This window comes from Pleurodeles waltl, chromosome 5, assembly GCF_031143425.1.
Source record: "Pleurodeles waltl isolate 20211129_DDA chromosome 5, aPleWal1.hap1.20221129, whole genome shotgun sequence".
NCBI classification, from domain to species: Eukaryota; Metazoa; Chordata; class Amphibia; order Caudata; family Salamandridae; genus Pleurodeles; species Pleurodeles waltl.
Genome location: NC_090444.1, coordinates 1,453,215,157 through 1,453,359,335, shown reverse-complemented (window position 1 = coordinate 1,453,359,335; position 144,179 = coordinate 1,453,215,157).

Here is a 144,179-nt window from a genome sequence, read left to right as displayed (position 1 = left end):
GCCCTGTCTGTCTCCCCCTCCTGGGTAGAGTCCACCAGGTCCTCCTAGTCCCAGGCAGCGCCATTTTCCACTAACCAGGAGCTTTGCATGTGCCAAGGCTTGTTGGCGGCCTCCAGAGATGCAAACCAGACACCAATCCTCCTTCCGGTGTGGGACATCATCTGCACCAACCAGAAACCCGAATCTGTCTTCTTGGGTGCAGTACTGACTTTTCTTCCTCACCTGTGGTTCTTCTTTTGCACCTTTATCTGGGTTAGCAGGGGCTCCGGTTCTCCCTGGACTCTTCTGTGCTTCTTGGACTTGGTCTCCTTCTCCAGCAGGACTTCAGGTCCATGAAACCACTGTTAGTGTCTTGCAGTCTCTTTTGGTATTTGCATAATCTTCCTTCTCGTGTTCCTGTGTGTTCTGGGAAAGTTGCTATGTTTTACTCCTGCTTTCCTTGGCTCTGGGGTGGGTTCTAGTACTTACCTTTGGTGTTTTCTAGTACTCCTATGGACCTTCTACGCACTCACTTGACTAGGTGGAAAACCAACATTCGCATTCCACTTTCTTAGTGTATGGTTTGTGTTCCCCCTAGGCCCATTTCTAACTATTGTGATTTTCACTAATTGCACTGTTTTCTAACAGTTTTAATGCCTATTTCTGCATACTAGTGTATATAATTTGTGTATTACTTACCTCCTCAGGGAGTATAGTCTCTATGGCATTTTTGGCATTTGTGTCAGTAAAATAAAAAACCTTTATTTTTGTAACACTGAATATTTTCTTTCATGTGGATGACTACTGTGTGACTACAGTGGTAATGCAGGAGCTTTGCATGTCTCCTAGATAAGCCTTGGCTGCTCAGCTACAGTTACCTCTAGAGAGTCTGGCTTCTAGACACTGCCTACATTTCACTATTAAGGGATAACTGGACCTGGTATAAGGTGTAAGTACCACAAGCCAGGCCAGCATCCTACACCTGTCCATCCCTGCAGCGAGTTTCTAACCGGAACCATAGACTCATAGACTGAAATGGTACATCCAATGCCATTACACACCTCTGCACATGGACGCACCTAAGCCTCTTGAGGTGACATGTTTGCGAGGCCTAGGACCTTGCCCCGTACTCACCTTAAGTCCTAAGTCCAGGAGATTGGTCCAGTAAGTCGTTTTACTCTCCCGGATTGTCATCTTTGTTTTTCCTCCATAGAATTGCATTGCAGCTTTCTAAAGAATGCAGTGTGTCGATTTTTCAAAACTTTAAAAATTCATAACGTAAAAAGTACTCACCTCATTCTGGTGATCCTGGTATCAAAATAAATATAAAACATGTTATTTTTATAAATTGGTGTCAGATTTCTTCACTGAGTGTGTGTCTCATTTACTGCATGAGTCTGTGCCTTACATTCTTAGCACTACCCTCTAATATGCCTAACTGCTTGACCACACCACCCAAAAACAGACCATTTGCCATTTGTCAAGACTGACAAATTATGACTTTGGTTGGTGATCCCAATGTAATAGAGCCAAAACACCGCCGACAACGCCAGTGCGGTCAGACCGCCGCAGACAATTGGAGCCACTGTGAGAAAGTAGCCTCTTTCTAGCATGGTTATCCCGAGGGGAGCGACCCTTGACCCCAGGGTAGGTCGCTCCCCTGTCCTCACAGCGCCACCAGATCCAGATCCCCTGTTCTGCCTTCTCTTTTGCCTGCATCGCTGCCTGTGCCCCGAGTGTCTGTGTTGCTGTGTGTCTGCGTTCGCGCTCCCCTTTTTTTTCCTTCTGTATCCCCGAGTGCCTGTGCTGTGTGATCGCGCTCCCCTTTTTTCCTTCTGTATCCCCGAGTGCCTGTGTTGTGTGATCGCGCTCCCCTGGTTTTCTTCTGTATCCCCGAGTGCCTGCATCTTCTGAGTGCCGTCCCCCTTGCCCTCCCGCCGTCTCCCCCTTGTTTTTCCTGTTTTTCTGCGCCTTTTGGCACTTCGCCATTTTTCTAGGCCTCCTCGCCTTCGGAGCCTTTTTCCCGCCGCTTTTTTGCCGCTTTTTTCGCCCTACCCGCCCTCCTCCCGCCTCCCAGCTGACCCCGCCTCCCCGGCTACCCCTTAAATGGCGGCCGCTGCGAGGCAGTAGTAGCGACCCTTGACCCCAGGGTAGGTCGCTCCCCTGTCCTCACAGCGCCACCAGATCCAGATCCCCTGTTCTGCCTTCTCTTTTGCCTGCATCGCTGCCTGTGCCCCGAGTGTATGTGTTGCCGTGTGTCTGCGTTCGCGCTCCCCTTTTTTTCCTTCTGTATCCCCGAGTGCCTGTGCTGTGTGATCGCGCTCCCCTTTTTTCCTTCTGTATCCCCGAGTGCCTGTGTTGTGTGATCGCGCTCCCCTGGTTTTCTTCTGTATCCCCGAGTGCCTGCATCTTCTGAGTGCCGTCCCCCTTGCCCTCCCGCCGTCTCCCCCTTGTTTTTCCTGTTTTTCTGCGCCTTTCGGCACTTCGCCATTTTTCTAGGCCTCCTCGCCTTCGGAGCCTTTTTCCCGCCGCTTTTTTGCCGCTTTTTTCGCCCTACCCGCCCTCCTCCCGCCTCCCAGCTGACCCCGCCTCCCCGGCTACCCCTTAAATGGCGGCCGCTGCGAGGCAGTAGTAGCGACCCTTGACCCCAGGGTAGGTCGCTCCCCTGTCCTCACAGCGCCACCAGATCCAGATCCCCTGTTCTGCCTTCTCTTTTGCCTGCATCGCTGCCTGTGCCCCGAGTGTCTGTGTTGCCGTGTGTCTGCGTTCGCGCTCCCCTTTTTTTCCTTCTGTATCCCCGAGTGCCTGTGCTGTGTGATCGCGCATCCCTTTTTTCCTTCTGTATCCCCGAGTGCCTGTGTTGTGTGATCGCGCTCCCCTGGTTTTCTTCTGTATCCCCGAGTGCCTGCATCTTCTGAGTGCCGTCCCCCTTGCCCTCCCGCCGTCTCCCCCTTGTTTTTCCTGTTTTTCTGCGCCTTTCGGCACTTCGCCATTTTTCTAGGCCTCCTCGCCTTCGGAGCCTTTTTCCCGCCGCTTTTTTGCCGCTTTTTTCGCCCTACCCGCCTTCCTCCCGCCTCCCCGGCTACCCCTTAAATGGCGGCCGCTGGTGCGCCGAAGGCGCGCCTAAAGCAAGCCCGTCTGCGCCCGTCCGCGCCTGGACCGCGCCCAGCGCCCGAACCCCTGGCCCCCGCACCCCCCGCCTGACCTACGACTCCGCCACCCTCGTCAACCTCAACCCCGGCCGCACTCCGGGCTGCTACCACGCCCCCCCCAAACGGACCCACGGACCCTTCACCTGCAGCAACTGTCACTTCACCTGCCTACGGACCAACACCGCTCCCGTCAAGAACGACTCCCCCGGAAGCAATCTCCACTGCATCCTGGTCAACACCCGATCCGTCCACAGGCACGCCATCGAACTGTGGAACCTCATCAACTCTACGAACCCGGACATCGCCTTCCTCACCGAGACCTGGATGAATCCCTCCTCGGCACCCGACATCGCCATAGCCATCCCCGACGGCTACAAAATCATCCGGAAAGACCGCACCAACCGCATCGGAGGAGGCATCGCCATCGCACACAAAAACTCCATCCGCATCTCAACCGACACCGACAACTCACTCCCCGACGCCGAACATCTCCACTTCACGATCCACAGCGACCCCAAGACCACCCTCAGAGGCACCCTCATGTACACACCACCAGGACCCCGCACCAAGTTCAGCGAAGACATCGCAGACTTCGTCAACCCTCACGCACTCTCGTCCACCGACTACATCCTCCTAGGAGACCTCAACTTTCACCTGGAGAACCTCACCGACAACAACACCACCGCCTTACTGGACAATCTCACCAACCTGGGACTGAATCAGCTAGTCAACACCCCCACCCACTACGCCGGACACACGCTCGACCCCATCTTCTCCTCCAGCAAACACATCACCTTCAGCCACACCACCGAACTCACCTGGTCGGACCACAGCTGCGTCCACTTCATCTTCAAGAAGACCACTGTGCACCACCACACCCAGCAACCACCAAGAAGACACTGGAATCGTATCACCACGGATCAGCTCGCATCAACCCTCTCCCAGAACCGACCCACCAGCACCACCGACCCAAACGAAGCCGCCAACAACCTCACCAACTGGATCTCCGACTGCGCCAACCTCCTGGCCCCCCTGAAAACTCAAGCCAGCACCAACAACCACAAGAAAAACTCCTGGTTCACCCCGACCTCAAGGACTCCAAGAAAGAATGCTGCGCCCGCGAGAAGACGCGGCACCTCAACCAGACTGAAGAGAACATGTCAGCTCTCAAGGACGCCACCCGCCAACACCACCAACGCCTCCGCGCCGCACGAAAAACAGCCTACCGGATCAGACTTGACAACAACGCCCACAACAGCAAGGAACTATTTGGCATCGTCAAAGAGCTCTCCAAACCGGACGCAGAAAACAACTCCATCCCTCCATCACAGGACCTCTGCGACTCCCTCTCGACCTTCTTCCACCACAAGATCACCGACATATACAACAGCTTCCCGACCACCGACGCGAACCCCCCCCCGGAACCCGGTACCGACATCGCCACCATCCTCACCTGGAGCCCAACCACCACCGAGGAGACCACCCGCGTCATGAACTCGATCCACTCCGGATCACCATCGGACCCCTGCCCGCACCACATCTACAACAAAGCCGACAACATCATCGCACCGCACCTCCGAGATGTCATCAACGCCTCCCTCACCACCGCCACCTTCCCGGAGAGCTGGAAACACGCAGAGCTCAACGCCCTCTTAAAGAAACCCACAGCAGACCCCACCGAACTCAAAAACTTCCGGCCCATCTCTCTCCTGCCGTTCCCCGCCAAAGTGATTGAGAAAATTGTCAACACTCACCAACGCCCTGGAAACCAACGACTCCCTCGACCCCACACAGTTCGGTTTCAGGACCAACCACAGCACCGAAACCGCCCTCATCGCAGCCACGGACAACATCAGAGCCCTGACCGACAAGGGTGAGACCGTGGCCCTCGTACTCCTGGACCTCTCCGCAGCCTTCGACACGGTCTGCCACCGCACCCTGATACGACGCCTCAGCAACGCCGGCATCAGAGGCAAGGCCCTCGATTGGATCGTCTCCTTCCTCTCCGGAAGGACTCAGAGAGTCCGCCTGCCCCCCTTCAGATCCACAGCCACGGAGATCATCTGCGGCGTACCTCAAGGATCCTCCCTCAGCCCCACTCTCTTCAACATCTACATGACCCCCCTGGCGAACATCGCACGCAAACACGGACTCGACCTAATATCATACGCCAACGACACCCAGCTCATCTTATCCCTCACAAACAACCCCACCTCAGCTAGGACCAGATTTCATAAAGGAATGAAGGAAGTGGCGAACTGGATGACAGACAGCCGCCTGAAACTGAACGCCGACAAGACGGAGGTCCTCATCCTCGGCCCCACCCCCACCGCATGGGACGACTCCTGGTGGCCCCCCGCCCTAGGCAGCACTCCCCAACCCACCGACCACGCACGCAACCTCGGCTTCATCCTGGACTCATCCCTCACCATGACCAGACAGGTGAACTTGGTGACCTCAGCATGCTTCAACACCCTACGCATGCTCCGCAAGATCTTCCGCTGGATCCCCACCGACACCAGGAAGACTGTCACCCACGCCCTCGTCACCAGTCGCTTGGACTACGGGAACACCCTGTACGCGGGCATCACCACCAAGCTGCTGAGGAAACTCCAACGGATCCAGAACGCTGCCGCAAGACTCATCCTGGACATCCCTCGCCGCCACCACATCTCAGGACACTTGAAAAAACTCCATTGGCTCCCCGTCAACAAGAGAATCACCTTCCGACTCCTCACCCACGCACACAAAGCCCTTCACAACCTCGGACCCAAACTCATCAACAACCGCATCTCCTTCTACACTCCTCCGCGCACTCTACGATCCGCCGGACAGGCCCTGGCAGCCGTACCCCGCATCCGCAAAGCCACCGCCGGAGGAAGATCCTTCTCTTTCCTGGCAGCGAAGACCTGGAACTCTCTGCCCAGCCACCTTCGCGCCATACCTGAACACCTCTCCTTCAGAAGGCAGCTCAAGACCTGGCTCTTCAAGCACTGACCCCCCCCCCCCCCAGCACCTTGAGACCCTTTATGGGTGAGTAGCGTGCTTTATAAATGCGAATGATTGATTGATTGATTGACTTTTGGCCTGTTTGTGAGTGTGTGTCAGTGTGTTTTTACTGTGTCACTGGGATCCTTCTAGCTTGGATCCCAGTGCTCATAGAAAAAAATCTATATGTCAGTACGTTTTGCCTGTCTCAATGGGATCTTGCTAGCCAGGACCCCAGTGCTCATAGTGTGCATGCCTATGTAGTGCCTAACTGTGTCACTCAGGCTCTGCTAATCAGAACCTCAGTGCTTATGCTCTCTCTGCTTTTAAATTTGTCACTGTAGGCCAGTGACTTCATTTACCAATTTCAATTGGCACACTGGACCCCCTTATATGTCCCTAGTATATGGTACCTAGGTACCCAGGGCATTGGGGTTCCAGGAGATCCATATGGGGTGCAGCATTTCTTTTGCCACCCATAGGGAGCTCAGACAAACCCTTACACAGGACTGCCATTGCAGCCTGCATGAAAAGTGCACACACTATTTCACAGCCATTTGCACTGCATTTAAGTAACTTATAAGTCACCTATATGTCTAACCTTCACTTGCTGAAGGTTAGGTGCAAAGTTACACAGTATGAGGGCACCCTTGCACTAGCAAAGGTGCCCCCACATAGTTCAGGGCCTTTTCCCTAGACTTTGTGAGTGCGGGGACACCATTACACGTGTGCACTACATATAGGTCAATATGTAGCTTCACAATGGCATCTCCGAATATGGCCGTGTAATATGTCTAAGATCATGGAATTGTCCCCCCATTCCAAATCAGCTGCACCATGGACCCCCAGTACTGCCAAACCAGCTCTCTGGGGCTTGCACTGCCGCCACAGCAGTTGCCACCTCATAGACAGTGATCTGCCCTCCTGGGTTCTGGGCATCCCAGTCCCAGGCAGGCAGAACGAAGCTTTTCCTCTGAGAGCAGGGTGTTACACCCTATCCCTTTGGACATAGGTGTTACAGGCTGGGGAGGGGTAGCCTCCCCAGCCTCTGGAAATGCTTTGAAGGGCACAGATGGTGCCCTCTTTGCATAAACCAGTCTACACCGGTTCAGGGACCCCTTCTCCCCTGCTCCGGCAGAAAACTGGATAAGGGAAAGGAGAGTGACCACTCCCCTGTCCATCACCACCCAGGGGTGGTGCCCAGAGCTCCTCCAGTGTCTCCCAGACTTCAGCCATCTTGCTTTGTGAGGTGTGGGGCACTCTGGAGGGCTCTGAGTGTCCAGTGCCAGCAGGTGACATCAGAGACCCCTCCTGATAGGTCCATACCTGATAAGGTAGCCAATCCCCCCCTCTCAGGGCTATTTAGGGTCTCTCCTGTGGGTTCTCTTCAGATTCTGCTTGCAAGTTTCCTTCAGGAATCCTCTGCAACAACTTCAGACTCTTCTGACCTTGGATCAACCACAGTCTGCTCCAAGAAACGCTGTAACTGCAACAAAGTGTCTTCCTGGATATTTGGCGGGACGTCCATGTTTGCGCAGGAGTTTTCAGCTACAGGGACTGGAATGTTTGAGGCATACCCTTGCCCCATAACCTACCCCCACGTGCCCCTGCCTACTCCCACTAGTGGCAGGTCCATCATTGTCTGGGTTCACAACAGGCGCCTGTTATGAGGGGCACAGGATGGAAGACACTGCAATGGGACACAGATTTGGGTGTAAATAGTTGCCTCTGATGTTGTTGCAACAGGGCTGGGAGGAGACTCACAGTTGTTGACTGACCAGGTGTCCCAGATGGGCCAGCTTCATCCTCAATGTCCACACGTCCCCACACTGGGGCCTTCATGCAGAGGGGTAGTGACAATCTCTGGTGTCCTCTCAATGGTGACAATGGCAAGGTTACCAGTAGGTGAAGTGGAACACACAGTTGTTGAAAGTAATACAAGTGATTTCAAAGTTTGACCAGTAGACATGCTATGTGACATGCACACACTGCCTTCACATGATCCCCTGATATGACAATGTCAGCTGCTTTCAAATCTGGGTTAGAGCTATGTGGGACACAGAGATTTCTAATTGCATACACCAAGATTTTAGAGTATCTTGGTTGTTAGATGACTGTTCATTGACACGGATCTTGTCTGAGTAAAGACATGACAATGTAAATCTATCTCCTAATAAGGTATATAGCATCATTGAGTCAACTAACAGCTGCAAAATGCACTATGGTAACAAAGCTAGCCAACAGTATAGGAGTTACCATTTAACCTGGGCCTCTGTATGTGTGTACTGCAAGTACATCCATCTCCCTATATAGTTTTCCCCAGCAGGCGAGTACATGACATTGTTTGGATGGTAATTTCAAGGGCCAATTTAGGAGAGAACACATCTGTAGCTGTGTGTTGCTTCTAATAGTGCTGGTAGTAGGCCACAGTATTGATGTATTTGACATATACTGTACAATAGTGGGGCATTCAGATGTGTAGATTTGATTGTTAGTTTCACATGCAAGGCTAGTTTAATTGTAGTACAGTGTTCTGGTTTCCTTAAAGGTAGAGCAGTGCCTGCTGGGAGTTGTAGTGCTGTCAGTTCCTGTACTACCCATGCTATACACAGACAGCGTGCCCCCAGGTGAGTTTAGTAGACATGAGGCATGCCTTAGAGGGGTATTTGGACATTTGGACATGGGGTGGCGGGTAGGTTGGTGGTTGAGATAGCCAAAGGTGATCAGAGAGTATGCAAGACAAAGTATTTTGGTCACATTAATAGTGTACTGACTTCCCAGACTCTACTCCCCCAGGTATTACTGTCAGGTCATCAGGAGGCAGGATATCCAAGACCTTCTCCTCCCATGATGTAAAGGTTGGGGTAGGAGGTAGGGGCCCACCGCCAGTCTTGAGGAGGGCCAGCTGGTGCCTGGTGGCCATGGAACGTACCTTCCACCTAAGGTCGTTCCACCACTTCCTGATGTCCTCCCTTGGTGCAATGATGGCTGCCTACAGAATTGACCCTGTTGACTCACCTTTGCTACAACTCAATTTTCCTGATGATAGCTGTTTGCTGGACTTGAGCTCCAAATAGGTGTGGCTCTACTCTGATGATTTCATTCACTATGACCCTCAACTCATCTTCAGTGAAGCGTGGATGTTTTTGTGGAGACATGGTTGTGAGGGTGTTGGGGCCACCTCTTTCCTGCCCTCAAGTGTCCCGGGGGTTTCAGAAATTTGGCTGGATTTTGTCAGACTTTGCTGAGTGACTCTTAATACAGTGGTCAGATTACCGCAATGGTGGTCTTTTGGCAGTTGCCACTGCGGCGGTCTTTTCTAAAGACTGTAAAACTTCTAATGTGGCCCTTACTCTTTAAAGCCAACTATTCAATACTAGACAATAGAGCTACAGTAACATATAAACTGATGCAGGCGGTCTATGAGGCTTTTATAAATACTTCTATATCTTCTTATGGTGTCCATAGACCCACCCTCCTGAAACAGTTGGTGGCATTTTTTATTCCATTTATTCACTTGAAATTGATACCTGCACTTCATTATTCCATCTGACACAAGGCATTAAGTGGTGTAGACTAAAGCATGGGAGCCTTTTAACTCCTTTATAGTTTTCTCTTCACTTACACAATCTGTCTACTGTTTTTACATATTTGCATACTTTTCCTCCAGAATTGAGATATTGGCGTCTTCACAATATGCGGTCTGATTCAGAAACTTCATAGCAAATTTATTCGCATTTTTGAGTAAGTTTACTACTTTTCAGTAGTCACAAATTCCAAATTTCAGTTACTACTAAAAAAACACTAGTAAGTCCAGCACTACACATGGCTATTCACTGGCACATCAGCACCCTCCCATGGAAAATATTGGAGATAGAGACCTAAAATAAAACCCATATAAGAAATACAGTCAGATTAAATTACATTCAATAAAATACTTACAAATAGAAGTAAACACACATTACTGAAAACATTTATAGAAAATAGCAAATATTTATTTGTACATTATAAAATATGTTATTAATTTATTTGAAATGTTAAATATTTCTATAACAATAAACTGCATTTAAATATTTCAGTGCATTTTGTCCCATTGTATAAAACTCACTACTTCCCAGAAAAGAAATAAAAAACCTGCCGGACAATGACAATGCTGGATTCCCAAAACAAAAGCAAAGAGGAAAATTGCTAAAAAAATACTAACTACCTTAACAAGTAAGATAACAAAATAAACTAACTCAATGTAAACTAACTTATTTTAAATCATAAATGTATAAATATTTAAACAAAGTTTATGTTTCTATTTCTCTTTAGCAATCTTTAGATACCAATCTACAACACCAACAAAAATCAAAGTACAGCATAATGAGTAATTAAACTGCATATTCAAATCCCTGGGCAAATGCATGTTAAAAGTAAGTAAAATTAAGAATTGTATAAACATCAAGTAACCCTTATATATAAACAAATACAAATTAAAATAAAACACCACAAACAATTCAAACCTACATTTTTAAAATTTACTAAAACAAACTTTCCCTACAAGAAATTATAACACTTGACCCACATATCAGAATCTTCAATGAAAACAAATACCTGCAACTACAATCTACAACACAAAATATAAAATATATAAAATGTGAAATGATAGAAATTATGTTTTCTCTATGTCAGCAAAGTAAAGTTACATTTACGACATGGTACGTACCTGTATAATTAAACTACAGAATGACAGAAAGAGCAAGATAAATATCATCACTGAACAACTGCTATCACACATGGGATACACTTATAGACAGGAAAGCACAAGCACAAAGAATGTACATTGGAAATGTACGAAACACTATTCTAACACTTGTTATGGGAGGGCTATGACCAAATATGATGTTGTTATTAACATGAGAGAGTACAATCATCTACCAAAAATAAAAAAAATAGAATTATGGCATTTACGTTAATATTTTGAAGTAGAAAGCACTAGTTCCAAAGAGCTCACTATTAAAACACCAAAGTGTACACTCCCTAAAGTACATGAATGCACCACAGGTCAGCTACCAGCAATGACCACTTTAAAACACATAGGGGCATATTTATACTCTGTTTGCGCCGGAATTGCGTCGTTTTTTTTTACGCAATTTCGACGCAAAACTAACTCCATATTTATACTTTGGCGTTAGACGCGTCTAGCGCCAAAGTCCATGGAGTTTGCGTCATTTTTTTGCGTGGACACCTACTTTGCGTTAATTATATGCAAGGTAGGCGTTCCCGTCTAAAAAATCGACTCCGAGGCATGTGCGTCGGATTTATACTCCCGGGCAAAATTCAAGCCCGGGAGTGGGCGGGTCCAAAAAAATGACGTACGGCCGCTTTTGCGCCGTTTTTTAGCGCCTGCAAAAGGCAGGCGTTAAGTGACCTGTGGGCTCTGAAGGAGCCCAGAGGTGCCCTCCCATGCCCCCAGGGACCCCCCCTGTCACCCTTGCCCACCCCAGGAGGACACCCAAGTCTGGAGGGACCCATCCCAGGGACATTAAGGTAAGTTCAGGTAAGTTTAAAAAAAAAAAAAAAATTGTGGCATAGGGGGGCCTGATTTGTGCCCCCCTACATGCCACTATGCCCAATGACCATACCCAGGGGACAGAAGTCCCCTGGGCATGGCCATTGGGCAAGGGGGCATGACTCCTGTCTTTGCTATGACAGGAGTCATTTCTATGGGGGTTGGAGTGAAAAAAAAATGGCGCAAATCGGGTTGAGGCGAAAAAATTGCCTCAACCTGACTTGCCCCATTTCTTGATGCCCAAGCCCCATATCCCCCTACGCCGGCGCTGCCTGGTGTACGTCGTTTTTTTTAACGCACACCAGACGGCGCCGGCGGCTAACGCCGGCTAACGTCATTCAATAAATACGGCGCCCGCATGGCGCTTCAGAATGGCGTTAGCCGGGGCAAATTTTTTTGACGCAAAACTGCGTTAGCGCAGTTTTGCGTCGAAAAGTATAAATATGGGCCATAGGGGCATATTTATACTCCGTTTGCGCCCGAATTGCGTCGTTTTTTTTTACGCAATTTCGACACAAAACTAACTCCATATTTATACTTTGGCGTTAGACGCGTCTAGCGCCAAAGTCCATGGAGTTTGCGTCATTTTTTTGCGTGGACACCTACTTTGCGTTAATTATATGCAAGGTAGGCGTTCCCGTCTAAAAAATCGACTCCGAGGCATGTGCGTCGGATTTATACTCCCGGGCAAAATTCAAGCCCGGGAGTGGGCGGGTCCAAAAAAATGACGTACGGCCGCTTTTGCGCCGTTTTTTAGCGCCTGCAAAAGGCAGGCGTTAAGTGACCTGTGGGCTCTGAAGGAGCCCAGAGATGCCCTCCCATGCCCCCAGGGACCCCCCCTGTCACCCTTGCCCACCCCAGGAGGACACCCAAGTCTGGAGGGACCCATCGCAGGGACATTAAGGTAAGTTCAGGTAAGTTTAAAAAAAAAAAAAAATTGTGGCATAGGGGGGCCTGATTTGTGCCCCCCTACATGCCACTATGCCCAATGACCATACCCAGGGGACAGAAGTCCCCTGGGCATGGCCATTGGGCAAGGGGGCATGACTCCTGTCTTTGCTATGACAGGAGTCATTTCTATGGGGGTTGGAGTGAAAAAAAAATGGCGCAAATCGGGTTGAGGCGAAAAAATTGCCTCAACCTGACTTGCCCCATTTCTTGATGCCCAAGCCCCATATCCCCCTACGCCGGCGCTGCCTGGTGTACGTCGTTTTTTTTAACGCACACCAGACGGCGCCGGCGGCTAACGCCGGCTAACGTCATTCAATAAATACGGCGCCCGCATGGCGCTTCAGAATGGCGTTAGCCGGGGCAAATTTTTTTGACGCAAAACTGCGTTAGCGCAGTTTTGCGTCGAAAAGTATAAATATGGGCCATAGGGGCATATTTATACTCCGTTTGCGCCCGAATTGCGTCGTTTTTTTTGACGCAATTTCGACACAAAACTAACTCCATATTTATACTTTGGCGTTAGACGCGTCTAGCGCCAAAGTCCATGGAGTTAGCGTCATTTTTTAGCGTGGACACCTACTTTGCGTTAATTATATGCAAGGTAGGCGTTCCCGTCTAAAAAATTGACTCTGAGGCATGTGCGTCGGATTTATACTCCCGGGCAAAAATCACGCCCGGGAGTGGGCGGGTCAAAAAAAATGACGTACGGCTGCTTTTGCGCCGTTTTTTAGCGCCTGCAAAAGGCAGGCGTTAAGGGACCTGTGGGCTCTGAAGGAGCCCAGAGGTGCCCTCCCATGCCCCCAGGGACCCCCCCTGTCACCCTTGCCCACCCCAGGAGGACTCCCAAGGCTGGAGGGACCCATCCCAGGGACATTAAGGTAAGTTCAGGTAAGTGTTTTTTAAAAAAAAAAATTGTGGCATAGGGGGGCCTGATTTGTGCCCCCCTACATGCCACTATGCCCAATGACCATGCCCAGGGGACAGAAGTCCCCTGGGCATGGCCATTGGGCAAGGGGGCATGACTCCTGTCTTTGCTAAGACAGGAGTCATTTCTATGGGGGTTGGGAGTGAAAAAAAAAATGGCGCAAATCGGGTTGAGGCGAAAAAATTGCCTCAACCTGACTTGCTCCATTTCTTGACGCCCAAGCCCCATTTCCCCCTACACCGGCGCTGCCTGGTGTACGTCGCTTTTTTTAACGCACACCAGACGGCGCCGGCGGCTAACGCCGGCTAACGTCATTCAATAAATACGGCGCCCGCATGGCGCTTCAGAATGGCGTTAGCCGGCGCTAATTTTTTTGACGCAAAACTGCGTTAGCGCAGTTTTGCGTCAAAAAGTATAAATATGGGCCATAATTGTACAAAGAAGCTAAGCTGCCAGTAAAACTCCTAGTGTCTGAAGAACGTATCAAGGTATTGAAATTCCTGAACATTTAAGCACTACAGATAAAGAAGTACCATTTCTCCAGCACAACAAACATATTAATTGCAAAAGAATAATTATCTTTGCATATATTCAATTGACTGACTCAATGTGAAACATAAATTATGTGTGGATGCCTGGTGCACAGATTTGCACCATACACTATGAATATCAAAACACTAATGTACCCCTTATAGTTGTACATCCTATGAACTATTAAATCACATCAAAATGAAACTAGCTACTCCCCATATAAAATGAAAATAGAGTTTGAACAGTTATGATATGAACCCTTAAGCTATAGCCACACACAGCCATTCAAGGCTGCTATTACCACTATAACCAAAGCATTGGGTGGCATCACTGAAAATCTGAGGACATGATTATGAGTTTGGTGGATGGGATGACCCATCGGCCAAACTTACAACGGAGAACTTGCTACCATATTGGCTACCCCCCCACAGGGCCCATTATGACTTTCCCGCAGGGCTGATGGGCGGAAAACAAAGTTTCCACCCGTCAGCCAGGCAGGAAAGTGGCAGTAGCATTGTTGCTGACTCGTAATCAAACCAGCGTCAGTGCTGTCAATCTCAAGATGCACCAGCACCCTCACAGTGCTCACTGTCTGCAAGCGTTTGATTTGATTGGATTTCTGGCTAGGACATGGTGAATCCCTTCTTAGAGCATTAACATATATGGGTATAAATGCAATTTATTACAGTATTAACTTTTTACATTTTGTTATCAGAAATTTGCTTAATGTGATGATGATCACTTGCCGTAAGGAGCCATGGATGTTATTTATTGATATTATAAAGTTATATTGGTATAATGATTGGTTTAAAGATTTTTCAAAGCTATTTATTGTTATTAACATTTTCTTCTACTGTGTACGTCCAAAAAAGAAATATCATATTTACAGTTGTGTAGCTGTAGATATTTGTCCACTACCAGCTCCCAAAAATTTCAATCCACAAAAATGTAAAAAATAACTTCTAAAGAACCCAAAAAAATGCAAAAGCTAAAAGGTTCAAAGTAAATCCACCAATGTAATCCACAGTCATTAAGAACCATAAAAACACCTGAAAAAAATTGGAATTGATCCAGGAAACCCGATTTAAAAAAGTAGTATTAGTTTACAGTAAAGCAAAATATTTTTCTTTGAGAAAACAATACATTAAAAACAAGTCGATACAATGCCCTCCAATCTGTAAACCTGTAAGAAAATACAATATATGCGCACCATCACAATACACTCCAAAATACAATGTAAACATAACATTGGAATTAAACAAACACAGGAAGTAGTATCACATTATCTAAAAAAGCACAGTTGGAGCACAAAGTTAAAACTAGGCCTAACGCATAAGACTACAGGATAACTGAACACAAACTACCACAATACAACCTTCAAAAACAAAACAGACTATAACTCACACTAACTACATCTACCCACATCACCCCGTCCCTAACACCTTAAGAAGAAACTAAAAAAGATCTTACTTTATCTGTCACACAGTATCAGGTTACTCCCACAAAACATCAGCTCAAATTACATTACTAGGAACTTGCAGTGAAAGCTTGTTTGGTGCTCTGAGACACTAAATAAGTAACCTTTTAATCAGCCATGAGACTTGCTCCTTTCCCTCCTATTTGTCACAGCGCCAAGAAAACATTGAGTGTACACCCACTCTATAAGTTTTCTTAGCACAACATAACATTCACATTAACACATCATACATTTACAGAAAAGAATAAAAAACTGAATAATACAATTTAAAAACCTAACATAAAAACACAACTATTTGTTATGTTATAGGGATTTTTTTTTGTAAATTAAATATGCCAATTTTATACTTTTTAAACATTCAATTAAAATCCTAAAACATTACAAAATGTAACACTATTTTAAAAACATTATAATACACAAAATAAAGTTCAAAATTGTGTTTACTTTTAATAATTGTTTTAAATATTATCAGCCCTGTTCCCATACAAGCCCTCAAAAATTAAAACAATCACAATTATGTTGTAAAAATGTATACATCTACAATAAGAAAATAAATATCAAAACAATGTATTAAATAAAATAAATGTAAAAATTAATAACATTTTTATTACCATAATACACATAATACAAATATATTTAGCTTAACAAAACAAATATATCGATACATAATCAATATTTAAAATATAACAAGTTAAACATTTTAACTTTTAAATAAATAATTCTTGTACAATTTTAAATTATAAAAAATATAATGTAAAATTGATTTTATGAACACAAAGCATAAATTCAAACCCTTTTCTCCATAAACCAAACATCCTGCTACATTTTTTTTTAAAACATATACTTATTATTTATGGCTACTAAACTTAAAAAATTGCAACAAAATGAAATCAGATGAAAATACCTTTTTACCATACATAAGTGTAGAAACAAAATTGTCAATGAACATACCATAAAACAAATTATAAACATAATACAAATACCATACAATATTAACCTACCTAAAATGGAATATTTTACAATGATGTTATAAACAAAGCCTAAAATGATATTCAAGCCTCAATATTTATGTCTGAGATGTTTTGGACATCTTGACATTCCTGCATATTTTTGTAGCACAATATTTATGTTACAATATTTTGACAAAACACCAGGTCCTTGCATACTAATAAGTACTGGTGAGTTGTCCAATAATGTTCTAGCCATGTGCTGAATTTAATGTAACCAGGAGCAGGTGCCTCTGGTGGTCATTCATAAGTTCAGTCTAGGCCACAAATTATGCATATAAGATGTGTAGATGCCCTCCCTCCTCTTGGGTCAACTTTTCTTCCAGATACGTATAAGGTGCTGTAGGTGATTTGCGCTGATATTTGCCCTTGCACAGCAAAGTGAAGTTCATTTGAATGCCCCTGGCTTAGCTTTTTACAAGATGAGGATGACAATAGCTTCCCAGACAGTAGAAGTATATAACCTGCATTACAATAGCTGGAGGGAGGATACCCAGACACAGCGATGAGGGGGATGAGACCAGGCTATAATTAGAAATTCCAAGAGGCCTTTTGTTTTACTTGGTGGTGCAGAATACTAATCTCCAGCAGAGTTGCTTGGTGGATTGCCATGACGAGGGTTGGAACATCAGCCTCAGCTTTTCCAAAGAGATAATGCTTCTAGGCCATATCCGTACTCTGCCTGTCCCCAATCACTGCACCATCCTACACAAAGGCTGTCTCTCTCGGCTGAGAAAGATACTTGAAATAAAACCTCTGATTATTTTTTCTCAGATTGTGAAAGTTAAAGGTAACCATTAAAAAGTAGGGGGAATGAGATATCTGTATTATTTGGTATCCTCATAGAGAAAGACAGGAAAACACAAGGGAGGGTGCAATTTGGCAGAACAGTACTGTATTTACCCCATCAACATAAGACAATGTAAAATTGTTCCTTGGTAAGTTTAAAACCTCAAAACATAGTGGATACCAAATATTATAGCCCACATATGCCAATATACTTGGTAATGGAGTTGGAAATTAAAGCTTGTGAAATGATTTCAAAAGTGCTGAAACACACTGTGATTTGCTGTCAAATAAAAGGCAATTTCAATGTGCCAATGGTTAAGAGGATACCCCTGAAAAGTAGGGCGATAACAGATATTACAGGAATACATGATCCAAAATATTTGGTATCCTCATGGAAAGTGACAGTGAAAACACAAGGAAGGGTGTGGTTTGTCACAAGAACACTGCTTTCTCTCCACCAGCAGAAGAACATATACAATTGTATTCTCATATTTTTACCAAATATTACAGCCCATATACACCATTATATTTGGTATCCTCTACAGGAATCAGTTGTGAAAGCTTATGGGATGATATCAAAATTGCTAAAAGATACTGCAATCTGCTGTCAAATAAATGCAATTTTAACATGTCAACGACAAAATGGTAACCAATGAAAAGGAGTATATACCAGATATTACAATGCATGAACCATACTATTTGGTATCCCCATAAAAAGAGAAAATGAAAAAACTAAAGGAAGGGTGAAATGCCACAGAAAATACTGTCTTTAAACCAACAAAATAAGGCCATGACAAATTGTGTCCTGGCTAGTTTTAACCCTAGAAACATAGGAGATACCAAATATTATAGCCTCTATGAGGCATTGTATTTGGTATCCCACAAATAAACCAGTTCTGAAAGCTTGTTAAATGAAATCAAAAAATTTAAAAATGCTGCAATCTGCTATGAAAACAAAAAGAAACTTCAATAGGTCAATGGCTAACGTGTAGCCAATGAAACACAGGGGAAACAATATATTACAGCAATTCATAAGCCAAAATATTTGGCATCCCCATAGTAAACAGTGTCGGGAAAATCAAGGAAGGGTGGTATTTGGCAGAAAAATAGTGTGTTCACCCTGACCGCATAGGACCCTGTCAAATTGTATCCTGGTACTTTCTAGCCCTAGAAACCTAGGGCCATTATGTTTGGTATCCCCCAAAGGAACTGGATGTTTATGAAATTAAATAAAACATGTGAAATGATACTGTAATCTGCTATCAAATAAAAGTAAAATTCAGTTTGTCAGTGGCTAAAGGGTAAGCCATGAAATGTAGGGAGTATAAGATTATACACCAATGTATGAGCCATGATATTTGGCATCCCCATAGCTAAAGATGCAGGAAAACAGAAGGAAGGCTGGTATTTGGCAAAAACGTACTTAGGGCCAGATTAAAGGGAAAATTTGGCAGCCTCGCACAATGTCATTTTCATAACACAGGGATGCACTGTATTTAATAGAATACGGCTCACCACTGTGTTTCCCCCTGCACTGACGCTGAATTTGCTGCCGCGCGCCAATGCAGCAACCCTTGCACCATTGTACAAGGATGGCTGCGTTGAGTGGGGGGGTGTTGTGCAGGAAGGAACACCTTCCTGCACAAAAACAATCTTAAATGGATATTTTCTCTTTCTTTGTGTGCTGCAGAATGCAGCACACGTAGAGCAAAAAATGAAGAGAAATGAAAGCATTTGTCCTTGTTGTGCCCTGCTAACTCCACCCCTGGAGTGGTGTTAGATTTTGGCACTGCCTCAGGTTTATTAAAACTCGTAAATCTGGGGCAGCGTCAAACGGCTGTTCCTGTGGCAAGCCCACAGCAACACCCACTGCGCACCCCTTCCATGCAAAGTGCTGCATGTGAAGGGCCATATTTACAAGGTGGCAGTAAGCCACAAAAAGTAGAGTAAAGCCACCTTGTAAATACAGTGCCTTGCATAGTGGCACCGGAGCGTCACTAAAAGTGACGCTCTAGTGGAACTGAGTGCTCTTAATTATGCTGTTTAGTCTACCAGACAACAGAATGCCCTGACAAACTGAATCCTGATAAGCTCTAACCCAAGCGTCATAGAAGATACCAAATATTACAGCCCATATGAGGCATTATGTTTGGTATCGCCCAAAGGAACCAGATATGAAAGCTTGCTGAATTAAATCAAAAACGTTAAAACATAGTGTAGTCTGCTATCAAATAAAAAGGTCATTTGAGTTGGCCAGTGGCTAGTAGACCACCCTAGAAAGTAAGGGATACCAGAAAATACAGCAATGCATGAGTCGTAATATGCAGTAAACCCATAGTAAAAGATGTCGGAAGACATGGGAAAAAGTGGCATTTGTAGGCAAAATACTGTGTACACCCAGCCAACAGAATCCTGAATCCTGGTAAGCTTGAATCTCCGAAAAATAGGCTATACCATACATTATAGTGTTAACGCGTCCGTCTATGTTAATTTATACACATCAGGACTCGTTTTAGGTCGATGAATCTTTGGACCCAGTGGTGAGACACCATAAGACGAGACAACTGATCAATACATCAAACCATATGTCTATAATATTGTTAACATATATCACCACAATAAATTTCACCTTAGACATTAATAATTCTTCGACGCAACCATGACCTTTCAGTCATGAATAACCACACCTTATTTAAGTTTTGTGAATTTTATTCCCTATTGATTACAATCTAATAGCAGATGTATTAATCTCAAAACCAAGAAGCAAAGAACATTATCACAAAGCGGCAACTACGGTAAGTTTCATCAATGCAAAGATCACAAATTCAAGATAATCATATGAAGATAACAAATCAAAATACAGAGAACCTCCTAAAGGTCTTAGTTCAGCATAGCACCACGTCAGTCACGTCAGTTACGTCAGTCAAGATGAAATGCCTCATCTAACCACAATTGGCATCAGCATGTTGGGCTTCATGCAAAACAATTTAGAACATCAATTTGGAAAAACGTCTAACTAAAGTCTCTAATCAAAACACACAGCAGTTGGTACCTAGAAAGGAAAGGCAGAATACAGTCTTTGTCTTCAGGACATCAGTTAAATCGCCGTCAGTCTATCTAAGCTAAGGGCAGGGGACACCTCCCTCATAAGGAGGAAAGTGTAATGGGGCAGTCTATGGGCAAGGATGGTTTTGTCTAAGTCTCAAATCACCAAATAGAGTGACAGAGTTTCTGGATGCAATCGATATCATTCCCTACCTAATGCCCTTTGTTCCTTGTGTTATGAGTTTTTATCCCTTTTTCGAAATACATTCCCCCAAAATCCTATTGGTCAGTCACTACACCCCCACTATCTGTAACCTATCAATTTATACATTAAGTAATACATTTGTCATTCTATGATATTTCTTGTGTTTCTAATTGGTCTTTATAATTGACGTTTTTCGTAGGTGGCACATCCGGGGTTACTTCATTTTCTGGCACACACTTCGGGTCAAGAGTTCTCTTCTCCGCGATTTAATGTCCTTGAAAGTGTCCATGTTTGTTACGAAGTCCATACATTTTATACTAAAGCCACTAGCATGCGGATGAGAAAATTTAGCATTGTTGCAAATAAGTGAAGAAAAGAACAATTGCTGGTTCATTGGCTTTTTGCAAATCAGTACACTGGAGAAACAGAAAAATACCCTTTAATATGAGATCTACACAGCTAGTTTTCGACTCACGCTAACTTAAGGCTTATGGATTCTAATAAATGCAGTCTTCGTACATGTTAACATATTCAATTACAGTCGACATTAGTTTATGCATGTGAAAAAGTGTCACGTTTAAAATACGTTTCAATGAATAATATTATTAGTGCAGCATTGTTAATTATAATCATTTCACATCTAGAATAGGTAATATTTAAACTACGCTCTCTCAATAGCACATATGAGTAATTACATTTGGTGTCCTCCAAAGTAACTGGATGAGAAAGCTCATGCAATTAAACTAAAAATTTGACAATATACTGTATTCTTTTAGCAAATAAAAGGCAACTTGAATTAGTCAGTGGCTAAAGGGTAACCCCTGAAAAAAGGGGATACCAGATGTTAGAAATGGTGTCTTTGTTTGGCAGTCCAAGCAAGGACCCTCACTCTAGTCAGGGTAAAAGAGAATCACCCTCAGCTAACCCCTGCTTACCCCCTTGGTAGCTTAGCATGAGCAGTAGGCTTAACTTCAGAGTGTTAGGTGTAAAATATTTGTACCAACACACACAGTAACTTAATGAAAACACTACAAGATGACACAACACAGGTTTAGAAAAATAGAGAATATTTACCTAAACAAAACAGGACCAAAGTGACAAAAATCCACAAATCACTAGTCAAGTTAACAATTAAAAAGCAAAGAGTCTTCATGGAGTTTTAAACACACACTAACACTATTAGCGTGAAAATGTACCTTGGGTGCATCAAAAATAACTCCGCACGAGCGATCTCACCAGCCTCCATCAGCGATGCTGCCTGTCATTTCTCCAGCACCGCGCGTCGATTCTTCGGTCGCATCGCAGGCGAGCATCCATTTTCAGCCGCGAAGCGGGCGGTGCGATGATTTTTCAGCCGCAGATCGGAGTTGCGTAAATCTTTTCCCCACTGTTAGAAATGGGGTCTTTGGTTGACAGTCAGGTTACCCCCTGTTCAAGCAAGGACCCTCACTCTAGTTAGGATAAAAGAGAATCACCCTCAGCTAACCCCTGCTTACCCCCTTGGTAGCTTGGCAGAGCAGTAGGCTTAACCTCAGAGTGCTGGGCGTAAAGTATTTGTACCAACACACACAGTAACTTAATGAAAACACTACAAAATGACACAACACCAGTTTAGAAAAATAGGAAATATTTATCTAGACAAAACAAGACCAAAACGACAAAAATCCAACATACACAAGTCAAGTTATGATTTTTTAAAGGTTTAAAATAAAAAGAGTCTTTAGGTAGTTGTAACACCACACTAGCGCTGCTAGCGTGAAAATGTACCTGGTTTGCGGCAAAAATAACCCCGCACGGGCGGTGTGCGTCAAAAATAACCCTGCACGGGTATATGCGTCGAAAACAGCTCGGCACGGCGAGGCGCGTCGAAAAAGCCAGCCACGCGACGGTCCGAAAGTCCCGCGGCGCTGGTTGCGATCTCTCAGCCTTCGTCAGCGATGCTGCGCGTCGTTTCTCCTGCTCCGGGCGTCGATTCTCCGGTCGCGTTTCCTGCGGCGTCGTTTCTCAGCTGCGGAGTCGGCGTCGCGTCGTTTTCTCAGCCGCGATCGGGTTCGCGTCGATCTTTTCTCCGCACGGCGCTCGGTGCGTGTATTTTTGTCCTTAGGCTGCCAGCCTCTCCTTTCAGGGTCCCAGGAACTGGAAGGGCACCACAGAGCAGAGTAGGGGTCTCTCCAGAGACTCCAGGTGCTGGCAGGAAGAAGTCTTTGCTATCCCTGAGACTTCAATAACAGGAGGCAAGCTCTACATCAAGCCCTTGGAGATTTCTTCTTCAAGATGGAAGGCACACAAAGTCCAGTCTTTGCCCTCTTACTCTGGCAGAAGCAGCACTGCAGGAAAGCTCCACAAAGCACAGTCACAGGCAGGGCAGCACTTGTTCCTCAGCGATCAGCTCTTCTCCAGGCAGAGGTTCCCCTTGATTCCAGAAGTGTTTCTAAAGTTTGTAAGTTTGGGTGCCCTTCTTATACCCATTTTAGTCTTTGAAGTCACCTTTCTTCAAAGGGGACTCACACCTTCTTGTGAAATCCTGCCTTGCCCAGGCAAGGCCTCAGACACACACCAGGGGGCTGGAGACAGCATTGTCAGAGGCAGGCACAGTCCTTTCAGATGAGAGTGACCACTCCACCCCTCCCTCCTAGCAGAGATGGCTAATCAGGAAATGCAGATCACACCCCAGCTCCCTTTGTGTCACTGTCTGGTGTGAGGTGAAAAACAACCCAACTGTCAAACTGACCCAGACAGGGAATCCACAAACAAGGCAGAGTCACAGAATGGTTTAAGCAAGAAAATGCTCACTTTCTAAAAGTGGCATTTCCAACCTCACAATCTTAAAATCAACTTTACTAAAAGATGTATTTTTAAATTGTGAGTTCAGGGATCCCAAACTCCACATGTCCATCTACTCTCTAGGGGAATCTACACTTTAATCATATTTAAAGGTAGCCCCCATATTATCCTATGAGAGAGAGACAGACCTTGCAACAGTGAAAACGAAATTGGCAGTATTTCACTGTCAGGACATATAAACCACATTACTATATGTCCTACCTTATCCATACACTGCACCCTGCCCTTGGGGCTACCTAGGGCATACCTTAGGGGTGCCTTACATGTAAGGAAAGGGAAGGTTTAGGCCTGGCAAGTGGGTACACTTGCCAAGTCGAATTTACAGTGTAAAAATACACATACAGACACTGCAGTGGCAGGTCTGAGACATGATTACAGAGCTACTTATGTGGGTGGCACAACCAGTGCTGCAGGCCCACTAGTAGCATTTGATTTACAGGCCCTGGCACCTCTAGTGCACCTTACTAGGGACTTACTAGTAAATCAAATATGCCAATCATGGATAAACCACTTACATACAATTTAAACAGGAGAGCATATGCACTTTAGCACTGGTTAGCAGTGGTAAAGTGCTCAGAGTTGAAAAGCCAACAGCAACATGTCAGAAAAATATAGGAGGCAGGAGGCAAAAAGTCTGGGGATGACCCTGCAAAAGCAAAAGTCCAACACGACCCCCTACCAGCCTAAAGCCAGGGGAGAACAATCAATACCTTGATGTACTTCCCTGATTGGGGCGATAGAACAGGGACCCAGGCCCACAACAGCAGGGGCATGTTCCAGTTCTACGCCTTCCTGACTCCAGTTGGATCCCTCTGTCCATACTCTCAGGGCCCACTAAGCTAACCCATGGGGAACCCTTCTCCACATCTACAGACACCATCTGTGCAACACCTAACTTTACTTGGCTCACAGATGTATTGCAATGGGCAGATAGTACCACCAGGGCCAACACAGTGGTGTTGCCCACTCCACCCCCGGGGTGTGACTCTCGTCCTCCCCCCCCCAGGGGCAACTCTGTCCACCAGGACAGCAAGCCACAGTGGCCCCAGACAACTGTCAGGGATGAGAGCCCGACCTCAGGCCTCTCTAACCACTGTGACTGTGGAGAGTGGGGGGTGGTAGCCCCAGGTGCCTGGCACCCTTTGACCACTCTCTTTTCCACCAGGTCAGGGATGACAACCTGACCCTGGTCCTCCCCTCTGGGGCTCTGTACCCTCCCTGCAGAAGCGGCACCCCCAGAGTCAAAAACTGTCAGGGTGCTTGTAGAAGCAGTCCTGCACAATTCTTCCATCAGTGCAGGGATGTTAACCTGCAACTGATCCTCCAACCTGGGGTCTGTACCTTCAGGTTGGACCAGGGCCAGGGGTGAGGCTTCCCTCCCCCTGCCCTCTCTTCTGGGGTCCTGAACCACCCAACTAGGAGCGGCCCCCCCAGAAGACAACATGGTAGGGGCACTGTTAGCAGTAGCCCCTTCCTCCAGGTCAGGGGGGACACCCTTAACCTGGCCTCCCAATCCAGGGTCTGTACCCACAGACTGGATCACTGCCTGGCAAACCAGGACTTCTTGGGGGGCATACCTACCCCCTACCAGGTCAAGTTTACCCTCTGAACCTGGTCATCCAACCCAGGGTCACCACCCTGCGGTTGAACCACTGCCTGGCACACCAGGACTTCCTTGGGAGCACACGTACTCCCCATCAGGTCAGAGTTTACCCCCTGAACCTGATCATTCAACCCAGAGTCACCACCCTGCGGTTGAACCATTGCCTGGCACACCAGGGCTTCCAGGGGAGCACACCTACCCCCTACCAGATCAGAGCTTACCCCCTGAATCTGGCAATCCAACCCAGAGTCACTACCCTGCGGTTGAACCACTGCCTGGCACACCAGGACTTCCTTGGGAGCACACGTACTCCCCATCAGGTCAGAGTTTACCCCGTGAACCTGATCATCCAACCCAGAGTCACCATCCTGCGGTTGAATCATTGCCTGGCGCACCAGGACTTCCTGGGGGGCACACCTACCCCCCACAAGGGAAACACTTTCCCCAAGGGCCATACAAGAGTCTGGCTGGCGCAGGTCTCCTGACCTCTGCCCATCTGACAGAGTCTGGATTCCCCCCAGCCCAGAAATGGTCTCACCAAGGTCATTCCTGGGGGGCTCTGCACTCAGAGCTGACCCCTGACCCTCCAGGTTCTCCACTGGGGTCCGCAACCCCCTCTCAACCCTCTGTCTGGACTTCTGCAACCCCTCACTAGGAGTGGTACTGCCAGACACCAGAACTGGTGGGACGCTGGCTACAGCCGCCCCCCCAAGTTCTCCTGACACTGTGGGGTCTCCCTCAACAGATGGCCCTATGGTACAGGCTAGGCTCCCCTCCTGGGGTTCCCGCAGGGAACCCTCCAGGACCTGGGACCGGATCTCGGGCACCTTGGGCCTCAACCCACCCCCATTCCCTCTCCTCTGAGACTGGACATGGGGTCCCTCACCCATCCCACTACACTGGGACCTACCTGGGACACTACAATCCTTCCCTACCTCACCTGGTTGGGAACTACCTAGACCACTCCTCTCAGGAGCACCCCCAAATGCCTCTTCAGACTCTCTGGTACTCACCCAGAAGTCTGCCTCCATTGTAAGCTCCCTGGGGTCAGAGAACTCACACTCCACCTGGTGTTGGCATAGCTCTGGAAAATAAGGACTAGACATATGCTCTCCAGCAATTACATCACTCAGCCCCTCACATGAATTAACCAAAGTACCCTTCACCCAACCATCCAGTGACTCTGCTTTGACAAAGCACCCCACATCACCCTCCTGAGACTGGTGAGACAGTACCTGACTGTCCCTGACACTCAACCCACACTCTTCTGGGATGTCTTCATACTCCATAACCAGGACTTCTACCTGGGGGGAACCCCTCTCCCTGTCACTCTCAACTAGAGTCAGTAGAGTGTCCCTCCCACCAGTAGGAATATGACTCCCCATGCCAGTTCCCCAATCCACCTCAGGGACCCTGTGCATCACTGGAGCTACCTCATACCCCTGAACCTCCTGGCGTGTGTTAACTCCCTCCTTCAAGTAGGGCACCACATCTCTGGGCATGTGCACTTCTTCAGCAGTACTGGATACAAGATTTTTGCTGCCACCATCTGAACTGGACTCAGCCCTCATGGCCTCCAGCTTCAGCTCTTCACAGCTCAGCTCTTGAGCTGCAATCCTTTCTTTTTCCAGGACTAAGGCTCTCTCCTCCTCAGCCCTCTCAAGCTCTGCATCTAGCTCTTCCAGACTCCGGATTCGAGCTAGGAGCCACTCATCTCTTTCTGTTTCCTCCTCTTCGGAGTAGTCATCCTCCTCAGACTCATTTGGTGGTGTTGCCTGACAACGTTTCAATTCATACTGAAACAGGGCTGACTCAAGATCCTCCCTTCTGGATTTCCTGTTCACAGCCAGTCCCCTTTCCATGCAAAATGCTTTAAGCTGCCACTTTTTATACATAAATAGGTGCCAGAAATTGACTTCCATTCTGCAAAGGCTTCACAACCAAAAACCAAAGTCCAAAAATATTATCAATACTTCCAGGAGGACATCAGAGAACAAAAAGCAGAATCACAAGACAAGTAGTATGTGGTCACGTAGTGGTCTGAGATCAAAACAGTAGTGTACACTTAATTACTGTATGTCAAGTACAAACACAAGTCCAAATCCCGACCGCTGGTCACCAATGTTAGAAATGGGGTCTTTGGTTGACAGTCAGGTTACCCCCTGTTCAAGCAAGGACCCTCACTCTAGTTAGGATAAAAGAGAATCACCCTCAGCTAACCCCTGCTTACCCCCTTGGTAGCTTGGCAGAGCAGTAGGCTTAACCTCAGAGTGCTGGGCGTAAAGTATTTGTACCAACACACACAGTAACTTAATGAAAACACTACAAAATGACACAACACCAGTTTAGAAAAATAGGAAATATTTATCTAGACAAAACAAGACCAAAACGACAAAAATCCAACATACACAAGTCAAGTTATGATTTTTTAAAGGTTTAAAATAAAAAGAGTCTTTAGGTAGTTGTAACACCACACTAGCGCTGCTAGCGTGAAAATGTACCTGGTTTGCGGCAAAAATAACCCCGCACGGGCGGTGTGCGTCGAAAATAACCCTGCACGGGTATATGCGTCGAAAACAGCTCGGCACGGCGAGGCACGTCGAAAAAGCCAGCCACGCGACGGTCCGAAAGTCCCGCGGCGCTGGTTGCGATCTCTCAGCCTTCGTCAGCGATGCTGCGCGTCGTTTCTCCTGCTCCGGGCGTCGATTCTCCGGTCGCGTTTCCTGCGGCGTCGTTTCTCAGCTGCGGAGTCGGCGTCGCGTCGTTTTCTCAGCCGCGATCGGGTTCGCGTCGATCTTTTCTCCGCACGGCGCTCGGTGCGTGTATTTTTGTCCTTAGGCTGCCAGCCTCTCCTTTCAGGGTCCCAGGAACTGGAAGGGCACCACAGAGCAGAGTAGGGGTCTCTCCAGAGACTCCAGGTGCTGGCAGGAAGAAGTCTTTGCTATCCCTGAGACTTCAATAACAGGAGGCAAGCTCTACATCAAGCCCTTGGAGATTTCTTCTTCAAGATGGAAGGCACACAAAGTCCAGTCTTTGCCCTCTTACTCTGGCAGAAGCAGCACTGCAGGAAAGCTCCACAAAGCACAGTCACAGGCAGGGCAGCACTTGTTCCTCAGCGATCAGCTCTTCTCCAGGCAGAGGTTCCCCTTGATTCCAGAAGTGTTTCTAAAGTTTGTAAGTTTGGGTGCCCTTCTTATACCCATTTTAGTCTTTGAAGTCACCTTTCTTCAAAGGGGACTCACACCTTCTTGTGAAATCCTGCCTTGCCCAGGCAAGGCCTCAGACACACACCAAGGGGCTGGAGACAGCATTGTCAGAGGCAGGCACAGTCCTTTCAGATGAGAGTGACCACTCCACCCCTCCCTCCTAGCAGAGATGGCTAATCAGGAAATGCAGATCACACCCCAGCTCCCTTTGTGTCACTGTCTGGTGTGAGGTGAAAAACAACCCAACTGTCAAACTGACCCAGACAGGGAATCCACAAACAAGGCAGAGTCACAGAATGGTTTAAGCAAGAAAATGCTCACTTTCTAAAAGTGGCATTTCCAACCTCACAATCTTAAAATCAACTTTACTAAAAGATGTATTTTTAAATTGTGAGTTCAGGGATCCCAAACTCCACATGTCCATCTACTCTCTAGGGGAATCTACACTTTAATCATATTTAAAGGTAGCCCCCATATTATCCTATGAGAGAGAGACAGACCTTGCAACAGTGAAAACGAAATTGGCAGTATTTCACTGTCAGGACATATAAACCACATTACTATATGTCCTACCTTATCCATACACTGCACCCTGCCCTTGGGGCTACCTAGGGCATACCTTAGGGGTGCCTTACATGTAAGGAAAGGGAAGGTTTAGGCCTGGCAAGTGGGTACACTTGCCAAGTCGAATTTACAGTGTAAAAATACACATACAGACACTGCAGTGGCAGGTCTGAGACATGATTACAGAGCTACTTATGTGGGTGGCACAACCAGTGCTGCAGGCCCACTAGTAGCATTTGATTTACAGGCCCTGGCACCTCTAGTGCACCTTACTAGGGACTTACTAGTAAATCAAATATGCCAATCATGGATAAACCACTTACATACAATTTAAACAGGAGAGCATATGCACTTTAGCACTGGTTAGCAGTGGTAAAGTGCTCAGAGTTGAAAAGCCAACAGCAACATGTCAGAAAAATATAGGAGGCAGGAGGCAAAAAGTCTGGGGATGACCCTGCAAAAGCAAAAGTCCAACACCCACACTGAGTTCTGTGTGTGGATTTCTTCCTCTTAGGCTGCCAGCTTCTCCTTTCAGGGTCCCAGGAACTAGATGTGCACCACATGGCAGAGTAGGAGTCTTCCCAGAGACTCCAGGTGCTGTCAGAGAGAAGTCTTTGCTTTCCCTGAGACTTCAGGAGAAGTGCTGCCCTTCCTGTGCTTTGTGGAGCTATCCTGCAGTTGCTGCTTCTGCCTGGTGAAAGGGGACAAAGACTGGATTGTGTTGTGCATTCTTGCTTGTGAGGAAATCTCCAAGGGCTTGTCCTGAACTTGCATCCTGTTGTTGAAGCCTCAGGGCCATCAAAGACTTCCCCTGCCAGCGCCTGGACTTTCTGCTGAGACTCCCGCCCTGCCCAGTAATGCCCTATCCAGTTCCTGGGGCCTTGACAGGTGAAGCTGGCAGACAAAGCCTGAAAATCCACGCATAGACCACCGTGCAGGGAAATTTCTGATGCAACCTCAGAGAGCAGTTGAAGAAACGATGTGCCGCCAGCTCCGCGGCTGAACTCGACACAGCGCTAGCAACGCAGCTGGGAGATCGATGCACGCAGCTGGAGAAACAATGCACTGCATCACTGGCGGAGGCAGATAACGTCGCAACCCACACAGAGCGGTTTTGCTATCACCGTGCGGCAGGATTTTCGACGCAAACCTTGCTGGATGTGGAAAAACGATGCAACACCTGCCCAGACCCAAGTGCTGCCTGGATCGACACATCGCTCCTCTCAGGGGAGGAAAAACGACACACGCCGGTCCGACCGGAGAAGGAGAAACAACGCACAAGCTCGCTTGTGGGTGATAAATCGATGCACCGCTTACCTATTTTAACACACACTCACCCGTGCGTGTTAACCCAGGTACTTTTCAATTCTAACAGTGTTTTATCTGTTTACCAAAGGACCAAAGGACCTAAGGCTCTTTTTGCTTTTTTTAATAACCTGACTTATGTATGTTGGATTTTTGTTGTTTTGCTCTCGTTATGTTTAGATAAATATTTCCTATTTTCTAAACCTGTGTTGTGTCATTTTGTAGTGTTTTCATTAAGTTACTGTGTGTGTTAGTACACATACTTTACACCTAGAACTCTGAAGAAAAGCCTGCCTGCTTTTGCCAAGCTACCAAGGGGGTGAGTGGGGAGTTAGCTGAGGGTGAATATCCTTTACTCTGACTAGAGTGAGGGTGCTTGCAAGGACAGGGGGTAACCTGCCTGCCAACCAAAGACCTAATTTCTAACAGAACCCAGTAGCCCCCCTCAGGAGGATGAGAGAGAAAACAAATGCAGGTCCAGGAAGTGACCCCAAAGAGCCAGGATCCAGAGTGTCCCACAGAAAATGACAAGGAAAGAAGCAGAACAGGAGCGCACAGCTGCATTGCATGCAGTGGCTGAACTGAGAACATAATCTGGCTCCAAGTCAGAACTGGAACACACATCCAACAAACAATCCGTGGAATCTGATTCAGAGGATTCGGCACTGGCCAGAGGAGACTTGCCGATAGTGACCCCATAGATGGGTTGACAACTGTTTGACTCTGGACTGACCTAATTGTCTCCGGCTACTAACTATGAACTGGCCCATGATCCTGCTGATACTGGACTAAGTGAATATGTGGTATCCCTGTTAGTGGATCATCCTATTGAGAAATACATCAATGCCTGATGGATTGGGTGAGCCTGATTCTCCCAGCCCATGGTATAATGGCCCCAGAGAGCCCCCCCAGTGAGCTTGTCATTGCTGGGCAGGAATTGCCTTCCACATTCTGCTTCACCTGCTCGCGCCCTTCCACTTGACCCTTTTTTGGGAGTCTAGTGAGACTTTGCTTATCACTCAATGTATTGACTACCATAAGTTTGGGTAGCCAGCCGTTGCCATGTGGCCCTGGGTATGGGCAGTTTATTTTTGGGGAGTTTGGTATTCCTTTTTTCTTTGGGGGATTGTTATTGGTAGGATGGGGGAGAGCAGATGTGGACCTTGCTGAGCAATGCATGGATGTACTTTCTGTCTGAACTGTCACCATGGCTTACAGACACTGAATGTATATATGCATGACCTGGAATATTCAGGGGATTAAGTCAGCAGCCAAAAGACACAACATCCACAGGTATCTGAGGCATAGAGTGCATGTCACTATGATACAGAAGACTCACCTCTCAGAGGTAGATGTGGAACACCTATGCCGCAGATGGCGAGGCCAACTCTATGCCACCACTTACTTTGGCGCATTGAGTTAGGTTAGAGCTGGGACCCCTTTTGAACTCCTACATTCCTGGGTTGTCGAGAATGGATGATATGCCCTGGTATGGGGCAGCTTAGCAGGGAGATAAGTTAGATTGAGGAGCATATATGCACCCAACCAAGAACAATTTACCTTTCTCCAGTCCTTGTCAGCCTCACTGGGATCTGAGATGGGGGTGACATACTAATAGGTGGAGACATTAACTGTGTTACTGATGTACATATGAACTGTTCTACACCTCCCCAGCCTGGGCCATCAGCTCACAGAGTAGCAATGGGCTTCAGGGAATGGATATGACACTGGGAACTACTAGGTGTATGGCGTACTCAACATGAGGAGGAGCGTTGTTACTGCTTCTACTCTTACCTATAATTCCCTACAAACCAGGCTGGACAGATTTCTTTGTACTACGAGTCTGTGTCAAAATGCCACCTTCACAGAATATTTAGGTCGAACACTATCTGACCACATCCCACTGCTATTGGGGCTTAGGTTGATGGATGATAGGTCAGCGACCCTGAAGTGGTGCCTTCAGCTTGCAACATTGCAGTACTCATGTTAAAGGTAAATATTTCACCATAATCAGAAAATGACATCATCTACACTCACGGAATTGGAAGCCTTTAAGGAGTTAGTTATTACATGGGGCAGTCTGTGGGTGTCAACAGGGAGCTCCATGCAGAGCAACGCTCCCTAGATGCCACACTTCAACTCCTTGAGGCTGGAACCAGCTACTCACAGACTCCTGACAGACACAAAAGAATGTTACAATGCCATACTAGAAAGGTTATGCGGTCATGAATGCAAGACCTACAAAACTAGAGCCCACAATTCAGAAGGCAAGTCAGGATGACAATTGGCATGACTGATTCACCCTGAACGACGAGGCTCCCCAATCACGCACCTGACACATATATATTCCCTGACATAAATAAATGAGGAGTATGGACTCACTATGAAACCCTATACAGTAGACCTAACATTTTTCCAGATGAAGTGCAGGAGGAATTCCTGACTCATCTCTCCCATCATTGGTGCCAGAAGCACAGAGGAACATTGATGGCAATGTAACTGCACAGGAAATCAGGCAGACCATCAACGACTTGGCCCGGGGTTAGATCCCTGGCGCAGATGGGATCCCTGTAGAGTTTTATAAGAGGCGTCAATGCTCCATTTAGACTTAAATATCCTGAGTAAAATATTGGCAACCAGACACTTCCTGCACATGCAGGCCCTAGTGCACAGCGATGAGAATGGCTTCATTCCACAACTTTGAATCTCTCTTAACCTCAGGAGGATTTATCATATCCCCAGCCACAATGCTCATGTTGGTAGACCTCAAAAAGGCTTTGGACTCAAAACGGTGGGATATCCTGATGAAAGTAATGCATAATGGAAGCAGGGGAACAATCGATTAAATGGGTGGCCCTCCTTTATTCTGGACTCACTTTGTGGATTAGGACCAGTAGGACCATCTCTGATGCCTACAAAGTCTCCAGCGGTATTTCACAGAGGTGTCCACCCTCAGCCTTACTGTTCGCACTGGCCATCAAGTCACTGGCCACTGGCTGAACTATTTCAGGAGAAGAAGGGAGAAGGTAGTATAACACTGGATTGACACACATGTAATCTCCCTCTATGCAGATGATGTCCTCCTGTATCTGGCTGGTGGCACGGCAGGGGCCCAGGAGGCGGTCTACCACCTTGACATATTCGGGGAACTTTCCAGTTTAAGACCTTCTTGAAGTGCTTGTCTAGTCATGTGTAACTTAAATATCTAGCCATTCAAATATACCACTACAATGGAGATCTGCGGGAAGGCAACCTGGGATGAACACTGCGCTGCCTCATCTCCAATGTTACCTTTTTGAGGTTTCTGAAACTACCACTTATGGCCAGAGTATCCAGCTCCAAAATGTTGATGCTTCCCCGACTGGCTTACTTCTTTGCAAACCTCCCAGTCAAGATTCCAGTGGCATGGTTCCAACAAATGGATAGCTTCCTTCTGGAGCTCATATGGATGACAGCTGCCACAGGGTGTCACTCCAATTCTGAAATGCCCCCCTGTGAGAGTAGGCCTTGTCCCCCCAACTTCAAACTGTACTATTTGGTAGCACAGCTGCCAACGGAGGCTAGGTGACTGGATACCACCCGAAGAAGCACTCTGGACTTAATAGGATTGGCAGCACACCAGATACTTTTGTTGGGTATGCTACTTCACTCTGACTTGGCCATCTCACGACCAAGTGTTTTATTGCAGGTGGCCCTATATAGCTGTTGCTGTTGTACGGTGAGGACGCAGAGGACCACACTGCATGTGCTGGCCCTGCCACTGGTGGGCCTGCCACATGGGACCCTGGTTGGATGCTTCACAGCAACTCAATTCCAGGCTTGGATGGAAGCAGGAGTGCTCACAGTGGTGGACTGCTTCCTGATGGGTACCCTGATACCCCTGGAGGTGTTGACAGATCAATTTGCTCTGCTGCATGGCCACTTCCTGACTTATGAGGCACTAGTGTGGACAGATGCAGACCTCTGGAGTGGAGGGAGACAGGAGACTCCTCAACATGCAGTGCTCCAGTGGCTGCTCTTGCTGTGCTCGGCACAGTGACAGTTGATGTGGTTTTATCACTCCCTACTTGAGATGAGGCAGGACCACAGACAGCACTCAGGCCTCGATGGGACGGAATTCTGGGTCAGGAGACCAATGACTGGGATTGGGATAAGATGCTAGGCTTCCTACACAAAATCTTCAGAAAAACAAGGCTGAATTATTTGCAGTTCAATATATTGCATATGACCTACCTCACTCCTCACAGGTTAAAGGGCACATATGTAGGAGAGCCCGATGAATGCCCCAGATGCCGTCAGCTTGACGCAGACTTTACGCATATGATGTGGGGCTGCCCAACACTACAGACCTACTGGATTGGAATATTGCACTAACTTCATGGGACCCTGGGGTGCTCTCTCCCATGATCCATAGAGGTGTGTCGACCTGAGAATGTTTTCAGACCCAAAACGTGGAGAGTTGGTGCTAGATTCTTTAATCTCAATGTTGCACCGGCTAGGTGACAAATTGCACTGGGGTCGAAATTGAGGATGGGACCTACGGTTGGGAAATAGGCAGAAGACCTCAACGTATGGCCAGAGCCAAAGAGAGCATACTCTGCATGGAAGATGCTCAAGGTATTGCGAGACTCCATATAGCGGATCTGTGGGCAGAAGTTTTGCAGAGTTGGGAGCAACTAGAGGGAGGCACAGATTCAGAGCAAGGTAAAGCCGAAAGATGTGGAGAAGAGACTGTGGAGTAAGGGGATGACTCCAACATGGTGGAAGTTGACAAATACGAAGTCAGACCCTATCACACATGGATCAGAAACACCATCATTATGACGGACACATAACACTGACAGTAGGCAGATTGCTGTATGAGCTACACTTTCAACTCCAGGGTAGAACAAAATAAGTGCCTGTATACATGGATCCATTACACACAAACGTGTTAACGCGATAACGGAATCCTAGCTTTTTTTTTACACTGAATAGTGGATTCTGAGGTAGAAGACGATAGATCAAAGCTACATAAGTTTGAGGAGATTACATCAATGAGCAATGTGAGTATCAACAATAATCAACACAAACAACAATATTGAACCTCAGTCAATAATCACACCAGTTTATTAAGAAGAATTATAAAATGTATTTCCCTAGACTAACAATGCTAATGTCGCAAAAATAACTCTTAAACACAAATGGTAAGCATATAAGATTAATAATGGTTGATTAAAACGTCTTATATATCTCAATTTGATCAAGACAACCGAACAAATAGTTTCCAAAAAAATCACATTTGTTAACAATACCAGAACAGGTGATAATGTCAAAGTATACATTAGTACAACACTCAAAAGATGTCAATATAAGCCATGAGCAAGTTAATTCCCTCACTAACCACAAATTAGAATCAACATGTTGGGCTTCACGTGAAAAGAATTTGGTAACATAAATTTAGAAAACAAACTCTTTACCTCGGGTTAATAAAAGAATATTGATATGCAGCATTCAGATCATAAGTTGCAGCTTGTACCTGGAAAGCAAAAGAGACACATATAACATTACAATGACATACTTTACCAATATCAGTAGTAGCAACAAGCAGTTTACTTCAGCCAGGGGACACCATCAGTTATGTCTTCAGAAGATTTGGGCCTACCAACAGCTAAACACACACTGCTACAGGAACACTAGTCAGCCTTGTCTCATTTCATTTGTTCTAATCTCGTCTGTCTCTCGTCATCAATCTGTTCTCCTCTAGAAAATCCTACCTAGGTTGTTATACTAAACATTAAAAAGCTTATGATTGGTTAGTCTATGGGGTGGTTACGCTTTAGCTAATCAACAACTAAATTGATAGCCTAAAATACGACAATTCTACATTAACTAGAACATTTTCTTCAATAATATTTCTTCCTTTTCCGCCTCGTCTGTGGCCTCATTGTTTCATCCCCTCCCAAACACCGCTTCTCAGGAAGAAACTTTTACTGTTTCGACTTCCCTTCCATACTCGAAGAAAAACCAAGTATTAGTAACATTCTCAACAATAGAACATTCAACTTATGTAATGCTCGGTTAAAACATGACCTCCACTCGGATAACAGTCTCCACTGGTTCTGGAGGGGGCATTGTGCCCAGAGTGCTTCATCCTGCCAAGGACTGGGGTAGTGGATGCTTTTCTGCACTGGTTCTGGAGGGGGTTTTGTGCCCCGAGTGCTTCATCCTGCCAAGGACCGGGGTAGTGGATGCTTTTCTCAACTGGTTCTGGAGGGGGCTTGTGCCCAGAGTGCTTCATCCTGCCAAGGACTGGGGTAGTGGATGCTTTTCTGCACTGGTTCTGCAGGGGGCTTTGTGCCCAGAGTGCTTCATCCTGCCAAGGACTGGGGTAGTGGATACTTTTTTCCCTCTGGTTCTGGAGGGGGCTTTGTGCCCAGAGTGCTTCATCCTGCCAAGGACTGGGGTAATGGATGCTTTTCTCCACTGGTTCTGGAAGGGGCTTTGTGCCCAAAGTGCTTCACATGCAGTGTGGCAGGTCCCATTCCCTCACTTGGGTGTGTGTGCCACGAGATTGCCTGGGAACAGGTAGCATGATACTCCATGGAGGCAGAGACACACTCCACCCTGCAGCGACTTCGCCTGCCACCTGCAGTTACAAATAGTGCTCAGTGTTGTGCCTCATGTACGCTGTGTAGGGTCCTGGACGTCTCCTGCAGCATCGGACATCTGGCCAGTGGGAATGATAGCCATGTCAGCTGTGGTGGCACTGTCTGAGTACATCACGGGGCTGGTAGCGGAGATTGCGGCGCTGTCTGTGGCAGGATTCTGGCAGTGATGAATGTGTCTGCACCTGTGGAGGGACACAGCAGGATGTCTCCTGCAGCCTCGGACGACTGCCCACTGGGGATGATCCTGGGGACTGTTGTTGAGGCAGCAGACGTGCAGGTGGCGGTGCAGGTGGCGGTGTCCTCCGCCATACAGGTTGCTGTTCTGTTTGCCAGAAGGGGTGACTCTGGTCCCTCAGTCGGAGGCTCCGTGCCCTGTCCTGACTTGCCCTTCACCTGGTGTCCCTTACCCACTTTTGATGTCACTGCTGGTCCCTTGGCACTGTCCCCTTTTGGTTTGGAGGAGCCCTTGCTGGGTGGTTGGTGCGGCTTCTCCCTCCAACATGTGGGCACCTTCTTCACGGTGGCGGAATGGGCTGATCCTTGGCCTCGCTAGGTGGCACACTGGCAGCTCTGATGGGTGCCGCCCACGATGTGACAGGACTTGCTGAGACCGCAGTGCTGGAGGATTTGATGTCTGAGGTGCTGGGCTGGGACCTGGACAGCCTGGCCCTAGGAGAAGGATGGGGGGAGGAGTAGGGAAGAGGTCAATGTTAGCCAGGAAGAGTTTCTTAGACACACTGGGACGGGAAGATGGAGGGGGAGTAGAGGAAGAGGTAGTGGTTGTAGGAGGTGTACGTCTGCTGAATTTGGGTGAAGGTGCATGGGCTGGAGGCTGTTGTGAGGTGGCTGGCTGTTGGGTGGGTGTGTGCCTGCGTTTGTGTACTTTCGGAGGAGGGCTCACAGACACACTGAGAGAGGACACAGGAGATGTGTGCATTGTCATGGGGGTGGTGATTGCACGTGAGCGCTGTGTTGTGATAGGCATGCTGGTGATGGAGGTAGTGGATGAAGATGTAGTGCATGCAGGTGTGAATGGAGACGAGACCAGGAGTGAAGAGGGGGACATGAAGGAGGGGGACACAGTAGAGGCAGTGGATGTTGGTGTGTCTGCATGGGGATGGTGCTTGTGTGAGTGCCTGTGGGATGTGTGGTGCTTCTGTTTGCCATGTCCACTCTTGTGTGTTGATGAGTGTGCATGCTGGTCTGATGGTGTGCTTAGGATAGGCTGAGGTACAAGGGATTAGGTCTGGGTAGAGGAAGTTGGAGAGGGGAGGCTGGACACAGGGACAATGGCTGCCATCAGTGCTGAGGCCAGAGCCTGAAATGCTCTCTATTGGGCCGCCACGCCAGAATGAAAGCCCTCCAGGTATGCATTTGTTTGCTGCAAATGCCTCTCACCACCCTGGATGGCATTCAAAATGGATGATTGCCTAACAGTGAGGGATCTCAGGAGGTCAATAGCCTCCTCACTGAGGGCAGCAGGGCTGACTGGGGCAGGGCCTGAGGTGCCTGGGGCGAAGGAGATGCCCACCCTCCTCGGTGAGTTGGCATGGGAAACTCGATGAGGGGCTGCTGGGAGGACGGTGCTGGTACAGGGGGTGGTGGCTGTACCTGTTGTAGTGGTGGGCACAGAGGGCCCGCCACCGCAAGGGAGCTCCCATCAGAGGAGGAGTCGCTGTCGCTGTGTTGTGTAGCCATTTTAGAAATAGCTCCATGGACGTTAGTTTAACACACTAGGCTGCTGTGCACTTTAACCTAGATATGTTTTATTTGGCTTCACATTGTTATTTTTACAATAACCAGTTTTACGGTCTTGTTTTATTTTCATCTATCTAACTGTTTTTGCTTAGTTCAGCACTGTGTTCTCAAAAAAGACATTCTTGATCACTCTGTGCTTCATTCCAGGCTACAGTTTGGTACATTGCAGGTGAACGTGGTAGAAGTTTAGTCTCCAACATTTGTAGAAAATATACATCCTTACGTAGGGACATTTTCTTAGAACATCATCTGTGTTATTATAAAAACACTTCCTAGCCCCATTACACGTTAAGAGGGAGATTCCAGCCAAGAAACCACAACTGTATGCTGATTGCTGAATGCTTCGCTACAGATGCTAACGTAGACCACAGGCCTTTGCTCAGGTATGGGGGTTGATGTCCTCCTGGGGGAACCTGAAAGGCAGAATTAGAGCTTAACACGCTGTGCTCAGAGTATGACATAGATAGGAAATAGTCCATCGATTATAGTGCCAATATGATACCGTTATTCTTATGCTTCACTCTTCTTGTCACCAATTCAATACTGTCATGTTGTGTCGTCCTGGTTATTGCAGCTCACGCTTTGCTATCTAAGATGCAGTTGTTTTATTAAATCAATTATTGAAACAGATACTGCTTTTGTCTGTCATTTATATATGAGACTGAATTGTGAATGAGAGAGCCGGATGTGACCAGAGTGACCACGACTTCCCTGAAAAGCCTAATATATCATGCCCTCAGCTGCCCAATCATCCCTATCCTCTGGTAGAGATGAGGAACTGCTAGTTAGCCGGAGCAAAACCCAGATTTAAAGCGACGATTGTCACCCACCGTGGACAATCTTGCTGCTCAAAATCCAGTAGTCTCATTAGAATAATGAGAGCCTACGTGACAGCTGGTGTCTGCTCCTGTCCCCATCGTGGAGCTCCCCTCGCCCTCCGTCCCACTGGTGCCTTCTGACTCTATAAATTCACCCTCCAGGGTCTTGTGGGTTGCAGCTCCCTCCTGCTCCGGTGCCAATGCTCCTTCGCCAGATGATGCTGATGCACACAAGGGCAGGGTGACAAAACAAAAAGGGTGGGAAAGACAGAGGAGACACATGGTCAATGCCTGCAACACCAGTACCGTTGGCGGACACAACACACAGGGAGCAGCCCTATGCACTATGCCATGCACTAACAGTGCAGGGGAAACGCACATGCCCATGGGTGTCTTTGTCTAGACCCATTTCATGCACAGCTGGAACGCATGGGAGCTTGACTAGGTTTAGAGGGCAAATACCACCTTTGAGGTTGGAGTAGGACTGAGCCTGTAAATCAATGGATCTACCTTTGCATGTCTGCCCTGGCCTAGAGGAACCAACAGCCCACCTCCCCCAACCAGACACCTCGTCAAGCGTGCAGAGTCAGCTGAATGAGAGTGTACTCATCCCCTTGTTGGTGCTGTGATGCCCTCAAGCACCCATCCAACTCAGGATATGCCACCGCCAGGATCCGGTACATCAGAGGGGGTCATGGTGCGACAGGCACCCCTTCCACATTGGGAGGCCATCCCCAGCTGGGCCTTCGCCGTCTTCTTGCTCCAACGGCATAAGTCCTCCCATATTTTCCGGCAGTGGGTCCCAGGGTCTGCACTCCCTTGGCGATGGCACGCCAAAAACCCTTCTTCTGGTGGGTGCTGACCTAGAGGAATAGTGAAGTAAAAAAGGATTTTATTCTCCCATACAGTTCTTCTCACACATTGGCCACAAACCTCCACCCTGTCCCAGAAAAACATACACTCACCATCCTCACATGCTGGCCTGTCCCACCCCGTCTCTTCCATCCACGACACTCCATACAATAATGTCCCATCCACCATGCACACAGTTCACTCACCTCTTTGTCTGGAGGACCGTAGAGTAGCGTGTACTGGGGGAGGACCCCATCCACCAGTTTCTCCAACTCCTCATAGCAGCACTTGCAGTGTAGGTCCTCTCCTGTTGAAGGTCAGGTATCAAGTGAGGGAACAGATAGAAAATGGCGGTCACGTCCGTGGCGGTGCACACCGTCATCGCCGGCGTACATCGTCATTGGCTTCTGGAACCCATAGGGCCCAATGATAACCAATGCTGAATTGCGGAGCGGTCTTCGACCGCCTACTGCGACACTGCACAACGCCAGCGCAGTTACCTCATTTCCCCTTGTCCCTCCTTGCAGGTGAGGCAGCTGCCATTTCAGGGGGCCACATGGCAGGCCAACTAACTGCGTCACACCTATTTAGGCCAGGAATACGGACAGACAAAGGCACACAGAGATAATTTCACGATTGTGCTAAACAGCCTTGTGAAACTTATGTGGTGTATGACCCTCTGCTCACCCTTCTCCTCCATAGGGCACATCCGCTGGGGCAGGTGATGAGATGGCAACATCCTCCGGTGTACAGACCCCTTATCACTTACAGACTTGATTGTGCAACAATCCAGGAACTGTGTGCCCAGTTGGAGCCAGACCTTATGTCAGCTATCTGCCATCCTACAGGAATCCCCCCTCTAGTGCAGGTCCTGTCTGTGCTCCATTTCCTGGCAAGTGGGTCCTTTCAAACAACAGTGGCCGTGGCATCAGGGATGTCACAACCAATGTTCTCTAACATGTTGTCCAGAGTGTTATCTGCCCTGCGGGTGTGGGTGTGGTGTGTGTATGTGTATCAGGTGTGTGTATTTCGAATTGTCCAATGTAGTTGTGTTTTGTAAGTGTGTGTGTATTTTGAGCGTGGCGGTGTATACCGCCAATGGATTACCACGGTTGAAAGACCGCCATGTTGATTCGTGGGTCGTGATAGTGTGAGCGTATTCTTTTTGGCGTGACGGTATAGGTTTTGGTATCCCCAGTTTATCACTGACCTTTGGTTTGGCGGACTTGTGTGGGTGTCTGTATTGTGGCAGATTCTGAGATGTGGGTCGTAATACCTGTAGCGAATTTCCGCCGTGGCCACGGTATGTTGGCAGCCTTCAGCATGGCGGTAAGCGGGATTTACTGCCAGGGTTGTAATGAGGGCCTCAGTGTGTAACTTTGATGTGTCCAGCTGAAGGGACCTATTTGTTATATATTGTGTATTGTAGGCATAGGGGTAGAGGTGCTGAATTGAAAACCTTTAATCTGGTTACCTTACACCTGGGAACCCTGCCCGCTGAATAATATAAATTAGTGGCAGGAGATTCAATTGTAAATTTGATCCGTTGTCCACATTTTCTGAGGATCATATCAGTGAGGAAGACCAAGCCTGGTCGGTCCCTAGTCTCAAATTTTCTCCTATGAAGGGATGGACTGCTGTTGTGCTAAAATTAAATGCCTCCAAGCATGCAATGGTAGAAATAAATCTGACAGAGAGGGGAGCCACTTGTTAAATTGTTCTCATTGTTCGAGCCTTATCAATTATATCCTGTTGGATATTAGATTTTGGCCAGTTCTAATAGATATGACTGTGACTCGAAGACAAGATAGCTATCACAATGCTTTGATATAATGCTGAAGGGCATTTGGCAATACTCTTAAGAATTTTATTAGAGCTTCACGATGGAGGGCTCGTCCTAACTAACTGGTGTAGGCTCAAATGGAGCTCTATAGTGGAATTCGAAGCAACCTTGAAAAAAGTATTTTAGGTTGTGTCCATTGGTCTTCATGCCGTAGCAGCCGAGAGTGTGTCATTAAAGCATATTGATTCCTTGTAGAGTCATGGGGCGATATTTACAAGAAATTGGCCCATCAGTACTGATGCTCTAGTTTTCTTGTGTCGCTCCTGCCCCACCTAACAACACCATGGGTGCTCCGTATTTACAATACAGTGCACCTTGGTGGTCGTTAGGCCAATAGCATCAAACGCTTTGACACTATTGTGGCGCTTTGCTGCACTAGGGTAAAAAATCTTGACACTAGTGCAGCAAAGTGCAAGGAGGCCCATCCTTTTCTATAGGTGCATCATTTCAATGCCTGCTTTGAGCAGGCATTAAAAATGACGTCAACAATGGTGCAATGAAATCTTGTAGATTTCATTGCACTATTTTTGTGGGCTTCCTAGCGCTGGAATGCCCCCTTTCCTTCATTATGCCTGGTGCAGTCATAATGTGGCACAACCAAAGGGGGTGCAAAGTGGAGTGATGCAAGCATTGCGCCACGTTGTAAATATGGCATTGCAAAAAAGCCTTCCTAACACCACATTAGCGTAAACCAAAATGACACTAGTGATGCAGGATGGCACTATGGACTCGTAAACATGCCCCAGAGTGTCATCCATGATTCCTGGTTTGTTTCCATAAGGGACCTCTTTTTTGTATAATCAAAGCTTATTCATTATAGAAAGAAAAGGGCTCCCTGGTTTTCTAAATCTTGCAGAAAAGCTAGATGTGCTGTCTCTAAAGCCAATAAAGCAAGGCATAGCAATATGATCAACTAAGCCAGGTCGTTCTATGAAGCTTTGATTTTAAGTGGCAAAAGAGTTTGGGAGTGTACCACATGGGAATCAGTGCTGAGTGCCATTAAAGGTAAGGATTATAGTTCATTTTGGTGCATTATTGCAAGTGGGGACTCCAACACCAAAACCACGTTGGACAACAATATTGCTGCCACTGCCTGGGTTGATACAGATGCCCCTTTCCTTGAACTTGAAATTCAGTGAGCCTATATTATATCTAGTGCAGCAAATTACAAAGCATTAGATTTGATTACAGCAAACAAAGCCCCAGAGTTGGACAAGGCACCTGGAGACCTTTTTAAGACTCACAGAAATATAAGGCACCTCTACTTCTCCCTGTTTTCAACACTTTAATAAAAGGTGCCCTTATGCCCCCTACCTGGACTGGGGCCGATATTACCCCAATATTTAAGAAAGGCTGCAAGCCCTCACCTTCTAATTATAGGCCTAACTAGTGGAGCAGCCGGCGTGGATTCTTTATATAAGGACGACGTTACAGAAGAGGCAGCAAGCATCGTCCGCCGGTGCCCCTGGTGCATGGCCTACTAGTGGACCAGTGCACTAGCTGATTCCAAGGATACCATCTCCACTCATGATGTGGCTGCTCATTGGAGAAGTGAGCCAGCCTTGGGAGGAGAAGAGAGAGATGCGGAGATGGAGGAGAACACAGAGAGACCAAAGTTAGAGGAGCTATTGCCAGGACACGAGAGCGGATGCTCGGAGGACAGCAAGAGTTTGGACTCAGGAGGCCACCGACCCCATGGGGGATGCTGCCATGTTCCTGGAGGAACGTGGCATGCCCAGGTACAGGTGCACATACCTGGGCATCATGGGCAGTGGGGAGGTGGAATGGTTGAGCCAGGGTAGAGTGGGACATGGATGTATCTGTTTTGTCACACAGGCCCACTAGTATTGCTCGAAACTTCACAGATGCGGTCTAGTGAGACTTAACTAGACATAAGCCTGTATCTACATGCAAATAGCGAAGGAGAGGCAAGCACAAAATGTTGATAAAAGCACTAACCAAAAGCCTGCACACAGGGTGGTATTCTTGTCCATCACCCACATCCCCAGTGATATTGCCCAAAATGAAATTCACCAAACACTTACCTTAACACTTTCCTTTTTCACACATCCTGTGAGGTGGACCAGGCACACTAAGGGCCAGATGTAGGAAGCATTTTGCATGGCGCACACTGCGAAAATCACAGTTTGCGCCATGCAAAATACTCATTGCGATGCTCATTCACAATTTGCGAGTCGGTACCGACTCACAAATTGTGAATGCGACTTGCAAATAGGAAAGGGTGTCCCCTTCCTATTTGCGACTCGCATTGCAATGCTAAATTGCTTTGTGACCGCAAATGCGGTTGCAAAGCAATTCGCAGTTACCACCAGTGTCACACTGGTGGAAACCATTCGCAAAAGGGAAGGGGTCCCCATGGGACTCCTTCCCCTTTGTGAATGTTGCCCAGAATGTTTTATCAGAGCAGGCAGTGGACCAATGGACCACTGCCTACTCTGAAAAAACGAAACCAAATGGTTTGTTATTTTTTTTATTTTGCAACTCGTTTTCCTTTAAGGAAAACGGGTTGCAAAATAAATTAAAAAAACTGCTTTATTTAAAAAGCAGTCACAGACATGGAGGTCTGCTGTCTTCAGCAGGCCACCATCCCTGTGAGTGCAGGGACTCGCTATGGGGTCGAAAAATGAGACCCACCTCATAAATATTAATGAGGTGGGTCTTTGCGACCCCATAGCAAATCGTAGACGGTGTCTGAGACACCGTTCTGCATCCAATTTTGCGAATCGGAAATTGCGAGTCGCACCGACTCGCAATGTCCGATTTGCAAAATCGGAACTTCCTACATCGGGCCCTAAGAACCTTAAAGAAGAGAAGCGGAAGGACGATGGAAAACAAATTCGACCTTTGGAGCAACATAAAACAGCATATAAAAGAAAAGTAGAAAATAGAGGAAATACACCTGTACCTCTGTCTGATTTTATCACCTCCTGATGACCACATATCAATTAGCCAAGCAATAAATCCCAGGCCCTGTCACAGCCTATTAGCCTAATTGACAGCTCACAAAGCTGCTCAGTCAAATAATCTTAGATAGGTTGAATGAGTCGATGACCGACACTAGAGTGTTTACTACTCTCCAAGCTGGCTTCAACGATGGCATCATAACTATCCACCTTCAGTTGTACTGGAAATATGTCTCCTGGGGGGGAGAGGTTGACATTATGTGATATCTGTGGAGCTTCAATCTGCCTTTGACTTTGTACATGGGAGTTCCTTTGGAAGGTATTGACCACACTGGGGGTTCCCTCATATCTCCTAAGTGTCAAAATTAGGTTACATTCTAACAACTTTGCCCAGATCAGATATGGGTCGCACAGCAAGTTGACATATCCTATCCCAGTTAAGTGGGGTGTGTGACAGTGGTATGTGTTGGCTCCAACCCTTTTCCTTCTTTAATGATGGCACTAGTCTAGCCGCAGTTATGATTTTGGCCCTCCTGTTTGCAGATGATACCCTTTTCATACCTAAATCCCCAATGGGGATCCAGAAGCTTCTGGACTGTTTTGGGTCCTTCTGCAGGCAGCGGGGCCTGGAGATCATCCTGGAGATCATCCTTGGCAAGACCAAGTACATGGGTTTCAATCCATGTCCAACACCACAGCTCCAACATTATTCTTAATGGTGTACCATTGGAGAGAGTTCATGTGATTGACTACCTTGGTGTCATGCTCTCAGAGCATTTTGACTGGTCACCCCATGTCCAGAAACGAGGGCTTAAACTGGAGCAATATTCTGCGGGTATAGAGAGCTCAATGTGTCTCCACCTTTCAGCCAATAATTGCGGCCCTTGAAATTTATAAATGCCAAGCCCATGGGGCTATTTTATATGGCAAGAAACTATGGGGTTTTCAGGATGCCAGATCCTTGGAGTTTAGTGAAAATCGTTTTATTTGTAGTCTTAGCAACCTTCCTGCTAGTCCCTTTATGGCTAGATTATGACCTTAGATGCATTAACAACATAGCTGGATTAAAAACCATTGCTGTGTTCGCAGAGAGTTTGGGTAGTCCCCGAGCTCATGCCCTTTTGAGGGGCTTTAGAAGATGTTATGGGACAACTCAGGGCCTGTAAGATGACTTGGCTTTGGTCTATTAAAGATTGATTGTGTTGAATAAGACATGAGATTCTTTAGTCTTCTCCTGCTGATGCTATTGCAGTCTTGGAATCAAAGTTGAAAGGTGCCTACTGGCAAATTATTGATAATTTAGGCTTAGATGTACAAAGCTTTTTTCTTGTTACAAACCGAGCAATTTGCAGAATTGGGCCATTTGCAACAAGGAAAAAGCATTTTCCAATGTACACCCCAATTTTGCGTTTCGTTAAAAAGATAACTGAATCGCAAAATTGGGTTTGTGAGTCGCAACTAAGGAGGGGCGTTCCAAGGGCGTCCCTTCCTAACTGTGAGTCGCAGTAGTATCCATGATTGTTTTGTGACCGTGAATGTGGTCGCAAAACAATTTCAAACTGGTGTTAACCCATTTGCAAATGGGAAGGGATCCCAAAGGGACCCCTCCCCCTTTGTGAATGTAAGCCAACATATTTTTTCAGAGCAGGTAGTGGTCCCATTTACCACGGCGTACTCTGAAAAAATGAAAAGAAAACTTTTCATTTTTTGATTGAAATGCATCCCTTTCTCCTTAAAGGAAAACGGGCTGCATTAAAAAAAAAACTATTTTATTGAAAAAGTAGTAACAGACATGGTGGTCTTCTGCCCCCAGCAGGCCACCATCCCTGTGAGTGTGGCCATTACCAATGGGGATGCATAATGCGACTTACCTCATGAATATTGATGAGGTAGGTTATTTGCGACCCCATTGAGAATTGCAAACAGTGTATTCAACACTATTGTACATTTTGTTTTGCGACAATTTGCTACTCAGAAACAGATCACAAAATTGCAAGTCGCAAAACCAAAGGACATACATCTGCCCCTTATTCTTAAATCCAGCCAGAGCTGCCACTATTTAGCTTCCTTTATGGAGTTTTAACCTGATCACTGCCTGGAAGGTTCTTTATATGAGATTGAACCTCCTCCTGCAAATACAATGTACATTTAATTTCGCTTAGGGACGTTATCAGTCCGATCTTTTACTGCAGAATGAAAGCATCACTTCTGTGTGGTTATGTCCCGTTTGTTTTCAGGAAGAGGAAACCGCTGAGCACTTTGTATTTTTTGTCCCACTTGTTTAGATTTTTGAAGCAAGATTCTCTCAGTCTGCCGTTCTGTGGGTTACAGGAATTTTAGTATCACTTTTAGAATTTTAAGAAATGATACAAGGCAATGTATTGTATTTTTTGTCTTATGAGTTTTGATGTTTATATGGACACTCAGGCAGAAAAGAATTTCTAGTTGATGGATTTGCTCCTCCTATTGCTTTTCTTTTTACAACTTTTTAATTGTGATTTTATTTTGCTGACACGTTATTCATGAACTGTTTGACTTGTATCACATTTTATTGTTCTATGCATTTTTATGTAAGGTGTTTTATAACATGCTCTTTTATGGCCGTAGAGCAGAAATAAAGACAATTATGAGTGTGATTAGATCAGTTGATACTGTGGGGTTTGTGAATAATGTATATTTAAAAAATGTATTTATTGGTATAGTTTATTGAGAAATGTAACTTCATTGTGAATTTATAGCACAATTTAAAATATATTTGAATTTATTGTCTGTTAATTTTCTTGGGTTGAGAAGATTTTACTTTTCAGAAAATGTTTGCTTATGACTTCTGGAACTGTATATTAAACTAGAAAACAATTGAGAAGTTGTATCTCAAACGGGAATGTAATAAGAAACATTTTAATTAACGAATGTAATTTCGAAGTAAATGTATAGTTAATCTAATGCTTTTTGCACTTAATTAATTTTGGCTTGTTGTTGCTTCTTGTGTGCAAGGTAAAGTTCGTCTTTTGGCTGGTTTGGACTTTCATGCACTGTAGGATACTCTGACATGTTTGAAATGAACAGAGTGTAAAACAAGATAACAAATGCCATTAAAACTGAGGAATTATACTAGACATCAGATGATCATTGTAACTAAACGTATAATGCCTTTTTTTTCCCTTCCCCTAGTGACCTTTTTTTTTGATCATTTGTTACTGTCTAAACTTTAGCGTAGTGTCTTACTTTTTCCACTCTGGCAACACTATAGTTAGATTCATCTGCCACCTTTCAGTTTGAAACTGAATATTTTAAATGTACAGGGGAGTGAGATCCATATAAACTCCCTAAATAAGCCCTATCACCAGCATTCATTAACTAGAAACCCTGCAAAATTAATTCATTTTCCTGCTAGGCTGCTGATAATGTGCTCTGCGTGAGTGTATTAATAAAATGTGATAATTTAGCAAGTCCCATTAAAATACATGGATATTGCAATGAAATGTCTTTTGTAAAAGTGTGCTACATTTCCATTCATTGTTTTAGTTCTTCAGAAAAATACAGCACACAGTGTTATGTGAAGAGCATGTGAGAAAGCTGCTCTCCATGTATCTAACAAAGGAATTCATGCTTTGCTGGATTATAGTATTAATTGGTTTCGTGGGAGCGCAAAACAAGCCAAAATCAATGCATATAATTTTGTTTTTGAGAAAATCACTGAAGTCCCCTACGATCTAATACAATAACAGCCATTGTTTTAGAAATCATTTTGAGTCAACAATTACATGTTTATCACCAGATATAAACGTTAACCCTTATGTTCAGAAGAATTAATCATTAATAGCTGTCTTTTATTCAAAACGTTAATAAAGACACCAAACAAAAAGAGACCTTTATATAATTGTTTAATTCATGGTATATTTACCATGAAAATGACAGTTCAATAAGTTTGCATTCGCACACACCAGTCGTCATAGAGACAGAAAATAGCTCAGGCTCCAGAAATTAAGTACACATTTATTTCACACTCTTTGTATTCTGCAGCCTGCATGTTTCAAAGCCTTTTCTAAGTATTGTTATAGTTTAGCAGCGATTAGATTAAGCATTAGCAGAAGACATCTTGTATTTAGTAACTATTGTGAACATTTTGCGGAATTCATTTTGCATTCATGGCAGCCATTTTCTCTGCCACATGCTGCCATGTGCTCACCGTGTGCTCTGTCCTACCTTTCTGTTAACTACTCTTGAAATCTGCCTAGTGACAAGTTATATTTAGCATCTCCCACTTTCGCACATGCTCAGTAAGGTCTGCAGCTGTTAGTCCTTGAAAACTGTTAGCTCCTCCTACCTGTTGACTGTGCATTTTCCACATGACCTTACATGTATACAAGTCTTGCTTCTATAATTGTACCACTTCCTTTTAGCCCCTGCGTGGGTATAAAAGGACCATGCTCTCTCAGTTCAGTGTGCTACTTCAGACATTACCTAAGGGTGCTGTTTGAACTGTAGTACCACCTCATGAGGTTAATAAACTTTGTCTTTTATTTCAGTTCCTGTGCCAACTTCTTCCTACATGGTCTGAGGACTTTGTGCAGAGAAAGGTGAAACCCTTGCACTAGTCGGCCTAGCTGAGGCTTACTTCAACAGTATGATGTTCGACATTTTTTACTTTTATACCTAGTGGAATACAAAGTTTCGTATTTTTCTCCTCATGGGAAAGTCTTGTCCAATTAATGCCTATAGTGTAAAGAATCTGTACTTCCAAAGGTGAAATATCTATTATTGTAAAAGTTAGTAAAAAAAAATCACAAATGGAGACGGAAAAAGCCAAGAGCTAACTTAGATCTCTCTTGCTGCAATACATCATTGCAAGGGGTGACAAAATCACTCAAGCCCTCAGTGGAAATCGCGTTACCCTTGAATTTACCAATGCAAATAAAGAGTGATCTTCTATGTAACTCACCATTTATAGCATTTTTTCTGTCAACCTTCTAGCAAGCTACGGGCATCTATCATTTGTGTCCAGATCTCTTTGCTTGGAGCTGTGCTCTTTAGCAGCGTCTGCCAAGCCTTGGAAGGTATCCTGGACCTGTGTCTACTTGAGTTTGCTCAGGTTTTTGTTCCACTGTGAGGCACCTGCTAAAATGTTAGTGACAAGAACGATAGCTTTGAAGTAGGGCATGTTAGAGAGTCATAATGCTACATGGCTGAGCCCATGTGAGGCTTGTGCCATCAGAGATAGAAATCCGACATCATCAGCATTCTATACATGCAGCAATCCTGCAATCTTTATGAGACATTGGACGCTCTGCATTGGCCAACATGTTGAATTATTTATTTTGGCCTTATCTCTATGCAATTGATTGAGGAGGACACTGTAAGTGTGTTTTGCAAGGTGGGAGCTGCGGACAGTTGAAAGTTGGGGCCAGTTGATTGAGAGTGAGAGTGCCTCTCAGTGCGGCTTCTGTACCATGGCTTTTTTACCGCCACGAAAACCATGGTGGTAGGCACTTTTGTGTGCCAGAGAATTTCTTCCCTGGCATGGATAGGAGTCTCCCCCACCACTCTCCCCCTCTCCAGAGTCCTCCCCCACACGTCCCCTCCCAACCCCCCAATATACACAAACCTATACACACATACAGACACACTCATACACACATGTATACCCAAATTCACCCACGCATACATACATTTATATGCACACACACAGCAACACTCACTAACACACATTCTAGCACACACGCAATCACACAACACAACATACACGTACACTCACACCCATTCATGCACACACTCATTCGATACACCTCACACCCGCATGCACGCATACAAACACATTCACACACACACAACACCCCCCACTCCCCTTTCCTGTTGGAGCACCTGACATACCTGCTTGTAGGGGGTCCTCCGGCAGGAGACGGGACACAGCGCTGCTGCCAGCAGCAGCATTCGCCAACAGAGCACTGCCAGGCCGTATCATGGCACAATTCCAGCCACGGTCATATTTGGTGGATGGTTGGTAACCACGGCGACGGTATGTTGGCGGCCGTCGTCTTGGAGGTAGGAGGCATTCACCGCCAATGTAATAATGAGGGCCTAGATATTCTCCATTCAATTTGCCATATTCCCAGTTTGGACCAGGCAATCCACAGGGGAGGGTTTATATTTCTTTTGGGATGGCAGCATCAGCCAGGGTGGGTGGGAAGGGAATATTTAGTTGTAATAATATATGCAACACAACTGACAATGGCTCTCATTACAACCCTGGCGGTTGGTGATAAAGTGGCAGTAATACCGCCAACAGGCTGGTGGTAAATACCGCTAACTTATGACCATGTCGGAAAGAGCTCAGACAGACAGCCACTTTAACACTCTGACCACCAGGGTGGAATCAACAGGCCCCACGGCGGTAACCGCCTACAGCAGGGCAGAAGACAATGTTCTGCCCATTGTATTAAGACACACCAATCCGCCACCTTTTCCGGAGCTGTACCAACAACATCAAAAGCTTGGTGGAACACTGCACAGAAGGGAAAGGACCCACCTGTGGTGACTCATTGAACAACAACACTGCCATGGAGCCGGAGCTGCATGTCTTCCCTATGCTCTTCTACGTGCTGCTCCACTACGAACACCAACAACGGCGAAGACAAAGACGGTGAGTACAGCTGCCTAGCAAACAGGGGAGGGAGGGAGGAAAAAAAGAGTGACACTCACACGCAACACCCCCACCCCAACACCATACACACAAGCAGACGCAGCAACATAACATATTTACCCAGCGCCCCTCAGGAATAATGCAAGGACAACTACAATAGAGTAAAAAGAGTGTAATAAGATAAAATAGTAGCAATACGTGCATCCAAATCAAACATTATATACATATTTACAAATGTAGGGACACTGCCCAGTCCTCAATGGCCGTGGGCCACAAGGCCACATTACAAAGTCAAAGGTCCCACTACATAAAACTGCAGGGGCATTAGATCGAAAATAGACAGGCGCCACAGGGGGGCGGGAAACGGGGGGCACCTCAGCCAGAAGATGGTACAACGCCACTGATCCTGGAGGGGGCAACATGCCCTGTGCCCTTTGTCCTGAGGATTGCAAGGCCGCAGTCTCTCAAGTGGGTAACTTGCCCACATGCTCTGGAGAGGGCAACATGCCCTGTGCTTGGTCCTAGGGAGTGCAAGGCCACAGTCTCTCAAGTGGGTGACTTGCCCACATGCTCTGGAGGGGGCAACATGCCCTGTGCTCGGACCTGGGGAGTGCAAGGCCACAGTCTTTCAAGTGGGTGACTTGCCCACATGCTCTGGAGAGGGCAACATGCCCTGTGCTTAGTCCTGGGGAGGGAAAGGCCACAGTCTCCCAAGTGGGTAATTTGCCCACTGGCTCTGGAGGGGGCATTGTGCCCTGTGAGCTTCATCCTTGGGAGGATGGGGTGAGTGGATGGCATCTCCACTGGTTCTGGAGGGGGCATCATGCCCAGTGAGCTTCATCCTGGAGAGGATGGGGGGAGTGGATGGCATCTCCCCTTGTTTTGGAGGGGCATTGTGCCCTGTGATGCAGATCTTGGGGAGTGCAAGGTCACAGTCTCTCAGGTGTGTGTCATACTCACTGGATTTGCAGGGGTCAGGCTGCACAACAGCCCATGGACGCAGGTCTACAGAATGTTCGGCTGCCGTGACGGCTGTTCAGTGGTTGCAGTGGTGCTGCTGCTGCTGGTGGTGGTGGGTGGAGGCTCCAGCCTATCCCGTGCAACCTTGGATGGCTGCCCACTGGTGCTGCTGCTGCTGCTGATGGTGGTGCAGGTGGCGGTGCTGCTGGTGGAGCTTGTGGTGGTGGGGGAGGCTCCAGCCCATCCCCTGCAGCCTCGGACAGCTGCACCACCATGGTGGTGGGGTCTCTGACTGAGTCCCAGCACCAGACTCCTTGCTCTTCCTTCCTGCAGCTGGCTCCTTGCCCTTCCTTCCTGCAGCTGGGGATGGCTCCGTGCCCTTCCTTCCTGCAGCTGCGGCTGGCTCCTTGCCCTTCCTTCCTGCAGCACTTGGGGCTGGCTCCTTGCCCTTCCTTCCTGCAGCACTTGGGGCTGGCTCCTTGCCTTTCCTTCCTGCAGCACTTGGGGCAGGCACCCTTTCCATCTGGCTGGCTGGTGGCCGGGAACCTTTCCAACCTGGAGTTGCTGGGGACACTCCTGTGCCTGTGGACTGGGCGGTTGTGGTGCTTGCTTGGGTTTTGGCCACCCTGGCCTGACATGAGGGACTGGGAGGGTTAGGGAACAGGTCAACGGTGGAGATGAAAAGCTTCTTAGGGACATTGGGCGGGGGAGAGGGAGATGGTTTAGGAGTGGAGGAAGAGGGAGTGGTTGTAGGAAGTGGCAGTCTGCTTTGTTTGGGTGCAGGTGCATGGGCTGGATGCTGTTGTGAGGTGGATGGCTGTTGGGCATCGGAGTTCTTGCGTTTGTGTACTTTGGGAGGAGGGGGCTCAGACACAGTGGGTGAGGACGCAGGGGACGTGTGCATGGATGTGGGGGTGGTGACTGGCAGTGAGGGGTGTGTACTGATAGGTGTGCTGGTGATGGTGGTAGTGGATGAGGATGGAGTGCATGCAGGTGTGAGTGGACGAGGAGGAGGAGGGGCCACAGTTGAGGCAGTGGATGTTGGTATGTCTGCATCTGGATGGTGTTTGTGTGGGTGCCTATGGGAGGAAGTGTGGTGCTTGTGTTTGTCATGTCCACTCTTGTGTGTTGTCCTGTTGAGGGCAATGGGATTGGGTAGAGGTGGTCGGAGGGGGGGCAGTGGAAACAGGGACAATGGCCGCCATCAGAGAGCAGTCTAGAGGCTGGATTCATCACTGTTGGGCTGCCAAGTCAGTGTGAATTCCCTCCAGAAATGCTTTGGACTGTTGCATTTGGGCTGCCAGCCCCTGGATGGCATTCACAATGGCTGACTGCCCAACAGAAATGGATCGCAGGAGGTCCATAACCTCCTCACTCAGGGCAGCAGGGCTAACTGGGGCAGGGCCTGAAGTGCCTGGGGCAAAGAAGATGCCCACCCTCCTGGGGCTGGTTTGAGGGGTGGTGGCTGTAGCTGGTGTGGGCACAGAGGTGACTGCCACCACAAGAGAGCTTCCATCAGAGGAGGTATCCGTGTCTGAAATGTCCCTTCCTGTCTCCACTGTGTTACGCCCCTCGCCCTACGTCCCACTGGTGCCCTCACCGACGGTGGATTTGGCCTCCTGGGTCCTGTGGGATGTAGCTCCCTCCATCACCGGTGCCTCGGCTCCTCCATCAGATGATGCTCATGCACATAAGACAGGGTGACAAAACAAAAAGGGGGAGGGAAGACACAAAGCATACACTTGGTCAATGGTGGCACTAACACCACCATTGGCGTACACAACATACTCACACACAGGGAACAGCCATACGCACTAGGCAATGCACTACCAGTTATAATGCTAGTCACCAGGCCATTGGTAGGGACACATACCACCGAGTGCAGCATACCTGAGACCCACAAACCCCTACCCAGTAGTGGATGCCTACTAGCTAGGTTGGAGGAATTTCACATCAGAACCTTGTCCAACATGGGACCTACTCTGCAATGTCAGGAGTGGCCTAAGGGCACCCACAGGCACACATCCCCCACCCCGATACCACCCCACCAGGCGTAAGTAGGAATGAATGGCACTGTACTCACCCCTATGTTGCTGCTGTGATGCCCCCAAGCACCCATCCAGCTCCAGATAGGCCACCACCAGTATGCGAGCCATCAGGGAGGTAATGGTTCGACGGGCGTCCCTTCCTCATTGGAAGACCATCCCCAGCTGGACCTCTGCCATCTTCCATGCCCAGCGTCCCAGGTCCTCCCACCGCCCGCAGTGGGTGCTCCGCCTGCCGTAGAGCCCAAGGGTCCTCACCTCCTTGGCGATGAAACACCAGATACCCTTCTTTTGATGGGCGCTGACCTGCAGAGAAATACACACAGGGAAAGGTATTAGTCCGACCGTCTTGCCTGTTACATTCAAGGCCCACCATGTCCCTTCCCATCCCCATTAGCACAGACATGGTCCAGCGTACATGCTGCACGCTACCCAGGGCCTATCCAGCCAACCCCCCTTACACGAGGCCTTCACACACAGCACTCCATGCAGTCATGCCTCATGCATAATACTCACAGTGTACTCACCTGTTGGTCTGGAAGCCCACACAGCAGTTGGTACTGGAGTAGGACCTCATCCACTAATCACTCCAAATTCGCTGAGGTGAAGGCAGGGGCCCTTTCCCCAGTCACACACGCAATGGTAGTTTCCAGACACAGGTCACAGCTGCACATGCAGTGTAGGTCCTCTCCTGTTGAAGGTCACATAGCAAGTGACTGAACAGATAGAAAATGGCGGTCACGTCCGCGGCGGTGCGTACCATCACCACAGGCGTACATCACCATTGGCCACTGTACCCCATAGGGCTCAATGATAACCAATGAGGAGTTGCACAGCGGTTCTCACCCGCTTCCAGCAACAGCACACATCATCAGCAAAATTACCTCATTTCCACCTGTCCCTCCATACTTGACAGGCAGACTCCATTTCGGGGGAGGAGGGGGCAGGCCATGGATTGTAACTGCATCACAGTTCACAATTTCACAATCTGTACATATGCCACCAAAATATTGCAACAATCACAATATGCATTGAACTGTAGGGGTTACAATGTACAGATAATGACCAGCTGCTCACTCCTTTACCCCATAGAATGCAACTGGTGTGGATGATGGAGACATCCCCCGTTTACAGACCCCTGGTGGACTAGGCAACAATGGAGGACAAGCACATTATCCTCACCTATAGACTTGACAGGGTAACAATCACGAACTGTGTGCCCAATTGGAGCCTGACCTGATATCTGCTATCCGTCACCCCACTGGAATCCCCCCTCTTGTGCAAGTTCTATCTGTGCTCCATTTCCTGGAAAAAGGTTATTTCCAAGTGACTGTGGGCTTTGCAGCAGGAATGTCACAGCCAATGTTCTCAATAGTGCTGACCAGAGTGTTGGCTGCCCTGATTACACACATGTGCAGCTACATTGTTTTCCCCCAGGTGGAGGATTTGGCCACAGTGAAGGCTGACTTCTATGCAATGGGACATATCCCCAACATCAGTGGTGCGATTCATGAGACACATATTGCATTTGTCCCCCCCTCGGCAAAATGAACAGGTCTTCAGAAATCATAAAAGTTATCACTCGGTGAATGTGCGGATGGTGTGTTTGGCGGACCAGTACATCTCCCATGTCAATGCTAAGTATCCTGGGTCTGTGCATGATGTTTTTATCCTGATGAATAGTAGCATCCCAAATGTGATGGCCCAACTCCAGAGGCACAGGGTGTGGCTAATAGGTGAGTCCTAGTTCCCACCCAGTAGATGTTGGTGTATGGGTATGGTGTGGGCCATATGGCATAGTGTGTGGCTACCAGTTGTCCCTTGATATTTGCAGGTGGCTCTGGTTACCTGAACCTCTCATGGCTACTGACACCTGTGAGGAATCCCAAGACAAGGGCAGAAGAACGTTACATTGAGGCACATGGGCGAACAAGAAGGATAATAGAAAGGACCTTTGGCTTCCTGAAGGACAGGCTTTGTTGCCTCCATCTAACAGCTGGATCCCTGTGCTACTCACCCAAGAAGGTCTGCCTGATCATCGTAGCATGCTGTATGTTGCACAGCCTTGCCTTTTGATGCCATGTGCATTTTCTGCAGGAAGAAGAGGCTGGAGATGGCTGTGTGGCAGCAGTGGACCCTGTGGACAGTGAAGATGAGGAGGCAGAGGATGAGGATGAGGACAACAGAAGTACGGTCATTCATTAATACTTCCAATGACACACAGGTAAGACAGTGTTATTTCACATTTCATTGACAGTTTGATTTGTGACATTGCCACTGGCAGGCTGTGAATTCCTACCTGTATGCCCACTCACTGTACCCATTGGCATCTCTTTTTACAGATGTTGGTGCCCCACTATTGCTCCTGGTGTGTTCACTGCAGCCAACTACAGGTCGTTCCAATGTAAACATTACTGTACAGTTGAATTGCAATGTTTGAACCTTGTTAAACAAATACATTTTTAAATCATGTGACATACTCCATCCTTGTATTTTTTCAAAGTGTGTTTATTGCAGTGCTCTGACAAAAAGGGGGAAGTGCAATGGGCTGTGTTGATGATGGAAGAAAGTCCAGGTTAGAGTCCAGTCTGTTTGTAGCACAGGTGCAATGTCCAAGGGGACATAGGAAGGGGAGCAATGGCAGTTCAAGTTGGACAGGGTGGCAGAGTGGGACACAAGGGTGACTATCAGGAGAGTGTTATTTCCTGGCATGGGTCTTGGCAATAGCCCCTGGCTTCTGCCTGGGTCGCAGGGAATGTTTGCGGGGTGGTTCTCCTTCTGCAGGGGGAAGGGTGCTGGTAGCCTGTTGGTCCTATGGCGGGCCTCCTGTCCACTAGTGGCAGTGGAGGTGGAGGGCTGTTCAGTAGTCTGGCTTGTGGCAGGGGCCCGCTGGAGACCAGGGTGGTGTTCATGGACTTCAAGTCTTCCCTGATCCTCAGGTACTGTTCCCTCCTGCAGCCGCATTTTCTCCTGCATCTTGTCCAGGCTCTGGCCCAGTGTGTCCTGGGAATGTTGGTATGCTCCTAGGATCATGGTGAGTGCCTCCTTAAGATTTGGTTCCCTGGGCCTGTCCTCCCCCTGTCACACAGCAGTCCTCCCAGTTTCCTTGTTGTCCTGTGCCTCTGTCCCCTGAACCGTGTGCCCACTGCCACTGACCCCAGGTCCCTGATTGTCTTGGGTGTGAGGTGTGCCCTGGGTTCCCCATAGTGGTGGACACACTGCTGATTGATGTGTCCTGGGGATAGAGGTATGGGCCCGCTGAGTGGGTGCAGTGGTGGTGTTTCCTGAGGGGGGAGGCTCTGTAGAGGTGTGAGACTGTGCCTGGGTAACCGACTGTCGGGAGGTCCCTGATGGGCCAGTTTGGTCATCCAGATCCAGGCGACCATAGCTGCTGTCATCACAGTGGGCCTCTTCTGCAGGGGGACAGGATGTTGCTGACACCTCTTCTCTGGTGACATTGGCTGGGGTACCTGTGGGGATGTAAATGTAGTGTTATTGTTTCTGTGTGTGACATCATGTGCATGGGTGGGTTGCCCTCTATGGTTGTTATTGCCCTGGCAGCTTTGCCTTGTGTGAGTTGTTATTTGGTGGTCTAGGTGATTCTCTCTAGTGTGCATGCTGTAGTGATAGGTGTCCATGCAGGTCTGTGAGTGGTGTCCATGCAGGGCTTGGCATTGGGATGAGTGGGTTGTGATGGTGGGGTGTGTGGGAGGTGGTGGGGTGATCGCAGTGAGGGTGGGGGTATGTGATGGCATACAGGTATGGGGGGTGATAGTAATAGAGAGTTGACTTACTAGAGCCCAGTCTTCCTGCTACTCCTGCCAGGCCCTGAGGATGCATGATTGCCAAGACTTGCTCCTCCTATGTTGTTAGGTGTGGGGGAGGAGGTGGGGGTCCACCGCTAGTCCTCTGTACTGTGAGTTGGTGTCTTGCTGCAGTGTAACGTACCTTCCCCCGTAGGTCGTTCCACCTCTTCATGATGGCATCCCTTGTTCTGGGGTGCTGTCCCACGGCATTGTCCATCTTCCTAGCAATGGATATCTGCTGCACCTGTGATCCAAACAGCTGTGGCTCTACCCGGATGATTTCTTCCACCATGACCCTTAGCTCCTCCTCAGAGAATCTGGGGTGTCGTTGTGGTGCCATGGCTGTGGTTTCAGTGGTGTGGGTGAGGATGTGTAGGGTGATGTGTTGGGGTGCGTGATGTACGGTGCGTGGGTGGTGTACAGATGGTGGTATGTGTCTCTGGTTGTGTGAGTGCCCTTGCTGTCTCTCTCTGCTGGTAATTATTTGTATTCGTAAGGGGTTGTAGGTAATGTGGGTGTGTATTTTATAGTGGTGTTGGTGTGTGGGTGTTGTGTGTGTATGTGTGTCAGGTGTGTGTAGTTTGAATTGACCAAAGTGGTATTGTTTTGTATGTGTGTGGGTATTTTGAGTGCAGCGGTATATACAGCCAATGCTTTACCGCCATTGAATGTCCGCCGTGGTGATTCGTGGGTCACAATGTTGTGGGTGTTGTTCTGTTGGCGTAATGGTGTGGGTTTGGATAGCGCCAGTTTATCACTGACCTTTGGGCTGGATTTGTGTGTGTGGTTGAATAGTGACGGATTACTGTGTGTGTGTCATAATATGGTTAGCAAATATCCACTGTTGCGGTGGTATGTTGGCGGCAGTCAGCATGGCGGTAAGTGGGATTTACTGGCAATGTCATAATGAGGGCCAATGTGTACTATAGATGCTGAGCACCATTTGCAATGCCTAATAATTTCATGTGGTCTGTGGGGCTATTACAGGGGCTATTACAGCGATGTACAACTTCTGTGATGTCTGACATTGAATGTGATGTGATCAATAGCCCCCTAAAAATCAGGCAGGTCTTTACGTATTTCGATAGACACAGAGTGAGTATCACACTCTTGCAGGCGACCCATTTTAAATCTAATTTTGATCATAATTTTGCTAGAAGATGTTCCTCTTACTGTTCGACTTTTTCATATTTCTTCCATACCAAAGGAGCATCTGTTCTAATAAATATGGCACACAGTTCACAATGGCAGGCTCGCTCTATGATAAGCTGGGGAATTATGTCATCTTATGTGGATAGACTGGGTCAGCCCAGGCTAACCATAGTTAACTGTTATAAACCAAATGTAGATGATACTAGGTTCTATGATTTCATATGGGGTAAGGTGCTATCTACTGAACCACAATTCTTTATTTTGAAAACATAATTTTAATTGCCCACTGCAAGATGCATTGGGTAAATACCATGTTGCAAATCAGTGGCAAGTTGGCAGCCACAAATCACCTGGACAAAATTATGTATGATTGTGAAATGATAGATATCTGGAGACATTGATTTCTACATCTCAAAGAGGGCACCTACTACTCCTATATGGTATGTAGTCGCTTTTAGACTATTGGCTGATGCCCAACATTGTAGACCAATGGTTGTGAAAGGTCAGAAACCTGGCCCGTAGACTCTCTGATTATGCTTCTGTGTTGTTGTCTTTGATGAAGCCTGGTGTTATATAGGTTGAGTTTTTTATCCATTTCAGTTTTCTTTTTTCACTTGATATATGTTTTAGATGGTGTTTTGTACATGTTTTCAATGACATGAGAGAATGCCAAGAACATATTTATTTCAGACATGCTTGTTCAGTAGTTTGCACAGTTAGTCCTTGCTAGTCTTTGCTTTTACATGTCCTTGATGTATTATGTTTTTGTAGGAGACAACTCTTTCTGGACTAAGGGCCTGATTTAGAGTTTGGCGGATGGGATTAATCCATCACAAATGTGACAGGTATACGGCCTGCTGTATTTCAATTCCATTATAGCCCATGGACATTGTAATACAGCTGACGAGATATCTGTGATGTTTGGGATGAAATAATCCATCCAACAATCTCTAAATCAGGCCCTAAGTAAGTTGTGATTCTGCATCTGTAAAGGAATGAGATAAGGATGAAGTTTAATTCTGTAAATTTGCCTGCGTTTGTCAGTGAGAAGCACTTTACGTTGGTGTTATCATGCATTCTGGGGAGAGCTGTGAATGAAATGCAGTTTTGCAGGCCCTGACATTCATCCTAAGAAGATAGCTGCACAGGCAGAGATGTGTGCATACTTGCACACAGGGTGCATTCATTAATGCACTGAAATAGGTTTCCTGACATTACACTAAGGTATGGGATTAGATCATTCTAACTAAGTTTGGTAGAATGCTCTTGCTATTATAGGATTCTTAGTTCTAGGTAGGAGTAACTTAAGGAACAGTAAGCATGGTTGAATTGTTTGTGTTTTTCCCCATTTTAATAATGCTTATAACTATAATATGTCCCTTCTTTCTAATAATCACAGTTCATGTTTTATTTCCAAAGATGTTGGCCCTCATTACAACTTCGGCGGTCTTACAAAAAGACTGCTGAAGCCACGGGTGCCACTATACCGCCAGTGCTGGCGGTATTTGTGGCTCCCTATTATGAATGTTCTGCTGGGTCAGCGGACGGAAACAGTGTTTCTGTCCGCTGGCCCAGTGGAAAGTGACATCAACATAATAGAGCCAGCGGCAATGTTGATGTGCAGCGGAAGCAGCAGCACCTGTTGTGCATTTCACTGCCTGAAATTCGGGCAGTGAAATTCACGATGGGGCTGTGCTTGGGGGCCCCTGCACTGCACATGCCAGGTGCATGGGCAGTGCAGGGGTGCCCATAGGCACCACGAGTCCCCCGTACCACCAGCCTTTCCATGGCGGTGTTAATCGCCATGGACAGGCTGGCGGTAGGGGACTCACAAACCCAAGGGCAGCGCTACTTTCACCGCTGCCCTGGGGATTATGACCGCCTCACTGGAGCCTGGCGGTCAAGTGAAGGGGTCGGCGGTATGGCTGTGCCACGGTCATAATACACTGCCAGTACACCGCCAGCCTATTGGTGGTGTTACCGCCAGCCGCCAGGGCCGTAATGAGGCCCTATATCTTTTCAATTATCATTTGAAAATATATTTATGTGTCTTCCAGTGTAATACTTTGGGCATGCAAAAGTGACAAATGAGAGGGTTAGATCTCTGTACATGAATTTCATGGGAATCTGAGAGGTCTTGTTTGAGGTAACAGACAGCATCTGAAACTCTTAGGAGTTAAAATGCGGTACTATAATCTAGCGGGACCAATATTTACTGATTACAGAGGAAGACTAAGGGCCTGATTTCGATTTCAGCAGAGGGGTTACTCCATCACAACAGAGACGGATATCCAGTCTGCCGAAACCTAAATCCTATTGGAAACAATGGGATTTAGATTTCAGCGAACAGAAGGTCTGTCACTGTTGTGACAGATTAACCCCTCCACTGAAATCTAAATCAGGCCCTGAGTCAGTATATTATCAACTTGATGCACAGTCTTACTATACTAGTAGAAACCGTACAACATAGCACCACCAATGTTTTAGGTTGTGTACCTATTTTGCAGATCTCCTGAGTAGTTTGTTTTGTGTGCCCAAAGCTCTTCTTTATTGCCTTTATACAGAGACATCCATGGTGACAAGGATTTGTTCTCCTCAGTTTCAATAGGAAGTATCTATTTATTTCTGTAGGTTGACAAAGTGTGTTCTTTTAAAAGGCTAGTCCCCAGTGCAATTTTATTCCATTCCTTACTATGGCTCAACCAGTGATAATTGCTATTAATTGCAGGCATGAAGGAACTGATCATTTTATTTGATATAACCTGGCCAGTGGCAGTGGAGATGTTACCTTTGTGATTGAGGCTCATGAAGCATATAAAAGTGACATTTTCCATTCCAGCAAATTATAGAACTAATGAGTATTTAAAAAACACCATTACTATACCAGAAACATCAGACATGGCTCAAAGGCACCCTCCCAAATGCACTTCAGAATGTAAGACTGGGTACTTACAGTGATGAAGGAGCTACCTGGCCTGTCGTAGCATGGTATATGCCTCTTCCCCATGCAAATAAATTAACATAACAAGAGATGTTTACTCTCTTGAACCATTTAGTTAGACTGGGTCAATGTCTGATGCAGTGCATTATGTACACATTAACTACTGCCCCAGCAGCGGTTCCTCAAGCTGGACAGATGCAGTTAGTTGTTCCTGCAATTAGTCTAATACTGTATATGCCATTAGGGGTAAAATCCCACCGAAATGTGATGAAATTTCATTTTGGACAGCAGAAAAGAAACAGCTTGAGGCAGTTTTTCCCCATTTGGCACCCCAAGATACATTGAGAATTCTCACTATGTGTCTTTCACTTGGTATGGATCTCCCAGTTGAGGAGTATAATACATGGGGAGCAGTAATTGCTTCCCTTTACACTTTTCCTGACGGTACTCCTTCATTTGCTTTTTTGCCTGAAGTACTTAAACAGATTCAGACTGAACTTGGAGCAGCACTAGTCCTAGATTTGGGGAAGAAAGTACTTGTCAATTTTGCCAGTGTCCTCAATTATTTTAAGTTATATTCGGGGGAGGCAGCTTATTAGGTGATATGCCAACAGCTCACCTGAGTGCCAGCTATGGATCAGGAACACAAGCTACCAAAGACTATTTCTGCACCTATTGAGGACCAGGCCCAATAAGCCACAAATTAAGGGCAAGTCAGAGGCCAACATATCAAGAAAAGACCTTAGGCCCATATTTATACTTTTTTTAGTGCTGCATTTGTGTCATTTTCTGACCCAAAAGCAACGCAAACGTACAAAATACAATTTTATTTTGTAAATTTGCGCCGATTTTGCGTCAAAAAACGACGCAAATGCAGTGCTAAAAAAGTATAAATATGGGCCTTAGTCTTCTAAAAAATGCTGGGATTAAAGCAAAGACAAGACTAAAACAAAGAAAATGGACTGGATATCCGCTAACAAAGTCTTCTGAATTTTTTTTATAATTTTCATGACCATGAAAAAATGATACAACTTGATAGGTATCAGCATTCTGATATATGTCTCTCTTGTTCCTTGCAGTGCTCTCCAGACAAGCAGTCAGAGAGAGGGGGTTAAGCTGATCACCGACAGGAAGAGTATATGAAACCAAAGACAGGCTCACAGCTCTCCTCTGATGTCCTTTTATAAAGGGAAGATAAGCTTCCACCACAAAAGGCATTGTTTAAATAGAAGAAAGCGACAAGTATTTCCACTACAAATGCCACAAATGCCCTAAACAATATGCGGGTGAGTACTCATATCAAAAGTGCAGCAGGTGTAATAATAGTTCACCAGATTCTTCAAGAGCTTCTGATGGTGAGACCGATTGATGAACTTATTCAAGTTGAAACTATAGATCAGCGGTTTAGCCCTCCTGGTAGAATTTATAATTTGGACATTGAAATTGACGGTGACATACTGTGTACTATTATTAAGGTAATATTCAGGCAGAATTTGACCACTGAATGTAACATTTTCTTGGCTGAGAATGATTGTCCATCTTGGTTTGTTAGAAATGTTTCACAAGGGGAGAAATTAATGTTATCTTCTTTTTTTATTCTTTTTCCTCAGGAGGTGATGGCAGCATATGCTGCTGAATAGACTCTTGTGCAGGTCCCAGCTTTATTTCATAACCAAGCAGGTTGGGAAGACTACCCTTATCATGTTATACCTATAAGGTCCAGTCCTCAGGTTCACGAACAATATCCTATTAAACATGAAGCTAAACAGAGAGTATTGCAAATAAAATATCAAGGAGTGATTGAGCCTAGTGTCTCTCCTATGAATAATTCATGATTTCCTGTGATAAAACTTGATAATTCTTATTGAATAGTCTTGAACAGTCATACAAGGACTTTTGATCTACTGAATGTTCATACTACAGGCTTAATAGATAATTTAGTTTGTAAAAAATAGATAACTGCATTGGACATTTCCAATGTTTTCTCTGTCAAAATATAGCACCTGGAAGCCAGAATCTGAGTCATTCTCAGCGCTAGGTACTCAACGATTATTCTGTTGGCTCTCTCAAGGGTATAAAACAATTCAAGTCTGTTTGCTTGTGATGTCTATTGTATAAGAAATTGAAACATAAGCATTGCCTTACGTTTATGACACTTACAACACTGAAGATGATTTAAACACACATTTGGCCTGAGTTGATCATATAATTGTGGAATTTGCTGACCCTGGCTATATATTTAATTTTCTAAAATCTAGAATAGCCTTTCTAACTGTCCTGTTCTTAGAATATGAATTATCTAATGAAAGCTTAGTGCCACATTTCTCAGAGAAATATGCTCTATTACAACAACCAAATACCTTACAAATCCTGGGGCGTGGCCTGCTGAGCAGCGAGATGGCCGCTCTCTGAGTGAGCTTCGCCGGCCGGACCGAAATCCTGCAACTATCCTACACATCGGGGCGAGCCTAAGCTGCCAAAACCGGTGGAAAAAGTACAGGAGGCGGTGAGAAACAGGCGGAGGTACAAGATTCCCACCTTCCGTCGCCTGTGAGGAGCTGGGGGACTGCACGGCCTGTGGGCGGATTTGGCGGAGGCGCCTGCCGGGGCTCGCTTGTAGGTGAGCCGTGACTCGGGCCTGAGGCGTGCGCTGACGGCGGGGCCTGAGCTGGAGAGGCGTAGTGACACTGATGGATCCCGGCGTTGCTGAAGCCGCTCGAGGGATCCCGTGAGCGCTGAGGTGTTGGTGCGGCCCCTGGGCTGCCTAAGTGTGGAGTTTTGGTGTGCCGTGCAGCCGAGTTGCGGCTCGAGGGTCGGAGCGCTGCTCGCCGACACGGATGACGCCGGTTAGACGCGGGACCCTTATCATAGCTATCTGCGCGGCATGTGGGCTGTGCTCCGACGGTCGGAGGTGGCCCGCTGGACACCGCTGCTGACCCTGCGACGGGTGTCAGAGTGGCAGATCTTGGAGGTGGCGGTCGCCATTTTGGGGTCAAACACCGGTGCCAGAGTGAGGTGGTGAGTGGACTAGTGAGCGGTTGAGTGCCGACGCAGGATCTCACGGATGCTGGGGGCGCCCTGCGGGGGACATCTGGAGCACTAGTGGAGGCGGAAAGTGCCTGGTCTGCCCGGGCGCCGTGGGTGGCGTGATGCGATGAGGCGGAGGTGAGGCGACTGGGAGCCTGTGCGCAAACACCGCGGTGCAGAGGGGGAAGTGTGGATTACAGGGACAGGAGCTGCTACGGCCTGTCCGGTCGACTCGTGAGTGTGGGGGGTGAACGGGAAGGCTTCCCCCCGCCGCCCTGCGCCTGCGGAGGGCCTGGTGGATATTTGCTTGCGCCCTGGCTGCGGTTCTGGTCCAGTGCGGGGAGTCAGTCTAGGATGACCCAGTGGAGGAGCTGGTGACGATGTCGTGGCCTGTCAGTGCAGTCCTGCTGCCGGTAGGATTGTGTGGTGGTCGCTGCCCGAGCCTCAGGCTCCCATTTTGAAATCAGTCAGCGGGAGTGCAGTGGAGGGGGCTGGGGTGTCCTGCTGCGGCTATTCGGTTGTGTAAGTGGCTGGGGGCCTTTGCTGGTAGTTCACGACAAGACCCGGTGGGTCTCTCTCTGCCATGGGGAAGCATGATTCTAAGCAGCCGAAGCTGAACTTTGACAATAAGCGCTCCACGCGTCAGAGAGAGTTGGAGCAGGGGCCCCAGGCGGCGGAGGGGCGCAACATGGCCGCTGAAGATCATGGCGAAGATTTACGCACGCTGATGCTTGAGATGCGCTCTAGCCTCCACAATATTGATACTAAACTGGACAATCTCACCAGTCAGTTAGACTCTGTGAAGGCACAGGTGGCGACGCACGAGACGAGGTTGGACACGCTTGAGGCTCGCCAATCTGAGTTTCATGAGTTTCAAGTGGAAACGAGGGACCAGCTCCTGCACATGGACAAATTATTGGGAATTATTGGGAATAATCCATGCGAAGAATGAGGACTTAGAGGCGCGGTCCCGGCGTAATAATCTACACATCACGGGGGTCCCGGAGACCACTGCCATAACTAAAATGGAAACCTATGTCACTGAGCTCCTACACGAATTGTTTGATCCTGGTCTCTCGGCGGTGCTTGCGGTGGAGAGGGCGCATAGGTCGCTGGGTCAGAGGCCCCCTGTTGGAGCGCCGCACCGGCCCATAATTGCAAGAATCTTGAACTACCAAGACTGTGATTTGATCCTTAAACTGGCAGGGGAGAGAGGGACCATCACGCATAAGGGCAATAACATCTCCTTTTACCCCGACTTCACCCCGGCTGTCCAGGCTGCCCGCCGGGAGTTTCTACCTGCAAAGCGGCTTCTTCTGCAGGCGCAGATTCCATACTCTCTCCTCTACCCGGCTAAATTAAAGGTGTCCTTCGAGGGGTCTGCCCACATATTTACTGATGCCAAGGAGGCAATGAAGTTTGCCAAACATGTGGGACGCAAATCCGCACAACGTCCCAGGGATGCTGCGGAGGCAACGGATAGCAGGCTCTGCGATAATGAGTAAACGCGGATCCAATCTACTATATCCTGTGGGGAATGGCTCTTATTTGAATGTGGACTTCTATCCGCTGGAGGTGGTAATGTACTTGTGATGCCTGGTGTTCAATTGTTGACATCTACTATCCTTGATAGGTCTAACTTATTAGGTTTTGTGCAGCTAGGATCCCCTGCAGATCTTCCGGCCACCCCATGTCACACGGGGGAGTAGCCGGCATCGCCACACCCCCTCAGGTATGTTCCCTTGTTTATTAAAATGTCGCTTTGGGGATAGTATGGGGATGGTTAATCTACGAACCGGTTGGGGGGTTGGAGTGGGTGGGGGGCGGTTGGTTGGGGTTGTTACTTTGTTGTTTACTGCCAACATCTATTATATGCTATCTGTGAGGTGTCTTGAGTACACAGCCTGGTCATTTTCAACATGTCTTACTGCACTTTACATAATGTGTGTGGGGAATGACTAGAGTAGATAAAACTTTGAACTGTCTTACCTGGAATGTTAGGGGGCTCAACGACCACAGGATGGATAGGTTGGTGCATGCATATTTGGTGCGGCATTGTGTGGATGTTTGCCTATTGCAGGAAACTCATTTGAACACCGCCCCTGCTCAAAGACTGCGTCACACTAGATGGGGGCACGTCTATTCCAACTATGCCCGGGGGGTGGCGATACTGATACGACGCGGGTTGGATTGGCGGGAGGGCGCTGTTCAATGCGACCCAGAGGGGAGATATGTTTGGGTACAGGGCACTGTGTGCGGTGTTTCGGTAGTATTCGTGGCTGTGTATGGGCCTAATGCTGACTCTCCAGGTTTCTTCCATAAGCTTTGGGGGCAAGTGAAAGCCACTGGATGCGATACAATTGTATGGGGTGGTGATTTCAATGCAGTACTTGATGACAGAGCAGATAGGAAAGGGGTAGCTCGTACATTAAATCCGTTGGCGGGTTCCGCGCTGCGGGAAATAATGCTGGATGGCGTGCTGGTTGATGTGTGGCGAGGTAGGCATGGGGACCTGAGGGAGGGCACCTGTATATCGACCTATAGCGGCGCGTGGTCCCGTCTGGACTTCTGGCTGGTGTCGCGGGATGTTGCACTGTGGACGGCGCAAGTAGAGCACATGCCCCGCACGTTGTCCGACCATGCACCCTGTATGTTGAGGCTACTACTCCCTGGTGGTCCTTTTCCTGCGTTCTCGTGGTGGCTCCCACCTCAAGCATTACTTGATGCTGCGTTCAGAGAGGAGATACGGACTGATCTTACTGACTACTTTGAGCGCAATGTGGGATCGGTGGACACGGAGGCGACTCTGTGGGAGGCCTTCAAGGTCGTTATTAGAGGCCAGTGTATAGCTCGCCAGGCGGGTGCACTGAGGGCGATACAGGGCACACTGGTAGCGCTGGAAGCCGATATAAAACAACTCAAACGCACTTTCTTAGAGGCTGGAAAATCAGAGGTGGCGGGGCTGCTGAAAACCAAATTATTGGAATACGACGAGGAGGCGATGCGGGAGGTCAAATTTCTAGGGAAATATGGGGAGGCGAGGCGTTACAGTGAGGGTGGGAGACCGGGGAAGGTCCTGGCAAATATGATTAGACCACTGCGTCCCGCGACGTATATTCATGAACTACGCACAACTGATGGCGAACTGCTTCATGACAAGGAGGACATGTTAGGAGCATTCTCCAAATTTTATTCTCGTTTATATACCAACACTCAGGATGAGTGCCCGGAGGAGCTTGCATTCTTCCTGGATTCCATTGCGTTGGTATGGTTCAATAATAACCGCAGAGAATATATGGACCTCCCGATAGACGCCGGAGATGTGGCACAAGTTATCATGAGCTTGCCGCCTGACAAGGCGCCGGGACCTGATGGTCTGACAGCGGCTTTCTATAAGGCGTACGTGGATGAGCTGTCACCCCGGTTGTTGGCAGTGTACGAGGAGGCCCTGGAGACAGGGGTGTTGCCTGCCACCATGCGCGAAGCACTGATTATCACGCTGCTGAAGCCGGATAAACCTGCTGACGATCTAAACTCATATCGGCCTTTATCTCTGATTAATGTAGATGTGAAAATTTTAGCCAAACTGCTCGCGAGCCGGGTGCAGCCAATGTTGTCGATGGTCGCACTCCCTGACCAATCCGGTTTTATACCGGGAAGGGCGACCTCCCACAACCTGCGAACGATATTCGCTGCATTGCATTACCTACACCCTGAGGTCAGGGCTGCCGTGGTGTCTTTAGATGCCACTAAGGCCTTTGATATGCTTGAATGGCCCTATTTATTCCATATATTGGAAAGGATGGGTTTCAGTACGCTGCTGCTTAGAAAAACTTGCCTACTTTACACGTTGCCTACAGCCAGAGTGCGGGTGAATGGCCTGGTGTCTGAACCGTTCCCTGTCTTGCGCGGTACTAGGCAGGGGTGTCCCCTCTCCCTGCTGCTATTTGCCATAGCTATGGAGCCATTGGCAGCTAGGATTAGGCAACATCATACTGCAAGGGGTATAGGCTTCAGTTCTAGAAACCTTCTAATATCATTATACGCGGACGATGTGACCCTTTATCTTATCAATCCTGCGGACAACTTGGATCCCATCTTGCGGGAATTTGTCTGCTTTGAGGGCTTTGCGGGCATCTCCATCAACTGGTCTAAATCGGTAATCTTTCCCCTCACGGACAGCACCGCGGAGGTGTCCTCCGAATACCCCCTGCGCTGGGAGGCGGAAAAAGTCAAATATTTCGGGATTTGGATTAGCCGGGACCTTCAGGAGATCTGGGGCCTTAACTTTGGCAGGGCTATGATGTGGCTGAGCGAGAAAGTGAAATTATGGGCTTCCCTGCCCCTGTCGCTAACTGGGCGGATTGCGTTGACAAAAATGATAGTGCTACCCAAATTCCTTTATTTAATCGTCAATATACCTATACCGCTTACGTCGCACTTCTTTACCACTTTGCGGTCCTGCCTGGTGGAGCTGGTGTGGGCGGGTGGACAGGCCAGGGTGGCGTGGAATACGCTGACACTGCCACTGAGACAGGGAGGTCAGGGTGCCCCAGATATAAAACTGTATGCCCTCTGCGCTCAGGCTCAGTTCTTGCATTTTTGGACCCACCCTTTCCAGCCTCACGTGGCAGTGGAACGGGATGTGGTGGCGCCCCTTCCACTTGGAGTGGCGATATGCGCTAAAGCACGGCGTCCTAGAACAGATGTAGATACGGCTGGGATGCTGCAGTGGGTGTGGGATGCTGCAGTGGGTGTGGGAGGAGTTGCGAAGGAGGGCGGGTGCCCCATTGCTGTATGCTCCATCACTCCCTCTGTTGCATAACCCGATGCTGCCTTGTGTGGCTGATAGGATAGCTGGTGACCTAATTGACAGGCTGCATCTTCGCACCTTTGCGGACCTCTTTCCCAATGGCAAGTTCATGCCTCCCCTGGCGCCGGCGGAGGGGGGTACGGTGCCTTTTTCCGAATTATTTCTGTACCATAAACTACTTGCGACGTGCCGGGCACTGTTCGGAGGGTTCCCAGACACGCCACCAGTCTTTACAGCTTTGGAGGCGGTGGTGGGCTCCCCATCTCCCCGTAAGCTGGTAACTCGCATTTATAGCCATATGCAAAACAAGACACCGGGGGTGGCGCCTAGATCTATGCTGTATTGGAACGAGGAGCTCCAACCTGAGATATCTGTGGAACAGTGGGAGTTCTGCTGTGGGCAACTTACTGAGCTTTCGCCAAATTACAAGCTGCGTTTAATACATTTTAAATACCTGCATAGGTTCTACAGAACCCCCATCAACCTGAAAAGAATGGGGCTTAGGGAGACGGATGAATGTTGGCGATGTGGGTCGGCCTCGGCCTCTTTTCTACATATAGCATGGTCCTGCCCGAGGTTGGAGGATTATTGGTCTCAGATTTTTATATTGGTAAACCAGATGGTGGGCCGCTCGGATGTCCCCTCCCCTCTGCTTGGGCTACTAGGATATGTCAGAGACACTCCGCCATCGTCGCGCAGGCTGCATGCATTACTTCTACTGTTTGCTAACCGACGGGTAGCGATCCACTGGGGTAGACGTAGGGTGCCCGCGGTGAGGGACTGGCTGGTGGATGTAACTTATGGGTATATGCAGCTAACCACATTCTGGGAGTTACTGCCGGCAGAGCAGGGAATCAGAAGGGGATATTTTGATCACTGGGAGGTGGGTGGCGGTAGGGATACATCGCACTCCTTTCCTCTCACAACATGGAGGCAGTGCCTGTAACACTAGCATGACCCTGGTCGCTACCCCTGTTTTCCTCCGCGGCTGCCCTCTCTATACCCTAAGGCAGAGTGTTGTGACCTTCCATACTCCTGTGTCCAGACTAGTGGCTCGGAATTCCTATTGACATGGACATGATGATTATTATCATACGTTCCTTTCTGTATGACACCTAATAGCATACTGTATGTAACACACCAATGATGATAACTGGCAAGTTTGTTTGTTGTATGTTTCTTATATCGCAAAATGCTTAATAAACAAACAAAAAAAAACCAATAAAAATACCTTACAAATCCTACAGTCCCTTTTAGGCTTTCTGAATTTTGGTAAGACATACATACTAGATCATGCACAACAGCATTAGCGATTGTATGATTTAATTTGTCCTGATTTTTCAAATAAACATTCGTCTTCTGAGCACACTAACATGCTTCAGAATTTACAGGTGACATCATGCTTAAAATTAGGTACTTTCATACTTGTGTAACTTTATTTACTGATCCACATAATTGCGGGTTCCAGGAGCTATACATGTGTTTTCTTTAATAAAGAAAAAGCAGTGCTGATTGCTTATAAACCACATTTATATTCCAATGCAGAAATGTGTTTTTCATCGACATAAAACATTTCTACTGCAGTTCAATTGGCACAAGAGAGACGTAGTATTGTGGTGTCTTCTGTACCAGCTCTAGAGCCTGTCACCAAGACAAGTGTCCCAAACCAAAAGCCTTCCATTCTTTATGGATCCAGTGGGCCTTGTCCCTAATAGTTACTGGTGTTAATTACATTCTTGACCCTATTTTGAGAACATAGAATTATCTCCAGTATGAAGAAGAATACCCCATTTCTAGTATAATTTTACCCCTGAATCAATATCTGTCATGATCAATACTGAATGTTGTGCCTGGCCTGCGATGGGTCTAAAATTCAAGTACTCAGCTGTATGTGCAGCAGTTAGGGGTGTCATGAAGGATAGAGGTTTTCTGGCACAAAAACAATACTAAAACATAAGGTAACTGTACCATTCAGCTGGCTGAATCAAAAGCTTTGGTGCTGGCTTTGCAAAATATGGATTCAGAATCACATACACATATAGTGTGTGATTCCTATTACTGTGTCCATGCTTTTAAAGATAATTTTCCTTATTGGAGCTTAAATAGATTAAATGATTCTAAAGGTAATTCTAAAAAGCATATGCTTCTTTAGGGAAAGGTGGCAGCTTTGAAAGATGCTTTGGACATTCTGCATCCTGAGGGCCTGACTGGAATACCTGGTGGATTGGAGTCTGGTAAGTACCCACAACTTCCATGTCACACAACTGTTGTTGCCTGAATGCTTCTTCACCACCCAAATACTCCCCAGTTCATTGAATGTCTCACTACACCTCTCATCTATCCACCTAATGTCCCCACCTGCATGCCACACATCCACAAGCCCAACTGCCAAACAGCCCTTGCCAAAGGCACGGACAGCATTGGCTACTGCCATCACTATGACTCCCACAATGCACTAGCCCATATACGTAAAATCCTGGAATGTGCACATCACCCCACATCCCCTGCATGTATGACTATTGTACTAGCCTTACAGACTAGATGGTCCGACTGAGGACCACTACATGGCAATGACAGCAGTGCAATGGCACACCACAATAGCAAACAATGCTAAACACAGTTACAGCTCTGTGACTAATCCAAATGCCCACTTATTCATCTTCAACCCAGAAATTGACTCACCATGGTATGGAATGTAAGATGGCAGACTCCATGCACATGCACAACATGCACAGACAGGCCATTTAACCTTACTCACATACTTTCCTCCCATTGGGACACTATGCTGCAATGTCCAACCATTTCATGTCATGTCTAGCAAGCTTGATTAGTCACTAGGTAACAGTGCTGAACAGTCATGTGACCTATCAGTAGGTACCTGAACACATCCACAGAGTTATAGTTACTAAACCTGATTGACACCAACCAACATGGAGTATGGTACACATGTCACAGACATCACTGGTATGCTGTGCAGCATCTGTCATTGTCATTGCTGGGAATCATGTCAAGCCACTGTATGCATTTGATCAACAGATACCCAAACACACTTTCTATATGTAACTCTGTCTCTCACTCAATCCACAGGTACCCCTGCCAGTGCCATCATGGAGGATGAAGGTCCCAGTGAGGACAACACACCTGGATGTCTGGACACTGATGACCTACCTGGCCCATCTAGGACACCTGGTCAGTCTATGACTCCCTGCCTCACCCTGACCACATCAATCCCCCACAACCCTGTGGCATCAACATCACAGCCAACTGTTCGTCCACAAATATGTGTCCCAAGGATTGTTCAAATTGTGACATTAGGAGTGGGCACACTGTGCCAGGGCACGTGCACCTGGGAGCAGGAGGTGTGGGAGGGGAGGGGTGGGCCAGAAGAGGGTGCCCCAAAGGAACTCCACTGACCAGGAAACCATCTCACAAGTCCTGGGAGCATACCAACAATCCCAATACAGGATGGGTCAGATTAACACCATGTTGGGGGAAAACCAAAGGCTGCAGATAGAATACCACCAGGAGGTCATGCAATAGTGGAAGTCGCACAAAGCCACAATGGACTCCATTGCAGGGGTGCTGAAGGACATAAACACCACCCTGTATGCTTCCTTCACACACCAGCAGACTTCTTCTGCTAGCAACCTAACATCTGAGCCATCTACATCATCAGCAGCTAGTGCAATAGAGGCCCTGCCAGGGGAGCCATAGGCCTCAGACACCCCTCTCTCTGTAGCTGAAGACCCCTGCAAACATGGACGTCCATCAATACATCAGGCTGGAGCAGATGTCAAGGCCAAACCCACTGCCAGGAAATTAATCTCTCCTGAGTTGTCTCCCTTGTGTGCCACTGAGTCACCCTGTTGACTGTTCAGTGTCATTACTTCATTTTCCAAAGGCACATGGGCACTGGACCTGTGCAACCAACTACTGTAGCAACTACTCTGATGATTCCATCTACCATTACCTCACTCATCACCTGTAGGACCATGTATGCACCTTTGTTTTGCCTCACAATATCATGATATGCAAAATAAACACCATGGAATACAGCTGCTGTAAATGTGTCTGTAATTAAACATCAACTAATGTCATGTATGACAAATGTGGTATGCTAATGCCCCCCTACATCAAATAGGCAGTGTAATAGACAGCACAAGGAGGTTTTCTCAGAAGGAAACACGGGACCACAGATATGTCCTGGGGCAGATGTCAGAGAGGTATAAATCCTTGTCCAGACAAGGGTGTAGTCAGTATTCCAACCTGCAAAATACCATGACAGAGAGTACTATAAGGAAGGAAGGCATGATGCCACACATACCACATATTCAGCTCATTGATGTCATGGCACACTCCAGCATACCTCCTAAGCAAGGGCTCCCAGCTAAGACCTATACATCACCAGCCACAGATTATTCACACTAATCACTTTACCTGCCAACTGTCATGTTCAACCAACTTTTCTGCTATCACTTACCGATGGCTAATGACAATGAATGTCTGAAATCATAGGTATCAGAGGCACTGAGTAAGATACCACAGTCAGTGGGATGACATGAGAAACAGGAGAAAGCAGCCAGCATAACTCTACACTGATCTGTCCATTGGAGATGTTAATGTAGGAAACTGCAGTGGAAACACTGATCAGAGCCGGAACACTTTTACTGTGCACCTTACATTCTATCACTCAGTTCCCACATATCATACATTGGGATAGGACCACATAACACCTCCGCTGATTAACCCAGTCAGGAGGACTATTGTCACTAATGATTGTGAAGATACAAGACTTGAGAACCCCACTCAACATACCTGTATGTCACTGGAAGTACTGATTGATAATCTCAGTCCTAGAGTCATCTGTACCTTCCTTCTCTGCCTCCTCATCACTCGCCATTTCAGTATTTCCAGCCACTGGACCAGCTGCCTCACTCTCATCAGCTAGAAATGGTATATGACATCTCAGGGCTAGATTGTGGAGCATGCAGCAGGCAACATTTATCTGACATACCTTATGGGGCGAATAGAGGAGGGCACCTCCAGATACATCCAGGCATCTGAATCTGGCATTCAGGAGGCCAAATGTTCTTTCAATTACACGTCTTGTCCTCCCATGGGCCTCATTGAAGCTGTGTTCACCTTCCGTGGCAGGGTATCTCACTGGTGTCAACAGCCAAGGAAGGTTAGCATTACCAGAGTCACCTGTGTGCACAAATGTAAAACAGTGAATATACAGGTACAGCGCAGATAGTGATGACAGGTGCCATAATAGTGAAACACCTCATAATGTATACTTGTCAATGAGCCACGCCCTCTCTGTGTGTAGTCATGCCATTGTGTGTGGGACATTGCTGTTACTCAAAATGTAGGAGTCATGCACAGATCCAGGATACTTGGCTGTGACTTGTGAGATGTACTGGTCTGCCAGACACACCACCTGAACATTTATGCAGTGTTCCTACATGCCTGTTTATTGGCACTGGGAGGGACCAGGGCTACATGAGTGCCATCAATGGCCCCTACCACATGAGCAATGTGTCCCATATCATAAAAGTCTGCCTTCACATAGGCCAAGTCCGCACATTGGGGGAACCTTATGAAACTACCCAGGTGCTTTAACAAAGCCCACAACACATCGTTCAACATGAGAATGAACATGGGCTGAGACATCCCAGCAGTTAAGCCCACTGTCTTCTGAAAGGAGTCTGTGGCAAGAAAGTGTAGCGCTGAAAAGACTTGTACTATGGGAGGGATGCAATAGTGATTGTGTATGGCTGGCAATAGATCTGGCTCTAACTTTGTATATAGATCCATGATGGTATGATAAATTGATTTGTGTGTTTGATTTGGTATGATTGTAATCATCATGCATTTCAATGTGCTAGACTAGTGGGGATATGACCTTGAACACAATGGGATACTACTAAAGGTGGTAAATGCCTAGGCAGACCATGTCTCTGACAATAAGGAATACAAATGCCATGTGTGTTAATGCCCTAGCAATTACAGTACAACATTGTTTAGTTGCAGCCTACATCATGGCTTAATGGTTACTTGGGGGCACGTCTGATGGAGTGGGACAATGACTGATACCCTTGGCCTAGCTGAAGTGGGTGATTTGGACAGGATTCGGTGTTGTATGACTCATGAGATGTTCATGTGAAATATTTGTTGTTCCTGTAGCTGCCCTATGTAGCTGTGGGATCTGTTGTCAGTGTTATGGCAATTGTGTTGGTCCTTGTGTGCATAATGCTTACATGTCTTTTCCGTCTGACGTGTGTTGTCTGGAATTAGGTACAGGTTATCACATGTCTGTAATGGTGTGAGTAATGGTGGTATTATCATGTTGTGAAGTCCAACTATTGAAACTGCATGTCTGGTGGAGTTGTATTTGGGCCATGATGTAATTTGTGTGTTCCTGAAGTACATCCGTTGTGTGCATGTGTAATGTTTGCCATCTGGGCCAGAATAATAGTGGTATATATGTGTTTAGTGTCTGCAGATCTTCCTCTGTGATTGGGTCAACTTATCACATGCCTGTGCCCCTGACTTGTACACATCAGATGTTACATGTATGGGTGTCCAACTTTTAATGGCTACACCAGTTATCAGTTCACTATTATTTTTTCTGTACAGAGAGTTAGGTCAGCCATTTTATGTGACTGGCAGGTGGTGTGTGTGTGGAGTAGACTTCACTATCATGGAACTTTACAAAGAACATGGACCAATCAGGTGCTGTATCTGTACAGGCCTGATGTGTATTGTTCAGTCACCTGCACCTCCAATAGGTGATAGGTATATGGAGAGGTATAAAGAGATTCTGGTATTCATTTGTACTTCAGCCAAGGTCTGCTGTTAATGTAAACATGGTTTTGGGGGTGATCATGTAGATGACTCCAGTTGTGCTGACTCACTTGGATCTAGATTAGGTGTGAGGCTTTCCATACAGGGGTGGGTAGTAGTGACATGTTGTAACATGATGTAGGATGTGTATTGCCCCCAGATATAGCCTAGCCAGGAGATGTACTCCAACAGATATACATGTGTAAATGTGGGCATGTGAGGTATTTGTTAACCCTCTCTCTCCCTCTCACTCTATGTACCTCCCTCCCTCTCTCTCTCTTTATTTGTGTGCATCAGCATCGGCAGGTGAAAAAACAGGGCACAGGCGATTGGGATGCTGCTGTCCATGGAATCCAGAGTGCTGCCATCAGCGACAGCAAGGGACCCAGTTTCACAGAGGGTGAGGGGAGTGCTAAGGGGGAGACCAGATCTTCACCATCATCTTCAAAATCCTCTTCCAGTGGACACTGCCTAGCAGTGGTGAATCCTTCTGGTACTACCCCAGCACCATCTTTGTCCTCCACCCCCTTACTACCACCGCCCTCCCTGTAGCTCATCAACCAGTTGTTCGTGCCTGCTCATCCAACAGGGTGGGCGTCTCCTTCACTGCAGACACCCCTCCACCTCACCTGCCCTAGCCAAAGCACACAGACAAATGAACATGCACCCACCTCAACATCCAAGGCTACAGCTGAGAAACACAAGCACCACAAGACCCACCACCGGCATGCATACAAACAACACCCACATGTTGATCCACCAACATCCACTACCTGCAGAGACTCCTCTATAACCCCCACCTTCACAGACACTACATGAGACACACCTGTAGACACCACACCAACATTCACTGATCCAGCCACTACTCCTATCCTACCCACAGTCAGCACAATAGCAGACCCACAGACATCCACGCCAGTCATCACATCTGCAGCCACACAACCACTGACACACCTATCTGCAGCACATCATCCATACTTGCAGACACTACCCCAACAGACAGTCACCCATCCAGCATGGCATCTCCAGCACCTTCTCCCTCCTCCTCCCAAGACACATAAACACCCACACTCACCCACCCAATAGAAACCCATTCTCCACAAGCATTCTTCACATGCACATGCAGACAAGACATCCACAAAGACAGCTCCTAAAATCACACCCTCTCATTCCACTCCCAAGCCCTTTTGCCATGACTGCCCCAGGGTGTCTAAAAATGTGTTCCTTTCTGAGTTTTCCCTCTTCCCTACTCCTCTCCCACCTCATGATACCCCCAAACGGCCTGTGTCCCTACCCAATCCAGCCCTTCTACCTCCAAGTCCTCCCCTGCCCCTGCTAGTATCCATGCCCCTCCTCCTGCCAAGAAGTTGGCCCCTCCCAAATGTTCTCAGCCCTCCCCTAAAGCTCACCCTAGGCCCCACAAGCCCAAGCCCAATGACCCCCCTCCCAAACCCAAGCCCAAACAAACCCCTCAGCCCCCCCAGTCCCTGCGGTATCTGCCTGCCCCCTTGATGCCCCTACTCTTTGGAGGTCATATAGCAGTCAGGGGTCATGTAGGGGCACATAGAAGTACCATTTGTGATTATGCACTTTGCAGTTTGGACTGGCCTATGGCTTTTTATACTGTACATAGTTATTTATTTCTTGCCATATTTATGTTTTTAATAATATATCTGGGCCAACCAGCTTGAATGGTCAAATATTCGTCGTGCCTTTCTTTCCACATGGCTGTTTGGGTCTTGCCTGCTTTGGTTTGTGTGTGAGTGACATGTGTGTGTGTGTTGGTTGTGCTGGCTGTTGTGTTTGGGCAGCATGTGTGGGTGTAGCCCTAGCATTTGTCCCGCTGTGATGGCAGTGTATTCTTTGTGGGAAAAGTTTGTGTTTGGAACTTGCATGTATGTTGATATTTTGTGTATTGTTTGTGTTGACATGTGTAATGGTGGTGTTGTGTGGTAGTATTATGTGCGTGTGTGTGGTGATGGGTATATCAGAAGCATTGTGTGGTGTGTCAGCATGGTATGACATACGCTTCATTGTACGCTTCATTGTACAGCTCTGTGATTGTGAGTATTGATTGTGAGGTGCTTCGTATGTGTTGTTGTATGTATGTAGTGTCAGGTGGAGGTGTGTATTGTATTTGCTTGTGGAGGTCTTTATGTTGCTGCAGTTGTGGTGTACTTGTGTGAATCGGTGGTGTTGTGTATTGTTGTGTTCAACTGTGACAGTGCTGTGTGTCTGTGGGTTAGTGTGTGCATTGTATGAGTGTGTTGGCCGTTGTGTGTGTAGTATATTTGTGCATGTGTGTATGTGGCTGTGTGTGAATGTGCGATATCAGTGTGAGGTAACGTGTGTGTGTGTCACTCTCGCCACCCGTCCTGGATGTGTATGTTTTGTGTGTGTGGGTACTTTGGCTTTTCCCTACAGTGTCAGGTAGGTGTGTGTACTCACGGTTGTTGTCTTCGCTCGTTCTGGAGTCGTTGTGCGAGCAGGAGCAGTGGGAGGGGTGCAGTTCAGGTTCCATGGCGGCTCTGGATGGGTATGTGTTCCAGGGGGTGAGTGAGTGTCTCTTTTTATAGAGTTGGTTTCTGCCAGGGTTTCTGTGGTGGTGTGACTGCGATGGAAACCTTGGCGGTGTGAAGCCTTGTAATTTGTCCAGCGGGAACATGGTATCTGCCGGCCTGAATGTGGCTGTTGGTGTCCGTGGTGGCCTGACCGCACTGGCGGCGTCAGCAGTGGATTGGCTGTATTGTGCTGGGAAGACCACCATGGTCATAATTTGGCAGTCTTCTAAGTCGGCCTATTGGCGGTACAACTGCCACCGCCAACATGGTAGTCCTGAGACCGCCAAACTCGTAATGAGGATCTATGTGCACTCCAATACAAAGTCTAAACAATCTGCCACTGATGAAGTGAAGGTGCAACCAGGAGTTTCTGGCTAGATTCCTAAAGTTAAGGGTTCTGGTCTGGGAGAAGATTGCAGATAAAAAGAGTTTGGTCCGTCCTATCATGCACCAATGCCTGTTCTTGCTGTTCAAGGTACTCAAACTCTGACTTTGCTACTGGTTGTAAGCAGAAACATCATGTTTCCATTAATATTATCACACTACCCATCTGGCCAGTCTTTTTGTCTCCTCCCCCCACCCTGCAGGAGATGGCTTTACGTGCAATAAGTAATTCTAATCTTGCTGCTCTTCGGCTGAGGTCTTCATTCTATCATAAAGGTTGATAAAGACAACACAGCATGTGTTTTAGGTATAGGTTTTCTGTTTTCTACTGCTGCTCACAAGCTGAGGTACCTGTTTTTTTTTCTCAAACTGCCTCTGGTTATTTTGTCAACATTGATGATTTTTCTCCAGACCCTTCGCAAACATCCATGTGTGGGCTGTGTGGATTGTTCCTTTGAGTGAAATGGACTGATCTCATTCTATCTTGGCACTATTTTTGGATTTTTCTTTTACTATTATTTTCCTCCTTTGAGTTGGATTTACTACAGTTTTCTTTCTGTTGTTGAATGGACAGTATCCCCCTCATTGCACTACTTCTGAACTGGTTGCTGAGACACTTACTCCACATTCTTCCTCGCAGAAGGTCTGAATAGATTTGTCCTTTGTTAATGCTACTGCATTCCCTGTCCATGATGGTATTGTATGGAATAAAGTTCCCTATGATATTTCTGGTCCCACAGAAACTTTGCAAATTCCATATGTGGTCAAAATTGCTATGAACTACAGTTTCCATTTCTGAAAAATAAGATGTTATGGCTATTACTAATATTCTATCTGAACTTGATTCATATACAGTATTTGAAAATGAGGAATTGTATTTTAGTTCTGCAAATTATGGTTAAATGTGTTGTTATCATCATTATGCCCATCATTAGTTACACAGAGCTAGTACTCTATATGCTGCTTTAATTATATACAGTGGGAACACTGTCTGGCACCACCTATAGGTTGCTCAGATACCTATTCGAAAAATGTCCCTTATTTTTTCACTCATAATCCTACAAACTCGGTTTCATATTATTTTCAATTTTTCCCTTCACTACTGAATGAAAACATGCTCATGCACACAAAGTTGCTTTATTATAACTCATTTACCCACCAACTTCCTTACAGGATTGTGGGTATTTGGAAAAAGGTTGAGCTCACGCCTGTTTAGAGAACATACCATTGACAAGTCTAAGTAACTGACACTTTATTTAGGGCTTGTCTACTCCGTTGCCAGACGACCTTTTTAAACAAAACAGTACAACAGACTACATGTTTTGGATTTGGTGGTGTTATGAATTTGAATACTCAAAGCCTTCTCTCTATTGCACAGTTGCATAACGGGCAGTTGCACAACTGGCCAATTTCACCGTAGATCAGCTTAATAAAATGGTTCAGAATTGAGCATGCAACTCTTTACTTTCTGGTTCAAATGGGTGATTGATATGGCCAGTTGATACCAATGGCTGTAATACTCATATTGTAAACTCTTTTATGGAGTTTAAAGAAAATAGGCCAGACCTCAGAAATATTCAGTCATTGCACTCCGGGGTTGTCACGACATAGAGTGGCTTAACTGTGCCAGCAACAGTTAGAACAATCAACATTGTCAGTAATTAAAAAACACTTATCCTTTCTTTCAGATAATATGGATTTACTGAAGTCTTTTATTGGGTCAAAGATTTCCTCTTTCTAAACATTTTTTACATGCCAGCTACCATGAACTTTAGAAAATTTCTCAACAAGAAGCTGCTGAAGGTTTGAGACACATTGATAATGAAAATTTAGAAAACGGTTTAGCTGTTGCCAATAAAGGAATGATCACATTGTCCACTCTCATTGAGTCATTGAATAATGTTGTTTCATCTGCATTTGAAATTATACAAAATAACATGTCTATTCTTCAACATGGCCAAAATAAGTTGAAATCAATTTTGCAAGTGTGTTGTAATTTGCTAGCTTTGAAATCAAAACTATCACTATGGAATTATTTGAATGCAACTGAGTTATTTTTGTTTTTTAAGTTAATATGCAGAAAATAATAGATGAAAAAGATGCAACTTAATCTATGCTTAATATTGATTGTTTTGGTTGCTGAAACACCTTCTGCAGTTTGGTTGATTCATGGTGTCATTACTCTACCAATTTCCACATGTTTTTACATCTTGTTGCTCCTTGTTGCTATTTTAGTTCCATATTTTTTGCTCTGCAATGGATGTCCCACAGTAAGACACATGGGCCCTCATTATGAGATTGGGGGTAAGTGCCGCTTACCTCCATGCTGACTGCTGCCAACATACCTTGACTGTGGTGGTATACCGCTACAAGTATTATGACCCACACATAGAAATCAGCCACTATACAGACACACACAGAAGTCTGCCAGCCCAAAGGTCAGTGATAAAATGGCGGTACCAAACCCTATACCGTTACGCCAACAGAGCTACGCCCACAGCATCATGACCCACAAATCACCTTGGAAGACATTCAACCGCGGTAAACCATTGGCGGTACAGTCTGCTGTGCTCAAAATACACACACACTAACAAAACAACACCACATTGGACAATTCAAACTACACACACCTGACACACATACACACATCATGCCCACAAACCCACACCAAAATAAAACACACACACACATTACCCGCAACCCTTTACGGCACAAAGAAATTGACAACTGAGAGAAAGACAAGTCAGGAGCACCCAATGAATGAGAGCCACAAAACACCAAACACCACACCTCACAGCTCACACCCCAGCACATCACCCCACACACCCTCACACACACACCTCACACTACACCCATGGCATCACAAAGACACCCCAGGTTCTCAGAGGAGGAGCTAAGGTTCATGGTGGAGGAAATCATCCGGCTAGATCCAAAGCTATTCGGATCACAGGTGCAGAATACGTCCATTGCTGGGAAGAGGGAGCTATGGTGGAGAGTCGTGGACAGGGTCAACACCATGTGACAGCACCCCAGAACAAGGGATGACATCAGGAAGATGTGGAACGACCTTCGGGGGAAGGTGCATTCTGTGGTTGCAAGACGCCAGATAGCTCTACAGAGGACTGGTGGTGGACCCCCACCTCCTCCCCCACAACTAACAACATGGGAGGAGCAATCATGCATCCTGAGGGTCTGGCAGGAGTAGCAGGAGGACTGGACTCTGGTAAGTCAAATCTTTATTACTTTATCCTCCCCAACTGCATGCCATCACAAACTCCTACCACTACCCTCACCCCCGTCACTCCACCACCTCACATATACCCCACCATCACAACCCACCCCTCTCAATACCAAGCCCTGCATGCTACACAAATGCATGGACCCCCATCACAGACCTGCATGGACACCCATCACCACAGCATGCACACTAGTGACAATCACTTAGCCAACCAAATCACAAATCACAGAAGCCAAAGCTGTCTTGCTAATAACAACCATAGAGGGAAACATACCCACGCACAAGATGGCACACACAGAAACAATAACACTGCATTTACATCCCCACAGGACCCCCCACACAACTTCACCGGAGAGGAGGTGCCAGCCACATCCACCCCCCCGAAGAGGCCCACAGTGCTGACAGCAGCTCTGCACGCCTGGATGAGGATGACCAACCTGGCCCATCAGGTACCTCTGGACAGTCGGTGACCCAGACACATTCCCAAACCACCACAGAGCCTCCCCCCTCAGGAAGCACCACCACAGTACCCACCCAGCAGGCCCATCCCTTTGTCCCTAGGACATGACAATCAGCAGTGTGTCCACAACTACAGGGACCCCAGGACACCCCACAAACACAGGAAGATCAGGGACCTGGGGTCAGTGGCAGTGGGCACACGATACAGGGGACAGAGGCACAGGACAACAGGGAACCTGGGATGACTGCTGTGTGACAGGGGGAGGACAGGCACATCGAACCGACTCTTCACGAGGCACTCACCAACATCTCAGGAGCATACCACCATTCCCAGGAGACCATGGGCTGGATACTGACCAAGTTGCAGGAGACACAGCGGCTGCAGGAGGGACAGTACCTGGGGATCAGGGAGGACCTGAGAGACATCAACACCACCCTGGTCACCATTGCAGGGGTGCTGGCAGACATTGCCAACACCATGAGGGAGGCAGTTGCACACCTACGGGCCCCTGACATTAACCACACCGAAGAACAGCCCTCCACGTCCGCCGACGCTAGTGGACAGGAGGCCCTGCCACAGGAGCAACAGGCCACCAGCACCCCTCCCCCGCAGAATGAGAACCACCACACAAAATGTCCCTGCAATCCAGGCTGAAGCCGAGAACATTGCCAAGATCCCCACCAAGAAATAAGACTCCCCTGAATGTCACCCCAGTGTCCCACTCTGTCACCCTGTCCACCTTCAACTGCCATTGCTCCACTTCCTATGGCCCCTTGGACAATGCATCTGTGATACCAATAGACTGGACTCTATCCTGAACATCTCTCTGCCATCAACCCAGCCCATTGCAATACCGCCTACACTTATTAACTCAGAAATAAACACCCTTGGAACCAATACAAGTATGGAGTCTGTCAATTCATTGAAATATGTATTAGTTTTTAACAAGCTGTAAACATTGCAATTCAAATGTACAGTTATATTTACATAGGTATGACCTGTAATGGGCAGCAGTAAGCACACCAGGAGCCAGAGTGGGGCACAGATATCTGAAAATAGAGGTGCCAAAGGGTACAGTAAGTGGCCTTAGAAATAGGGAAATCAGGCTGCCATGTACAATGTCCAACACAAGCCTGCAATGGAAGGTGATGTTACAGTGTCTTACCTGGGTGTCACTGGACATACTGTTGAATTATAGTAGTTCCGTTGTCCACATCCTCTTCCTCTGCCTCCTCTTCGTCACTGTCCACAGGCTCCACCGTTGCCACAAGACCATTTACAGGCTCATCCTCCTGCAGAAAAGGCACCTGGAGTCTCAAGGCCAGGTTGTGCAACATGAAACAATGATCTGGCACACCTTCTTGGGTGAGTAGCACAGGGATCCACCTTTCAGATGGAGGCACCAGAATCTGGCCTTCAGGAGGCCAAAGGTTTGCTCAATGATCCTACTTGTACGCCCATGTGCCTCATTGTAACTTTCCTCTGCCCTGGGATTCATCCCTGGGTCAGTAGCCATGTGAGGTTGGGGTAACCAGAGTCACCTGTAAATATTGAGGGATACCTGTTAGCCAGACACTCACCCTTAGGGCCAACCCCACACCCATATACCTACATCAACTGGGTGGGGACAATGAGGTCACCTATTAGCCACACCCTGTGCCTCTGGAGTTGAGACATCACATATGGGATGCTGCTATTCCTCAAGATAAAGGCATCATGCACAGAGCCAGGATACTTTGCATTGACATGGGAGATGTACTGGTCCGCCAAACACACCATCTGCACATTCAGAGAGTGAAAGCTCTTTCGATTTCTGAACACTTGTTCATTTCTCTGGTGGGAGGGGGAACAAAGGCAATATGTGTATCATCAATAGCACCAATGATGTTGGGTATATGTCCCATTGCATAGAAGTCAGCCTTCATTATGGCCAAATCCTCCACCTGGGGGTATACGATGTATCTGCACATGTGTTTCATCAGGGCAGACAACACTCTGGTCAGCACGTTTGAGAACATAGGCTGTGACATCCCTGATGCCATGGCCACTGTCGCTTGGAAGGAACCACTTGCCAAGAAATGGAGCACTGACAGGACCTGCACTAGAGGGGGGATACCTGTGGGGTGACAGATAGCAGAAATCAGGTCTGGCTCCAATTGGGCACACAGCTCTGTGATTGTGGCCCTATCAAGTCTTTAGGTTAGGATAATGTGCCTGTCCTCCATTGTCACCAGGTCCACCAGGGGTCTGTACATGGGGGTATGTCTCCATCCCCTATTCATCCTCAGCGGTTGAACTCTAGGGTGAAAAACGGTGAGCAGGAGGTCATATTCAAACAGATACTCACATTAATATGCTATGTTTGTTTTACAGAAACAGTATGTCAACGTTTAAGTCAGTTAATGTGCCTATGTCTGCTGTGACGCAGTTAGGTGCCATGGCCTGTGTCCCCCTGAAATGGCAGCCGCCTGACCTGTGAGGAGGGACAAGTGGAAATGAGGTTATTCCGCTAGCGTGGTACGCCGTTGCGTGGGGCGGTCGACGACGGTCGTGCAACACGCGTTGGTTATCACTGGGGCCTACTGGTTCCATGAGCCAATGGTGATGTACGCCGGCGATGATGGTATGCACCGCCACGGACGTGACCGCCATTTTCTATCTGTTCACTCACTTGCTACCTGACCTTTAAGTGGAGAGGACCTACACTGCAAGAGCTTCTGTGCCCTGAGTCTCAAAGCGACCATGGCTCGAGTGTCTGGGGAAAAGGTCCCTGTCTTCACTGCAGAGGAGTTGGAGAGACTGGTGAATGGGGTCCTACCCCAGTACCCTTTACTTTATGGTCCTCCAGACCAACATGTGAGTACACTGTGAGCATGATGCGTGGGGCATGAATGTATGGAGTGCTGTGTGTGTAAGCCTCTTGTATGGGGGGCTGAGGGGTCCTAGGCAGAGTGCTGCATGTATGGTGGTCAATGTATGTGCCTTTAGGGGATGAAAGGGCTATGTTGGGCCATGAGTATGCCAGTCCAGATGGTATGAATAATACCTTTTCTGCTGTATTTTTTTCTGCAGGTCAGCACCCATCACAAAAAGGGTATTTGGCGTGCCATCGCCAAGGAGGTGCGGACCCTGGGGGTCTTTGACAGGTGGAGCACCTACTTCCGCAAACGGTGGGAGGACCTGCGCCGCTGGGCAAGGAAGACGGCGGAGGTGCAGCTGGGGCTGGCCTCCCAATGAGGAAGGGGTGCCCGTCATACCCTGACCCCCTTGATGTTCTGCATCCTGGTGGTGGCACTTGAAGGCATCACAGTAGCCACAAGGGGGTGAGTATGGATTCAGATTCATGACTTTGCGTGGGCTAAGGTGCTACCTAGGTGGGGGATGTGGGCTGTGGGTGCCCCGAGGCCAGGGCGAACATGCACTCCAACCCCAATAATGTTAGTTTGCATTGTTCCCCGTGGTCTGGTGACTAGCATTGTAACTGGTGGTGCATGGCCTAGTGCATAGGGCTGTTCCCTGTGAGTTGTGAATGCCAACGGTAGTGTTGTTGCTGGCATTGACCAAGTGTATCTTCTGTCTCTTCCCCCCATTTTTGTTTTGCCACCCTGTCCTTGTGTGCATCAGCATCATCTGGCGGAGGAGCAGAGGCACCGGCGATGGAGGGGGCAGCATCCCACATGGGCCTGGAGGCCGAATCCACCAACAGTGAGGGCAGCAGTGGGACAGAGAGCAAGGGGAGAACCACGACAGAGACAGGAGGGGACAGTACCGACAGCAACTCCTCCTCTGATGGAAGCTCGCTGGAGGTAGGGGGAGCTGGAGTTGGTAATATGTGTGTGTCTGTCTGTTTTGCAGATTCATATGGGTGTGGTGTTTGTTCTTGGAAGGTGTGTGGTTTTTGGATTAGTGTGTCCATTTGCATTTGTTGGGTGTTGTTGTGGGGATACTTTTCTGTGAGTGTGTTTAGATGAGATTACTGATGAAGTGTTTGGAGTTGTTGTGGTGTGAGTCTGTATGTTTTGTAGATGCATGTGTGTCTGGTGTATGTTTGGATGTATGTGTTTTTTTAGCTGTTGTGTATTCAGGTGACATGCGGGTATTGGCTTGTTGGGGGTTGTTTCACGTATCGGTGTGTATGTGTTTGATTGTGGTTGTGGGGCTTGTATGTATGGTGGTGGTTGTGGGTGTAGTAGTGGTTGTGGAGTTGGTGATAGTGTCTGTGGTGGTGGGTTTTATGGTTGTGGGTGTGTTGGTAGTGCTTGTGGGTGTGGTGGTGGTGGTGCTTGTGAGCATGGTGGTGGGTGTGGTGGATGTGGTGTTGGTTGTGGTACCTGTGGGTGCAGAGTCAGTAGTGTGCTGTTTGTGTCTGATGTAGTGGGTGCATGCAAAGAAGTGAGGATACCTGGGGTTGGGGTAGGAGTTTGTATTTGGGATGGGACCACAGTTTGGGCACAAGGTTTGGCCATTTGGGGGGCTGTGGTCAGTGCAGAGGCTATTTTTGCTAGGGATCTCTGGATGCTAGACATTGAACTATAAATGGCATCCAAGAATGCAACCATCTGTTGCGTTTGGGAACTAAGCCCCTGGATTCCATTCACAATCACTCTCTGGCTTACAGGGATGATGCATAGGAGGTCAGTAGCCTTCTCCACTGAATACACCCGGAAAGACAGGGGTGGGGTGGAGTTGCCTACAGCAAAGGAGACCTCAGCCCTTTTAGTGTTGTGGGTTTTGCCAACTGGGGGGAGCAAGAGGGAGGGTGGAGATGGGAATATGGGTTGCAGACAAGGATGCACATGGAACTGGCCCTCAAGGGTATGCCAACACTAGGAGCTAGTTGCTTAAGGGGACCTCTAATGAAGATGTTGAGCTGGTGGCCTCCATGCTAGTTCCCTCACCCTCCATGGGACTGTGTCTGTTGATGTCAAATGTTTCACCACCCTACACACAGTGGCTAGCTTCTTCCCAGCCTTCATGACCAACATTTCCTTTAACTGCTCCGAAGATGCTAAAAAGACATATACAACATTTTTTTGTATCTGTGCAAATAAAAATGACTACAAGGTTCTTTAACAAATCATTTCCTAATTGTAATATTTCACCTTTACCAAGACTTTAAAACATATTTTACTTTATCATTACCCCATGCAGTAGGGAACATATTATGGGCCCATTTGTTCACAGTTTTGTAAATTACCATAATTTCTCTCACTTCATTTTTTATAATTTCTCTTAAACACTTAAGATTTCTAATGGAATTGTTTAACACCTCTGAATGGTACAGATTGGTTGTTCTGAATAGTGAACTCATGTCAGAACAATAAATACGTAGCAAGAGAACTTTGCACAATGTACATTGTCCATCTGCAAAAGTCACTTTCAATAACCCATTTGCTTCAATATTGATTTATCATCTGGACATAATAAAGGGCACAACAATGTTGTATTGTGAATGTATTACTCTGCCATCAATGTGTACATATTCCTGTCTGTCTGTTTCATAATTGCCTACCAGATTTATGTTTGTTGAAAGAGACTGGCTTACATGCACATTTGTGAAAGAATAAGGCTTCATGCCAATCTACAACTGTTAACATGAACTGACCTTAATTCTGAAAGGAAAACTTATTTTTATATTGTTTTTGGTAAAAAATATTGCCATTGTTCTCATGTTCTTAGTCACTTTGTATCACATGTTCACTATTGTTTGATCATTATTTCAACTCACCAATGTGAAGTTTGGAACAATCACTGTATCATGATCACATTGTATCCTGTGTTACCTGTAATAGGGCCAATATAACCTTCTCATAATTGTGATGCACCATCACTTCTGACACAATCATAAATTGTGGCCTGTTTGGTACAATTGTTCCTCATAACATAGAAAAAACAGGTACCTGTTTTTCTGAGGCAAGCATGCATCTGCTCAAAAATTTACTGTTTACATTTCCCAGGAGTCAATAGACAAAACACATCATCATAAACCTTGTGCAAACCTTACACCTTCCAGAGCTCTTCTCGTGCATTGGACGTGTGTCAACCTTTGTGCTGATGCCATAAATTGTTGCTGTAGCCAAAATAAAATTAACAAACAAAAATAACTCCAAAAATAACGCACCCACTTGATGCTGCTGTTGGGCTCTTAAATGCCCATCAAGGTTAGGAAAGGCCACTGCAAGTATGCAGGCCATTAGGGGGGTTGAGGTGCACTACCCATGTTGGGAGGACTGGTCGAGCTGGACCTCAGATGATTTTCAGGTCCAGCATCATAGGACCTCCTACTGCTCCGTTTTTAAACTCCCAGGGACTGCATCTTCTTGACAATGGCCTTCCATATGGCCTTTTTCAGATGGGAATTCACCTTTATGGATATGAAAAAAGAAAGCAAAACAAATGTATAAGGTTTTGTTAGTTTGTATTGTTGTAACACAATTTTGCCAAAATTATCACACACATTTTTAAAAACCTGCTACAGCATATGTTTACTTTTATTTTTGCTTTACACTACAAGACAGGTAGTGTACCCTTATCACTTTTCATGTCCTTACTTAACAAATCCAGGCCATCAACAGCATCTAGGCCAGGGGTCTGAGACATTGTCTGTAGTGAGAGCTATTTCTGATCACTGAAAACCATTGTTAACAGACACATCCATGCCCAGCTGCTTTTGCTTAATGTCCAATGTCCATAGAGCCAGATACTATGCTTTGAAACATATACTATGACTAAGGGCACTATGAAAGGGCTGCCATATCTGTCAGTGTGAGTGTGGTCTTTGGTGGTATATGAACATGTTTGTGTAGGAATGGGATATATTTGTCTGAGTGACTGAAAGTCTGTTTCTTATGTACATGCAACACAGGACCTACCTTTTGCCAAATGTAAATGTAACTGTATCTAAATAGCACTTACTACCCTGCTGAGGAATTGAAGTGCTTTTCAACCCAAAAGGATCAGTGGTGTATTAGTATAGGAAAATATGATTATAGTATTAGTATAGGGAGGTATGAGTTCATTTGAGTGGAGGACATGTGAGTCTGTTAGTTGGATTGAATGGAAAAATGGAGGGATAGAAGAGGAAAGAATCCGGAAGTGTTCATTGGGAAATCATAGAGGTAGGAAGAGGTTTCGGATGAGCAAAGGAGAGATGGAGGAGGAGAGAGTCTATAGAAAGGAAATAGGGAGATCATAATAGTAGTAAAATGAGATTTGGGAGGAGTCAATGGAGAGATACACGATGGGGAATTTGGTAGGGTTGTTTGGGAGATCATTGTACTAAGCAGAGGTTTGGGGTAGGAAGGAGTATTTTGGAAATTTTAGTAGCAGAATGTATTTGGGATTAGTCAGAGTGAAGAAAGAACCTTATATCAAAGCCAGTCTTGCAGAACCACCCATAGCCACTCTCTCCCCCATTTCATCCACTGACTAGTACTCTTTGCTTTGCACTAGTGCCTCCCTTACATCTTCCTTCCTGTGAAGCTTGTTTCCTACTTTCACTCACTATGGGCCTGATTACAACTTTGGAGGAGGTGTTAATCCGTCCCAAAAGTGACGGTAAAGTGACGGATATACCACCAGCCGTATTACGAGTTCCATAGGATATAATGGACTCATAATACGGCTGGTGGTATATCCGTCACTTTACCGTCACTTTTGGGATGGATTAACACCTCCTCCAAAGTTGTAATCAGGCCCTATGTGTTCCTCTTGTTGGTTACATTATCATACTTCACAATACCCTTGAGTCACCTTCCTACTATCTGATAGGTATCCATTGTCTAAGTTCCCTATAAGCTCCATAAAACGTGCCACTATCTTATTTGGGGTCAAAATCCCTCCATTACAATGCCCCATGCCTCTTCTTTTACCCACAATATCAGTCTGAGAGCCCTTCTCATGTGTTCTATATCACCTTTTGTGAGATCACTATATTATATTTTCAGTGTCTGTGTACCTGTAAGCATGTACATATTTACCCAAAAAAACAAATGCTAGAAGGCCACTACAGTAAGGGCCACACTCCAAATGCACAACACCACAGAAACCCACCTGCCACAGTCAGAGCCATCTCAAGCAACTACAACCCACGCTCCAAGGCATCCATATGTGGCATTATTACCTCTGTGACACAAAAAGACACTCATTATTTTGAAAATGATAGAAATTTAAAGTACATAAAATAATTCTGCAGACAAGTTCATAACATGAGTCAATTTTCTGTGTGTTACATTTCTCTCATTTTAACATATGGCTGTATTTTTGACTTACACTAATGACACAGTGTCTACCAGCCACCAGGAGTAAGGCCATTTTAGCCTGTGTTTCTTAAAAAAAAGTAAGTGAGAAAAATCTTTCTTTCAAAACATGTACCTGTTCCTCTGGTGAGCCATAAAGCTGACTGTACAGGGACGGGATCCCTGTAGTTAGCACATCCAACTCCTCGGCTGAGAAGTTAGGGCCCTGTCACCTGCTCTTTCTGGGCTGGCAGCCTGTCTCCCAGAGGTTGGAAACAGCAGCAAAAATTCAGAAGATGTTGATGGCTGCCGTGTTAGGAGGCAAATGAGCCTTTTCCAATACACTGCATACATCTACATAACGTGCACGATCATCAACGGAGACAAACATATCCATGGGCTTACATACGTAGCAGTCACACATGTCAGCCTATGTCTGTATTCCTCACAGAGTTTACACCTACTATACAGTCAACTTCCGCCGACAGCCATTGGATTGCAAATGTCGTGATGGTAAGGTTAGGCACCTGCCATTTTAAAGATGAAGCCGTGTATTCTTAAATGTCAAGTGCATCACCACCACTCAAAATTGCGGTTAGTTTGTTTCCATAAACAAAATGCAAATGTTAATGTTTAAAAAAATATATAAAACATAATGTGATGCGTGACTGTGGGTAAATGCAATACTGGCACATTTCTTTTAACCACCATTGACTGAATTTTAGACAACAAAAAATAATGTGTAAACAATACATTTTAAATGTTATATTTACAAAATATTTCATACATACATCAGTCATTTTAAAAATTGTTAAAGTAATTTCCAACATCACTTTGAGAATATTGTGTACAGATATGTCACAAAATCATATGGAATTTTACAGAGACACGAGATGTGTGTTGATTATCAAAGAAATGTTTACGCATTAAGGCCCATATTTATGGATGGTTAGTGTCATTTATTTTGGTGCTAAAATGATGCTAACCTAACTCCATATTTATACTTTGTTGCTAGACCCGTCTAGCGTAAAATATTGGAGTAAGCACCATGTTTAGGATGGGTGAAACAACCTTCTGTGAATGAGATGCAAGGTAGGTGTTCCCGTCCTAAACATGCTGCTAACCCTCTAGAACCATATTTAACTCCAGGTGCAAAAATGACGCTAACTAAGGAAGCAGACTCAAAAAATGATGCTAAGTCCGATTAAAGACAAAATTTAACACCTGGTCAGACCAGCTGTTAAAAAGAGACTTACACACCACCACTCATGGAAAACACACAGAAGGAGCTTTTGAATGAGGGAACAAGATGTGGTCCAGATGTACAGACTCAACCCAGAGTCCATTGTGTGCCTGCTGCATAATATCACACCACACATCATGGCAAGAGTGCAAACTCCTCAAAACATTCCACCCATGACAAAACTCCTCGCTGTCCTCCATATGATGGCGTCAGGATGATTCCAGATAATGGGCGCACAAGTGGCTGGTATTCTCCAGTCATCCTTCTCCATCTTTCTACCAAAGGTCCTGGACGCAATACTAAGCCTCACACCCCACCACATCTGCTTCCCAAACACACAGCATCTGCAGCAGGAGATCAATCAAGGTTTCTATCAAATTGCTGGGTTTCTGCATGTGCGGGGTGCAATGGACTGTACTGATGTCCAACTGGTGCCACCTGCAGCAGCAGAGCACCTATATAGGAACCGCAAGCACACACATTCTATCAATGTTTAGGCCATTGTGGGCCACTGTGGGCTCTTCAGCAACAGCCTGGTGAAAAATATCCCGTCAGCGTCTATGACGCATACATCTTTCGTTATTGCACCATTAACCAGCGGTTCCAGGATGGCCAATATGGCAATGTGCTACTCATAGGTAAGCCACCATACTAATCATTACCCACACCACACCAACCATCTAGGACAAACAAGACAAACACCACACTAAGTACACATGAGCAGGGCCACAGAGATGTACAGGCAACAATACATATGCAACATGCCACACTACACTTCATATATTGCATGTCACAAACACATAAACCCAAATGTTCATAAAACAGCCAGTCCCTGACAGGCACCCCACATGTGTACAGGTGGAGCCAAGTTCCCTTTGCATACAGAAGCTGCTGACAAACCACTACAAGCATCCACAGGTTGACAATTAAATACAGATCTCACATACACATAACACCAAACACAGAAGAGTACAGGCATGTCAATGGCATAGGCTATAGTCATTTTAAGGAAGTCCTACATAGGCACAGTCCCACTTAAGCCATAGTGTGCAAGCCTATGGCAGAACTTAAATCAAATGCCACCCAAGTGGTGCTATAACCAAATAAATATGGAAGCTACACATACCTGACATACCTGTAGTATGCACAGACACCTGTCTGCTGCACTGTGTTACACACATACACCTGCCATTAAAGACCAACGGGCTGAATCATGAGATGATGATGCCTACCACTGAATGGGCAGAAGATTCCGTAGGGAAAAAGCATCATGGGTGCTTGCCTTTCCCAATGGGGAACATCCTAGCCAGCCACAAAAGGGCACTGGAGACAAGAGATCAGTGGTGCAGGGGGCCACAGCTGGACCACAGCCCTCAACATCAGCTATACCAGTGACAACTCAGCCACCACCGCAGCCACCTGCCGCAACATTGCCCAGTCAATTTGAGCAGGACATGAGGAGGGACATTGGCTGATTGTGGCAAGATTCACCACGCTGGAGCAGGATGATGCAGAAGACCACAAGTTATTTAAGTATATCAAGAAAAAGTTGAAAAAAATGCAAGAAATGAACAATTAACTTGTGGTAGAACATCCCAGTTCATTCCCCTCCCTTTTGCAGCTTTGTTGTGTTTATTTGGGGTTTTAGATGTGTTAAGTTAGTGTAGAGTAGGCATAGGTTAGGTTACGTGTAGTGGGGGGTTGGGTTTTTTACAAATTTTTGTTGTTGTTGTGGGTTGGGTTTCGGGTTATGTTGGGGTATTTGTGTATTAAAAATATATATATATATCTTTTTTTAAATACCAAAAATATATATATATTTGTTTAGGCCATATGTTAGGTTAGAACATGTGTAGTTATAGTTTATGTTGTCCTCCTTGTATTTCACCTCTTAGGAGGAGGGGCAATGTTTAAAGTGTGATGTTACATGTGTAAGATAAGTTTAGAATAAGTTAGATAGGTGTAGTTAGTATAGGTTAGTTTACATTAGGGTAGGTATTAGGATTTAATTTGCTTGATGGTTTTGATGTTAAATAATGTTCATCTTAGCCTAAGTAGTTTTGTAATTGATTGGGTCTGGGGCTTGTCATGAGTGCACTGACCAAGTTGGGGGAATGGCCTAGTGTATGCTTATTGTCTTGATTTCCCAGGTTTCCCATATGCATCCCCAGGATTAAGGACATACTGTCTACTAGTGCATACATTTGCCATCCTGTGTTCCTGCCTTTCACAATGCGTATGTAATCTTTATCTTGGACAGGTGAACAAGGTAATTCACCTATAATTGGCGGGGTGCTGCTATTTCAATGTTGATAAGTGTGGTACATCTGACAACTCCCAATTTTGGAACTGCATTATGCAACACTGACAGGTGGCCATCAATGATTAGGTTAGCGTTTCTTGTTCCAAGGAAATCAGTTGTATTGGTACTCCCATTTGGATTAATTATAATTGATTTGTTATTGAGACATACATTCTGTATGCCTACTTCAAAGGATGGGTTCTAAAGCATTTAGTAAACCCAGTTAGTTGGTTGTTGCCCACAACACCATAATTCAGCTTCCTCTTGTTTGAATCCTAGTGTGTGGCTTAGTGTCTGACAGTCATGCACTCATGTACTGGTATTCTATAGACATTGGCATGGATTGACACAATACAAACCTTTAGTTGAGTAGATGGATCACAGTAAACGTAGACATGCTACATGTGTACAAGGTGCTTTATTTACAGGTGCAATAGTTATAATGATTTCTATACAATATCCGTTTCATAAATCATGAGTGAACATTTGCCACATGTAGCACAATCGGAGCCCAGTGTTGAGGGACATGTCATGAGACATGGTTGGGAGTAGTGTGCATTAGTGAGGAGTGCCTAACATTGCCATTTGGTATGGTAGAGGCAATGACAGCACATAGCAAACATTTCTATAGTGGTTAGGTGAAGAGGGCACATTTCATACTGTGACAACACTGTCATGATCTTAAGTCTAGAACCAATGAGACTGCAGGGGTGTCAAGGCATGATTATTGCATCTTGGGGGTGCCATCGTGTACAATGGGTGAGTGACCCTGTACTCCAGTGCTTGCATGCTTGTCTAGGTCCTTGTGTGATATTTGGTTTGGGGTCTGTGTTGGTATCTCTTGTGGACATGCTTTGGTGATGGGTGTCCATGCTTTGGTGTTGCATGCAGGGCTTGGTGTTGGGATGTGTGGGTTGTGATAGTGGGACATATGTGAGGTGTTGGAGTGATGGAGGTGAGGGTGAGGGTGGGGGTATGTGATGGCATGCAGGTATGGTGGGGGATATTATAGTTAAGAGTTGCCTTACCAGAGTCCATTCCTCCTGCTACTCCTGCGAGGCCCTCAGGATGCAGTATTGCCAAGACTTGCTCCTCCCATGTTGTTAGTTGTGGGGGAGGAAGTGGGGGTCCACCGCATGTCCTCTGTACAGCAATCTGGTGTCTTGAGACCACGGAATGCACCTTCCCCCATAGGTCGTTCCACCTCTTCCTGATGTCATCCCGTGTTCTGGGGTGCTCTCCCACTGCGTTGACCCTGTTGACGATTCTGCACCATAGCTCCATCTTCCTAGCAATGGAGGTGTGCTGCACCTGTGATCCGAATAGCTGTGGCTCTACCCGGACGATTTCCTCCACCATGACCCTGAGCTCCTCCTCAGAGAACTTGGGGTGTCGTTGAGGTGCCATGATGTGGTGTGGGTGATGTGTGAGGTGGTGTGTGTTGTGATGTGTGAGGGGATGTGTCTGTGTATGTTGTATGAGGCGCGTGGATGTTGTGTGAGTGATGATGTTGTGAGCCTGTGGATGCTAGTGTTGTTTCTGGTGGTGTCTCTCTCTGCCCTTCTATCGCAATTCTGTTCGTAAGGGTTTGTGGGTGATGTGGGTGTGTGTTTTATATTGGATTGGGTGTGTGGGAGTGGTGTGTGTATGTGTATCAGGTGTGTGTATTTCAAATTGTCCAATGTGGTTGTGTTTTGTAAATGTGTGTGTATTTTGAGTGCTGCGCTGTGTACCGCCAATGGAATACCACGGTTGAAAGAGCGCCGTGTGGATTCGTGTGTCGTGATAGTGTGGGCGTATTTTTATTGGCGTGACGGTGGAGGTTTTGTTATCGCCAGTTTATCACTCACCTTTGGTGTGGCGGACTTGTGGGCCTCATTGTAGCATTCCTCTGTCCTTGTCCTGGGATTCCTCACTGGGGTCAGTAGCCATGACAGGTTGGGGTAACCAGAGTCACCTGCAAATGGCGAGGGACAACTGTTAGATACACACTAACCTGTAGGGATATCCCCAGACAACCATTCCCACTGACTTGCTTCCAGGTGCTCACCTAAGAGCCACACACAGTGCCTCTGGAGTTGACCCATCACATAAAGGATTATGCTATTCCGCAGGATGTAAGAGTCATGCACTGAGCCAAGGAACATGGCATTCACATTGGAGATGTACTGGTCTGCCAAACATACCATCGAATGAGTACATTCATCGAATGATAACTCTTCCGGTTTCTGTACACCTGTTCACTCCTGTGGGGGGGACCAAAGCCACATGTGTCCCTTCAATGGCACCTATGATGTTGGGGATATGTCCCAGGGCATAGAAATCACCTTTCACTGTAGGCAAATCATCAACCTGAGGGAAAACGATGTAGCTCCGCATGTATTTCAGCAGGGCAGACAACACTCTTGACAACACGTTGGAAAACATAGGCTGGGACATCCCTGATGCAATGGCCACTGTTGTTTGAAATGACCCACTTGCAAGGAAATGGAGCACTGACAGCACCTGCACTTGAGGGGGGATTCCTGCGGGATGGCGGATAGCTGACATCAGGTCTGGCTCCAGCTGGGTACACAGTTCCTGGATTGTGGCACGGTCAAGCCTGTATGTGATTATCACGTGGCTTTCCTCCATTGTCTACAGGTCCACTAACGGTCGGTACACCGGAGGATGCCGCCATCTCCTCACATGTCCCAGCGGACGGTGCCTATTAAGGACAACAGCGAGCACAGAGTCAAACAACTCAGAGGTACGTACCCACAGCTTACACAGAACACCATTCATAATCTAAAAAGTGGCCTGTATGTGTGTTGAGTCTAGGCCTAGGTATGTGTGACACAGTTGAAAATGAAGCCATGTGGGCCCCTGAAATGGCAGCTGCCTGACCTCTAAAGTGGGACAATGGGATGTGAGGTAACTGCGCTGGCGTTATACACCGTTGCGGTAGGCGGTCGAAGACCGCGGCGCAATGCTGCATTGGTTAACATTGGACCCTATGGGTCCCAGGAGCCAATGACGATGTACGCCGGCGGTGACGGTACGCACCGCTGCGGACGTGACCGCCATTTTCTATCTGTTCAATCACTCGATACCTGATCTTCGACAGGAGAGGACATACACTGCAAGTGCTACTTTGACCTCGGTCTGGAAGAGACAATGGCTCGAGTGTCTGGGGAAAGGGCCCCTGCCTTCACATCGGAGGAGTTGGAGAAACTCGTGGATGGGGTCCTCCCCCAGTACACGCTACTCTACGGTCCTCCAGACAAACAGGTAAGTACACTGGGAGCATGCTGTATGGGCTATGTCTGTGTGGAGTGGGGTGGATGAAACATGGGGGGGGTAGATTTAGGCGTGCATGAAACGACAATGAGTGCATGTGCCACATGGCAAGGGCAGGGATGGGGGCCAATCACTTTGACGGTGCAGTTGGTAATAACTTTCTCTTCCCCCTGTACAAATCATGTAGGTCAGCGCCCACCAGAAAAAAGATATTTGGCGTGCCATTGCCAAGGACGTCCGGACCCTGGGGGTTTACCACAGACGGAGCACCCACTGCCGGAAAAGATGGGAGATTTGCCGCTGGAGCAAGAAGACGGCGGAGGCTCAGCTGGGGATGGCCTCCCAACGTGGGAGGGGTGCCCGTCGCACCATGACCCCCCTGATGTTCAGGATCCTGGCGGTGGCGTACCCGGAGTTGGATGGGTGCTTGAGGCCATCACAGCAGTCACAAGGGGGTGAGTACACTCGCATTCTGCTGACATTGCGAGCAGTGGAGGGGTCTGGGTGGGGGAGGTGGGCTGTTGGTTTCCCTAGGCTAGGGCGAGTTCCGTAGGCAAGGTCCCTCTGTAAGGCAGACCATGTGGCACCCCAGCCCACCTCTGTAGAGTGCCAAGTACACCTAGTCATGGACCTGTGTCATCTATGTGTGCAGATGTCGTCCATAGCCTTGTAGGCCATTTCCCAGGAATTGAACAGTGGAGCCAAAGAGCACGGCGTAGTGTAGGGGGCTTCTGCGTCTGTAGTGTCTGCAAACGGTAGCGGTAATGAAGCATGCACTCAACATGTCTTTCTTCTGTCGTCCCCCCCCCCTTTTTGTGGTCTCCCTGTTCTTGTGTGCATTAGCATCACCAGGCGGAGGAGCAGTGGCACCGGAGCACGAGGGAGCTGCATCTCACATGGCCATGGAGGGCCACTCTACGGACTCAGAGTTCACCAGTGGGACGGAGGGTGAGGGGAGCTCCACGGCGGGGACAGGAGCTGAGACCAGTGACACGGACTCGTCCTCTGATGGGAGCTCCCTTGTGGTGGTGGCAACATCTGTGCCCTCCCCATCTACAGGTACAGCCGCCACCCCCCCTTCCAGCAAAGCCCTCCCAGCAGCCCCTCAGCCTTCGCCCCGTGCCCGCTCACCCAGGAGGGTGGACATCACCTTCGCCCCAGGAACCTCAGGCCCTGCCCCAGTCACCCCTGCTGCCCTCAGTGAGGAGGCCATTGACCTCCTCAGGTCCCTCACTGTTGGGCAGTCTCCCATTTTGAATGCCATCCAGGGTGTAGAAAGGCAGTTGCAACAAACCAATGCATTTCCGAGGGCATTCATTCTGGTCAGGCGGCCCTTCAGCGAGCTTTTCAGACTCTGGCCTCAGCACTGATGGCAGCCATTGTCCCTGTGTCTAGCCTCCCCCTCCAATGTCCTCCACCCGACACAATCCCCTGTACCTCAGCCTATCCCAAGCACACCTACAGACCAGCATGCACACACGTCAACACACAAGGGAAGCTCAGGCAAACATAAGCACCACACATCCCACAGGCACTCACGCAAGCATCACACACATGCAGACACACCAACATCCACTGTCTCCACTGTGTCCCCCTCCTCCTCGTCTCCCTCCTCCCTCCCTGTCTCATCTACACTCACACCTGCATGCACTATCTCTACAGCCACTACGTCCCTCTCCAGTACACCCACCACCACACCCCGCTCACGTGCAGTCACCACCCCCACTACCATTCACACGTCCCCTGTGTCCTCTCCCAGTGTGTCTGTGACGCCCCCTCTGAAGATACACAAACGCAGGCACACACCCACCCAACAGCCATCCACCTCACGACAGCCTCCAGCGCATGCACCTTCACCCAAAGTCAGCAAACGAACACCTCCTACAACCACAACCTCTTTCTCCAGTCCCAAACCCCCTCCAGCTACCCATCCCAGTGTGTCAAAAAAACTTTTCCTGTCCAACATTGACCTCTTTCCCACACCTCCCCCACCCCGTCCGTCTCATAGGTCCCGAACTAGCACCTCAGCCACAACATCTCCGGGACCAGTGGTGCCTGTAGTCACCGGAAATCTGGAGTGCACCGGCCACCAGGGCAGCCAGTGTGGCACGGAGCCACAGCACAGACAGTCCCCCACCTATGAAGCATCAGAAGTTGGCCAGTGCCCGGCGGGAGAGGGGGAAGACTCCAGCCACCAAAGCCACTCCCAGGGGTCCCGGTGGGAGTGTGGAGTCAGCTGTGACACCTTCCAAGGTGGGGAAGGGCCACAAGAAACCCGGCAAGTCTGGGAAGGGCAGCACGGTGGAGAAGACCGTCATCATCCCCGCTGCCCAGGAGGCCACCGCCAGCATCATCATCCCCGCTGCCCAGGAGGCCACCGCCAGCATCATCCCCGCTATCCAGGAGGCCACCGCCAGCACCAGCCCAGCTGCCCAGGAGGCCAACGCCAGTACCAGCGCAGCTGCCCAGGAGGCCACCGCCAGCACAAGCCCAGCTGCCCAGGAGGCCACCGCCAGCACCAGCCCAGCTGCCCAAGAGGCCACCGCCAGCACAAGCCCAGCTGCCCAGGAGGCCACTGCCTGCACAAGCCCCGCTGGGCCATGAAGGACCACCAGCATAAGCCCCGCTGGGACATGAAGGACCGCCAGCAAAAGCCCCGCTGGGCCATGAAGGACCGCCAGCACAAGCCCCGCTGGGCCATGACAGACCGCCAGCATAAGCCCCGCTTGGACATGAAGGACCGCCAGCAAAAGCCCTGCTGGGCCATGAAGAACCACCAGCATAATCCCCACTGGGACATGAAGGACTGCCAGCATAAGCCCTGCTGGGGCATGAAGGACCGACAGCATAAGCCCCGTTGGGCCATGAAGGACCGCCAGCACAAGCCCCGCTGGGCCATGAAGGACAGCCAGCAGCTGAGTCCCTGCAATAGAGACCACCGCTTCAAGCACCGCTGAACAGGGCACCGCCGCTTCAAGCACCGCTGAACAGGGCACCGTCGAACAGGGCACCGCCGTCTCAAGCACCGCTGAATAGGGCACCGCCTTCTCAATCATCGCTGAACACGGCACTGCCCCCTCAAGCACCGCTGAACAGGGCGCCGCCCCCGCAAGTACCGCTGAACAAGGCACCGCCGCCTCAAGCACTGCTGAACAGGCCACCGCCGCCTCAAGCACCGCTTAACAGGGCACCGCCGCCTCAAGCACCGCTGAACAGGGCACCGCCGTCTTAAGCACCGCTGAACAGGGCACCGCCGTCTCAAGCACCGCTGAACAGGGCACCGCCGCCTCAACCACCGCTGAACAGTGCACCGCCGTCTCAAGCACCACTGAACAGGGCACTGCCGCCTCAAGCACCGCTGGCCCATGAGCGCCAAGGGCACTGACGCTACTGAGTCCTCTGGGCACCATGCCCCCTCCAGAACCAGTGGAGAGATCCATCCACTACCTCTGTCCTTAGCAGGATGAAGCACTCTGGGCACCATGCCCCCTCCAGAACCAATGGAGAGATCCATCCACTACCTCTGTCCTTAGCAGGATGAAGCACTCTGGGCACAAGGCCCCCTCCAGAACCAGTGGAGAGATCCATCCACTGCCTCTGTCCTTAGCAGGATGAAGCACTCTGGGCACAAGGCCCACTCCAGAACCAGTGGAGACTGTTATCCACTTGAGAGACTGTGGCTTTGCACTCCCCAGGATTGAACAGTGGGCAACCCACCCACTGTAGAGACTTGAGAGACTGTGGCTTTGCACTCCCCAGGATACAGCAGTGGGCAGACCACCCACTGTAGAGACTTGAGAGACTGTGGCTTTGCATTCCCCAGGATTGAACAGTGGGCAGACCACCCACTGTAGAGACTTGAGAGACTGTGGCTTTGCACTCCCCAGGATTGAACAGTGGGCAGACCACCCACTGTAGAGACTTGAGAGACTGTGGCTTTGCACTCCCCAGGATTGAACAGTGGGCAGACCACCCACTGTAGAGACTTGAGAGACTGTGGCTTTGCACTCCCCAGGATAAAGCAGTGGGCAACCCACCCACTGTAGAGACTTGAGAGACTGTGGCTTTGCACTCCCCAGAATGTAACAGTGGGCATGTGACCCCCTCGTGGATTTTGAGTCATGCACTCAGCGGCTGAGGTGCCCCCCTTTCCCTCCCCCTGAGGGGCCTGTTTAGTTGCTGTCTGATGCCCCTGCGGTGTTCTCTCCGTCATGGTCGGGGTTCTTGTGTGGGCCTCGCCCATACCGTGTGGGCCCAGTGTTCCACAGACTTAATTGGAGCACTACCTGGACTACTATGCTTGATATATATTTTGTAAATGGTGTATATATATATTTTTGCCTACTTGGTTTTAATATATTACAATGGTTACCCTCATTTTCTATTGTCTTTGCATTCTTCCGGGGGGTTGGGGGGGGTAACTGTGATGTATTAATATGCATTAGTGTGTGTGTTGTAGTGGGTGAGGGTGGGGGTGGGGGTGTTGCGTGTGTATGTCCCTGTTTTTTCCCTCCCCTCTCCCCTGTGTCGTAGGTACAGTACTCACCTTGGTCTTCGCCGCCGGCGTTCGTGCTCCTGGTAGAGGAGCAGGAAGACAATCGCAGGTAGAATTTGGAGTTCCGGGTCCATGGTGTCCTCGTTTCTCGTGGGGTGTGTAGAGGTGTGCGTTTTCCATTCGCAATTCCTGTTTCTGCTGTGTTTTTATCCGCTGTGAATCCGCCCCGGAAAAGGTGGCGGATTGGCCTGTCATAATAGTGTGGGCGGTACATTGTCTCCCGCCTGTCTGTTGGCAGTGACCGCCGCGCTGTTTGTTTGTACCGCCGTGGCGGTCGGAGTGTTAAAGTGGCTGTCTTTGTTGGCGGTTTCCCGCCACGGTCGGAATTGCAAAGTTTTTACCGCCGGCCTCTTGGCGGTCTTACCGCTGCTTTAACACCGTCCACCAGGGTTGTAATGACCCCCTTAGTCTCCTTTTTGGGAGATTTTCTTCAATAGGACGAACCTGCAAATCAGGCCAGGTCGCGGTTGAGGCAAGCCGGCTACAGTTGCCGCGGCGGGTCGGTCCTTCTATGGAGCTTTTTTTCAAAAGTTCTCCAAACTTCTCCAAACTTCTGGATCTTCTCCCAGATGTTCCTTTAAGGATCCTTTGGGGTCCACAGCTCACCCCAAGGTTTCAGAAGCTCTGAGATGATCCTTGGGGGTGTGGACTACAACTCCTAGAATGCACCTGGTGCAAACTTCTTTTTGGCCACTGGACAGTGGTCAGATGGTTGATTTCTTCAGGAGTTGGTTCAGGAGACTCTGGTTAGCAATTTTTCACCTGTAGCAAACAATGAGTCCCTCCCTGAACCAGTTGAAGCCAGCCAAAGTCCTTCTTGTGGTGAAGCCCAAGAGTGCAGCTGGTGCAGTCCTTCAGAGGGCAGAGTCCAGGTGCAGGCCAGGGGTCCAGCAGGGCAGTCCTTTTTCTCCTATAGTTCTTCCTTGTTGGAATCTGATGGGGACCTGAGGTGTGGGTGCTGGTCTGCCAGTTTTATCCCTGCTCCTGAGTGAAAAACAGGGGGGTCCTGGTTCTCCAATCAGGGGCAGGGTCCTTCCCCCTGTGATGACCACTTCCTGGGAAGTGTGGCAAAAATCAATCCCAGGGAGCAACATTCCTCAAAAATCCATCATGGCTGAAAGTGATTTTTGGAGGTTACATCTGGCTAAGCCCACCCACTGGTGTGGCTAAAAATCCTAAACACACCCCTCTCCTGCCCTCTTCTAATCTAATCAAGGGGGCACCTAATTGTCTGGGTTTGAGGGTGTTGCTGGGTTGCTCCAAATGTCCTTCCCTGCCTTTGAAGACCAGTTTGGCAGCCCTCCCACTTCCTGCTTCACCATCTGCTGAGGGGAGATCTCCTCCCCCAGGCACATCTCTTTGTGTGGAGCCAGGCCACTTCACACCTCATCAAGGCAGCCTGGCCAGGCTGCCAGAAGCTGGCCAATCAGAGCACAGCAGCAAAAACACTGCAGGGCTGAAGTTCGCAACTTTTCAGGTAAAGGTTAAAACTCTTTACCTGAACAAGGTATATTAAATCCCACAACTGGAAGTTGTGGGATTTATTTTAACAGTTAATGTGATGCCAAACTTCTGGTATTTGTTACTTAAGGGGACTTTTAAAATTAAAATAAAGTCTTCCCATTCTAGCCTATGGAGGCCATTCACTACAATGAGGGAAAAATTTATTTGGCTGTTTTACCTCACCAGGGATTATAAAACTATTTTTATAAGGCCCCTGTTTATAGTAACATGGCACCCAGCCCTAGCGGCACATAGGGCACACCTTAGGGATGACATATGTAAAAATATGGTAGTTTAAGACTTTGGAACTACTTTTAGTTCCAAATTCGAATTTGCATATAACTTTAATTTAAAAGCAGCCAGCAAGGCAGGCCTGCCTTTCAAATAACAATGGCCACCTCAGCAGTGCACCTATGGGGGCACTACCTATGCTGGGGTCTCTAAACCTCCATGCCCTTCCATATACTAGGGACTTATAGGTAGGTTAATTTTGCCAATTATAATTAGCCTAATTTGCATACTGATTTTATACAGAGCACAGGGCCTGGGACTGGTTAGCAGTACCCAGGGCACCATCAGAGTCAGTAAAACACCGGCACAAAGTGGAAAATGGGGCAAAACGTTAGGCCTCTGCAATCAGCCCTGTTCTCTCACACCAGTATTTAATCAGGATTTTTTTCACTTGAGACGGGTACGCATTGAAAGTAGATACACATCTCAAAGTGTTCATATCAGTCACCTTGTTTTTTGGAACCAATAAATCAACTCTCTGATCTTCCTCTACCTTATGACATGCATTCTTGATAACTTTGTTCGGATACCCACCAGGATCTAAACATATGGATAATTGTTTCTTTTTCCCTTTCAAAACTCTAAGGTGTACTACAGTTCCTTTTCGCTCTAAGTAGTTCCCCATAGGTTATGCTCCATTTCAAACTAAGTGAATGGTGCCTATAAGCATGTAAGATGCTGTTTCCTGCCGTACGTTTTCTGAATAGTCTGGTATGTAGAGTACCTGCTTCAACCCTGACCTCAACATCTAAGAATTCCATAACCTGTTTGTATATTTTATAAGTACATTTTAAATTATATTCATTCCTTGGTAACCAATCCAAAAAGTCACGTAACAATGATTCAGGGTCGTCCCAGATTGCAAATATATCATCACTATATCTTGTACAGAAAATAATATGGTTAGAAGAGGTGAAACGACCTATGGGGGAAGGTGTGTTCTGTGGTATCCAGACACCAGGTAGCAGTACAGAGGACTGGCGGTGGACCCCCACCTCCTCCCCCACAACTAACAACATGGGAGGAGCAAGTTTTGGCAATAATGCATCCTCAGGGCCTCGCAGGAGTAGCAGGAGGACTGGACTCTGGTGAGTCATATCTTTACTACTATATCCCCCCCACCATACCTGCATGATATAACAAACTCCTAGCCCAACCCTCACACCCATCACCCCAACACCCCACTGATACCCCACTATCACAATTCACACATCCCAAAACCAAGCCTGCATGTCACACCAATGCATGGACACCCATCACCAAAGCATGTCCAGTACAGATGCTCACCCAGGCCCTAAAATCACTAATCACACAAGGGCAAAGACAATAAGCCAAGCACAGGAGTAGAGGGTAACTCACCCATTGCACAAGATGGCACACACAGATACAATAACTATGCATTTGCACCCCAAAAGGACCCACACCCAACGTCACCGGAGAGGAGGTGCCAGACATATCCAGTCGCCCCACAGAAGAGGCCCACAGTGACAACAGCAGCTCTGCACGCCTGGATCAAGAGAACCAGCCCGGCCCATCAGGGACCTCTGGACAGTCGGTTCCTCTGCCACAGTCACAAACCACCACTGAACCTCCCCCCTCAGGAAACACCAGCACAGCACCCACCCAGTGGGCCCATCTCTCTGTCCCTAGTACACAGCAATCAGCAGTGTGTCTACCACTACAGGGACCCCAGGCAAACCCACCAACCCAAGACAATCAGGGACCTGGGGTCAGTGACAGTGGGCACACGGTTCAGGGGACAGAGGCACAGGATAACAGGGAAACTGGGAGGACTGCTGTGCGACTGGGGGAGGACAGGCCCAGGGAACACATTCTCCATGTGGCAGTCTCCAACATCATGGGAACATACCATCATTCCCAGGAGACCATAAGCATGGTACTGGCCAAGTTTCAGGAGACCTAGCAGCTGCAGGAGGAACAGTACCTGGGGATCAGGGAGGACTTGAAGTCCATTAACACCACCCTGGTCACCATTGCAGGGGTGCTGGCAGACATGGCCAACACCATGAGGGACACAGTGTCACACCAACGGGCCCCTGACACTAGCCTGAACGATGAACAGCCCTCGACCTCCGCCGACGCAAGTGGACAGGAGTACCCACTCCAGGAACAACAGGCCACAAGCACCCCACCCCCTGCAGAAGGAGAACCAGCCCGTAAACGTCCCTGATATCCAGGAACAAGACAGAGAACATTGCCAAGACCCCCACCAGGAAATAAGACTCTCCTGATTGTCACCCTTCTGTCCCACTATGTCACCCTAACAACCTTGACCTGCCATTACTCCACTTCCTATGCCCCTTTGGACAATGCACCTGTGATACCAATAGACTGGACTCTACCATGGACATTTCTCCACTATCGCACCAGCCCATTGCACAACCCCCTCCACTTATTAGCACAGAAATAAACACCCTTGAATCACAAATCAATCAGGAGTCAGTCTGTACTTTCACAAATGTGTAATTGCAACCTCTCAGAAATATAGCAATGTCAATGTTCATGTTCGCATACCAATGTTCGACAGTTGTTGGGCATCAGTAAACATAGCAGAAGGCAGAAAGTGGTACCCAGATCTGTGAAATGGAAAGCCAAAGTGAAATATCAGGGTCCATACACAGAGGTAAAAAGGCAGAATCATGCAATGTCCTACAGTAGTATCATATGAGAGGAGCAGTGCCAGTCTCTTACCTGTGTCTCACTGAAAGCATTGCATGATGATGCTGTTTCGGTTGTCTGTATCTTCTTCTTCTGCCTCCTCTTCTTCACTGACCACAGGCTTCACAGCTGCCACAAGACCAACATCAGGCCCATCCTCCTGCAGAAAAGGCACCTGGTGTTGTAAAGCCAGGTTGTGCAACATACAGCATTCCACGATGATCTGGCACACCTTCTTTGGTGAGTAGTATAGGGAGGCACCTATCAGATGGAGGCACCGGAACCTGGCCTTCAGGAGGCCGAAAGTGCACTCAATTATCCTCCTAGTTTGCCCATGTGCCTCATTGTAGCGTTCCTCTGCCCTTGTCCTGGGATTCCTCACTGGGGTCAGAAGCCATGACAGGTTGGGGTAACCAGAGTCACCTTCAAATATTGAGGGACAACTGTTAGACACACACTAACCCTTAGGGACAACCCTGTACCCAGACACCTATGTCAACTGTGTTGGGACCTTGGGCTCACCATTTAGCCACACAAGCTGCCTCTGGAGTTGCCCCATTACATAAGGGATGCTGCTATTTCTCAAAATGTAAGCATCATGCACTGTGCCAGGATACTTGGCATTCACATGGAAGATGTACCGGTCTGCCAATCACACCATCTGCACATTCATGAAATGGTAACTTTTGTGGTTTTTGTACACCAGTTCTTTCCTGCGGGGGGGACAAATGCCACATGTGTACCATCAGTAGCACCAATGATGTTGGGGATATGTCCCAGGGCATAAAAGTCACCTTTCACTGTGGGCAAATCCGCCACCTGAGGGAAAACGATGTAGCTGCGCATGTGTTTCAGCAGGGCAGACAACACTCTGGACAACACGTTCGAGAACATTGGCTGTGACATCCCTGATGCCATGGCCACTGTTGTCTGAAAGGTCCCAGTGGCCAGGAAATGGAGTACTGACAGGACCTGCACTAGAGGGGGGATTCCTGTGGGATGGCGGATAGCTGACATCAGGTCTGGCTCCAACTGGGCACACAGTTCTTGGATTGTGGGCCTATCAAGTCTGTAAGTGATAATGATGTGTCTGTCTTCCATTGTCAACAGGTCCACCAGGGGTATGTATACCGGAGGATGACGCAATCTCATCATCTGCCCCAGCGGATGTGCCCTATGGAGGAGAAGGGTGAGCAGAGGGTCATACACCACATAGCTTGCACAAGGGTGTTTAGAACAATTGTGATGTAATCGTTGTGTTTCGCTGTCTGTCTGTATTCCTGCCCAAAAGTGCTGTGACACAGTTAGTTGCCCTGCCATGTGCCCCCCTGAAATGGTGGCTGCCTGACCTGTAAGGAGGGACAAGGGGAAATGAGGTAACTGCGCTGGTGTTGTGCAGCGTCGCGGTAGGCGGACGAAGACTGCAGCGCAAATCAGCATTGGTTATCATTGGGCCCTATGGGTTCCAAGAGCCATTGACGATGTACGCCGGTGGTGACGGTATGCACCGCCGCGGACGTGACTGCCATTTTCTATCTGTTCACTCACTTGATACCTGACCTTCAACAGGAGAGGACCTACACTGCAAGTGCTACTGTGACCTGAGTCTGGAAGCGACAATGGCTACAGTGTATGGGTAAAGGGCCCCTGCCTTCACTGCCGAGGATTTGGACAACCTGGTGGCTGGGGTCCTCCTCCAGCACATGCTACTCTACAGTCCTCCAGACAAACAGGTGAGTACACTGTGAGCATGATGGATGGGACATGAATGTATGGAGTGGCGTGGATGGAAGATACAGGGGGGGCAGAGGCCAGCATGTGAGGATGGTCAGTGTATGTGTTTCTGTGCCAGGGTGGGAGGTTTGGGGGCCAATGAGTAAGAAGAACCGGACAGGGGAGTAAAATCCATTCTTACTTAACGTTTCCTTTAGGGCAGCGCCCACCAGAAGAAGGGTATTTGGCGTGCCATCACCAAGGAAGTTCAGACCCTGGGGGTCCATCATAGACAGAGCACCCACTGTTGCAAAAGATGGGAGGACCTGTGCCGCTGGAGCAAGAAGACGGCGTAGGCCCAGCTGGGCACGGCCTCCCAACGTGGAAGGGGTGCCCGTCGCACCATGACCCCCCTGATGTATCGGATCCAGGGGTGGCCTATCCGGATTTGGGTGGGCACTTGAGGGCATTACAGCAGCCACAAGGGGGTGTGTACAGTCTCATTCAGCTGACTCTACGTGCTTTATAAAGTTTCTGAGTGGGGGAAGTGGGCTATGGGTTCCCCTAGGACAGTGCAGACGTGCCAGGGTAGATCCATTGTTGGGCAGGCTCAGTGGCACTCCAACCCCAAAAGTGGTAGTGGCCCGCTACACCTAGTCAGGCTCCTGTGGGTTCCAGGTGTGCATCAACTGGGTCTAGGCACCGTCCCCCATGGGCGTGTGATTTTACCCTGAACTGTCAGTGCATAGGGCTGCTCCCTGTGTGTTGTGTCCACCAACGGTGGAGTTGTTGTAGGCAGTGACCATGTGTCTCTTCTGTCTTTCCTCCACTTTTTTTTTTGTCACCCTGTCCTTGTGTGCATTAGCATCATCTGGCGGAGGAGCATTGGCATCGGAGCAAGAGGGAGCTACAACCCACATGGCCCAGGACGGTGAATGTACGGAGTCTGAAGGCACCAGTGGGACGGAGGGCGATGGGAGTTCTACGACGGGGACAGGAGGAGACACCAGTGACAGCGACTCCTCCTCTGATGGGAGCTCCCTTGCGGTGGCAGGCACATCTGTGGCCACTGCATCAACAGGTGAATGCCGCCACCCCCCTACCAGCACCACCCTCCCAGCAGCCCCTCAACATGTTTCCCATGCCCGCTCACCCAGAAGGGTGGGCATCTCCTTCGCCACAGGCACCTCAGGCCCTGCCCCAATCAGCCCTTCTGCCCTCAGTGAGGAGGCTATAGACCTCCTGAGATCGCTCACTGTTGGGCAATCAACCATTCTGAATGCCATCAAGGGTGTCGAGAGGCATTTGCAACAAACAAATGCATACCTGGAGGGCATTCATTCTGGCGTGGCAGCCCAACAGAGAGCATTTCAGGCTCTGGCCTCAGCACTGATGGCAGCCCTTGTCCCTGTGTCCAGCATCCCCCCTCCAACTCCCACTACCCAGACCCAATCTCCTCTACCCTAGCCTGTCCCAAGCACTCCATCAGACCTGCATGCATACTCATCAACACACAAGAGTGGACATGGCAAACATAAGCACCACACATCCCACAGGCACTCACACAAGCACCATCCCCATGCAGACACACCAACATCCACTGCCTGCACTGTGTACCCCTCCTCCCTCCCGGTCTCGTCTCCACTCACACCTGCATGCACTACATCATCAGCCACTACCTCCATCACCAGCACGCCCATCACCACACACCGCTCATGTACAATCACCACCCCCACTACCATGCACACGTTCCCTGTGTCCTCTCCCAGTGTGTCTGTGAGCCCTCCTCCCAAACTCCACAAACGCAGGCACACACCCACTCAACAGCCATCCACTTCACAACAGCCTCCAGCCCATGCACCCTCACCCACACTCAGCAGACATACACCTCCTACAACCACTACCTCTTCCTCCACTCCCAAACCCCCCTCCCTCTTCCCGTCCCAGTGTGTCTCAAAAACTTTTCCTTGCCAACATTTACCTCTTACCTACACCCCTCCCATCCTCCCCCTAGGGCCAGGATGTCCAGATCCCAGCCCAGCACCTCAGCCACAAAATCCTCGAGCACTGTGGTCCCTGCAAGTCCAGTACAATCGCAGCAGCACCCATCAGGGCTGCCAGTGTGCCACCTAGTGAGGCAAAGGATCACCCTATTCTGCCACCTGCCAAGGTGAAGAAGGGGCCCACATGCCTTAGGGAAAAGCCACACCAACCACCCAGCAAGCCATTATCCAAGACAAAAGAGGACAGTGCAAAGGTCCCAGCAGTGACTTCCAAGGTGGGGAAGGGACACAAGGCTAAAGGGAAGTCAGCTCAGGGCACGGAGCCTCCGGGTGAGGGACTGGTGTCACCCCTTCTGCAAGACAGAACAGCAACCTGTACGGAGGTGGCCAACGCCACAAACACTGCCACCTGCATCACCACCTACACCGCCACCTGCACCACCACCTACACGTCTGCTGCCTCTGCAACAGTACCCAGCATCATCCCCAGTGGGGAGCCATCCGAGGCTGCAGGAGACGTCCTGCTGTCTCCCTCTATAGGTGCTGACACATGCACCACCGGCAGCATCTCCGCCACAGACACCGCCGCAAACACCGTCACCTGCCCAGCGATGTGCTCAGACAGTGCGACCACAGCTGACATGAACATCATTCCCAGTAGGCAGCCATCCGAGATGTCCTGGACCATGCACAGACTACATGAGGCACCACAACCAGCACTGGCAGTACCAGCAGTTGGCAGGCAAACTCACCGCAGGGTGGAGTGTGTCTCTGCCCCCCTGGAGTATCATGCTACCTGTTCCCAGAAAATCTTGTGAGGGAATGGGAACTGCCACACACCATGTGCAGCACTCTGGGCACCAGGCCCCCTCCAGAACCAGTGGAGAAAAGCATCCACTCACCCAGTCCTTGGCAGGATGAAGCACTCTGGGCACCAAGCCCCCTCCAGAACCAGTGGAGAAAAGGATCCACTAGAGAGACTGTGGCTTTGCACTCCCCAGGACCAATCAGTGGGCAACCCACCCACTTGAGAGACTTGTGAGACTGTGGCTTTTCACTCCCCAGGACCAATCAGTGGGCAACCCACCCACTTGAGAGACTTGTGAGACTGTGGCTTTGCACTCCCTAGGACCAATCAGTGAGCAACCCACCCACTTGAGAGACTTGTGAGACTGTGGCTTTGCACTCCCCAGGACCAATCTGTGGGCATGGAGCCAATTCGTGGAGCAGTGGCGTTGTCCCATCATCTGGCTGAGGTGCCCCTCTCCCCTTCCCCCTGAGGTGCCTGTTTATTTTTGACCTGATGCCCCTGCAGTGTTCTCTCCGTTTTGAGGCAAGTATCAAGTGTGGGCTTTGCCCATGCATTTTTGGACCACTGGTCCACGGACAATGAATGGAACACTATCCGGACTTGTGTAGTTGCTGTACATATTGTATATATTGCTCTTTTACAGACCTGTTGCCCTATCTGGATTTTCAATGATTACACTCGTTACAATCATTTCATTTGGTGCTTGCGTTATTCCAGGGGATGACAGGGTGTAAATGTAATGTTGATTCATGCATTTGTGTGTATGGTGTTGTGGGTGAAGGTGGGGGTGGGCGTGTTGCGTGTTGCGTGTGTCACTCTCTTTTTCCTCCCCCCTCCCCTATGTGCTAGGTGCAGTACTCACCGTGGTTGTCACCGCTGTCTTTGATGTTCCTGGTAGAAGAGGAGGTAAACCAACATTAGTAACACCTGTAGTTCGGGCTCCATGGCGTCCTGGTTCCTCGTTGGGTGTTGAGAGGTGAGTGGTTTCCCTTCCAAGTACTGTTTCCACCGTGCTTTTGATGGCGTTGGTACCATCCCGGAAAAGTTGGTGCCTTGTAATACAGTGGGTGGTACATTGTGTTCCGCCTGTCTGTTGGCGGTTACCGCCACGGTGTTTGTTTCTACTGCTGTGGCGGTCGGAGTGTTAAAGTGGCTGTCTATGTTGGCGGTTTCCGCCATGGTTGTGATCCCATTTTTTTTCCCGACGGCCTGTTGATGGTATTACCACCGCTTTAACACCGACCGCCAGGGTTGTAATGAGGGCCTATGTGTTACCAACAGGGAAAAAGGAGAGAATTAAAAAATTCCTTAGTTGCAACTCAGACTTTGCAATTTATGTGATAGTGTGCCCATGTGGGCTACAATATGTGGGTAGTACGATCTTCCCCATAAAGAAACGGATCCTGGAACACTGGAGAGCAATTACCAACAAGGATGCAACTTACCCAGTGGCTCACCACTGTAATTTGGTACATGCAGGAATGATAAACAAGATGACGTTTTTTGGAATAGACAGAGTCCTGGGTACTCCAATGGGGGGTGACAGAGAGAGGAAATTAAGAAGGCTAGAATCGGAGTATATTATTTGGCTTCATAGCCGACATCCTTGGGGTTTGAATAAGGACAAGGAACTTTTTGAACATATTGGTTAGTTAACTTCAGAGATGAAGGTTCATGGGTATCAATAGTTGTTCAGGGCTTTATTTAATTTGGTCATGATGACTTTTGCTGCAAATGTGGCTATCCTACAAATACTAGGAAAATTGTTATGATGTTTGTGTTTAATTTGATAGTGGAATAGAAATGGTGCTAAAGTAGAATTGAGAGTGTTATATTTTTGGTTAAGTGTAAATATATATTGTATAAATTGTAGGATCTACTTGAGGGAGAATAAGAGAAAACTTTAAAACATACAACAAACAACAAAAAAAGAAACATTTCTTTCATGTCTATGATTTGTAAATGGTTATATACTTAAGGTAGGAGGGGCCGTGGTGATTTTGAATTTTTTCTTTGTGGGCTAATGAAGAAGACCGTGATGGTTGAAACGTGTTGCTCTGTTTTGGCATGTTATATTTAAAAAATTTAAATTTGACAAAGATTTTGTGGTCTGAATAAACATTTCAGTTGTCTGGAGTGCCAGCGTTTGAACTTTGTTTGGTGGAATATTGGAATGGGTCCTTCGCCCATAATGGAGCACCAAACTCTCTAGGCGTGCGCAGGAAGAACAGTAGGAGAGTTTTCAAGTTATATATATATATATATATATATATATTGATTTGCTTTTGCATGCTTTATAATGTTTGGAGAGCAATAATGCTCATTTAATTTTTATAAATGTGTATATGTAAATGAAGTTTGCAAATAAGAGTTGTGAGCATGTTTAAATTGTGGATATAAAAACGGAAGCAAGGGGTCACAACCGGAAATGCCTGTGAACAAGGTCTTGGTGACCGAAATGCGTTGGGCGGCTTTGCGTTAATTGAAATTAAGCCCAGAAATAAAGGAAACTTTTGTGAAGGAATTTGTTTTTCATATATATATATATATATATATATATATATATATATATATATATATATATATGGAACCAGCTACGAAAACCAACAGAGGCAGCGGTTTTCACAATGGTAGCTTACACATGTGAGTTATACACATGTGAGTAGTTCAAATGCTTTTGTAGACTCTTAAACTTTTCATTCACTTTTCCTGATTGAGGTTAATAAAAAGTGTAGACTTACAGGTCTTCCCTCCCTAAAAAAGAGGACTGAATCAACTTTACAAGTGTAAGTTCCTAAGGCCAGAAAGAAATAGAGGTAAATCCACCACCACCACCACCACACAGCTAACACCTTCCCCTGAAAATAATAGGGGTAAGGACTTAAAATAAAACCCCTTAGAAAATATTGTTAAATCAAATACATTGTTGATAGCAGTTCAAAATATAGATGTTAAAAGGAAAATGTCTAGAAATTGAACATTTTAATATTAAATTATAAAATATTTCAACAACGCTTTGAATTTATAAATTGATGTAACATTAATTTCTATTAAAATATCATGTATTTATTGTAGTTAATACTGAACTTCACTTTTAGTAACTATTAATGCTTGCTAAAAAATGTTTTTTTTTACTTTAGGAGGGAATTCAGTATTTTTATTGCTAAGTCAGAAAAATTTGCATTTAATTTAAACTTATATAAAGATGTAATTGAAAGTCAAGGTGATAGTGCTGTAACTTACTTTTTATTTTTTCTTCATAGAAAAAAATATTTAACTCTAAGTTACACTACTATTTAACCTAAATGTATGTTTAGTCATTCATTATTAAGTTTAATAAACTTTTTAATTTTCCCTATATACTGTGATAGGGAGATCTCTATTCCAACTGTGGAGTCACCCTAAGTTAAAGTGAAAAAAAAAAAAAACTTTATTTACTAAACAATACTATAAAAATATTTCCACAATTATAATTGGAAACATTTTGCTGAAAATAATTTTTGTAAAAAGGTCTCCTTTTATTGAAATATATTGTATAAAATACTTTCAACACATTACAATATGTGAAAAATTAAAACATATGTTAACATGTAAAGAATTATGATACATATAAAATTTAGAATGTGTAAAAAATGTAAAATAATATTTGTGAAATTGCTGTATCACTAAATGGTTTCACAAACATGTGCTCAAACATAAAACAATGTATAAAAAAACACCTGGTTTAAAAACCAATGTCTCATGATTTAAAAAAGAATTCAATGACACGGTTTCTATTCTAAACTAAATCTATCCGAAGAAAGTTTTTAACTGAATGTTAAAGAGGGACCACATGCACCAACTCTTCAGTGAACTTCTGGACCTGTGGATAATCTGCCAGGGAGAAGGAATGCTGTGCTGCTACAATGACTGCCACTGCTGCTGAAGCTCTGAAGAAACTGCTACCCTGCTGACCTGAAGCCTGCTGTCCTCCTATCTGGTGAAATGGAACTGGACCTGCAGCTTCATCTTGAACCCAGGACCCTAGAAAGACTCAAAGGGTTAGTCTGCTCACCTCCTGATCTAGGCCTCAGGGACGTAAATGGCTTCCCAATTGCCTCCTGTGTCTAGGTGAAGTAAGTTCCTGACCTGCTAGTGGTGCTACTCAGGTCCTGGACCCTTGGTGTGGCTCACAGGATCCTTAGTTCAAGGATTTGGGATCTTCACAACCATGAACAGGTCTCTTCACACCAAGACTGCATCGCTCACACCAAAGTTCAGTGCAAGCAATTATCATCCCATCTTTTCCCACAGAAAGCATTCACCCACAGAGGACAGCCAACCCAAATCTCCATCCCACCTGTCTGCAACATCTGGTCTGCTCTTCACACCACACCACCCATCACCCACGACACTCTCCTTGCTGTCTGCTGACCTCTCCAGCACCAACTGAACTCTTTGCACAAAACCTTGAGAAGGTAAAACTTCAGCAGGATTTATTTGGGACTGTGGCCAACCTGCACTCCATTGCAGTTGTCCTGAACTTTTTACTTTGACCCAGTCAAGTGCTACCAAATAGCCGTGGTTGGGGCTTTCTGCTTTTAGGCACTATATTGCAGTTTATTCTTCAAAGTTTCATGTCTCCGGGTTCACTGATTAGATTTTTGTCATTTTGGTCTTGCATTATTGATTAAATTGAGCTCTATTATTCTAGCTTGTGTGGGATCCTTTTGTGTCCTGTTTTCACTGTTTTACTGTTCACTGTTTGAAGTGTTGCACAAATACTTGTTGCACAAATTATTTACACATTGCCTCTCAGTGAAGCATTACTGCTCTGTGCCAAGCTACCAGGGGGCTGACTGCAGGTTGATTTTGGGTTTGCTTGTGCCTTACCCTGACTAGAACAGGACTTTTGAGAAATCTAATGAATTTCTCAGTAAGCCACCCTGTCTCTGTCTATGTCATAAAGTTACTCTATTTTGCTTTATAAATGTATGATCAACCTTTCACATAAGTAAACACTGATAAAAGCCTGCACAACCAAAACTTAAAATGTCAGTCACAGAAAGGAAAGTGAGAGAGGCTGAGACATTGATATTTATATTTCTTTCTAAATGGGCCAAGAGAATGTAACTCTTCTACAAAGTAGCAGCAAGAAGGACTGGCCTACAATTATTCTGATTAATTTTTGTAATTAATGGAAGTTACTCAAATATTGTTTCTTCTTCTTTTGTTTTCTCCAATATTGTGTGCTTGGATTAAAGGTGCAGGGTTTATAAGGATGTTTAAGGTCTGATCCATTTATTTTAAACACTGTAGAGCATCTTGCAATACTAAAATCAAATTTGATCTTTTGGCAGTGTTACATTCTTTTACTGATAGGTGAAATGGCTAGCTCATACGAATCCTGGCCAGCATGTAGTACCACATTTACCCACAGAAATAGACTGGTTAAAACGATTTGATACATACACCTCCTTTTCCAACAAGTCAGTATTGATAGCAGGTCTCCTGCCAAACACCTTAAGCATAACCATTTAATGAAAGGTGTAGTGATAGGCACATGAGAATATTGTGTTCTCACCCATTTCACTTGGGATAGTGGGGAAAGTATGGCACAAAAATTCCCCCATATCAACAAAATGTATAGCTTCAGATTCCATTCTTCAACATGATATTTAAAAAATCCTGGCTTTTGTCCTGACTGCACTTTACTGTTAAAAATAGCTCAAATAGCCCACAGTTACAATGTTAACATCAAATGTTCAAGTCCCAGAATATCATGTGATGTCTATTCAAAAGTTCGGACTGTCTTAAAGTGGGACTTTTGCTATTTAGGCACTTGGCAGCCATGAATGTCCACATAACAGCACAAAACCTTAATATAGTCAGGAAAAGAGTGCAGAAAAGCAGTGGCAAGCCAGCTTAAGACGTCTTGGCCCATATTTATACTTTGTGACTCAAAACTGTGCAAACACAGTTTTGCGTCAAAAAGGATAGCGCCAGCTTTCATCATTACAGAGCGCCAGCTGGGCGCTAAATTTATGGAATCCTGCAAGCCGGCACAAAGGGCTTATCTTGGTGGAGATGTATTGCTAGTGGCTCCATTGCCAAAGTGGGCACCTGTGGGTTCTTTCCATGGTGTTTGACCATGGAAATGGGTCCACAGGTACCCTAACGCCTGCCCTGACTCAAGTGTTGAATATTGACGCTAAGCAGGCTTAGCGCCATTATTGAGGCCCACCTCCCCGCGCACCATTTTTGCACTGGAGGATAAATAAGGCGCTAGGTGCTTTGAGTCAACAAAGCATACCTTTCACCTCACTGACGCAAGGTGGTTTCATGCATAAAAAAAAATGACTTTAACTCCAATATTTTGATGCTAGATGGGTCTAGCGTCAAAATATAAATATAGAGTTTAGTCTGCGCTGAACTAGCATTAAACCAATGGAGCTAATTCCACGCAAAGAAAGTATAAATATGCCCCTAAGTTTAGGGTGACTTAGAATGCAAATTAATCTGCAGTCATTTCAAATTATAAAGGTTTCACAAGGTACTATGCTGTTGGGAGGGTCGTCCATCCTTGCAATGTCATTGTAGCGTTCTTATTTTATTAATCCATTAATAGTTCTTAAAACCAAACATTCCTGACAGTGCGACTACAAGGGGTAATGGGATGTGAGAGAATAATGATATGTGACTGCAATAGACGGAGTTTCTATGCTCAAATCAGTCTTACATAAGGCCATTGAGTACACTGCCAATGGGCAGACACTACATCCCCCAAACCACGTCTTTAAATTAATATGTGCTTTATAAATATTACCGCTAAAATAGCATGTCTGACAACACTGGAAAAAGCTAGGCCCATATTTATACTTTTTGATGCAAATCAGCGCCAGAGCAGATTTGCTTCAAAAAGTTTACCGCCTGCTAACGCTATTCCAACGCGCCAACCGGGTGCCTTATTTATTAATTAGTCTTCCCGAGACTGCTATTGGGTGTCGGGCAGGAGTGAATGGTAAAACTGCAGTTTATGTTGTCAGTCTGAAAGGTTCTTCAGAATGGAAGAATCCCAATGTCTCGCTTCCTGATCACTGTCAGGTATGGCTGTTGATTTGTACACACCTCACATCTCTTTGTGCCTCTGTTGATCCGACATAGAGGCAACCCTGCTGCAAAGAGCTTTACTAAAGACAAAGACTTAGGGCCTGATTTAGATATTACAGGATGAATTACTCCATCCCAACAGTGACGGATATCCTGCCCAAATAAATTTAAATACCATTTTATCCTGGTATGGGATTTAGATTTTAGGATAACTCATCCGCCAATATCTAAATCAGGCCCTTGCTCTGCAAGACAGCCTGAGAAGGACACATGAAAATTAAAACAACCTAAACAGGTTCTAGAAAGGCATACAGGCAATCAAGATATCCCTTATGTGTGCTCCCTGCATAGTAATGGGAGCTGCCGACTCACTTCCACTTGTAAATGATCTCTGACCAAGGAGGTGCTGCTACTGTGCAACCAGAGCTGGCCATTTTTCAGACATTTCTGACTTGTGACAGGCCCTTTTTATATAAAGTCCAGCATGCATGATAGGCAGTGCCAGTGCACAACTACTCCTTAGTTTTTAAGTAGTCTTTCCGGCTATATCAGTGGTTCTGTCTATTATATATTGTCTGGGCCGCAGGAGGCTGTAGGTGTGCCTTCTTTTCAATGTATGTGCTTACCCGAGTTTATGCTGAGACATATTTGAGTCATTTGGCAGCAATAATTGGATCCAACAGGCGCAGATCACTCAGTAGTAGCAATAGCACTGAGTGGATATCTTTTGATAGAAGCCCTCTTCCAAACTTTACAACATCATAAACATGTATGCCTCATAATTGTAGAGGGCCGCTTTCCTCCAACCTGTGGAGTCTTGATGATGGGGCCCATGTCTGCTCTGTAATGTGCCATTGATGTAGTCCTTCTTCTAGTCACAGGCTGTGTGACAGCAACCTGATATTTGAGATGTACCTTAGGTACAAGGCCAGTTAGGTCAGGTGCACAGAGAGTTCTTACAGGCAGTGCTTTGGTAACAGAGTAGCCCGATGAAACAGCACATACTTGACCTGTCCTGGGCTAGGCACACATTCATGTCTTCAGGGCATCCTGGGGTGGTCACAACAGGTTAGCAGGATACCAGTAGCCATTCTGACATAAATTGACCAGTTGTACAGTGTCACCAGCAGTTAGGGGTACTCAAACATGGCTGAAAACCAACAACAATTTATTATTCAGCACTGCATTCCAATCGAGTATACTCAGGCAGGTTTCATGGCTGTTACATTGGGAATGAAGAAGTTATCTATTCACACAGTTATGAAGTGCCACAGGTAATCTGCTGGGTGAAGTCAATGACTCCAAACCAGGAGCACAACAGCCATGCTCTCCATAATTATCTGGTGGAGGGAGCGCACCACGAGGGTCAGTCCTTTCTGTCCACACCAATAGTCTGCTCATCCTGCAGAAGGGGGACACTCCATTTCTTCTCACTCAGATGGAATAACCAGGTGTTATAGAACAAGACAGGCAGTACTTTCTCAAGATCAACCTCTTGAGATGTTCTATCACCTCTGGAAAGGCAGCTGTCAGGCAAAACCCAGCTTTAGTTATACCAACGTTGTCTGGGTACTCTATGGAGCAACCTCCTCTTGATCTCAAATGAGTTAGAACTGGGACAAAATGCGGATCAACAACCTCCTCTCATATATAGGTGCAGCAGACAGAGAATGTATATTTACGATCTGCAATACTAGATCTGGGTGCAACCGATTCCCTTTTCATGTGTTTGTCTCAAGCTGCCTTCCAGACTCAGGTTTAGTTTTGAGTGAGGGTCTTCACAGCAGGATTATTCCAAAGTGGTGCACACACAACAAAGGCACATGTAGGTATAAACACTGTGCACCTAAATGTCACAGTTACACATGACAGTGATTAGCTAAATGACCAAAAGGCCGACCTTATTCTAATGACTTTCCTACTCTCACAATAGAATTAGTAGTGCTACCCTTTACTTCTATCTGCCACCAAATAGAAAGGGCATGTGAATCCCTTCTGTAATGAAAAGATGTAATAGAATTACAAAGGGGGATGCTGTTGCCTCTTTTATTACTTCATTGTCTAAATTTTCCCCGTGTAGGTTCATGAATGTGAGCAATACACTTCACTTGTCAGGGAAAGTAACATCACCTCTGACTTGTTCACAAGGTCAAGCTCTGGTATCCAAAATGAAACTGTGGCACTCTGATTCAATCATGCTAACATACATCCCTCCTCATACACCACACACAGTCATCCATGTGTTTGTGATCTTTGCCTAAGAATCTGAGGCAATTTAAATGAGGGGCAATATGCTTTCTCTTCCATGATGCATGTTAAAAGATGACCACAAAGCATAGCATGCTACTACCACCACTCTACACACATGATTCTGTGACAGGGACAGTAGTTCTCCACCAATATTTGAGAGTGAACTTGATGTGCCAATCCTTATCCTGGCCAAGTCCAGGACCAGACTCTTGTGACAAAGAAGGCCAAAGAGTTTACAGATATGCAGATTTGGCATGAAGCTAAGTCCACAGAACCAATGGAATGGGCAACATAACTGCACACCATGCATGGGATATTCACATTCCAACTCAAATAAAGAAAATTTTTCATTATTTAGTCCCTTATCATCATTTTGTATATTGGTGCACAAATCTTTATCTCGTGAACTGTATTGAAAATTATGGAATGATTGTGCTCATTGTTTTGGCCACTGTGTGTGCACACATGTACTGTGATGATTTGTCATGTGTAGACAAAGATGTCTGAGAACAAAGTTAAATAGTTCAGGTCTGATTAACACCTAGCAAGTCATATTGTATAAATCTGCAGAATTGCCAGTCATTTACCAGTTCTACAGTTTACTGAAGTTTACTTTTATGACAATATCTCTAGATTTTGCATTATACATGAAAGGTGTAATACTTTGCATGGTTGAATTCAATATGTTACGTTCTTATATGGTCGATGGGAGACTTCATCTACACATGGTGGATATCACATCCACCATATGTAAGTGCCATAATACACTTGGCATATGGTGGACAGAATAACTCCCATTTTTGTGACAGTTTCTGAAAGGCTAGCAATTGGGGTACACATTGCCTTTTATAAAATACCTGTGATAGGTTATGAAATTTGGTGATTTAGTTTCTGCCTAGTAGATGTCCATAAAGGTGATGATGGTGCAATTGACCCAGGATTTAGCCATGTCTTTTGCATGTTGACTATTGCGAGGCCTGTTGGTCATCACAAGCCAATACGATATGCTAATACTCAATCTACATTATACTTGTATAGCCATTCAGTACATCCTGTGGCCTCATTGTCAAACTGAACTATATTTTTTCTATCAAGTCCAATTCTGAAACAATTTTCATAGTAAGCTTGACTTAACCTTTAAGTGGAATATTTTGTATTATGACATTACTTCCCCTTACATTTAACAAATAACATTGATTTAATTCATATAGGACATATTTGTGAAATGTATGGTATGTATCTGTGGGAAAATGCTTCTTTTTGCATGATCACCCCTATTTTATAGGCCTGGTTCTGCTGTGCACCCGAACTCTGCTATCCAGGTCCTGTGCATGTGGTCTTACCCCGTACATGCTGAAATTGGCTAGCCACCGAATTGGCATACTTAACTTACATGTAAGTCACTAGTACATGGTATAAAGTATACCCAGGACCAGTCAGTTAAGTGTCAGTACTGGACTGCAGCACCCATTGTGCTCTTTACTACAAAGACAGTGCAAACAAAACAGCATACCGAGCACTTGAGTCTGTCTGTGCAGTTTTAAAATTGCTAATTTGACCTGTCAAAATTACCCCTTTGTGATAGGCCTAAATCCTGCCTTTATGTATACACAAATCAACCATAAGTAGCCCTTATTGCCCATAAGACAGGGTGTATGGCATTTAAAAGTTAGGCAGGTAAAGGTCTATTGTTGAAAATGCACCTACAGTGGCAAGTCCCCAAAAGATATATTCACACTAGTAGGTTAACTGTTCCATAGGAAAGCACTTGGATACAATATACAATTTAATAATGTTATATCAGGCTAGGTACCAGCTCCAAAATGTATTCATGGACTTTTAAAAATATTTATTATGAGTCCAAGTCACTGATAAATTTGGATTTGTAATAAATATTTTAGAAAAGGTACATGTAGATAGTTAACTTTTTCCTCCCCAAAGCCTCTAGAAGCATATTTACATGAACTTGCAAGTGTCTATGAGGAGCACAATCGCCCCATTGATGAGGTGTGAACTTGTTCCCAGTGCTGAGACAAAGTTCTTGGTAGTAGAGAGGTGTTTTGTTCATCTTGCAGGATACCATACTGGGTTATGCATAGGGGCTCAATTAACTTCAAAGAGGCCTACATAGTGAGAGGCAAATTTCAGCAAAAACCTCAGCGGGGCCCTCTTTTGTCCACCTAGTCAGGCAGGTACCAATCCCACTGGGAGAAGACCTGCAATTAGATATAGTTTGAAGTGATGTCAGAGGAGAAGTTGCTCAGTTTCCCAGCCACAGCTCTGAGGTAAGTACAGGAGCTCTGCACAAGTAAAGGAAGGTCCTGTCATTTTGCTTTTGAGTTGAGAGGGGCACTGTAGAATTGGTTCCAGAAGGGTACACAGGAACTGCAAAATTCTTCCCTATGCTTCCATCCAGGAAATATTTGTCGCTCAACTAGATGTCCAGCCTAACTCAAGAACATTCCACTTAACAAATACACTGAGTCAACAAAACCACTAAGTTGTTGTAAGTGCCTTACTTGGATCAAATGATTAATATGACCCACATAAACAATTAATCTAAATGAAAGGACCCCACTGATATGGTCACTATTGAACTGGAATATTGGTAAGCCATTTTACAGACTTCAAGTCCCCAGTAAAGGCAACATTTGAAAGAATTAGAAAAAGAGGTATGGATGAACAATATTAAACCCAATATTTAGAAACAAAAGCAGAGAGAAAAGTGCAAATAGCAACTCAATCCACAACATTGAGTTATCACTGGTGGTCATGTGCCAGAGTCAACCTCCCACCCCACTGCTAAAGTGTGTTCTTGATCTTGCTCAGTTGCATATTCTAGGTCTGCCACCGAGGTATCTCTGCTGGGTAACTAAGCCTCTCTTGTATGCAAGTAGCAGCAACACCATTGCTGTGTCTGTGCCTCGACGTTCAGCTGACAAGAACAGTCTCTGTTTGTGCTTTATTTTGGCCACCCCTCTCATATTTACATTCTTTTACCCAGTCCCAGGTCCTTTTTGTTTGTCAAATCAAGGGTCCATTCTCCCTGTGAATCACCTTGTGCTTGGCCACGAAAAGAAGCATGTAGTCCAACTGCATTGCTTTGAGTTTTTGGTTTATGCCCTAAATGATTAACATGAATGTCATGATTTTACTACACCTCAACAGGACTACATATTTGACCTTGTGACCATAAAGCAGTGGGATAAGTTGTCAGTAGGAAATCATGATGTCGGCAAGGTTTGCAAAAGCCCTTCACCCCCTCGATCAGCCCTACAATTGAAAAAAGGTTATTATGCCACAGGTCCGAAATCTCCCCTCTATTTTTCAACATTTTTCCAGTAGCTTTGTAGATTCCAACTGACAGACCACAGATCACTGGTGCCCACAGATAGAATCTTTAGCCTCTAACAGCTGGCACTTTAGGCACTGTTACCTGATGCACCACATTCCCCACATCCACATCAATGACTTTCACAGAATCTTCTGCTCATGATTGGGGACTGCTGGGTTGGGTCTGTTGCCGTTTGGGTGGACTTATTGATTTTCCTGTACACTGGCACAGACGTATCTTTTACCATATTGCCGGATACTCATCAGTGAGACAGTTGAAGAGTGGCTCTGCACATTGTTTTGTACTTTATTGATGTTTCTCATGGAAGGCAGGTGAGTAGATTAACTTAGTAATATTTAATAGGGCCTCCTGAACCGTGGTATGTGTTGGCATGTAGGGTTTCTATCAAACCTGGGGTGATACTGGTTGACTGCAGACTCTCTTTGTATAGCTAACTCTTTGATTACTTTGAATGACTTTATTGTGATCCTGTTTCAGGAAGTCTTCAGCTTCAGATGTAGGCAAGGAAAAGTGATCAGTCCTTCTTCATCTCAGAAGGGTTGGTATCTGAAAGGGGCATGGGGACCCCACACTGTCTTCCAATTCAATACAAGGGATAAGGTGCAAGGGGGAGACAGTGGTAGGGGAAGGAAAACTTCCACACAAAATTTGGCCACTTCGATTTCCCACAACCAGTAAAAATGTGCAGTACCTCCAATGTCCACTAGCTCTTAGGCTGCAATGAATAAGTCCGCACAAACCAAAAGCCTAGGACTGGCACCAGTCTGCTACTCTTTCCTACCAGCCCCCTGAGGCTTCAGCCATTTGTTTGTGGCCCAGAACTGAGCCCAGTCTGTACACTACCTTGAGGCCCCTGATTCTACACCGCAGGTTTCTGCCTTGGGCTGCCTCCATCTCAGGCACATTGAATCTTGCCAGTCTACAACAGTTTTCCGAAGGGGGGGCCTAAAATCTGCCACTGCTCAGTCACGCTACCTGCTTCTCACAAGCATCCAGGTTAGTGGAAGCCTCTAACAGCTCAGGAGCATCCTGGGCTATGCTTGCATGCAGGTCAATTGGCTGAGGGCTTGAGCTGCTGGAACCGTGGATTTCCAAGTCCTATTCTTCCTAAGGATGCCTGGGGAGGCTCTAATGCATACAAGTTTACTCATACAATGTTGTATCTTTAGGCTACTGGTGGATAACTGGGCATTCGCCTTAGAAAGTCATGGCCACCATGTTAGGGGGCCCAGGCCTTGGCATTGAGACTGACTATGTTGTTCTTAGATATGCTTCCCTTTTGACGCAGCTTTGTATGTATTATATAGATGTTCTTGCTTTATTCCACCAACAATTGGGATTCAAATTCCATTTTTCGATTTTTCAATTGTTTTGAAGCTTACTGGGGTACCCCTAGCCCCTTTCTTTTTTCTTATCTCTTTATCAAATACTCTGGATATTACTAAATTATGGGACCCAATACCGTACCTCCACTACATGTGTCTTGCCCTTTCTTCCAGCACATACTGTACATTACACTTTCTGACAGCTTTTTTCATTTTTTCATAGCATTCTCAGATGTACACAAATTCTTTTTTGGGCCATGATGGTGCACTATGGATTACCATACATGGGTTAAAACGCAAACAAACAAGTGGTTTCATAACATGATTAGGCTCTTTATACAAACATTATTTATAAACAACAGTTGCATGTTAGATTGGGTCCCGACAAAAACACTTGAGGACAGATTTAAGAAAAGCGGCGCTGCACTCAGTGCAGCGGCACTTTTTATGCGTCCTTTAGCACCCCTCTACCACCACCATATATGTGCTGTATTTAAAACACTGCCCACCTGAGAGAAGAGTAGGGGACAATAGCATCAACATTTTTGATGCTATCGATGTACTGTTCAGGGTTAGTGCCAACATTTTGGTGCTGACCCTGAACAGTACATAGGGGCCCATTGTAACTAATGCTGTGCCCCCTTTTAACACCTGCTCTGAGCAGATGTTAAAAGTAGCCACAACAAATGATGCAGTGGGTTCTCTTAGATTCCACTGTGACATTTTTGCAGCCCCCCAACAGAGTAACGCCCCCTTTACATTCATTATACATGGCACATGCATAATGTGAGCAAAGTGTTACAAAATGGCACCATGAGTGCATGGTGCCACTTTGTAATTGTCGTGTGGTGTTTTTGTCATATTATCGCCACCTTATCATCAAAAAAATGATGCTAATGTGGCGATATATGGTGCAAGGGGCTCCTACATCTGCCCCTTGCTCTCTGTTTGCTGTTGCTATTTGGAGTAGTTGTGTACTTTTGTAACACTATTCCTTCAACACTTAAAAGCCTTCACTTTTTCACACGGAAATGTGCGCCTCTTATACCTACCATAATTTGATTCTGCAAATGGTTTTGAATTTACTGATTCAACTATCTATTGTATTTGTTTGTCTCCTTCTAATATTTACAGTTGCTTTTGTGAGTTGCTCTAACAGGTCATTGTTGCTTTATGTAAAGGAACTAAATATGAATCACACAACATATCTGAAGTTCTTTGTTACATTCCTAAAGGTGATGCTATTTGAACTGAGTAGTTGATTTTGCCAGACTTACTAAGTTAAGATACTAAGGGGCATATTTATACTCTGTTTGCGCCGGAATTGCGTCGTTTTTTTTTACGCAATTCCGACGCAAAACTAACTCCATATTTATACTTTGGCGTTAGACGCGTCTAGCGCCAAAGTCCATGGAGTTTGCGTAATTTTTTAGCGTGGACACCTACTTTGCGTTAATGATATGCAAGTTAGGCGTTCCCGTCTAAAAAAGTGACTCCGAGGCATGTGCGCCGTATTTACACTCCCGGGCAAAAATCACGCCTGGGAGTGGGCGGGTCAAAAAAAATGACATCCAGCCGCTTTTGCGTCGTTTTTTAGCGCCTGGTCAGGGCAGGCGTTAAGGGACCTGTGGGCGTTGGCGCAGTTGTGCGTCGAAAAGTATAAATATGGCCCTAAAAGAGGATTGATCTCTTTGTGCCTTTAAACCCTATACTTGAATATTCAGTCAATGAAACAGAAATATCTTAAAAATAAAATAAGCATATTCCACTTTTTCAAGTCAGAAGGAAGGAGGTGGGACGAGAAGAGGTGGTTGGGGCTATCTACTCATCAAATAAAGTACCTACTACTTTCCAGAGCATTTAGAAAAGCACTATCATTTGCAACAATTTTAGTGCGGCAGTACTGTTTTGCAATATTTATATATTTCTGAACAAAAATCAAGCTTGCAAAAATGAAGTCTGTTTAGAAGAAGACATTTCTGCATGTACACCATCCCATCTTTCAATAAAGTTGTGAAGTAAATATTCACACATTTCAGCTGAAAATATGTTCTGAAAGGGCAGCCATGATGAAAAATGTTTTCACTTCTGATATCAGTTGCATTATGTTTCTGTTGGCTTGAGCAAATCTGTTGGTACATCTACTCGCTAAAACTAATGTGAGCAAAAAGTAAACCCTTGCTAAATTCAGATGGTAAAAGGATATATTCAGAACATTCACATAACTTTGTCTGTAGAAGAAAAACTAATTTCACAATCTGATAGTATGCAGCCCTACCCTCAGCCTCAGTTTGATCTTTAAGCAATTTGATATTACAGATCTCCTAAAATGTTTACTACATTTAAACATATTCACATTTGTTCGACGTTCCTCTCTTTTTCAAGTCCATTGTTAAGGCAATCCAAATAGTGCCATTCTCTCTGTCAAGCAAAAAAATGTATGGACACCACAGATTGGTCATGAGTGTCCAGTCTCCCCAGTGCTGTCAGTTAAGCCTAGTCCTTGAGGGGGAAAATGTGATGAAAGGATAACTTCAGACCACATCAATCACCTGCAGCTACCCATTATTTTGTGATCTCTTACTTATTCCTCCTTATTAGACCCAAGAAGGAAAAAACACTCTGTTCACAAAGTTTGCGGAATTCAGGCACTCCTCGCTATGCAGAATTCTCTAAATTCCACCATCCAGTGTGTAGCAGAATTTGTTTTTCCATTACCACATGCTACAATACTCTTACATGGCTTGTGAGCATGTGGGAGATTTTGGGCCTGATTATGACCCTGGCGGACGGCGGAGGCCGTCCGCCAAGGTACCGCCGTTGAATGACCGCACCGCGGTCAAAAGACCGCGGTGGCCATTTAAACATTTCCTCTGGGCCGGCGGGCGCTCTCCAAAAGAGCGCCCGCCGGCCCAGAGGAAATGCCCCTGCAACGAGGACGCCGGCTCAGAATTGAGCCGGCGGAGTTGCAGGGGTGCGACGGGTGCAGTTGCACCCATCGCGTATTTCAGTGTCTGCTTAGCAGACACTGAAATACTTTGCGGGGCCCTCTTACTGGGGCCCCGCGGCACCCCCTACCGTCATCCTGTTCCTGGCGGGCGAACCGCCAGGAACAGGATGGCGGTAGGGGGTGTCAGAATCCCCCATGGCGGCGCAGCAAGCTGCGCCGCCATGGAGGATTCTAAGGGCAGCGGTAAACCGGCGGGAGACCGCCGGTTTGCCTCTTCTGACCGCGGCCGAACAGCCGCGGTCAGAATGCCCTGCGGGGCACCGCCGGCCTGTCGGCGGTGCTCCCGCCGACTCTGGGTCAGAATGACCCCCTTTGTGTCTGCTAGAGCGGCTTCCAGCCACAACAGTGCCGTGTTTGTGCTGCTCACAAGTGAACAGATTCTGTACTTGAGAAGCAGCTAAAACTACTCTAAAAGATGCTCCTGAGTGAATGTTCTACTCCAACAGACCATTCAAGTTGTTTTAAGTGGGATAAGCCTTTTCTTTTTTTTAAACTTTTTTCCCAACAGGGAGGAAGTGCCCTAGAGACTCCTACTTCCTGTTCCTGTCCAGCAGGTTCTTCCCAGTGCTTTGTACATCTCCTAGTCACATTTCACTTGGATTTCGAGGTGGAAGCATCACTTTCTTTCTCTGCTTAATATATACCAGATGGACTTGGGCCTAATTTAGAAATTGTCAAATGGGTTACTCCATCACAACGGTGACAGATATCCCATCTGCTGAAATATAACTCACATAGGAAATAATGGGATTTAGATTTTCGCGTCACTGTTGTGATGGAGTAATCCATCTTCCAATACCTAAATCAGACCCTTTGTTTTTGTGATATCACACAAGTTCAAAGCTATAATAAAAGGGTGTTGTTTGTTTGATAGGGTACGCACCAGTATGTTTTTGTATTTTAACTTGATTTTTAAATGTCATTGTGGTGGTGGGCTGGAGTTTCATTAGGGGCCTAGTTATTTGTTTACATTTCATTTTTCACATTTTCTAAAGGAAAAATTTTGCACAGTTCAAAACCTTTTCTCCATGCTTGTTACATTTACAACATTAATTTATTATTCTATGTAGCCTAGTCTGCCATTGGGGAGTTCAGTCAGTAGGCCCAATACTAGTCTCCAGTGCATGAAATAACTGTTTCTGTGGTATATGTTTTTTTTAATTTAAACACAATATAGGGAAGGGATGGCATTGGATTAAATTAAAAATGTTGGAGTTTTTTTCTGCAAAAAGTGTATAGGTGGGGTAATATTTTATGCCATAGGAGGATGTATGTTGCTATATTATTTTTATAGCTCAGGTAGTTTTCGTGTTTGGCGTTGCTGAATTAATGGTAGTGTTTTCTTCAGTCTTACCATGCCTTCTTTTGTCTGACCAGTGTGAGTATGTTTTCCATAGGCCACCATTTGTCCTTGTTCTCCATACCATGTTACAGGAACAATTGTGTGTAGTCTGTGTCCATAGGCCTGAATATGTTCTTTGTTCTCCATGACCCCTTGCTCGCTGTTTTTGTTGAACCATGTGGCTGGTAACCCTTTTGTGTATCCAGCCAGTTTGATTTTGCTATTGGCTTGCATGTGTTTTTTGCTCTCCATGATTCCTTGCTCACTGTTGTTGTTTGAATGTGTAGTTTGTTGCCATTTTCTGCAGCAAGTTAGTTTGCTTTTGCCATAGGCTTGCATGTGTTCTTTGTTCTCCATGCCTCCTTGCTCATTGTTGTTGTTTGCCTATGTGAACAGTGGCAGTTTTGTGCAGCCAGCCAGTATGCTTTTAATAATAGGCTTGTATGTGTTCTTTGTTCTCCATGCCTCCTTACTAACTATTATTGTTTGACCATGTAGCTAGTGTTCAGCCAGCCAGTTTGCTTTTGTCATAGGCTTGCATGTGTTCTTTGTTCTCCGAGCCTCCTTGCTCACTGTTGTTGTTTGACCATGAGGCCAGTGGCCATTTTGTGCAACCAGCCGATGTGCTATTGCAATAGGCTGACATATGTTCCTTGTCCTTCATGCCTCCTTGTTTGCTGTTCTTGGTTTGACCATGTGGCCAGAGGCCATTTGGTACAGCTAGTAAGTGTGATTTTGCCATAGGCTAGCATGTGTTTTTTGTTCTGTCTGCCTCCTTGCTCCCTGTTGCTCTTTGACCATGTGGCCAGCAACCATTTTAAACAGCCAGCCAGTGTGCTTTTGCCATAGGGTATCATGTATTTTTTGTTCTCTATGCCTCCTTGCTTGCTGTTGTTGGCTTGACCATGTGGCTGGTAGGCACTATGTGCAGCAAGTCAGTGTACTTTTGCCAAAGGCTTCTATGTGATATCAGTTCAATAATATACTTGAGGATCATTGTAGTATATGTATATTGTGAATATAAGTATGAAGAAAAGTGCATTATATTGCATGCATTTTTGGGATTTTTCACCTGCACCTTCCTATTAGGTTTCTCGTACTTCTGCAGTACAAACAAGAGCAATTAATTCTCTTTTTTTATTTATATTTTTTGTTTAAAATTTTTAATTAAATTTTTAGAATTCTTTACAGTTTTACATTTTAAAATTTTATTTTAGGTTTTCTATTTTAAGCTTTTTACATTTTTTATTTAATTTTCAGTTTTTGTATTTTTTTAAATTTCTTTTTCATTTTATTTTGTTGGCATTTTGCCTCTGTCCATGATCCATCAATGCTCTGACTACCATAGGCACAAAGCTGCAGAACAACATTAATTGTTTTAGGTATTTTTCCATTCCCCCCGATCCCATGCCATATTGTAGGTGCACTTCAAACACACCAACAAGCGTCATTATTTCTTTAATGATTATTCCATTTCCCCTTGGACCACTTTGCCTGCCATGGGCACGTACTAGTTTTCATTTTGTAAGGAGTGTTTCTTTTAGAATAGATGCACATAAATCCAAGACCTGCATCTGTATGTTGTGTTATCCTGATTGGAAAGTACATTTTATGTTATCCTGGTGTGGTTGGACTTAAAAATGTTTGGAAACATTGTTCTTAAATATTGCGATTAGTACAGACAGAACAATGACTATGTCATTCAAAGAGGAGAGGATGCAACTGGGAAATGTATGATCATGGATGCAGACAAATGGGGTCTAGTCAAGTGCCTGACACAGATACTACTCCCTTTTAAGTGTTATCCCTTGGGAAGTTAGCAAGGATGACGGTACTATGTTCCAAACTATTCCATTGATGCATCTGCTACTCGATCAGTTTAAAAAGGTGTCTGAAAGACTTGCACTTGCAGGTGTAAACGAAAATGCTGAAGGTCATGCCTTGGTTAAGAGCCTAATCCTTCACGTGGCTGTTAACACAAAGCTGCAAAATGATATCATGTTGTCCAAAGAGTACATCTGTGCCACACTATTTTATCATAGGTACAAAAAAATCTGACCACTTTCATTCCTTTTTCATAAGAGGATGTTTCAAATTAGAAGAGGTGGATTGGTGAGCAAACGGCAGACCCAGAAGGAGAACCACTGGAAATTAGAGTCCCACTCTGAAGTTCTAGGCTGCTGCCTTCAACTGCCAGAGATGGCAGTCTTGTTTCACAGCAGCCAAAACTAGCAGCACAAACAGTGGCAACAACCACAACAACAGGAGCAAAAGAATTGGCCCCAACCTCTACATTGTCTTGGTTTCAAGTAGCAGGATTTAAGTTCAATGCAGAGGTGAAGGCAAAAGAGGTCAAGCAAGTGGGATCACCAATGGCCATTCAGAGGATGTTCAAGAGGTATCTGACCCAAAACAGATCTATGTTGCTCAAAACCCATTGGTGTATTGGTATGGGAAAATCCGTCAATGGCCAGAGCTCAGCAGGCTGGCAATAAAGTGTTGCATCACCTAGCAGGGCTGCCCCAGAAGATCATCAATTTACAACACTGCCACACTCCAATGTGTTGCTTGCATCAAAGAGGAGAAACAACTGTATACCTACAACAGTGCTTGATTTGGAAGAATTAACTATTGCACCAGTGAGTGATGATATGGTATTGAGTGACTGTGAGTGATGATTGATGGTTTATATGGTGCAGACAGTGAGGGAGGACGTTCAACTTAGTAAACATGATTTTGAGGATTTACAATGTTTACCAGACCAGACACTTTAGTTAACCATCACAAATCTATGCAACAAAATACTAAAATTCTGTTTCTTTACTTAATCTTCAACAGCAGTGCACTACAGGTCTATATGCACAGGTCAGGACTGGGATGGATTTACTCAAAGTCAGCAGGAGAATGGAAGGACTCAGGGCAGGACTACCTCAACAGCCAGAAGAGGGAAGATATTGACTTAAAAAGGGAAACTATGATGATGATGATGATAACTCAGAGGCCTAGTACTCAGCTATATGGACTGGAGAGAGATGTGGTAAATTGGGAAATGCTGCTGAGTGTGTGTGGTGCACTGCTGGCTCAAACATGAAACTCATCTTATGTTCTTGCTCTGTCTCTAAGTCTTCTTGGAACACTCCTCATGAAGCCTATTTTTCTTCTTACCTTCATTTTGACTCCACAATACAGTTTCTGTTTTGCGATCCACAGGCCTTCTCCTCTCCTGCATGAACTAAAGGTGAAAGCTAGACACTCCTGCTTACCTACTGGTCCCGTTCCGCCAGGCACCCAAGAGTGACAGGCATTTCGACAGGAAGAATGCAGATTTAGCCCCCAAATAGGCAATACAGTTTGATTTTTCTTGTAAGAATAATTTTTGGAACTGCATGGGTTGACTTCGATCTTCCATTTAGCTGAACTGTTTATTGCTCATTCCTTCATTTCCTTCCCCAACGGATTGATTATGGAGTGCTTCTCATTGTCCTGATGATTATTGTTGTTGTTTTTTAGTGCTTGTCTTTGTCACACCTTTCCCCAAACCCCCTTTCCCATCCATTCATCAAACACCTAACCTTCGTCTCCCATGCTTTGTGATTTATTGAGGTGTAACCTAATTTTACCCCATAAATGGATCACACACTCGGTGGGACGGATCTGATGTGGTGAAAGTGACACCAACTCACTGCAGGATCTTCTCTTACCTGAGCAATAGCCAACACCAGCAGCATTTACCCACCCATGCATCATTCATCAAGATCATCATTCAGGGCGTGTTGTGTTGCTTAAATGCTTACCTTGCTCACTTCTTCAATTTAGTTGCCAGTAATTGATAACCCTTTGATTAATCCCACAGTTGGAATTCACCTAAGTGGCAGTGGGACCTCAATTTCTCCTTCCCCGTTAGCACTTCATGTATTCAGGTAAGAGAACTATGGTGTGAAGTTAACTAGTTTAGTTTGTAACTAACTTCTATTGAAGATATTGCTTGTGTTTATCTAGGTTATTGTAGGAAGTTTAAACAATGGCAATCCCCCCCAGTTGCAATGTAGTTACACAGGGTAGTCGGACAAGGGTATAACTAATGGGTATATACTTTTTAAAGCAGATTTTAAAAAAAAAACAGGCTATGCCAAAACACAGCAGTACAAAGTAAAACACCTATATAAAGATTTGATGCATAAATAAAGTAACATTAATGTCTTGCCACTGAGTTCTGTATTGTCTGGAGTCTTTTCAGGAGGCGTGCTGTGATTCTTACACAGAGTGTGTTTCTGTATTCAAGTCTGCTGGTTATGAGGGCCTGCATGATGGTCCTTCTAGTATCTGCTGGGAGCCATCTGAAGATGTTGCCGAGCATGCAAAGGGGATGGAAGAAGGTTAGCTTACTATCAGGATGATGCTGAGGTTGTCGGTGTGGTTTGTTGGGGCTGGGGATGGGCCCAGCTCTGCGTGCCACCATGTGCCAATACATGGTGCAGTATTGTTCCCAAAGATGAGGACTTTCGTTTTTTTGGGTGTTGTTTGAGACAGTTGTACTTCATCCAGTACACTATGTTCATCATGTATCTGTGTAAGTTAGCTTTTGTGGTGGAGGGATCTACAGAGAGTGAGAGGATGAGTTGTGTGTCGTCAGCGTAGGAGATGATTTTGAGTCCGTGTGATCTGATGGAGATGGCCAAGGGGGTCATGTGCATGTTGAAGAGGGTCAAACTGAGGGACAATCCTTGGGGAACTCCACAGAGGATCTTCTTGGGCCCTGATGTGAATGGTGGGAGACTGAACCATTGCGTTCTGCCAGTGTTTCCAGCACAAGAATGTGTATGGTGCTCCTAAATATAAAAAACAAACAGTAGCATCGAGCAGCTCTGCATGCTTGCGGAGTTGTTGGCTGGCTCTGTGAAATTCCGTACAACAGAATTCTGTAAGCTCTACCCGGGAGTACTCCTTACCCACTGAAGTTTTGGCTTTATGTTTGTGATGACTCCCTCTATTAGTCGCATGTTTTAACTATTAACATATTATGGGATAATGCTGTTTGCTTTGTAGACCAACCCACATCTTTTGCTATTAATTTTTAACATGCATCACTATATATTTTTTTCCAGTCAAGTTATATCACATGCGCATCTGATTAGCGTTTTAGTATATTTGCCTTCATTAGCATTATTTTGTGATTATCAGATTTTTAGTAAACAGTGTCACATCCTTGTAATCACATTTGTCGGTGTCCGCATCCTTTATTTATATTTTACAGTTCACTGTTTGTTCACAAAGACTATTCGCTTATGACGACTATGTAGAGCTGTGTTGTGTAGTAGCATTATCGCATTCTGGTTCAATATTTCTCACATCTAAAGACTTCGACCTGGCGAGGAAGAATTGTTGAGACAGAGCACAGGCCAGCAGATGCTTCTGAAATTCAGAACTAGACCAGATGTTGAACAGTTGCTTTGCCTTCCTGTGCACATTGGTTGCTGTAGGTATGTTAAACAGAGCACGTTTTTGACAGTGTAAAACAGCTTGGCAGGTTGATTATTAGTATACATTTTTTATATGTCGGGAAATAAGAAAACGACAATGAGTCACATTTCTGTCTTTCGATTTTTAGTTATTAGATTGATACCAATGAAGATTTGTATTTTGCGTATTTTCATGCATACACAATTTCTTAATAGTAGCTAGTTAGAATCAAAAAATCAAAGCATGTTTATGTCTGTGGAGAGGTTGCTTGGGGGCATGGTAAAATACAGTTATAAGTACTTCACTAACAGAATCTAACCTGCTCCACACGGTCGCATTCACACACACGGGCTGTGAGCTAGAATACTCTTAGGAAATATATCATCTGACATATTGTGTCCCTAATATCAGTTACATAAATACTTTGTCATTAGCTGTTATTTTTGCATTACTCCACTGGAGTAATATTTTTAAAAAAACAACAATTAGGACATTTTGATTACGCTATTCTTGTAAAATGCTCCCGAATGCTTCCTAAACAGCTGCAGGGGTTAGATGGATAAACAGGGTGCGAGGATATGCCCCTGCATCACCACCTCCCACATCTTCTTTTGATGAATACATATTTAAAACACTGAATCAAATTTAGCTAAAGGATCTTTTTGCATCTGTGTCAACATCACTAGAAACAGAGGCCGAAGCTTATGGCAGGAACATGTATTTACTCTGATCTCTCCCTTATTGACAGCCTTGTAGCCTTACTCTTAAAGCGTATTATTCATTTGCTCTAGTTCTTTATGGGCAGAGAGTGCTGTATTGTTGCAGTAATAATCAATGTTCATATCTTTTGTAGGTAGAAAATTCCCCAAAAATATATTCCCGGCTTTGTGTCATTTACACAAAGGAATAGTATAAAAGAGTACACTTCCCTAAAAATGCAGTATGATTTGTTAAGTGCTTAGAAACAATACAATAGAGTTCACAACTGTCAATCTATAGTGTGATTTGCCTCGGATATTTAGAGCCAAGTTAGGGCCAAATGTACTAAGATATAGGGGCCAGATGTATGACCCTCAGTGTTTGCTACTCGCGGTATGCACTTTTTGTGACTCACAAATTGTGGGTTGCAAATACTGATGTACAACAGTGTCTGAGACAATCCTGGTGATTCCCAAATGGGTTGCAAGGGAACTGCCTCATTATTATTCATGGGGCAGGCCTCATTTTATGACCCATTGGAAATGGCTGGCACTCACAAAGATAGTGGCCTGCTGGGGTCAGCAGACCACCATGTTTGTGACTGCTTTTTTATGCAAGAAAATGGGATTCATTTAAAAAACAAAATGAAAAAGTTTTCTTTTCATTTTTTGTTAAAGTAGGCAGTGGTCCATGGGAACACTGACTGCTCTGAAAATTTTTTGGTGCCCCCATTCAGAAGGGGGACAGAGTCCCTTGGGGAACCAACCCCGTTTGCAAATGAGTTACTGCCTCTTTCAAGGAGTCAGTAAAGTATGAATGCTTTGCAACCTCGTTCCCGGTCACAAAACATTCATAAATACCAGTGCAACTCTCTGATAGGAAGGGGTGCCCTTTACACACCTCTTAATACCGATTTGCAAATGAAAAACGTACATTGGTTACAATTTACCAACTCACATTTTGCCATTGGTACATGCCAAAATGCATTTCACAGGTCACAGACCGAAAAATGCATTGTACAGTTGGTCCTAAGTCACAAAACATGGATGAAAATTGCGCACCCATGTTTTGTGCCATATTATTTTGTGATATAATCTATATACTAACAGTCACATTGCAAAATGTCCTGTAACAGTGCAGTTGCAGAACAACCTTTGCAATTCACATCATTTGGGCAGGTCCCTAATTAATATCATTTTGAATTGCTGCAAACACAGGGATGTTGGTCTGCAAGGGACAGAAGACCATACCTGTGGTTTTACAAATGTCAAAGGGGCCTGATTTGTTACTCATTCACAACAGTGACAGAGATCCCGTCTGCCAAAATCTAAAACCCATAGGACATAATGGGATTTAGAGTTCTGCAGATGGGAAATCCATCTTCGTTGTGATGGAGCAACTTGTCTACAAAATATCTAAATCGAAATCAGGCCCAAATTTTTTTTCTCGTGGACCACTATCCAAATCTCCTAAGGTAACCTGACACACTTCACAAAGGAAAAGATGTCCCAAGGATAGGCGCTTTCACCTCTGCAAATCAGTTACTTTTGTAACAGACCACTGTTTTGGAATCTTAGGTACACACAAATGAATTGTTTTCCAAATAGATGTCCCAGTGGATTAACATGAATGATAATCAATTACATCAATTCACAAAGAAAAAACTTACACTTTTGGTCTAGGTTTAGACCAAAAGTGTAAGTTTACACCTTTTAGGTATTCTCAAAGGTAAGTTGCGAGTAGTATCTTTACGTAGGCACTCGAGTGGATAATCCGCACTCGGGACAGATTATGCAAACTCACAATGGATCATCCACACTTGGCTCAGATCATCTGCACTTGGTGCACATAGGGCAAAAATGCATGATGAAACACCTGTGTAAGTGCCTACCATCCCCCACACAGCATCAGCTGAAACTCCTCAGCCCAAACTTAATCCTAGCCTTGCTGCACACATTAAAGCAAAGCTGACACAAACAAACCTTTTCAGACCTTGCAACATGTTGTTGAATGTGTTTGTCGGTTTGCCCCTTGATATGCAACAGGATGATTTGAGGAGAAGGAGGAGGAAAGTAGAAAGGATCTTCAGACAAAGGATAAACCTCTTTGGGATGCCAGTCAAGATGTCATTTCCAGATACGTTTTCCCCCTGATATCATCTTGGAGATGGTTTGTGAGTGCGAGCACGATCTAGACTCTGTGACCTGCTGCTCCCACACCATACCAGCCTATGTCAAGATCTTGGCAGCTCTCCATTTCTTTGCTATGGCGTGATTCCGGAGGGTCACTGGCAACCTTGTGGGCATCTCCCAGGCAACCCAGTCCTGAAGCCTGCATCAGGTAATGAGCTGCATTTCCTTCCCTAGGTGATGCTGCATGTGCACTCTCCCCTCATCTCCTCACACCATATGTGGGCCAATTGGAGCAGCAGATCAATGCAGTGCATCCCAGGATCGGGGAGCAGATACCTCAGTGCTGCAGTGTAGTGGGCGTATACCACCAGGGGGGCCAGGACATGCCACAAGAGCTGGGAGGACCTAAAATGCTGTTAAGACAGTCCTCCCAACGCCATGTGCACCGGCCATGTCTCACACCACTGTACAGGAGGGTTCTAAGTAAAGCCAGGCCGACATGACCAGCTAGAAGATTTAGAGCATCACAGATCTGAGAAGTGCACTGCCTGCATACTATGTTTGATGGCATGGTGTGAGTGGTGACAGAGCTATAGCAACATATATCAAATGTCACCATGGGATCACATTGATAGCACTTACCAAAGTGTATCCTGGGACTGGTAGCATGGTACACACTACAGGGGTAATAGCCATCACTCATGCATTACACTGAAGGAATGCAATGACAACACCATGACAGGCGAAGCAAGGGCCTTGTTACTGCTAGGTGCAATGTCAAACGGAGGGTCCAGACATTGTCGAGAGCAAGGTCAAGTGGTTACTTTTCTGGTGTCAGAAGGTGTGCATGCATGCCTTTGTTGTGTTTATCATCAGTGTGAATGATTGTTTCATGTATTTTGGAGTAATGACTGACTTTGGAATACTTATCTCACAAAAAATGGTCCCAGGATTTGCAAGGTTGAACTAAAGTACATGTCTTTACGACAGTGGTTCGTATGTCTGATGTAACAGCTACATACCTAGGCCAACTTAGCACATGTGCCAACTGGTGTGCAGCACCAGCAGTCAGTCTTGAACTGCCAAATGTGGCACATGCCAGGTCGTTTGGCAAATAATTTCAGGCATCCTCCAAAAGCATGTACTCACAGCTTAGCAAAGGTCAGACATAAGGGCTGGTTTCTAATTGTGCACCCATTTAAGCAATCATGTGGAATCAGACCATGCTACACAGCAGATGATATACAATAGTTTTATGCAACTAAGTCTGTATTTGATAGGGTGATCATAGACACTTGGCTATGAGGTGGACAGCTCCATCCAGACTATGTTCCATCTCCACTTGTAGACTGACTTGTGAAGATGATTAAGCAGTGAGGACAGAAAACCCTTGGCCCAAATGACAGGGTTATTTGAACTTCTGTCCAATCATTCATGTGTACAGTTTGTATGGCCCTGGTGAATCTGGCCAAGACTTTTAGATCTTGCTTAAGGTAGGCTTTGTCACTATAGTAGGGTATAATGTCATAGTTTTGATTCTTGCTCTGGGCAAGACTGCTGATTTAGGAGGACAGTACTTATGTTTGTAGGTGACTATGCCACTCCTACAACAAAATGCAACTGTCGCCCTAACCCTTCCGGCTTACAAGCAGTACCTCACCTAAACCCTAAATGGGTAGAGGTGATTTGTGGCAGTCTTTATGCACGGACTCAAAAGTGTGACATCTAAGGGAATGTCGTGGTTAAATGGAGAGTACCCCTTTCTTACATCAACAACAAGTCTCAAGCATACACAGGCAAAGAAGAAGATGCAGTAAATGTTTCAATAATATTTATTTCATCAGAACTGCAATCTACGATGAGTTTCATGGGCTGCAATGATTAGGATAATGAACAATGCAAGAAATAGAATAGGAAAGATTAGAGTCGTTAGTACAAAAACCCCCACCATCTCACAATATCACTTGATCTTATGAAGTGTGTGATATGTCCTAATATCCCATTATATAGGCCTAACATCTAACCCAGAAGAGCTAGGTGTGTTAAACCTCAATCTGCCAATGCCATGTCCATGAGAAGAGCCCCTAACCCTCGTTACCTTGGAATGAGGTCTCGGGCTCAGACTCCGCGGGAACATGAAGACTGGGTCAGTGTCAAAGCGACGTGCGCAGCGATAGTGGCGATGGCATCTGGTCGGAATCCCTCTATCTATCTGATAAAGTGAGGAGTATATATACAGACCTGCCTAGACCCCTGACGTCGGTTAGTTCCAAACAATAGATAACAAGGCATGCTTGGGGCAGTAATTGGTATAAACATTCCCTCGAAAGCGTGAAGAGGGAAAGTCCCTAACGCAGACACCTTCAGTTTGTTTGTATTTGTCACCTGGTCTTGACGCCTTAGCGCAGTGGCACTGATAAGAGAAATCAAAACATGGGCCTAAGTCACAACAAGGCAGCCATTTTAAAAGAATTAATTTAATAAATGCACTAAAACAGAGCAGGCTAAGTAGGCTAAAAGTCACTAGGTGACAGGGGCACGAGTTCTGCAAGCCAACGGCTAAGCTAACTCCTGTATCCCATTAAAACAAACTAGGAATCACTACAATAACACCCACAATTGTGGCAGATGTCAATGTGTGAGTTATGTCTGGACATCTCAGTGATAGTACACATTCTATTGAGAATCTAAGTCACCTGGAATTGGTCAGTGAGATCAAAGGAGAATAAAGTCAGCATTTGCTTTTTGTCCTCATGTCCCATTTGGACACGAACTACATAATGTTCTCACTTCTATTTCAGTGGACCGGCTGACCAAGAAGAACAGGGGAGGACCGGGGACTGAGGAAAGCTACCTGAGGATGACAATGGGCATGCCCTCTATCATCTACTGAAGAGGAAAAGGAAGAGGAGGAGGGACCTGTACTATCAAAAAGCAGGGGAAGTACGCCCACTTGGGTGGACACTGAGGACAATGAATGGGAGGAGGCTGTGACTACTGTAGGGGGGGACTTGATCTGGACACCTCTGGCCAGAGGGCATGTTGCATCTCCCCCAGACACAGAGGATCTTGACCAGCCTGAGGTGTTCCCAGATTAGCAAACTACAACACCTGGGCCTGTATCTGACCCCTCCCTACAATATGAGGCACCAAGTCCAACAGGGTCCCCAGCTTCCACCCCTGCCACCAGTCCCCCTCCAAGTGCCTTCCTTAGTCCCCGACACCCCACATCCCTCTTGTTCTACCCTAACCCCTCCCTGTGTTGTAACCCCTGCGGCTGCATTCCGGAAAGGGATTGTGGTATCTGAGGGGGAGCTGGTCAACATCTCTCAGCTCCTACAGCTGTTGATAGATGAACAGCATGGGACCAGAGAGGACGTGACCCATGGACCCTTGATGAGTTGACCCATTCCCTGGATTCAATCAATGCCACCTAACCTTCCTTTGGTGCAGCCATTCTATCTGCCCTGCCTCAGCATCCCTTCCACACCACTGTCCATGTGTCTCCCTGTCGATCCTTCCATTTTGTTTCCCCCTCTACCCCTTGTGCCCCTCATGGGTCTCAGTCTGGTGGGGAGTCAAGTCCTCAAAAGGCTAGCCACAACAACAGAATATTTTATTGTCATTGAGGAGGAGGATGACCAGAATGATAATTGACTGGACATTTGATTTGGACTTGACTTTTTCTTTATCCCCTGTGAACAGACTGTTTTTCCTTGATGTTTCCTGACATGTTTTATTTATCTTGCCCAATGCATAGCCTACAGCCACAGTGAGCATTTGAACATCATCAACTAATGTCTAAACTAATTGAAATGTGAAATATTTATTTTATTTACATAGTGCTGTGCACACACATGTTACAGTGCTCCTGGGGATCTCAACTGTGTCTTCTCAGTTTTGGTGGTGAGGATCCTTACAATGTTCTGCATTTCCGGGAGTACTTAGTGCAGGTGGCTGTGGTGCCTGCCCAGTGTGATGGTCTGCCTGGACATGGGGTATCTGAGCCTGTCCAGTATGGAGCAATACCACTGACCTCGTCAGTCAACTGCTTTGCCTCTCGTGGCTCCACCTGGTAAGTAGAGCCCTCACCCCTCTGAAATCCTGACCCTTGTCAGGAGTTCGAGGCCCTCCTCCACCTGCAGGCTTCTGCCTGCGCCTCATCCCTGGTGTCTAGTGGGAGGGATTTGCTTTCCTACTAGGCTGCCTCTTCCCTCCTTTTCTCTGCTTCACTCTCTGTGTTCTCTCTCTTCCATGTCTGCCCCCTCTGTGCCCCTTTTGCCGTTCGCTTTCCACAGTGCTCCTTTCTTGACTTTTGCTTTACACTCTTTCTTTGCTTTTCCCTCCACTCCGCACTCTCTCTCTCACTCTTGTTCTCCCCCTCTCCCTCAACCCCGCCGCTGCTGCCCCTGAAGCCTCGTCTCCCTCCTCTCTCTCACGCTGCTCCCCAGCCACTGCTGCCCCCATAGCCTGCCCCTTTATTTCACACCATTTATGCCCCTCCTCCCGCCTCCCAGCTGTCCTCTCCCCCCCCCCTCTCTACTTAATGGTGGCCTCTGCATGGTAGGTTGTGTAATACCACTGACCTGGTCTCCTAACTTTTCTCTTCTTCACTCCCTGTGTGCTCTCTCTTCTGTGTCTGCCCCCTCTGTGCCCCTTTTGCTGTTCGCTTTCCATAATGCTCCGATCTCCCTCTCACTCACACTCTCTCCCTCTCTCTTTCCCCCGCTGCTGCTGCCCCTGTGGTCCCACCACCTACACTCTTTTGCACTGCACTTCCGCCGCTGCTGCCCCGCAGCCTGGCCCCTTTTTTCGTGCCTTTTTCATCCCCACCTCCTAGCTGTCCACTCCTTCTCCCATCTCCCTACTTAATGGCAGCCTCTGCGCGGCCACGCCGCTGGCATGCCAAAGGCAAGCCTGTCTGAGCCCCTCCATACCTGGTTTGGCACCCAGTGCCAGAACCCCTGTCTCTTGTCTACCCCACCGCCGCCATGCACGTCTTCATTACGACAATGCCACCCACCGTGCCCTCAACACTGGACGCTCTCCCACTTGCCT